Source organism: Acomys russatus, chromosome 3, assembly GCF_903995435.1.
Source record: "Acomys russatus chromosome 3, mAcoRus1.1, whole genome shotgun sequence".
NCBI classification, from domain to species: Eukaryota; Metazoa; Chordata; class Mammalia; order Rodentia; family Muridae; genus Acomys; species Acomys russatus.
The window spans coordinates 61554959-61699137 of record NC_067139.1 but is presented as its reverse complement, the minus strand read 5'-3'; the positions used below and the strand labels follow the sequence as shown (position 1 = coordinate 61699137).

General features: G+C 46.3%; 3 protein-coding genes across 3 annotated transcripts in view; 1 reads left to right on the top strand and 2 right to left on the bottom strand.

The window, feature by feature from the left end:
* Wdfy4 (WDFY family member 4) overlaps nucleotides 1-6759 on the top strand; it is a 238370-nt gene extending 231611 nt beyond the window's left edge. Inside the window, exons 56-59 of the mRNA XM_051141818.1 lie at nucleotides 1-121; nucleotides 2168-2252; nucleotides 5647-5758; nucleotides 6653-6759. The exon at nucleotides 1-121 is cut by the window's left edge and continues 62 nt beyond it. Of these exons, the coding sequence (XP_050997775.1) occupies nucleotides 1-121; nucleotides 2168-2252; nucleotides 5647-5758; nucleotides 6653-6719 (385 nt within the window). The 3' untranslated portion in view covers nucleotides 6720-6759. The remainder of the gene's footprint in view (nucleotides 122-2167; nucleotides 2253-5646; nucleotides 5759-6652) is intronic.
* Nucleotides 6760-29700: 22941 nt separating this feature from the next.
* Vstm4 (V-set and transmembrane domain containing 4) lies at nucleotides 29701-108547 on the bottom strand. The gene is made up of 8 exons (XM_051141807.1): nucleotides 108406-108547; nucleotides 101372-101770; nucleotides 80613-80678; nucleotides 73920-74027; nucleotides 63642-63675; nucleotides 49911-50017; nucleotides 48540-48601; nucleotides 29701-30313 (listed from the first exon to the last, which is right to left on the bottom strand). Exons 1-8 carry the CDS (start codon nucleotides 108458-108460, stop codon nucleotides 30188-30190), a joined length of 957 nt encoding a protein of 318 aa, XP_050997764.1. The 5' UTR covers nucleotides 108461-108547; the 3' UTR covers nucleotides 29701-30187.
* Nucleotides 108548-130782: 22235 nt separating this feature from the next.
* Fam170b (family with sequence similarity 170 member B) lies at nucleotides 130783-133285 on the bottom strand. Its single transcript, XM_051143331.1, has 2 exons — nucleotides 133171-133285; nucleotides 130783-131819 (listed from the first exon to the last, which is right to left on the bottom strand). Exons 1-2 carry the CDS (start codon nucleotides 133283-133285, stop codon nucleotides 130783-130785), a joined length of 1152 nt encoding a protein of 383 aa, XP_050999288.1.
* Nucleotides 133286-144179: the final 10894 nt, after the last annotated feature.

Below are 144179 nucleotides of genomic sequence, written 5' to 3'. Positions count from 1 at the left end.
GGCCAGCATTACCACAGCTTGGGGCCCAGAGGGAACTATAACATGCTGCTGCATAGTAGAGGGGCCAGCGTGGGATGCAAGCCACGTCATCATCACAGGCAGTAAAGACGGCATGGTTCGGGTAAGTGTGTTTAGGGGCAGAATGGGTACACAGGATGATAACTGTGTTATCTCATTTTTTAACCCTTTCCATGGGTCAAAAACTGAAATCTAAAAATATTCCATACTATATAACTACAGCAAAAAAGAGGAAAGATGGTGCTTTTTAATGAAAAAGAGCAAGTAAGAGAGAGGGAGGTATCATATACACACACAGAAAAGTGTTATAAGGTGTGAAGGTATGAATGATCACATTCAGTAGAATATAGCACAATAATAGAAAATATATAAAATGAATCAACCCAACCTACCAAACCTTTTATCCACTAATCTACCTTCCCACCTGCTGGGCTGTTTAGCTCTCAGTCCATTGACTTACTTATCCATTATTCACCCAAGCTTTTGTCCATCTTTCTATTCATCCAATAATCCATTTACCTTCCAGTCCTTCCATCCAGCTATCTAACTATCCATCTATCCAGCTACCCACTTACTTAATTCTTAATATCATACCAAGGATTTCATAGAAGCCACTGGCAGGCACTTTTCATTGGGTCACCCCGTGTTATATAAAATGTTTTGCATGTGGCATGTGGCATGGTTGAAATGATTGAGGGTACCACGAGTTTCCAGAAGGACCTTCAGGAAGCCAAGAAGAGAGAAGGAAACACTGACGTGAGGGGGTGAGGCAGGAAGAACAAGACTCGGGTTGGTTTTTCTGGTACCAGAAGGAAGGATGAAAGGATGGGTGACAGTTGTGAATGACCAGGAGGCTGCCCCAGCACCCTGGCCTGTGAGAAGACAGTGCCTGTGGAGGAGAAATGGAGGGACATAGTTGGGTTCACGTAAAGAATGCATTTCCCTCTGGCATACATGCCTCAGGAGAGGCAGTAGCTTAGCTGAGTTCCGAAAATGAGGAACAGTTGGTATATATAGAGGTCAGTGGCCCAGCATGGATGGTGAGAGATAAGATAGAGGTTTGGTGGCTGTGATCTAAATCCAGAGGAAGAAGAGGAGCCAGGGTGACTGAGCCAAGAGCACATGACTTCTCTGCATCAGCTGCAGGCATGCGTAGGTGAGGCTGTGCACTCGGCCGCCATGCATTCAGTGCAGTCATTGGTGTCTTGGAGCCTACCAGGCCCAGAACTGTGCGAGGTTCTGAGGAGCTCAAAGAAACACTTGAATGCACGTTGGTTTTGCCCTCAAAGAATAAGAAGTCTAGACCTGCAGAAGAGAAGCCATACGCAGTCATCCTGAGGGCACTCACACACATGGTTTAGGACCAAAGGCACAGGACAGGTGGCCAAGAGATGATGGCAAAAGAATAGGAAGGCATTGGCTCAGTGACGGTACGATGGACAGACTGTGGGGTTTAAGGTTAGATGGTGTGTGTGTGTGTGTGTGTGTGTGTGTGTGTGTGTGTGTGTGTTTAAGTGGATTATATGTGAAATCTAGGCAGTAAAGGGTGGTGACAGGGGTTTGCTGATTAGCCAGTCTAGCTGAAATGATAAGTGCTTCAGTGACAGATCCTGTGATAAGACATAGGATGGACAGTGAGATACCTGAAACTGACCCCTGACTGCCACGTGCTTGCACGTGGGTACATGTGCCTCCATACATGTAGGTACGCTCACGTACATTCCTGTACACACACACACACACACACACACACACACACACACACACACACACACACAAAGGGGGAGGAGGAGATTCACTTAAAAGAAGCCAGGTGTGGTGGCCCACACCTTTAATCCTAGCACTTGGGGAGGCGGAGGAAGGCAGATCTCTGTAAGTTTGAGGCTAGCCTCGGGCTACACAGAAAAACCCTGTCTTGAAGAAAAGGAAAAAAAAAGGAGACTCAGGGAAGAGAGTGAAGCCATCCAAACTACGATTTTTATAGCCTGAAGTACCACAAGGAAAGCTGAAACCTACATACCCCTTTTCCAGGGATACCACACCAGAAACTGCCTGGGACTCCCAGGTGTGAGGGAATAGGGATGGGCCACTGTGATCCTGAAGACAGGCTCATCCTACCAAGCCATGACATGTTCTCTTTTCTGGACAGATTTGGAAGACAGAGGACGTGAAGATGCCCATTCCGAGGCAAGCAGTCACAGAGGAGGCCTCCGCTGAGCCCCTGAGCCCCAGAGGTAGCGGCTTGAAAAGCCTGACTCACACTGCCCTCCTGTGCTCCTCTCTCCCGGCCTTGGCACCAGGGCTGCAGCTTCACCCCAGATTCCGAGCTTAGAGAAGCCACTGAAGCACTGGGAAGTGCCCCCAAGATGGGGACTATATTTATTACTCTTGCATTCTGTGATCCCATACCTGACAGAAAGAACTCCAGGCCAGGAAGGTTTCTTGTGGCTCCTGGTTTCAGACATTTCAGTCCATCGCTGGGGTTGGGTGAGGAGGGAGGTATGATGGCAGGGATGACTCCATCTGTGACCGTGGAAGTGTGACATGTCAGGTGTTCCCGTGCAGCAGAGCAGGAAGCAGAGAACTAGAGCAGGACCAGTGTGGGGGGTATGACACTGACGGACGCACCCCTTATGATGTCATTCTTCCAACCATTCTCCACTCCTTACAGGCTCCAGCCTTTAAAATGGTGCTGCAGGTTGGAGTCAGAGCATTATATGCAGGGGCCTGGGAGGAACATTTCAGATCCAGACTACGTCACGGGATGTCAGAATGTCAGAGAAGAGTTTGTGTCCTGCAAGTTTCTGGTGCACTGTGAAACTGACTGAGAAACTTGGTGGAGTCCTCCCTTGGACTCCGTAGTGCTCATTGGAACAGTGGACTGTGTTATGGTGTGTGTCAGGGGTGCAAGGACTTTAGGGGTTTTGATTGAAATGCAAAACCCTCCTGCTATCCCTGCCACCAAGGCTGTCCCAGGGCTAACACGTCAGAGAGCAGGGGGACACTTCACTGGAAACCCTTCTTGTGTATTCCCTCCTTTCATGCTGCAGTCCTGATTCTAGTGAGGTGCCCATCTTAGAGATGAGGAAACCGAGGCACAGAGAGGCTCAGTAACCTGCCCAGTTATCTAAAGCTTGCCGCCATGCTCCCTTCAGTCACTACAGCAGCCTCAGAGATCCTGACCTCAAATTCCAATCACATGATCGCCCTCCCCACCGTCCCCCACCACTGCCAATAAAGGCAAAGGCCTCATCATTGAAACTGCTACCACTACACCTCCAGCTCCCCAGTTTTCCCTGCCGTCGTCACTTCTTCTACTGCAAAATCCTTGCTCCCTTGCCTCTGACTTCACCTCACAGGCCAGAACCTGGCTGTCTCTCTTGGGACCCACACAGGAAGGAAGCATGTTACCATACTTGGAGAGTTCTCCAATCCGCCAACTACACCTGTTAGTTCCCAGAACCAGTGACTGAGCATAGGAGGGGACTTTTTCCAACCTCAGAGGGATATTTGGGGCATATAATGCCCATGCTCAATTAGTTTGCCTCTGTTGCACATGTCATACCGCCCTGATCTATCCAGACATCCATCCACTGTGAGTTCTGCTGCTCGTACACAGACCTTTGCTGAGGCTCTCTTGGGTCCTACATTCCATTTACACTGACAAGCCCTTCCTCCTGCACTTCCGGGGATTTGTCAATAATCCGGGTTGAGTCAGAGCCTAAACATCACAAAACCAGGACCAGTGTTCAGCTCAGTGTCCTGGTCCCTCCCTCCGGGGTGCTTGGAGAGCACCACACACGCAACTGTGTGCTCTGGAGTTCTGTACTTCGTGGGAGGGCGGCAGGCACACACTTTCTCCCACTGCTATTTCTGCCCCATGGGAGGATCCAGCTCAGGGATCCTATGCCCCTTGGCTATTTGTGAAGTGAGTCTCATGTACACATGTATGACACATGAGTGTCATGCTGGCCTCAGGATCAACTTCCTATCCAAAGGTGTGAACTCAGCCCCTATCTTACAGATCATCAGTGCAGGGCAATGGGTCCCCAGCTTCTGTGAGGCGCCAGCAGTGGTGGCCATGTGATCTGGGGAACATGGAGGGGACCAGGCTGTAGACCCAGCACCATCCCCACAACTGGTGTGGTCCTGTTTCTTTTCCACTAGCTGAGACTATTTCCTGTGCTTTCTAGTCTTGGAGAGTACAGGTCACAGAGAAATAACAGACAGACAAAAATCCACTCCACAGAATTCATTCCTCAGACTTCAAAAAAAAAAAAAAAAAAAAAAAAAATCTTCTCTTCGAACACAGCAATGATGACGTTAGGGAAATCACAAGATAGTTTCTGGCTAGCAGGGAGTCCCAGCAGCCACACCCTTCCCCTGCTGTCTGTCCTGACCTGAGGTGACTGCTGCCAGTCAGGATTGGGGGTTACCATTAGAATGAAATGACAAGGTGGCACACAAATAGTTAAAAAAAAAATTGGCTTGAGCCTCTGTTAAACTCAAGGAATGTGAGAGCTGATTTTTGAACACAACCCGCTGGAGGCCTCTCAGAAGGAAGCATGATGCCCCGTCATGTGTTGCTCAAAGCTGTTTTGTTGGGAAGGGATCAGAATTAGGCATGACACATGAATATTTGCATACGTGTCCTATCGGCGTGTATGTTATTGCACCCCCTCATATGTCTTAAGGGGCAAGAAAGGAGATCTGTAAACATATTGAAGGTGCGCATTGCAGGCGGCTGTAATCCAATTTCTGCCGGCAACTCATTTATTCATCATTTGCGGTAAGAACTAGCCCACTGGTGCGCAGTTTCCTTCAGAAAGCAGCCCCTGGATTCGGACTCAGGAGGTGTGGTGTTCGGAGTCACACTAGGATTTCCAAATGTCTGCCTGCCTCCACCTGTGAGCAATGTTCTCTCCTCATATCCTCCTGCGTTCCCTGGGACGTGGGAACTTCTGCACCCATTGGTGGTCATTTCAACACCAGTGGGGAGTACAGGCACACTCAGGTCCTGAGACAATGAAGTGGTCTCACAGGGACACGCCCACCCGCTGCCTCTCCATCTCACCCTTCACGCTGAAGGAATTACTGTCTGTCTCCAAATGTAGTCATTAGGATGACTGAAGTAACAATCATTGAGTTATATTTTTTGAGAAAATTCTCTCAGCATTTAATTATTGGTTGGGCGTGAGAGGATTTAGCTAAGTTGATAATGCAGACTTTATGTAATTTATTTTTACTAGGCAATTACGGGCTGCATTACACCCTGGCAGCAAGGTATTGTGGGGCATCTTATTAAGCATAAAGCCAGTAAACACTGATGAACAATTTTGCTGAACTAGGCATGCAATTTAGAAAGCAATAATACACAAATCCAATTTGGTGCACAATGGATACCGCGGCACGTCAGCACATGTAACTATCACAGCCTGCAAATTAAATTGGGACGGCCCTTTTTGCAACAGCACAGGCCAAGATTAAATATATTTTCCTCCTCAATTTAACAAGTTGCTGACCACAAATATAAATGTCTGTATTTGTGTGGTCCTGTGTATGGGCACACATGGGCTTGAGCATAAAGCTACTGGCTGCTCTAACTTTTCTCTCTCACACTTTCCACAGGTCACAAGTGGGCCAAGAACCTAGCCTTGAGCCGAGAGCTGGATGTCAGTGTTGCCCTGAGTGGCAAGTCCAGCAAGGCAAGCCCTGCTGTGACAGCTCTAGCTATAACGAGGTAAGAGCAGCCCGCTTTCTTCAGGACTCCAGCAGAGGGCGCTATAGCCAATTTAGTTGAGTCTCAATGTTTCCAGCTGGGTTCAGATGATCAGACCCAGAACCGACACATCACTATGGGGACCCAGTTAAGCCCATCTTGTCATTAATCCCCACATGCTCTCGATCTCCAGCTCATGAAAATGCATAGATTCATGAAGAAATGCAAATGGCAGCAAAGCATATTTTGTCGTATTGTCTTAAAGAGGTCCTTTTGTCCTGAATCCCACTAGTGATAGTAGCATGCTGGTGATGACCACTGTACATGAACAAAAAGCATCTTTTGAAGTCATTTAGCCAATACAAAGTAGTCTCAAACATGACTCTGGGCCCTTATTATTTTAATTGTCATGATGACCCAGCTAACCCTTCTAGGGAATTGTAGTTCCGAGAGTAGGTGATTTTCCACTCTTCTTTGCCCTCTCACTGGCCTACAGTAGGCCTCTGAAGTCCCTGGGATGGGAAAGGAATAGTATTCTGGATGGCAGGCTGGCCTATGTGGGATGGCAGGCCTGGGGGTGGGGCGTGAGGAGACCTGAGCTCTTGCCTAGAGCACATGTCAATTGCTAGGCCAGGGCTGTGACTGCATCCCTCCTGGCCAGATGCTCTCTGGCCTGAACTAATGCAGGCGAGATGGAGGATGGCCTCAGCCAGCTCCTCAGCACTCAGTGCTTTGGGACCTGCAACAGTCACTGTTCAAACCTCCTTCCCTCAGCTTCAGAGGAGAGAGAACACGGACAGTTCCACCATGCCTTGTATATAGCCTCCCACACTGAGATTTCCCGAGTGCTGGCTGGGATATGTGGGTCTCGTATGGTGGCCTCCAATGCTCTTATCTTTTCTTTTTCTTCTAAAGAAACCAGACCAAGCTTTTGGTTGGTGACGAGAAGGGGAGAATCTTCTGCTGGTCTGCTGATGGGTAGGAGGAAACAAGCGCTGGAGGCACCAGCATTGAAGCTGGAAGCCGTGGAGTCAGCAGTGACAGGCCACAGGCAACAAGGGGATGTGTGGCCTGGGCTCTAAACCCAGAGCAAGCTTTTAGGGGCCCCTTTCCCCACAGTTCTCAAGACGTCCCTGATGATTTGCACCACGTGCCCCAAACATCTCTCTCTGTGATTCATAAGACTGCTGTATACAAGATCCCTGTGGACATTGATGCTGGAAACTAACCTGCTGGTGACAAGCTGCACAAAGAAATTTACATGTGACCCATCTTAGCAAAGCTTTTGACACTGGAAAAACAAGGGGGTGGGTACTGGTTCATGGAAAGCACCTGGTTGTCTTTATTTTATTAAAATACCACTTTCCAAATGGAAGACTGCTTGGACGTCACCTTGGACCATTTCATCTGAATTCTTGTAAGTCAGTGAGGCCACAAGGGATGAGTGGTGTTTCTGAGCGGGCTGCTCACGCACAGGCCACAGACATGACGGGCACAGACACAGGAGCATCAGGTAGGGTGATTCACCAGGCCTGGGCATCCCTACCCCAACTTCACAGTTAAACAAGTCGTGGTTTCCAGTTCAGCCCTGCCTTGGCCAGCTTGTCTTACTGTCCATTGCTACCTAGGGATCAAATGTCACCATCCCTTGTGTTGATTCTGAGCTGTGGCTCATCTTGAGGAAGTATGGAACGGGATACAAGTCAGGTGGCTGCATTGCATGAGGGAGTGTGTAAGCCCCACAGCTCCAGTCTCCTAAAATTTCCCCTCTAGGGCCCAAGTAGGCATATGGCTCTCTTCCACGTGTGTTTCTCCAAGCCTGAGGAGGCTCTGGTGACTGGCTTTACTCCGTTCAACCCAGGCCTAGGGGTGGTAGGAATGAACTTGGTATCCAATGGGTCTGGGTCACCTCAACTTTAAGGAACAGTGAGTCAACTTAAAGATAAATATTAAGGAAGAAGGGACAGTATGTGGCCAAGTCAAAAGAGCAGAGCAAAAGATAATAGTTAGAGCATTCTGATTTTTCGCTGAACTTCTGGGGCTTAGACAAAAGGGAGCTGGGGGAGGAGCCAGGACACCCCTCCCTGGATGGGAAGGGCTCTTGTCTGATCTTGAGGGTCAAGGATCATGCCAGCCCCTACATCATCTGCGTTCATGATTAGCAGACAGTCCATTTGCAATCCCTTGTCCGGCTGGGACTGCGCCGAGGGCTATAAATATAACAGCAGAGAGCACTGCTCCCGCGAAGGCCAAGAAGCACGCCATAAATATCAGGGCTGGGCCTGCTGTCATTTTTAAAAACACAATCTATAGCATGTATTCGGGGCTGAAAGGCATGCTGGTCAAAAGTTTGCTGTCAGTTCCCTCATGCCAGAAGGATTCTTAACCTTTCATTTACCCAATATCAAATGATTCTGGGGTTTGCCAGGCCAGCCTCAACCTGCGCCTGCTGAGTCTGTACTCCAAGAGGAAATTGAGGAGACAAGTTTGGGTCTCCATGCTAGAATCTTAGGGCTAAGATGTCAATGCAAACAAACAGGACTTGAGGTGAGAGAGATAAAAACAAAACCAAAACCAAGAAGATGCCCCATATGACAGGCAATATTCTAGCTGTCTGTTTGTTCATGCCGATATAAAAGTACCCCACACTGGGTGATTTAAATGACAGAAATTTATTTCATAATTCTTGGGGCTGGATGCAAAAGACCAAAGGTAGAAACAGGCTTGGTTCCTTCTGGGCCTCTTTCTCTGGCCTATAGATGGCACTTTTCCCTGTGTCCTGCGTTCTTCTGTGGCCTTGTTATCTTCTTACAATGATAGCAGTTATAATATATTAGTCCCTTGTAAAGGCCCCAGGCATGTCTGGCTGCAAGACAGAAAAACAGATGGACCAAAGCAGGAGCTGGTACTCTGATTCAGGGGCTAGAGGTTGGTGACGAGCAGTGTGAATGAGAATGTGGAGCCAAGGTGGCCATGCTCCCCAGAAAGCAGCTCCCCCAAGAGTCAGCCAGGCAATGGATGTGTGACAAGTGAATAGACCACGGTAGCCGATGGTCCAGAGCTGATGGTCCCAAGAGTGACAAGCCTGAGTGCCACCAACAAGTCCAAGGACCCACATGGGAAAAGTTGGAGGAGACCTGTGGGGTGTCACATGCAGGACTAGGATGTGGCCAGGGCAGCATGGATGCTGTGGCATCCAGGGGCTGATGGAGGTACCGTGAAGACAGGAAGGAGCAGCAGGTGGAGAGACTGCAGGTGGCGAGAGCACTGTGGAGCAGAATGGAACAGGCTGGAAGAACTGACCATTGCTGGTGTCTGGTGGCACCTGACAATGGGATCTTGGGTACATGTTACTTCCAGGAGGAAAACTGCTTTGTACTGACCCAGAAGAGGACACAGATATCCCTGAACCCTGGAAGATGAGATTGTGCTGCGGGCTCCTGAGGTATCAACATCAGTAGAGCCTGCTGGGGCAAAGGTGGGCACAACAAACAGCACAGATAAGTTGGAAATAAGAAGAGAGGCCCCGATTCAGAAGACCAGCCATTTGCAGCAGCCTTGGAGGGAGGCTCTTGCTGGCCTCAGTGACAGTCATTAAAGCAGATGGTGCTAGGGACCTTGGCCTGATGGGTGGGAAGGCAGGTCAAAAAAATGGATGAGAGGGAGCTGATTTGGCACCACGCCCATAGCTGAGGGACAACCTGGCAGGGCATGAACATACCAGCTGGGAGGACAAGGAGAGAGGACCACACAGATCCCTGCTGCCACACTGGGACCTGAGCAGGAGCCATAACAAGCCTTTAGGCACAGGTGGTATCTGAGGCTGAGACAGAAAGTTAGGTCCATTAAGTGAGTGGTTGACAGAACATGGGGCCACTCATTTTTAGTGTCTCTGCTTCCTGCCGACTTCAGCTTGTTTCTCTATGGGTAAAACAGGACCCTGGTATCTGTCTTGTGACTTGTCATGAGACTGAAATAGTGTTCAGTGTATAATAAAATGATAGAATATAGAGTAATGTATATTATATGATATATTATTTATCATAAATGTAATGAAATGCTAGGGGATAGAGCCAACTCAGGCTGACGTCCACGGCATGATGTGAGTTTTCACCGTGCCACGTGTCCATTCACTGGCTCGTGTATCTTGTTGAGGCAGGCCCTGTACTGGAATTCTAGGGATGGCGCTGTGGGACAAAGCTGGGGAGAGAAGCACAGGGGACAGGAGGCAGCAGGGGTGAGGAGAACAGGTAGGCTGGCTCCTCAGGCTGCATCTCAGGCTGCTGCAGCTGTGCACATTGGATACTGTTGCTTTAGAAACATGCTGGGATGCAAGCCAGGCTCTCATGGTTTCTGGCACTGTGCACAGGAGGCCCCCTCTTCAAATAACGAGGAAACATGACAGGATGGGATGAAGAGGCAGACACCTCTGCCACCCAGCTGGCCAGCTGGCTTGTGGCTCCAAAGCCTCTGAGGTCAGGGACCCTACATTTCACCAACTGTAATCCGCTCAACCATGGAACGGCAGCCATGTTAGCTCTCACCCTGCTGAGCTTTCTTTCTTTGAATCGTCCTAAAACTTCCTAAAACCAGCTACAGGCCCCTCACCCACCCACCAACCCCTACTACCCCCACCACAGTGATTATAAGGCTCCCCGCTCATCCCAGAATGAGCCCTATTTCCCAGGGAAGTCTCAGCTCTGATCACCTTCCGAGGACATGCTGTGGTCCACCCAGCAATTTGTTACAGGGTGCACACCCCAGACCTCACTCAGTCTGCTCTATCCGGTCAGAGATGAGGAAATGCAAGCTGCTCAGTTAGGCTCATTCTAACTATAGGACTGAGGAGAACAGAGCTCACTATGAAAGCAACAGGATGGCAAAGTGGTGGGCACATGAGTCCTGGGAGCTGGCTTCCCTGAAAGGACCAGGCCAGAGTCATCTGGACAGGCCTGGCTTTACCTGAGACAAATACATACCAACCAAGTATTCCTCATACACAAGAGATTCCATTTAACCCTGGTATCTTATGTTTGTATTTGCCAAGTTGCTGCCTGGACAGAGGGAGGACTGCAGGACTCTAGGGATGACAAACAGATCATTAAACGAGAAGCTTGTTTTGCAGAAGCTCAGAGAAGAACCATGATATCTTAGTGCCACCAAACGTCAGATACGTCTGGGTTCTTCTGGCAATCATTTGGGGGTCACAGCCTTCTGATCTGTACTGGCCCCCATCTTTCATCATGCTTCAGATGAGAAGCCCAGTCCCTGCAAGGGTCAGCAACTGCCTACCCCAAGCGAGCAGCAGGAGCCAGTATGGAGAACCCAGGCGCGGGGGCTGCAGAGAACTCGGAGATTGGATCTGCCCACATTAGAATGCAGTAAGGCAGGGCGCATTTGGTGAAGAATACTCTTCAGATGAAAATCTAGATGAAATTTGTTTAGCATAAAAATCAGCTCCATCTAAGCCCAAATCAGCTTTTTGCCAGTAAGTTCTTGGGTACATATCGCATGTCAGACTGAGTTGGGGACATGCTTGTGCATGGGTGCATGTGCCCACCTGCATGCTTATGTATGCACATGCATTGTTTTTCTATTTCTATCATACGAAACGCTGCCCGAAGCATCTTTATTAACTGTTGGAGGAAACAGCAGGATACTCCAAATTGCCTCCTGCCCTCAAGTCCCTGGAGGTTCAGAGAACACTTGTGGTTGCCTTGAGCTGAGATCTGACTGCACCCAAATTACCGTGTCCTGTGACACCCTTGTCTAAGACTCTTCCCTGCCTTTTTCCAGGAACACACACAGTAGCTTTCGCACGTCCACAATGACAAGAAACGCCAATGAGCCAACCAACCTGTGCCATGAAGTGATGCTTTGCAGCCTTAGGTCGGCACAGGCATTGGTCGCTGACATATGTCACTGACACAGTGACAATCTTCCCATCCACTGAAGCCCTTGGCTAGCCATTCAATCACCCCCTCACCTGCCTTGAATAGGGTCCATTGAGTTTATGCTCTATGCCGAGCTGAGAGATCTGAGTCCAGGCGCAGATGCCTGTCACACAGCTCCTCAAAATCTTTGGCCGTTGTGGGTCACACAAAACCTCTAGCTCTGTCACTTCACACATGGAGAAGCACACACAGAGAAGGCGAGGCCTTGCTCAAAGCTAGACCACAGGACTAAACAGGGGACCTTATCCTCCTGGGTTGCCTTGTCCAGCCTTAATATGAGGGGGAGGTGTGTGGTCTCATTGCACCTTGATATACCATGTTTGGTAGAAATCCCTGGGAGGCCTGCCCTTTTATGAAGAGAAATGGAGGAGGAGCAGATGGGGAGGGGAGAGGTTAGAGGGTTACCAAGAGGAGGGAGGGGAGACTGTGGTCAGGATGCAATATATGAGAGAATAAATTAATAATAATAAAGAATAGCTGCTTCCCACTCCAGTACAAAGAAAGTGGAAAGAGTTAAGAGGCTTTTGGCTGATGGGGAAGTGAGCCAGGACTTCATATCAGAGAAGAAAGGCTTGAATGCCTCCTGCTGCAGAGAACTGGGTCGTGTAGCAGGCAGGCACTGTGACAAGGCTCGTCCTCACTGACTACAGGTCACATGTCCCTTCTCCGCCCAAGCAGGGATTTCTTCTTCTCCTTCCAGACAAAGCCTTCTCCTCAAGCCAGGAGCCCTGCCAGGCTTCATGCTTCCTGCTGCAGCTGCCTTTTCTTCTTGTCTTCATTTTTACAGCATTAAAAATACCAAGCAACCTATAGGTTGCTTTGAAAGTTAAAGGAGGCAATTGTATGAAACTCCTAGTACAGGGCACGGCCCTAAGAAACAGTAACGGCCATGAGAGTGGATGCAATTTTCACACAGGATTGGATATGAAAATAATGCCTTTCCTCTCTCTGTTTTCGATGTGTTTGATCCCACTGAGATGCGGACACGTCTCTTCAGTGCTGCATCACTCTCAGGGTTTGTGTACATCACCTGTCCAGCCACTTCCCCGGTATTTGACTTCACTGTCACTCGTTTTCTGTTTCCCAGCACTAACTTTCTTTAGCCATCAGATGTCTGTGGATGCAGTCTATTGCTTGTAACTACACAGAGACGATGGACAGGAAAGCCTTGTCTATACAGCCAAGTGCTCCTGCGTCCCCTCATAACTCTCTGAAAGGCTCTATCCTTACCAAGATCCTAGGGAAGATACTGAGTTTGTCTAGAAAACAGATGCCCCAGAAGAGGTCCCATGCACACTCTCCCCCAAGCCCGGATAGCAGGGCCAGAGAAAATATTTGCAAACAGCTTGCCTTGCCAAAGGCATCTATCCAGATTGTAATGAAAAAAATTCCTGAAGTTTATTGGTAAATAGTGCAGTGAAAACATGCAAAGTATCTGAACTTACACTTCAATGAAGAAAATCTCTGCTGGGCAAATAGGCACACAGAAAGTCTCTCCATGGTCTTGTCATTAGAAAAGTTGTAGACGAGAGCCGGGCATGTTGGCACAGGCTGTCATTTCAGCACTGGAGGTGGAGGCAAGAGGGTCAGGTCATCCTTAGCTACGTAGTGAGTTCAAAGCCAGCCTGGGATAGTTGGGACTCAAAATAGTTTTTAAAATAAATGATTAGAAGAAAGTAAGGGAAAGGGAAGGAGGGGGAAAAGAAGGAAAGAAAGAAGGAAGGGAGGAAAAGAGGGAGGGGGAGGGAAGGAGGGGGAAAGAAAGAGGAAGGAAAAGTGAGGAAGGAAGAGTGGGAGGGGGAGGAAGGGAGGAGAAAGGAAGGGAGGGGAGAGGGATGGAGGGAGGGAGGGAGGGAAGGATAATGGAAGGAAGGAAGGAAAAAAGGAAGCACATGGAAACAAGTGTAGCATTTGTAAAACTAGCTAAAACTCAGAAACCTGAGCACACGGAGTGCTGGCAAAGCTATGGGGGAACCTGGACTCCTCGGTACAGCCCACGAGATGTGAAATGGTTCAAACACCTGCCTGACAGGAAGCGCTGTCCTTGTAGCGTGGAAGCAGCCACATGAAAACCGCCAAGTGCTGTTCCATGTAGGACAGGGTTACCCCTCCCACAGCTACAGTGAACCCAAAGCAGATGTCTAAACTGGCAGGGGTCTACCTGAGCTAGGGGTATCCTGCTGTGTGCACTGGGCATACACTGCTGTCTTTAGTGCGGGGGTGGGTGGGGGGGTCAGGGTAAGGGCTGGAGCTGAGGTTTGGTGTTGCTGCCCAGTATCACAAGAGCAATCATAGGCCCCATCACCAGCCTAGGACCTGAGTGGAACTTGAAGTCTGAAGTTCGGTCTCTATGGACTGCACTTCATGTTCATGCTGTCAGGAAGGTGAGAACTCCTCACCTGGTCAGCACCAGTTGGAAGTTTTCTACAGGGACAAATGATGGATGAGGGTGGCTGTGCTCTTTATGTATTATGGAACTTGCTGTCATTGTCATGTGTTAAAATAATATTAGTTGTCTTCAAACATTTTAAAATGTAAGGCAAAACAATAGCTTCCTAAGCCATGGGCTATATTAATTAGGGCTGACCTTGCGTCACCATCCAAAGAAACTTGCATGAGAAGGGACAGAGACTTTGAGAGAGTTTTAAAAACTGAGACAGCCAAGTCAGCTCAAAGCTTTCTTTTTTTCCTGTGGGGTGTGTCATTACCTGTGTGAGACATGATGTGATTTTAGCCAGCAAGGCTGAGGGCGCATGTACAGACTTCAGGAGGCCTCACAGCAGGAGCAGTTGGTAAAGGACACTAAAGGGTCTGCAAGTAGGTGGCATCCACAAGAAAAGTGGAACAGGGGAGCCCTGGAAACTGGTTTCTAAGGAGTACGAGAGGAGAGAGGGAGAGGGAGGGAGGGAAGGAAGGTAGGAGAACTGACCAAGCCACTGGGGAGGGTACAGTCTCAGGTGGAAGAGATGTTGCCACTCCAAGGACCTAGTGCCCCTCCCCCCCCACCGTGGTGCAGATGGATGATCCTTCCCACCAGCTGGGCACCCAGCCTTTTGAGGTTAAGGATAGTGAGCAGTGGTCCGGGATTATAACAGGGCCCTGACTTGGCAGCTCTGGGACTGGGCAGAGCCTGCAGGTGTCTTCTCGGTGGCCACACAGAGCTGATCATTTCTCTGAGCTCAGTGCTTTGGGGAGTCTTAGGAAGCATTTCCAGTTGGCGATGGTACCTCCATCTCTCACTGTTCTGGTGGCTGCCTCTGTTTAGACTGACTGCAGAACCCATTTTCTATACAGCTACGGCCCATAGGGAGCCGCATGGCCAAGGGGCAGTTTAGAAGTCTCCATGTCAGAACCAACAGGCCAAAGACACACTACAGTTTCCCACGGAGCCCAGGTTCACACACAGGCCCCATTCTGAATGGTTGGCACAACGTGCCTCACCAGCTAGGGTGACTCTCAGTCCCAGGCTTCTCACAGATTCCACTCACATTTATTCAGAACTACCGGTGGAGCCCCTGTTTCTTCCAGGTGTCAGTATATGAGGATTGACAAGACAGAAGGACCCTGCCCTTGGGGGCTCACAGAGAGACTCATAAAGGCCAGGGACTGGGAGGCTCACAGCCACGGAGAAGCCTGGGGCCTGGTGAGTGTCCCAGGAGGTGGACATCAGGAGACACCATGAAGTAGGCAGTGGGACACGCCTTCAAAGCTGTGGGACACGCCTTCAAAGCTCTGGGAGGCGAAGGGTAAAACGACCTAGATGCTGTGAGGTCATCGAGTCCCCACTCCTTATAGTAAAGGAAGCTCATATGAATGAAATACAACATTCAAGCGTGAAGTACTGGATTCCATGAGTCTCTCTGACCACACAGTGCACTATAGCCAAGCGCTGTGAGGCTCAGGAAATCACCCTTCACCAGCATAAGCTTTCAAGGAACCACTGGATCCAGGATCTTTCCTTTGGTTCTGAGATGCAGCCCAGCCTGTTCCTCCCCTGCCTAGCCCAACCTGGTCACCAGTGTCCCTCTGCTGTTTACACGTGCCACCTAGACAGCACAAAGCAGGAGGCACCTTTATATTTGTATTTTCCTCTTCCCGAGCAATCCCTATACTCACATAAGGTACTGCCTCCTCTCTGCAGTCCTTGTGCCAAGCCCAGCCCATCACAATAGAAGGGAGCTGGCTGGCAGCTGTAAACAGGGTCACAGCTCAGGCACCCAGTGCTTAGACTAGACTACCGTAGGAGCAGACCAGGTCCGAGTGAGGCTGCATCCTGAAGCAAGCCTGGGAGCAGCCACACGTGTGTCAGGAGGAGTCCATGCCTGGCAAACAAATGCCCAGCTGTACATCTTGGGGTAGACACATGCTGCTGTGAGAAACAGAAGAGCCAACAGTAGTTCTGGTGGGATATGGCAGTGGCAGAATCCAGGCCAGAGAGAGAGAGAGAGAGAGAGAGAGAGAGAGAGAGAGAGAGAGAGAGAGAGAGAGAGAGAGAGAGGACGGCATGGTGGCAAAGCCAGGAATCCTAGCGACATGTGTTGACCAGGTAGCTCTCAATGCTGCTTCATGAGGTAGGCAGAGTGCCTCACTGCCCTACCCCAGCTAACACCTGCTTACTTAGCTTTTCCCTCTGTCTCAGGGTCCTTACACACCATACATGTGGGTCCCTTGAGGCAGGGCACAGTGTACTGGGTACCAATAAATGGGGAAGGCCCACTCCCAGCCTCCCCCTTGAAATATCCCTCCCTCCCAGGTCTCTGGCAGCTTCTCCCTCAGGCAGCAGCTGCCTTCCCCTGGGGGGAGACATCCCCATGGACCTAGGCCAAGCTAAGCTAAGAGCTGCGCTAGAAGACGGCTGTGAAAAATAACACAGACGGTCAGCTGCGCCATTTCCTGTACAACACATAATTAGGTTAGATAAGAAACTAGCTGCGTCTAAGTGCTATAAATGTCTATATTAAGCTATTTTGAAAGTGCCGAGCACTTTGACATTTGAGAGTTCAGAGTAATTGAGGTATTGAAATAAAATTGCTTCTGTTATTTAAAAGGTCATTATCGTCTTCAGCGAGATATATGAGGACTATTTTCCACTCTAGTGAGCCGTTCTCTCTGGCACAATTAGTGTCGCTTGAGTAAAGGCCTGCCAGGGAGACTCCCACCCAGCAGCCCCCACCAGACGCCCAAGGTAGCCGATCAGAAAAGTGGAGCAGGAGGGAAGAAAGGAGAAGCCTCCAACACCCCAAATCCATGGACTCAGCACCTGCTGGTGGCTGTCCCTGTACAGGTGCCTGCTGTGCAGCACTGACTGTTCCTCTCAGTCACCCCCAAGGATGCCACCATAGTCAGAACAGTGCAAGTGGGAACATCTGAGGCACATTACCCACCATGGGAGACAGTAAGGATGTGGCTTGTGGGAGCAGGGAGAGACCAGAGCAGACCGGTGTACACATAGCAATGGGCAGACTGTGGGAGTCTATGTCTCTGGGCTATGGCAGCTGTGTGAAGATCATCGCTGGCCCACAAAGAACCCCTCCTCTCCATTCCATGAGAGGAAAAAGACCAGACACGGATTGCAAAACTATCCATGATAGGAGAGTGGCTAAGTGCGAGAAGACATCAGGGCTGGCTCCTCTGCTCTCCCCTGTCAAGCTCCAGCAGTTCTTCCTGGCTTCTTCTACTTTATCCCCAGTTCTGGGTCTTTGTTTTCAGTGGTTCCTCCAATGGACTCATGGAAGCCAGGGTGGCAGCTGCCGGAATGCTTGAGATGGAGGATCCAAAGCAACGGCTCCTGGGAGGGTGATCAGATGGGCAGGAGCTTTGACTCCAAGACATTGAGAGGCTGGCACATCAGGGTCTGGTGGACGTTTGGTCACCAGCCTGAGGTACAACATCTCTTCCACGCTCACCAGTGTCACTGTGAACCTGAGGGTCTCAGCAAACCTAGACCTTCCAAATAATGTTCTACAAATGTGGTTCCCGGAATGTTCTACCAGGAACACTAGCTTTCACAGCTTTTTAAAGGTCTCATTCAAGCCTCTCAGCTCTCCATGCCGCCAATTGTTGAGTTAAATAAATAGATGCTTTAAGCTATAAATTAGAATATTTGTGTACTGAGACAGTAAAAAAATCAATCCCTGGTTATTACCAATTTACTATATCACAACTTTTCACCATCAGTCAGAGACGCTGAACTTCCAGAGGCATGCTCTTCAGCAGTGGGGAACCTGCTACTTCTGGGGGGCCATGAATGGGTCTGAGTCCATGCTATAACAGAACACCTGAAACTGGGGAATTTATCAAGAATGGGGAGTTATGTTGTGTGATTCTGGAGGCTTGGAAGACCAAGGAATTGATATTTGAGAGGAACTTTTATGTCTCATTGTCCCAGAGTGGAAGGCAGAACAGCAAGAAAACACACCCATCAGGCCGCTGAATTCATAGCATCTAATTCTTACACGAAACATTAATTCATTTGTGGATAGAACCCTTTTGGCCTAATCATCTTTCATCAGGCTCCACCTTTCAACATCTTTGCATTGGGGACACATTCAAAGCACAGCAAATGGTGGTGACAAGTCCTCCAAGGCATATTTATTTAGATGGCCACGCTGTAAGAGACCCTGGGCTGGGGGAGACTGCAGAGTCTGTCACATTGGAAGCATGGACACCTTGAAATCAAAGACCCAAATGGGTACAGCACAACATGTTCCTGGCAGCACTGTTCATGGCACAAGTGTGTATGGATGGAAGACTGGACAGACACAATGGATCAGCCTTATCAAGGACATCCTGACCTGTGCTGTGACACTGATAGCCATGAACACATCTTACTGACTGAATCAAGACAGACACAAAAGACAATAAACTACTATATAATACACTGCATAAACCCACTTAAACGAGTCACTCAAGAAGTCACATACACGAGACAGAAAGAACAATAGTGGTTTTCATGGACTGTGAGTCTGGAAAACTGGGGAGATAATTGTTTTACTTTGAGAAAAATAAACCCCTGCTAGATGGTGGTGATGATGTCTTCACATCAATATGAATATCTTTAATGCCTTGGAATGGTACCCATGAAAATTATTAAAACAGAAAAAAATTGTGTTATATGTATTCTTCATGATGAACAAACATGTTAGAATGAGGGAAATAGAGGAGCATGCGGACTAGGAAGCAATGGGGGGTTCCAAGGCCCACTGAACATGTGTCTTACTGTGACTCATCCATGCTACAGGCTGAGACCTGTGGTTCAGGAAGCCAGTCTGAGAGTTGCGTGAAGTTATAATAAGGGTTACTGAGAAGAACACACAGCCTGGCAGAGCGGCAGCACCCTACCCACTGACCAGCTTAGGAAACAAACTCTAGAGATACACATTGGCTTGTAAGTAGATTCCAAGATAAGCTATCCTCCAGGCCTAAGAGTCTAACTGTAGTTTCTTGACAGATGTTTCCAGATGCTGTTGGGAAGTCTATGGGGCTGGCTCTGACCACCCTCATGGTCCATAGGCCCTGTACTTCATTGGAAAGAATCTACCACCCCCTTCTGCCCCACAGAAGAGGAACTACTGCAGGCCATCAGAGTGTATACACACAGGATTCCGGACCCAGACACAGGCCTGAGGATGGCCAATGAGGCCTGCAAGCCCACACAGCCTGTTGTCACCCCAAGACAAATGTGTTACTCTAGGATGTTCTCTCATGGAAACTGGCAGTGAGTCTGCTAACGGGCTGAATATAGCAGTGTCTTTCTGCTGAGCTTGGAAGCCCTGGGCTGTGTGGTTTGGGCAAAAAGGCTTAGATGATGACTTCGGAGAGAAACAGAATCTATAGGGGAAGAAAAAAAAAAAAAAGAAAAGAAAGAAAAAAAAAGAAAAAAAAAAAAAAAAAAAAAAAAAAAAAAAGAAAACAGACCTCCCCCCATCTCTCTCCTCAAGATTTCAAAGAACAGTCATATTCCTCTTGCATGGGTTCTTGAGTTTCTAAGGACTGAGAGGCCATGTTCTACATCTGTCAGCAGGGTCATGTGGTGACAAAGCAACAAAACAGGGACCTGTCCTCAGAGGGCTTGCTGTTCCAGAAGAGAAGAAAGCTGCATCTCATAACCCTATCCCCTAGGGAGAGCATTCTGGAGAGGACAGCATGCTCGAGAAGAAGAGCAAGGACCTGGGGCCATTACCCTGAGTCAGGAACAGTCAGCAGGGGCTGACGTTGTCAGAGCATCCTCTCGGCCTGGCATAGCACTTTGTGCATTCTCAAGTTGTAGGATTGGAGCAGGAAGTTTTTATCTCCAGTCTCCAGTGAGGACAAGCTGATATGGGAGTAGGCTGGTCAGTAGCCCTCTAAGCACGTCCACTCCCTGACCTGGGCTTGTGGGCAGCTTGTCCCTAGGTTGCAATTCTCTTACGAGTCTCCCACATGCTTGTCCCACCCTGAAGTATCTTCACACATCCCTGTTTCTATGAGGCCTGTATCACCCTGGAGACGGGCTTGCTCCTGCACAGGAAATCAGAGCAGTGAAACAGCCTCCCAATACGGAGACAGACCCAGGTGAGGGCCAGATCTCATCACGTTAAAAGCAATGTTCATGCTGCTGAGTGAGAAATGCAAGGACAGCAACAGACAAAAGCACGCTTGGAGAGACAATACCAGACAGTGACCCCCCACTGGGGGGTCCAATCCCATGACTGGTGACCAAGCCAGAGAGAACTGTTTGCACACAGTTGGTCAGTCCCTAGTCTGTGATGGCTGCATCTTCCCATTCCTCCTCCCTCCCTCTTTTATCTTTTACCTATTCCCATCCCCTAGACCTGTGACAGAAGGGGACCGCTTCCCCCACGATATGATCACAGCCTATCAGGTCTCTTTTTGGTAGCTTGTTTCCCCTTCCTCCGACTGCCACCTGGCCTCCCCACCACGGGGAAGTAGTCAAATAGGGGGCCCCAGAGTTTATGCTGGAGGCAGAGTGGTATAGAAGAATGGTGGGATAGAAGGATCCAGAAGGTTCAGGAGCCCCACAAGAAGACCATCAAGGCTGGTGGGTCTGAACCCAGGGAGCACCTGTACAAACTGTTGTACCAACCAAGGACAATGCATGCAGTAAACCTAGACCCCCTGTTCAGATCTAGCCAGTGGACAGCTCATTCTCTGTGGCTGTGGGGAGAGCGGGAAGACAGAATATTTTTAAAGACATATTTGGACTGAAGTGAGGGTTAAGAAGAGATTGTGTGGGGATGTAAAGGAAGGTGGGTGGGAGGAGCTTAAGAAGAGATAGGGAGGAGGCCATATGAACAACCAAGGGAGGTCTGCAAGCTCCAAAGAAGGACCACCAAGGGATGTTCCCAATGTCAAAGGCCACAGAGGTGGGAGGAGACATGGACAAGGAGCTTCCTGGGCTAGGCTCCTCCGCGAGCAGGGCAAGGACAAGGTACATGTCTGCACAGCCACGTCCACTATGTCAGGAGCCCCCAGTTTACACACGAGTAAGCTCCCTGACGTCTGTTCCATGCAGCTGCACCCTGGCAACAGACAGAAGGAGTTTAAATGTTAGTAATGGCCTCCCTCTTTATGCAGATACTTGGAATAGCATGTAAGCGGTGATAAACTGAATTATGTCCTAATCTCCCAAAATAAAAATAGTAAGAGTTGAAACTAACCACCTACCAAGATCTTATTACTGGGGGTGAGTATGTGAAGAAGTCCAGAACGTGGAGACTTTAAAGAATCCACTTATGACATAGGCATTCCCCCCTCCCCCAATTCCCTGCTTTGTGGTCCTGTGGGTGTGCCTTAGCATCCTTTTCTCACCTTCCAAAAGGCCTCTTTTCTCATCAAAGAAGAAAGCAGTCTCATGAGTCCCAGTAAGGAAAAACAGTTATTTGGCAAGTCTTTTCTTCCTCACTATTGGAGGTCCCAGTTAAAACCCTGTGACCCAGGTCTTTTTCTAGGCAGCTTCTAGCTGAGTCTCACTCTGTATTCAAGTCCCCGAGAGGAACTACCAGGGGCCTGATACTTCTGCTCTCTGGAAGCCATTTCCCCCTGTGGGTGTGTGAGTCCCTACCCTCTGCCTCTAGGCTGCCTTTTGCCCCTTCATGAGGTCTCCTTCAGATGGACACCCCCCTCTCCCTAAATGTGTGTTTGGAACTTTTTCTTCAGATACCCTGGGCAGTTTGGTACTAGCCCATAACTTGAAGAGTAAAGTACTGATATTGGGGAGCTCTGAGTTTACCAGCTCTTCAGCTAAAGGGGTGGCATCAGGAAAGTCACTTATGAGGACTCTTACCCCCCATTTCTCACACTCACAGAGCAGTGGTGATGCCATCTCTTCTTCCTAGCTTCTGTAAACGCCCAGCACCACAGATGGCGCGTGGCAAACACTCTATCCAGGAGGCTGGCTAGCAAGATGATGTCTTGACCACGAGCTCTACTGCTTTATGACTAACTGAAAATGAATGTACACGGGAGGAGCTTGGGAAAGACTCACGGAGTTGGATGTTGCCTGCTGAACGCTGCCTCAGAGTGAGCTTAAAGTACATGTTGTTCCCAAGTCACTGCAGAGCTGACCCCAACTCAAGTCAGTGGGACACTACCCAATGGCCACCAGCCACCGAATATTCTCACTCTGTCCTCTTGATGAGACTGAGCACACACCCTTGGACTGGAGGAGAGGACTGGACATGAGGGGACTTGAAGGGGCATGGCAAGATGCAGAAGTGGTCCTGAGTGCTGATCCTAATGACCAGAGGCTTGTGACCTCATTATTCCTTTAAATAAATATCTTATGTGTCAAGTGGCAGGAAATGAAAGGGGCGTTAAATAAGGACTCTTAGTTAAAGCATTCTATACTGAGGTCACATTCCTAGAAACCAAATGCTGTAGTTTGGATGAGTCTGCCAAAAGTCCATGCAGGTGGATCCCAGGTACTGCTACCATGAGGCAATGGTGGCACTACTGTTAGACAGTGGGGCCCAGCAGGGAGTGATTAGTCCCCAGGAGAGAAATGCTCTTATATGCTTGCTAAGGCTATAAGCAATTTCCTCTGCCACAAGCCCCTGCTGTGACGTGCTTGTCCTAGAGGCCCACCTTGCATTGGAAACTCCAGGACCTAAGACAAAACACACATTTCCCTCTCTGTAAGATAATTGGTTCAGGTGTTTTGTCATGGTGATGGAAAACTGACTATTACATCAAGCCATTGCCTGCTGAAGATGGGACAGGCCAGCACCTTAGAGGAGAAATAAACCTGCCACACTCTATGAGGCTTTCTTGGAGTCCTGGCTCCAGCATATGAGCAAGCTTTGCCTCTCCATTTGGTGTTCTCCAGTGACATGTCAAGAAATGCCCAGAAAGCCTTATCAGTTGAATCATGGTCAGTCCTCACCAGTGTAGACAAACCTGGATTGCCTGAGCTCTCCTTGCTCCACTACCTCCAAGGAAGTTGTTCCAGATCTTACCAAGACTGAGGCATTATTGATGTTGCCACCAAAGCCAGCCATTGTAACTGCGACACAGGGTGGCACAAGGTCTGGCTAGGACTTCCAGAGCCTCAGGCTCTTGCTCTGGATGGTGCCAAAGCCAGAGCTGTGTGATTGGCTGCCCACAGAGCACCTGGCAGACCAGGGTCCTGGGTTCAGCTTACTGCACAGTCCAGCAGCTGAGGCTTCTGAAACACCAGCCTGTGGCCAAAATAGCAGTGCCTCTTAATTGAGGGGGCTTGGTTCCTTTTGTAGGCATTTAGGTGGGGTGGGAGGTGACTTGGCTAAATTGCACCTTAGGGCCAGCCTCTGGAGTTGCTTGTGGCATGAGTTATATGGTCGAGGAATGGTCAAGGGTAAGTGTGGTGGGCTGGGAGAGAGCTGATTCCAGCTGATGGGAAGCAGGAAGCACGTGAACAGAGAGGATGGAGCAGTGGAAATAATATAAGGGAAGAAATGCAGGAGATATCATGGCTCTAGCTCTTTCAGCTGGGCATTCCAAATCTCTGCATCTTCCTCTGCTGGCCAGGGAAGAATCGCACTAGCTCAGTGAGAAGAGACGATGTGTTCAACTCAGCACTTTCCAATAAAAGTCAGTGCAGATTCCTACATCTCCAGTGATGCTGGTTCACCCTACTCAGTGGTGGACCTCTTAACCAGGATTTCAGGGAAGTACTCACTGGACCCTAAGGAAGCAGAGAGACAGTAAGGGTGAAAGACCAGTGGGCAGTTACAGAGCACAGGAGGGTGGTCCAGCTGGAGCAGGGTCCTCAAAGTCCATCCCCAGGTTGCAGCTGGAGCATGGTCAGAAGCAGGCGTGTGAAGGAGTCAGAAAGAGCCAAGGGTTAAGGGACTTCCTCAGTGAACAGGTGGGTAGAGGAATGAGCGCAAAGAAAGAAGGTTAAGTGGTGACCCAAGCAAAAAAGAGAGGGGTTGTGTCACAAGATAATTGGAGCGCTGACTTCGAAGAGGAAAGTCCCTCTGTGCATGAGGGTGCAGAGCCCTTCCTTACAACGCATGCTCAAAAGCCGGTGATCAGCGCTGAGCATTTGGGGCTGTAAAACAGCAGTTGGCTCTGTGAGGGTCTGGAGAGAGACTAGGGGTCTGAAGAGAGCAGAGCTGGGTGGTGGAGGGAGGAAGCCAGAGAAGGACACTGACAACATGGGAGGAAGTCTGTCCTGGGGTAAGATCCTTGTCAATTAGGAGACTGGACAGACATAGAGGATAAAAGATAACCACAGAGATGCCCCTGAGAAGATGGCCAGGACAGCAGGGAGTTGAATCCTGATGATGAAGAAGGAAGAATGGGGGGCAGGAATACCAAACTGACCACATGGCAGTCTGAGGTGAAAGCCAGGGCTCTGGGGTGACTGGGGCAATCTGGGGGGGCGCACTTGGAACTTGCCCAGGCTGAGGGAGAAATGAAACCGAGGAGATTCTTGCAAAAAGGATGATGGGCTCCTGTCCTTAGCTGACCTGAGTGCAGTTCAGGGGGAAGAAAAAAGTGAACAGGCAGGCAAGGCACAAGGAGTGGATGGGCTTCCTGGACCCAGAGCTTGGTTGCAAAGTGTGGGTACCATTGTTGTGTATGAGAACTACAGGGGTGTGTGCACGTATGAAAATATCATGATGAAACTCATTGCTTTGTGCACTAACTAAAATTAATGGATAATAAAATGAACATGCGTGGGAAGGCCACAAGATGGCAAGTCAAAAGCCCAGGTCCAATTGGTTGTCCCTCCTCTTCTTAGCTTTCCCAGCCCATCGTGGCAATGATGAAAGTTTCACATCTTACAGATGACAGATCCCTTTAGAAAGTTGAAAAGAAATAACTTCTAACTCTTAGACAAAACCCAGACATGTGCCTAAGAAGACCAGGCTGTCGGTGGGTCCTCTGAGACCAACCCTCAGCCCATGAGCCTGAGGTTCTCACGCAACAACCAGAAGAATCCCACCCAGCTGCCTGCAGCAGCTGCAAGCTGCAACGAGGAAACACATGCGTTTCCTTCAGCAGCAGTGCAGACCCCACACAGACCAAGGCCTAATGAGCTTTTCTCCTGTTTGCTGACAGAGGACACTTGCAATAAAATTTAATGTGGAAGAACAAGGTACCTATAACCGAAGCTGTAAACACCTCTAATTCTATTTAAAGCTATAAGGTGTGGTGCATTAACATTTAACAACCAGACACTGAGTTGGCATGGCACTAATCAAGCTGTGTTTACTCAAAAGCAGGTGCCAAGACATCTTTACCAATGACAACAGAAGAGGCAGCCATACCACCCCTTGTATCCCACCTTGTGCATTTATTAAGAGCCCTGTCCAAATCATGGTACGAAATGATGCAGATGGCTTAGGGAAAGGAATGCTGGGTAAGCCAGACACAGCTCTATGTCAAAGCCTTGTGCATCTAGGGAAATTCCCCCTTGGGATAACACATTAAAAAAAGAATTGTTCAGAATGAGCCAAGACACAACTTCAACCTCACTTTGTCTCTGAGTTCCCACCACTGAGCCCCTCTGAGAAGAGGAATTCAGAGAGTCTCCTGACTCTGCCCTGCCCTCTGCTTGTTCACTCACCTCTGATCTCCTCTGCCTTCCTCACCTGCTCTGGGCCTGTCATACTGGACACCCAACCAGACGTGGCCACCTTTCTTCTTCATTAGGTAGCATCTCCCTGAGGACTTTGCCCACTGTCCAGGCTCCAGCTTTGGCCTAACCCTCAACCCCTAAGGAGCTCAGGGTCCATATTTTTGTTTCTAACACTTAATACTCCTTCTACTCAGTACAGCCTTGGGTTCAGAAGCAGGGGCATTCTCTCTGGGAGATATTGAGACACTCAGAATCTCAGGTCCCCTTCCAGGCCTCCCAAACCAGGACCTGCAGTTAACAAGGCTGCAAGTGACCATTGCACTATGGAGAGTTTTAATCCAAGGCACAGCCACCTGCACAATCCACTGTAGAAGAAGTTCAGTGGGGCCACATTGAATGCAGACCGCAGACGGAGCCCCAGTGCTAGAAACTTCTGCTTTGTTTTCTTTTTACAAGGAAGTGCTTCTGCTCTGCACTGGGGCCTGGGGTTATAGTTATGATAGGGTCATCATCCCTACCATCAGGGACCCGGCTTCACAAAAGGGCTAGCTCCAAGTGACAGAGCTGGTTTCCCTCTCGGACCTACGTTTCCTAAGTCAAGAGCACTGGAAAGGCATCGTGTTGTGAAGAACCATCTCAGAGCCAACACAGAAAGCACCCTCCAACACGACATGGTGCATCGGAGTCTCCTTAGGGAGCACATCAGTGCTGAGATTCTCCATGGAGAGGGATGTCACTCAAATGCTAGGGGACACAGGACAGTGGAAGTTCTCAGTTACGAGGACAGCCCACCTTCCACACCCATACACAGTTCAACTACTTATGGATTGAAACTTTTTAAAAATGTCAGTGCTGAATATGTGCACGCTTGTTTTCTGGTCATTGTTCCCTAAGTGACATTTTTGTAGCATTTATACTCTATTAGGAGCTATAGGCAATGATTTATGTACTCGGAGGATGTGAGCGCACTATGCACAGGTGTTACATTCTATATAAAGCACAAGCACTGTAGCTTTGGATAACCATGGAGTCCTAAAAACAACCCCGAAGAACAAAAGAGTGGCTGTACAGCCGTCGGGTGAGATAGACGTAAGCGCGTGCTCATTGTATTTTTCTGTCCTCCTGTGCTTCAAGAAAGTGTGACCCATACAACCTTTCAGAATTATTTCCATTGCTATTTGTCTACACAGGGCAGATTGTGGATTCAAATAGGAGGAGGAGGAGGCAGTCTGTGATTAAAAGAAGAAAGGGATGAGTCTGGGGGACTTAGGGGACCTGCACAGGACTGTGTGCTTGCAGGAAATTTTCACCTCTTTCTCTCTCAGCCTTCATGGGCCTCAGTCTGTTATGGTCAAAAGACAAAGAGTGTCTTTCTTTCAAGGACTGGCTGTCTGAGATGGAGCATGTACACTCTTTGGACTGTATTTGTGGGCAGAGGCAGGAGCCCCATTCTTGGCCCATTGAGGGTCCAGTCATGCAGATGAGAGTGGTAAGCATGACCAGGAATAATCTCTAAAAGTCAGTCCTTGACCAACCCGCATAACTATGCATTCAAAACTAGAAATACCCCATGTCCTTTTCATGCCGATGAAGAAGGAACACGCCCAGGTGGTGTTTGTTCCCTGAGACTAGAGCCTCTTTAGAGCTGTGGTGAAGAGGAGATCCTAAGAGAATCCCAGTCCTCCGCATGCCAGAGCTATTTCAGCTTCAGGAGGGTGGCTCTGACTGCAGCACATCTCATGTGAGCTCTGTTTTGCTCCCCTTTCACGCTGTCTATGAAGATTCCTCGTTGTTTGTGGCCTAGGGCAAAATTCACCCCCAAATCTGAGCCTATCTACAGTCCATCTCTGTGAAGTCATTCCTCAAACATGGGTCCATGCATGCTTTAACAGCATTGAACATGGAAGCAACTGTTCACTTGGGAAATGACTCAGGGATTACATCATTGCTCCTAGTGATGCCTTACAGCAGAGGACTCTCTGCACTTCCTAGTTGATGGATGTTTCCCCTCACTTAGCTTCAGAAATACCATTTCATGGCTATTGGTCGATTTAGTAGAGAATGTGCAACTAGACACAGTTTCTAAGGAAGAATGCCCAAAATATGTCACTTCAAATAAGCACCAGGTTCAAATCGCTCATTGCCCCTGCTCTGAGAGTGCTTGTGTGATTTCCTTTGGAGAAGGCATGGAGACAGGCTCTGCAGGGATGCTGTGAGGCTTCTGGTCACCCCTTAAAAGGAAATGTTCAGTAGGTCTCTCCATTGCCACAGCTTAGTGTGGACCAGAACTTGTGAGAAAATGGCGAAAGTGAATCTGTAACAGCTACAGTATTTGGATGGCTCTTAAAAGCACATCCTGTTCTCAGTGGAATGTGTTCCCATCCAGGTATGTTGGCTCTAAGCCCCACTCTCTACTCCTAATTGGCCCCTCACTGTCCCTGTTTGCCCATATGGCTGTGTGCAAGTTTGGAAATCACTTTGTATCCTTAAAACGTTACACAGCTGCCTCCTAGAACCCTGCCGTGATAAAATGCAGAATTCTCTATGATGATCATGGTATGGATGGTGTGCTAATCATGTTTTTTCTCCATCCAAAGAAGATGCCCTGGGAAGTTCTAGGATATGATTCTAAGTGGCCTTTCTTCAACAAAAGCCATGGTCCAGGCACAGAGTGAGGGAACAAGATGCAGGTGCCATCAGATAGGATGGACTTCTACATCAGTTTTTTTTGGGGGGGCAGGAATAGCTGCTCCATTTGGACCCTTTACAGTAAACAAGAAATGTTCACAAGGAGCCCTGCATCTGTGGGGCATGTTATTTCTATAGGACTAAGTTTGCAGGTAAAAACTTGCTTTTAAACGGTACTACAAAAAACAAACAAACAAACAAAAACAAAACAAAACAAAACAAAAAAGATACTACGGGCTTAGAAATATAGCTTTAGAGGCAGAGGGCCCGTTAAATCGCCTGCAGGGCTCTGGGTTCAAACCCACACACTGCAAACAAAAAGTTTGCTTGCTTCATTTGTTTTAAAATGCAAAGTGGCTTTTGCATGAATATCAAGAGATATTGTCTGTTTGCTGACTTATAGCTTCCAGAGTCTTGTAATGTTCTTCATCTCATTTAACTTTCAAGAATCATAGGAGGGATTTTTTTAAAAACACATACAGAAAATCTGTGATTAGGGTTAAGAAAGTCAAGTATGCCCCCACAGTGACATAGAGGGCACAACTCACACCCCAGCTGTGTTTAAAATATATAATTTATCATATATACATGATACATTACATAGCCAAACAATGTTTATAGAGTACAGTAAATGGCCACCAGAGTACACACATACATCAGAAAGCATCCTTAACAGCACTGCAGACACCAAGGTGACTCTCACAGAATGGAGCTACTTCCATGAAGCCCGACATTTTTGTACATTGTTTAGGTCCACAGAGCAACTTCCCCACGGACCGATGTTCCACAGTCCTCTGACATCCACCCATGACCATCACAGTTTGTACCAAAGGCTGAGACGGATGAAGCCATTGCCAGAAGTTGAGTTCTCCTGGAGGCTTTCTGGGCATGACTTGTACTCCCACCTCCATGCTGAGGGAATAGTGAAAGGCTCCGCTCTCCCTCGAGAGGGAGTTGACCGAGTTTGGCACACTTTGCCCACTTACATGATGTACCCGCTCGTACCACACTCCAGTCTTTGGAAAAGAGAGAATAATGTTTTCCTATCACTCTAGGCCCATTCTGCCAAAGGGGCAAGCACTTTACCATGGTGTCCTTGTGGGCCTACAGCCCTGGGGAAGCATGGGTCTAAAGAGAAGTACTAGAATTTTCTGAGACAGACCTCAGCCTTTCAGCCATCAGCACCTCTGTTGTTACATGGTCAGCTTCAGAGCATCTATTAAAAACAATGGGTGCCATCATAAGTGGCCATCACCCATCAGAGGCTGGCTGTGCTCTGGGTGCCCCAGCAATACCATCTGAACCTCAGAGAACCAGTGAGTCCACATATCCCACTGCTCTCTGTGACCTCCACAGGCATTCCCTGTGGCTATATAAACTATGTGTTTGGCTTCTCAGTGAGGATGGCAGATCAAAATTAAGATTTAATAAGTTTCCCCTATAAATTAAGACCCAAGAAGAGAAGAAGAAGGTGATAAGAGTTGGCTCAGCAGATGCTCTCTGTAGCAGAATCCTTGCACCTCAGGATCAGGTCAGGGACCTCTTGTCTTAGGAGACATGGCCAAGGGCTGTATCCTTTCTTTCCTGGGGAGTGCATACCTCTTAGAAGACATCAGAATGCTATCGAAGGGGCTCCTCAGCACATGGAAGGCACAAGAGAAAATACAAAAATAGGGCAGTTGTTTCTGAGTATCATAAATAACTCGGAGCACAGGTGACAGCCAGAAGGGAGGTGTGTCACTACAGCTGGTTCTCCTCAAAGAGGATCTGCGCGTACACGGTGCTGGTGGGGACGCCTTTGGCAGCCTGGTGTGGTTTGATCAGCTCCAGCTCGGCATAGGTCAAGTTTTCCTCAGTGATCTTTGGCTATATAGAAAGACAAAAACAAAAGCAGAGCACAATTCAAGCTGACCACAGAAAGTTATCTGCCATATACACACTTACCAAGTACATGTTTTCACAGTATTTATGGGGTAATAAGGAGACGTGCAGGCAAAAATGAATAGCAGCATATGTACAACTGAGTAACATGAGATGTAGCTCGCTGCCCCATGTAGAACACCATGCTCTGCCAAGAGACACTGGAGTGAAGGTTTACATTGGTACTAAGTACTCACAAAGCCACTGGACTCTAGCTCACAGAGAACAACTAATTCTGAAAAACAAAACAGACAAATAACACTGGTGAAAAGGAAATGTACAGGGCACAGAAACAAGCCTACTGGCAACTAATAACAAACTTAGAAAATTTGTGACTGATGTAATTATATAGCGAAGAATTCAGAAAATAATAGTGAAGATATTTCTTTCTACATGCTAAAGACTATAGAGAGAAGAGTGGTCATGAAACATTCTGGCTTAAGTGCTTTAGCATTAGTAACACAAAAGGGTCAAGCACTGCCTTAGTTTGAGTTCCTATTGCTTTGAAGAGACACCATGACCATGACAACTCTTATAAAGGAAAACATTTAACTGGGGCTGGCTTATGGCTCAGAGGTTTAGTCCATCATCATCATCATGGCGGGAAGCATGGCAGCGTGCAGGCAGACATGGTGCTGGAGACGGAGCTGCGAGTCCTACATCTGGATCCACAGGCAGCAGAAGGAGACTGTGAGCTATGCTGGGCATAGCTTGAGCATATATGATGCCAAAGCCTGCCCACTCAGTGACACACTTCCTCCAACAAGGCCACACCTGCTCCAACCAGGTCACACTTCCTAATAATACCACGTCCTGTGGGCCAAGCATTCAAACACATGAGCCTATGGGGGCCATTCCTATTCAAACCAACACAAGCATCAAATTTAAGAAGTTAGGAAATGAACAAAATAAGCAAAAAACAAACAACAAAAAACCAAAAAAACCCCACAAAATAATAAGAATGAAAGCAGCAAAAAACAAAAAACAAAGGAAAATATCTAAAATCAGGTGCTTAAAGGTACCCACAGTGTGTACACACTGAAAATTTTATCACTGAAAAGAGGAAAAATGTAAGAAAGCAAGAACTAAAAAAAAAAAAAAAAAAAAAAACAGGAAAAAATAAAGGTAACAGAATATAGATGAAGGAAATTGTACACACTGTTAGAAGACTGCTTGGCTCAACATACTAAAGAGAAAAATTGAAAGACAGGGTAAAATGATAACATCCCAGAAAAAAATAAGTGACAAAAGCTAAGTGTAGGAAATCTGAATTTGCAAAATAGCCTCAGAGGGGTAGCAAGGAAGGGCTGCCTCTCCGCAGCACCAGGAGAGCTGTTGGCAAGGCACTTCTGGAGGAAGCTCAAAGGAACAGCTCACATAATTAAGCTGATCAGAGAACAAGAAGGAAGAAAACCTTGATGGGTTTGAAACAAACCTCATGTTCATACACTGTTAATTCAGACTTATTCAGGAGGATGAAGAGGCATGTAAGGGATAGGGAATCATATTCAAGTGGATTTTATTCTGGACACAAACATTTTAAAATGGCTTAGAATAGTAAAAGATCAAAACAGAGAAACCTCCTGATTATCTCTCTATACGCTGGAAAGTCATTTAATGACATTGAAAAACCACTCTGGACAAAACCAGTCTTTGAATGACATAGCCACAGTTGTACATCTTCTTAATGTGATTAAGAGGTGTTAAGATAATGAATAATTAGCAAATCTAGTGATATTAAAATTATACAACTGACCTAATTTAAGTATGGTAATGCTGGCAGATGAATAGACATACCTATCAGTGGCACTGGCTAGTGACTCCATACATTAACTAAGGTATCATCTTTCAGTAAATGTTACTGGAATATTTGGGCAAAAAATAAAATCTCACTCTATATCATCCTAACTAAGTGTAGGTTATGTAAACTCCTAAAACTATTGAAAGAACACATGGAGAGGTTTTAGGAAAAATTATCTTAACCATCTTACTCTTAAGATGGTTTTTACAAATGGCACATTATCCTGTCCTAGATGGCAAAATATTCTCTGAGTCAAAGAACCATCCAAAAGAACAAGAGAGATGTCTGCATCTCTCATCTCAGACCTAAGGGGCTTACAGTTCAGCAAAGATATAGATCAACAACCCACTAGGAAACAAAGCCAAGGATGGTAGAGACCGCCTGCGGTCAAACCACAAAAGCTCTTGTACAGATGGAGTGAGATGACCTCGCTCATGCCGAAAGACCCATAGTTGTGTTTGCTCTTAGTTCTTTGGGAACTCTGTACAACATATTTTTTAAAATCACGTTCACCCCTCCTCAACTCCTCCCAGATGCTTTCTTCACTATCCACCCAACTTTGTGTGTTTTTCTTTCTTTCCATCCATCAGTTCTGAAGTGTGCTGACCATACAGTCTTGAATGTTGGCCTTTCACTAAAGCATGTTCAAACTATAAGGGACAACACTCTTAAAGAAACTCACTGTCCCCCTCCTGGCCACTGCCAGTTGCGAATAGCTTCTTGCCTAGGGGTGGACTTCATGTTCGCCCCCTCCCTCATGCTTAGATTTGATCTGGCTTGTGCATGCTGACACAGCCATGATTACTGAATGTCACAATTTTAAGTCACACTTGTGTGTGATCTTTTGTCTTTAAGTTTCCAAACATTTTTGAAGTTGCCCAACCCATCATATCCTCTCACTGTTCCTGGTGAGCATTTATAGAATGGAACACAGGGTGGTGTAATCCTAGACAGCCAGGTAGCTGGGGCCAGGGGTGTAGCTCAGACATACACTGCTTGCCAAGTATGTGCAAGGCCTGGGTTTGACCCTCGGTATCGAAAATGACTCAAAGCCAGTGGAGATGTACATGGTCTGAATGAAGTGTCATGTGAAACTATGTGTGCTTGCATACATGTGAGCATATACTATCCTTGGAAATCAGGAACTGGAGACCTCAATAGCTATGGCTTCAAGGAGTGTAAAATGGGTTGCTGGGGTGACTCATCCTTTCTTTCATATAGTCTTTGCTGAGTACCTTTTAGATGTCACAGTAGATAAACCTATTTGCCCGATGCACTGATAAGCTTAAATTTGTAATGAGATAAGCAAAAGTGGTAACTAATTTAGAGTCATATCAATATTTTGATTTCAACAACTCTGCGTTTCTAACCTAGATATTAGATTTGAAGTTTAGGTTTTCAGCTTTTGGTGTTGTTGGTGTTATTTTGTAGCACACTCTTTAAAAACAAAAACGAAACTTACATGCCAAAACAAAAAACAAAAAAAACCAAACTGTTGACAAGGAGTGGAAGTTTCTCAAGTGCAATGTCAGAGCGGAGCCCCTGTTCTTTTGAGGCAGGGCACCAAGAGGACTGAAGCTGGCGGCAAAGGGAAAGATGAAGAACTTAGGCCTGGCATATCCGGCCCAGGTGACTTCCAAGCTATCTGCACAGTGTCTAGGCATTTCTCGAGTTCAAGGTTAAGAACATTTGTAGGGATGGAGTCTCTGTTTGCCTTTTGACCCCAAAAGTCTTTACGTTGCTTTTTAGTCGTCCACATCTTACCAGCCAGCAAAGCCCGGTGTATGCTCTCTCCTTTTGGCTTAATTACATTTCACACTGTAACGATTCCATTTAGAAACACCACGTGTCTTCCAATAAGTACTCAAAACCCAACTCATGTAAATTTTAGAACCCAGGTTTATGAAATCATATTGTCCAGTTGTTTTATTGCATTACTTTGAAACCGTATTGTTTTTTAGCGCAGATTATCTGTTTATTCTTAAGTTATTTCATTATGTTTGGATATGAAAAATAACACTGGTTTTCTCAATACAGGTCACCAGACTGGCTTGGCTCATGTGTTGTTTTCATACATTTTTATGATGTTCCTATAGTAAACATAATTTAATAAAGCCAAAGCACACTAAATAAATAATTGCATCTAGAAAAGCAATAAAAACAAATAAAATTAGTACTTTCATAAGTGGAAAAGGTACTTCAATTACTGCTACAAGCAACAACCCACCATAAAATGTGTACAATCATTTCCCTTATGCATATTTCTGGAGTGTAATAATTTGATTGAAAATATGAGGCAGCACACAAGAGGCTCAGGAGTGTGAAGTGTATATAGTTTACAACAGAAGATGCAGAATGCCAGTGCTGGCACCTTTAAAGAACCTATTGTTTTTCTGGCAGGCACAGTTGGCTGGCACCATCAAACATGTGCCTAACTATACTCCCCAGCTTGATGACCTGGAAATAAAGTCCTAACAGCCAAGGACAGTGGGCATATGCATCCTTCTTACTAGTTTTCATCAACCTGCCTTTATTCACACTGATGCCTCTGTAAAGCTTAGGTCCACCTAAGAAGTAGTGTAGAGATGCTTTCTGGCCTCTCAGGGAGACTTGGTAAGACCAGGGCACAGACAGTGAAGCCGGGAGCCAGAAGCAGAGTGTGACGCAACCATCACAGGTAGCAAGGGCTTGTCATGGGGCAGAACCAGGTAAGGGACCTGTCGAGAGGCCTCAGGTGCTGGGGGCCAGGCACTCTCACTGCAACCTTGGCTAGGCAGACTCCACCTTAGCTCAGCTAAGATACCATTCCCAGGGTCTATGGCAATTCCAGTCTAGGGCAGAAGTGCTGGGTCTCTGAGGAGGATGGACCGAGAAGCACTCTGTTAGTTCTCTGCAGGCCATCAGCTCTCAAGCAGCACTCTTCAGGCCTGTGTGGGACTCTTTGGATGCTGGATGGATAGAATTACAGGGAGTCCTCTGTGTCTGCTAGTTCTGCCACCAACTGTGGGCTAAAAATGTGTGGGGAAAAGTTGCTTCTGAACTAGACATGTGGACTTTCCCCTGTCATCCCCTAAACAACACAACACACCAACTATTTATACAGATTTGCATTATATTCAGGATGGTAAGTCATTCAGGGATGACCTCAGGTATACAGAAGGGTATACAAGGGTCACATTGTCATGCATTTATGCAGCATTTTATACAAAGGATCTGGCTTTTGGTTTACATGGGGAGTCCCAGAAGCATTTAGTCAAGGAGTCAGAGGGTTGGGTATACACAGGTATTGGGCTTAGAGCACAAGCTGCAGTCAGTCTAACCCACTGTTTCCAAGCCCTCCTACAGCCTTAGGCAGCATGAAAGCCTAATAGGAACCTCCAACTTGGGGCTCACTGGCCTCTGACTAAGCCGTTCATTATACACAGACACTGCTGCACTTACCGGAAGCAGGCAGTGGGACTTTCTAAACAGGCCAGAAGTGCCTTTCCAAGGCAGTCTGACCTCTCTCTCTCTCAGTCTCAGTCTCAGTCTCTGTCTCTGTCTCTCTCTTTTCCTCTTTCTCTTCCTCCTCCTCTCCCTTTCTCCTCCTCCTCTCCCCTTCTCCCCCCCCCCTTCTCCTCTTGTTTGTTTGCTTGTTTGTTTGTTTTTCAAAACAGGATTTCTTTATGTAGCCTTGGATTCCCTGGAACATACCCTATAGACTGGGCTGGCCTTGAACTCACAGAGACCTGCTTGCCCCTGCCTCCTGAATGCTGGAATTAAAGGTGTATATCACCACCAGCCAGTGTGGTTTTAACTTCTTATGTTTTTTAACCCAGGACACAGAAGCAGGTCAGGTTCTCCTGACCTTTAAAGGTATTGTGAGTTTATGCTTTGAAATCCATAAGGTTTTCACAGGTACCAAGGTTCTCAGATGTCCAAGGCCCTTGTATGTATACATGTTTGTATACACATGCTCTTGTACACCTTAAATGGTCCCAGATGAATTATAACATAAGAAAGTCTGCCCAAGTTCAGTACAGATGCAATTTCTCCAAAATGTCTTTAGCCCATAGCTGGTTAAGCCTACAAGATGCAGCATCTGCCATCTCTGTGAAACTGCCTGGACTTTAAACATCCCCAACGCTTTGCCTTCTGTCACCTCTCATCTCCTTTTCATACATTTTTTTTTACTAGTAAGGAAGGGTCCTTCCTACAGTTGGCAGGAGGTTCTCTAAGCAGTGGGGGACAGAGGAGAAGATGCAGTGAGGCACCAGTCTATCCAAGGCAGCAGAGCCTTCTTCCTGGTATCACAGTGGCCCTGTTCATGGGGATTCACGGAGCGCTCTGATATGGCCCTCACCTGCCTGCAGCACTGAGGGGCAGGAGAAATTTGGACCTGGTTCAAATGCCTGCTACTTGACTTGGGGCAGTTCTACCATCGGAGTGCAGGAACAATCGTAACTAGCTAATTAGACAGTTATGAGTGGGTAAACTAGAGATGCACATAAGTGTTTTGACACAGCCCCTGCCCCATAGAAGGTCCAAGTACATGCGTACTGAATAAGTCAACATTCTGGCACCATCACTTTCCATCTGGTCAGCTAAATGTCATCCACCGATGTACATTTCGAATCCTTCACCCATCAACAGGAACGGTGTGGACCATATAGATAAGCCAGGATTTTATTTTAAATTTTATTTTTTTATTTTTAATTTTTTTTTGATAGGAAGAGATTCTGGGAAATTAGCGATGGGTTGACTCATGCTTTGCTGCCAAACTCCCATGTTGTTTCTCCCACAGCATCTCAGAATGTGACTTGGTTTGAGAGAGGAGGCCACTAATCCTAGACTTTAACTCAAGGTGTCACTCACTGAATGCTATGGAGCCAGGTTACAGTTCTCTCACACAGCTTAACTTTCTGGTCTCATAGGCTACGGCTTGGATGCAGTAGGAAGTCTCTGTGTTCTAGGAGTAAGAGTGAGTGAAACAGTCGGAGTCTCCCATGGCCTGCCCAGCCTCCTCCTTCTGCTCCACCAGGGATGAGGCACTGAGACCACAGATACCAGCTTAGGCTGCCTCTCTAGGCTCTGATTCAAGCACTTCTCTGCCCCAGTTTAGGGTGATGGTTATGGAAAGTACACCCGTGGTGAATGGACGGCTTGACTCTGCTGACACCAGAAAAACCCGACCTCAAGAAATCTGGGAGTTACGTATCTCTATACAACACAGACTTCAAGCCCCTAATGGGCACATTCTGAGGGTGTCATCTTGTGCGTGGCTTTCCATGGAATCAACTGGAAGTTGCCCCTTCCTGGCTGAGCAGGGATTTAATTATCTCTTATGCAGACTCCTGCAAAACAATACTTTATCATAGAGACTGCAGCTGGATGTGCTTGTTAAATTAAGTTTGCAGGAATAAGAGAGAAACGCAATTGCAGCGGCTGCCCGATGCCAATGTGAAGAGTTCGGTCGGGTAATACCATTACCACAGCAACAGATCAATACCCAGGACATGAGAGCTTTGCGCTCACATCACCTTAGAGCTCCAGGCCGGGCTTGCAGTTCTACAGAGTTGCAGTATCAGGAATCTGTTTCCCCAAGAGACCCTGAGAATTGTCAGGGGCAGACTTCCTCTACTGCCTTCAAGGTAAGTGCTCATTTTTTATTCAACAGAGAAGGAACTGGTAAAGCAAAGTCTCCCCAAAGCCCCTGCACACACAATCATGGCCGGTGAGAATGCTGCATGCTAAGTGTTTAGCATGTTCTGCTTTCTCCCACCCAGAGCCTCGGAAGTCTCATCACATCTATACTCAGGAGGAGAAAGTGTGCCTTAGGCCCGTTGACAATGCTGCAAGCGGCATGCCTTGGACATGAACTTGGCTTTGTTGAATTGCATGAGTTGCTTCCAGGCATAAATATTGACACTTATGAAAGGAGGATCTAGAGTTTCCCGGTGTGATGTTCAATATGAAACAAAGGAGGAAAACCAACAAAAGAAATACTCTTCCAAGACAGAAGTGTTAAATGACTCAGAGTGGCCTTGGGAAGTAGCTCAGTGACTTGGTCCTTTTGTGGTCAGAACTCAGCACACTGACAAGTCATCTTCACCATCCCATCCAGTCTTCACCTCTGCCCTGTGAGGTGGGGCCAATGATCACACTGATGCCACAAGTTAGTAGACAGCTTTTAAAAGGCAGGACACTGTCAGGATTGGCAAAGGGCCTGTAATCCCAGCACTTGGGAGGTAGATACAGGAGGGTGATGAATTTAAAGGCAATATGGCCTATATATAGAAAAAAAATCAAACCAAAAAAAAAAAAAGGCAGAAAACTGTCTTACAGTACCAGGGACATATGCGTTTAGAAGTGCACGGGATTTGGTCCCTTGGAGAAGCACATGGGCAGTACAGCATTTCAAGTCAAGATAAATCTAAAGTGGATGGTTAGGAGTACATGCTTTGTATCTAGGTGAATCAGACAGGTAGGCAGTAGTCCCTGTTCCTAGATGCAGGCATCAGACACCAATGGGGAAAGGAGTGATGGACCATTAGGTCAAGCTGCACAAGGCTTGGATACAGACATACACCACTCAGCGGACAGTGTGAATCCAACGGAAGGACTTGAGGATAAAGGCCTGTCTCATCCTCATCAGATGGCAGGCTTGGCATGAAGAGATGAAAGATCAAAGGCCATACAACACAAGGCTTTGCAAAGACAGCCACAAAGAACTGATATCAATGAGAGAAGGTGATAAAAGGACAGAGAAGAATCCTGCTAGAAAACCTCCAAGATCTTACCCCCATTTTCACTCAAGACATGAGACTTCCAGAATAGGAGCAGGTGCATCTTTGACCAGTATGGGGATGGAGATGACAAGCTGCTTTGGCAAGCTTATGTGGGAAATACAGCTTCATAGTGGCAAGATGAAGCTGAGAGTTGCATGAGAAGAACTGGAGGCGTTCAAGTGACTATAAGTCAATTACCAGGTCAAGTCATCAACTCTTTAGAGTAGAGGTCATTATGAAGATCTCTGTTTCAGGGAAAGAGTATGCTAGAAGCCTCTGCGATGATTATGGTGCTGGAGACAGAGGTCCAGGTGGACCAGTAGCCTCAAGGTCTTGAACTATTTATATTCACAAAGCTGGCATGCTGCTCTGACTGCTCACCAAAGAGTATCTTGACTCTCTGAGTCAGATCCAGAGACACAAGAGACCTAAAAGTCTTTATGGCACACAATACACACTTGCTCTGTTGCCTCAGCCTGGGAGTCAGATCTGTGGGTCTCACCTCAATTTCCAGCCTCTGTGTACGTAAATAGGTTCTGATGCCCAATAATCCAATGTCCAATGTGCTCTAGGACAATGGGTGACAGAAATGTCCGAACTCAGAAAAGAAGTGGTGACAAAGATTTCATCTATTGAAGTTTGTTGATATCTTGGACTGGATGGACTTGCCAGCAAATTCACACAATACTTTTGAGTCCAAAGAGTTCAAAGGACAATTATTAAAGAATACCCTCACATCCTCAGTGTATGTTCAATATGATGGAAGACCACATACCCAGGCTAACAGCTCTTGGGACAGTTGCAAGTCACCATCTATGTAAGTAATATGTTGAAGCCATCATAGAAAGACCAAGGATAAGCCTTACAGGTTCAAGATTTTCCAGGTCAACAGATGGATGCTTCTAGAGTTTACAAGCCTTAGTTTGAAAACAGAAATGTGATTATAGATAATGGTCTCGATGAAGCTCTCATACTTGAAGCTTCTCCTGAATGCACAGCAATGGCTCCATAAGCTGATGCAATCACTCACCCTCTTTCTACATGAACCAGGAGCACGTGTATCCCCAGCTGCCTTCCCAAAGTGCTTTTACAGGCAGCCACTCCATATGATGCTTTTACGAAAACAAAAACAAAAACAAAAACAAAAACAAAAAAACCAGAGTGGTTGCTTATCTGCTTCAACCAAGAGCATAACCTGAGAATGTACAATTTTTAACCCTATCCTTACATGGCCTATTGCACTGGATCACACAGGGGTCTCTATGGTGGTGCTCAAGAGCCTTGCTCTCATAAACAAGAAGGCTATCATTCATAAGCTGTATAGCCTTGGGCAATACATCCAGCCTCTCTGCCTGTGTTTCCTCATCTACAGTATAGTGCTTGTACAATGCCTCTCTTATGGGAAAGCATTCAAGGGTTGAACATATTGATGCATGTGATGCCAGCAAAGGAATTCCTGTTAGGACTGCAGGAAATGCTATGTGTGTGGCCTACTGCTACTATAGGGGTCAACACTTTTAAAACAGATTGTAAAAAACTGTTGTCTTCACAATGGGCTCCTTGGATAAACTCAGAAGCAGAGAGAAAAATGCATTCAGAGACACTGGAAACACTGGGTGTTAGGAGCAATGGATTTCTAAGGCCTTGGTCAGTGCCAAATAAACCAAAAGCTGTTATCCTGGGCATGTGGCCCTCCATAATATTGAACATACACTGTGGATGTTTTATTTTGGTGTGTGTGTGTGTGTGTGTGTGTGTGTGTGTGTGTGTGTGTGTGTATGTTGTATATCTATCCACATCTTTATGCAGGTACACGTGAAAGCCTGAGATTGACAGCAAGAGCCTTCACTATTGCTCTATCCATGACCCTTTTGAGACAATTCTCTTGTTGAACCCAGAGCTCACCAACTGATCAAATTGGCTGGCCAGTACTGCAGCAGGGGGAGGGCGAGGGCTCTGCCAATCTCTATCCTGCCTGGTCCCCAGGGCTTGGGTTACAGGTGTGTGCAAACATGTTTGGCTTCTATGTAAGTTTCTGGGATTTAAACTCAAGTCTTCAAGGCTTTCAAGGTGAGTGATTTACTGACAGATTCATCTCTCCAGTCCAGAATATGCATTTATGCATTTAACTATGTGAACTGAATAAGATAATAAAAGAAAACTAGTCTATCTTCATTAAAAATACTTCTAGAAATGTCTCCCACCTTAGGAAGAGGGCCCAGAAGTGTCCCCCATGAACTCCTTTCTCTCATTAAACACTTTCTGGGACTCTACCACAGCACACAGCTGAGTCCTAAGCTTTGAGTAAAACATAGGCGCATGGTTTTCAGGCTTAAAATACAATCAAGATAGGATAGATAGATAGATAGATAGATAGATAGATAGATAGATAGATAGATAGATAGACAGACAGATAACATTGAGGAGAATGTGAGGAAACAATCACTCATGCTCTTTGTTAGCTGCAGAACAAAATGGTGAAGGTTTTTGGAAGGTGACTGAATAGACTGTATAAAAGCAAGAGATACACATTACACAATAACTGCAAATTTAAAAATTTCCCCTACAGAAATGCACTAAATAAAGGGACATGTGCAGGGACAGTTTTCACCAGAACAGCCTTCCTAACAAATGGGAAATGAGTACTATATATGGCCAAGAGTTGGGAGACTGAATGACCCCGGGCAGTCGTCAAAGAACAGGGTGGGTCTCCATCAACGATGGGAGAGATGTGATGGTTTACTATCCATGGAGAACATTTCAGCTAAGGGACATTGTGCATGAAACACTCAATCTGCAGGAAACAACACTCAGCGGAGTCATCCTATCCCACAGCTATGACCCACAACAATGGTTAGGTGGTCATAATGTACGTTAGGAATATAAGCAAAGATATGGGTAGGCTTTGGTATGTACATGGACAATACTTAGATGTATATAACAGAGACGATGACAGAGTAATAAGAGCCTAGGAAATGAACTGCATTTTGTTCTTAACAATGTGAACATTCTAAATTACCAGAATAGTCCTAACCTGTCCATTGAGGTCTGGACAGAAAATGATGCTTGCCCTAGAAACCAACAGCCTTAACTGAGTGTTTTTGAAAAGAGGAATAGACTCATAACGGGGGAAACAGGGGCTTGTCACCAAGTACCCAGTTGGATCAGGTCTGACATACGCCAGCAAGGGAACATGCCACTAACTTATCCCATCTGTGCAATGGATTCTCCCAGAGTTAAAAGTGTATTCTTATTGATACATATCAGAACAGGGTCTAAACGTGGAAAAGGCCACTGAAATATCATCACTCTCATCACCATGACCACCACTACCAGCATTATCACCAGGACCACCACCACTGTCCTCACCATTACCACCAGCATCATCCCCTCCACCACCACCTTATCACCACCACCACCATTACCATTACCACTGTCACCATTACAATCACCATCATGGTAGTATTGCCATGCTATCCAGGGCACAAACTAAAGTATTACAGTCAAATCTAAGATGACAATGGTGACACCTGATCATTTGTAAACTTTACATTAAAATGTGTAATGTGGGCAACGAGTGCACACAGACTATGCTAGTAATTTGCACTCCTCGTCTTTACACACACTTGAAGCATCAAGTCCTAAGACTATATTTAACTAGGTTTGGGTCATCAAATGTGTTTGTTGATGATTTATCAATTTAGAGGTTAAAAATTTAATCCATCGGTAGGGCCTAAGCTTACCGTATAAACACAAGGCGCTGGGTTCAATCCTCAGCCCTGGGGGAGGGGGGTGGGGGAGACAAAATAAATTTATCTCTAGACATATATGTTAATAAACTATAATTTAATCTAGTCAGAGGAAGAGCAGCCTCAGGTGGTCCATCGTTTGGGTGCGCGCTCAGCTCACAGAGTCTCTCCCTGGTTCTATGGATGGCTGTCTTCGATGTGTCGATGGTTTGTATTCTCTCTTTCCAAAAATGGCATTTCATTTCGAGTATCCTCCATTCGAGATTGAAGAAATCTTTTAATAACAACTTTAAAGCACTCTGTGTTCAAAACTGAGCTTTTAAATGAAGTAGGCTTAAAAACATCAAATGTGAGCAGAAATGATATTGTTTCATGAGATTACAAAACCAAAATAGAGCAAAAAAAAAAAAAAGTTTCTTAAAAAAATTTCCCAGCAGTGCAATGATCTTAGAAATGAAGTGCCCAATAAAGGCAGCAAATCAGCTAAGCTGAGATGGGAAGCACGCCGTGGCTCTTCAGGGAGGGACAATCCCTGCAGACACAGGGGGACAGGCTGCCCAGAATGAAGCCCTACTTGACTCCTGGGCACAGGGTGGGCTAGACACCAGGAAAAGCCATCTATGGGCAACCAGGAGATGTCACATAACCTGCTGGGCATCCAGGCCTGCCTCCCACCTGGGCTGGTCTGCAGTCTAGCTCATCGCCTTTGCCCTGTGGCTCACGGTTTTAGGCTTTGCTCCCACCCAGCACCTTGCACACTGCCTGTCAGCTTTCAGTGAATGCTGGGAGAATGAGGGAGGTAGATGGGGGCAGAAAGGGTGATCTGAGTGAACCAGCAGCTCGCAAAGAAGCTCACCTTCCTTCAGAGCCTAGAGCTTGGTCTGCCTTCACAACGGGAGCCTCCATCTGTGGCTACTATGGGACTCTCAGTCTCCCCCAAGTGAGGTTCCCAATGAGTGCATAGTACACTCCCTTGTCTTAAAAGCTGCTCTTAGTTCCCTTGCCCTCCCCTGCATCTCTCATGTATGCACGTGCGCGTGCACACACACGTGCACACACACACACACACTCACATACCAAGTCATGAGAGCCTCAACTTACTATTACCAGCTTCTCAAACAGCAGAAAAGCCCCTGACCTGGCTGGTGTCTATGGATACTGCTGTGTGACTGAATGTTCTAGTGTGGAAATGACAGACAGCCCCTTGTCCCCGTGAACAGACTCCCTAAGCACAGGATGCTCTCATTTCCACTTGGTCTTGATCACTTCCGGTTTCTGGAAGCCCCAGCGCCCGCTTTCTCTGGAGGAGAGGCCCATGAAACCAAATGACTTCTGTTTTCCCCGCTCTCATCCTTTTCAAAGCTTCAGCATCGATTCTCCCTCCAGTCAGCATACATAACTCCCCGTGACAATTATGGGATGTGCATGTGCACCAAGGGGGGCATAGAATTTTTATCTCTGTAAAAATGGTACTAGCATGGTACAAGCAAAGTTTTTGTTTTTTTCCCAAGGCTTTTACTTGGGGCAATATATTGTACATGTGGTTGTGGGTTTTTTCCTTCTTTTTAATTTTAAATTGAGATTATGAACATATTTTATGCAGGTTAATATATCCTTTTCATGTAAAATTTAGCTGAAACCAGTTCTAGCACATTAACGACAACAAGAGAAATTCTCCGGCTTATTATAAACATCCTTCAAGAAACCTGAAAAGCGTGTCCTTTGGAAATAATTTTGTTGGAATCTGGAATATTATTAAAATCCTCTCAGAATTCTATCACTGGTGCCCAATGGGCCTCAGAGCCCTTTTCTACTACTGATCAGAGGAAACATCTTTTTTGGCCTTGGCAATATGCTCTGGATGAACAGGGCTGGAGGAACGGGCTAGGTAAGCACGGACCAGCCACATGGGCCTGGTCCCTGGCTGGTCACTCCGTGGCTTTTAACTAGGCAGAGAGAAGAGGACTTCTTTTAGAATGAATGACTTCTTTTCTCACTGCTGAACATTCTGATCTTTGGGTTTCCATAAAAGGAGGAAGTTTACCAAAGACTTTGGAATGGGTAAAACTAACTGCCAAATTACCTATATATGTATTTAGTGTCCAGAACATATACAGTATCCCCTCAGCTCACATGTGTGCACGCGCACAAACAAGACAAACATATTCAACAAGATTAAAACCGTGGGTGGACCCCAGATTTGTGGAAGAGTGGGAGTTAGGACCAGGGGTAGCCTCAAGGACAAGCCTTGTGGGGAGCAAACCGTCGCTCTGTGGGAGGACGAGGAGAGCCCGCAGATGCCGCTGGGCAGAGGGCCCTGGTGAGAGAGCCAGGACCACGTGGGGTCCTAGGGGTGTTCCTAGGGGTGGGGGTGGGGTGGGGCCTAGGAAGCAGTGACAGATGATGATGGTCTTGAGCCCTCTCACTCACAGGAAGTCATGTTTCATGCCAGAGGCAAGGGGGAGCCATTGGAATATTCTAGTCAGGGAAATGACAGGGTTGGAGCAGTTTTGGGAAAGCCCCCAGGCAACAATGCTGTGGATGCATCTGAGGGATTAAGACAGGCTCCACGAGACCCACCGGGAAATTCGTGGTAATTAAGCCCACAGCATGCCTGAATTTTCTGTCTTGAGCCTCTTGCTCACAAGAACTCATTTTCTCGTTGGACGGTGGCCTGACCCCTTGGCCACCCTGGCACAGGGGGCTTAATTATAGAGAGGAAGGTCTCGTGGGCCGATGTAGAGGAGGGCCGGATGCTGACTGGGGCACGGTGGACATCAAACCCATTTTAGCCTAAGAATGATTCTTACTTTCTATCTCATTAATTTGGGGGTGCTGCTAACTTCATCCCCTCCCTGGTCCTTTTATTTCCCCCCTTTAAACTTGATTGCTTCCACCTCACTCAGCCTCTAAATCAATAATGAGGAGAAAAAAAATTCAGACACACTTCGGGAACTCTCTGATTATCCAGAAACAAAGAAGTAGTTATGATTTTTCCTGGAAGTGTGGGTACTATTTCCACAGACTTGCAAGGCAAAGGCACAAGAGTGCTTGACCAGGAAGTAAGTACTGGGGGTGGGGGTGGTGCAGAGTTTTCCAATCTGTGACTCAATTTACAAAAAAAAACAAAACAAACAAACAAAAAAAAAAAAACAGGTGTGTCTGTTCTAGAATGTTCTGAGAGCCTAGAGTTTCGGTTTTTTGTTTGTTTTGTTTCATTTTGTTTTGAATCTGTAATGCTGGTGACGAGTCTGGAGACCCTAGGCATGCTAGGTAAGTGCTCAGCCTCTGATTTCTATCTCCAGGCCAAACCTTTACTTTTCTGAGTGTGTTCTCTCACTCTCCAGAAGACGAAAGACTGTTGATAGCAGCATAAAGACTCAAGAGAAACTGCATTGTCCGATAGCCAGCATGACCTAGTGTGATCAGGGCCTCACTGCCTAGTTAGCCAAATTTGGAAACAGATTGTTGCATTTGGTATTGTGTAAGCAAGGGGAAGGAAGTACAGTTTTGATACCTTGACTATAATGTGCCTCTCTATAGCTTTTTTCCTTTGTTTCCTCGACATTAACAAAAACTACAAAAACTTTCCAGCCACTATTAATCTCTAAATAATGCATTTCTCAGAAACTGTCATGTTGTCTTAGAAACATTAAAAAATATTCCAACCTCCTAATGTCTGAGTGTTGTAAACATTAAGATTCATGTGTGTCACCTGCCTGACAGTTCAGTGGAAACAAGTGACAAAAATCATAGGACACTTAGTAGAGAAGCTAGTATACAGTAGGTAATAGATAAATGAGTGAACGTTCTTAGGCCAACCTTATCTCTTCTTCTCAAAGGAGATGGTAGATGAGTTTCTAGGAAGAAGGGTTGGAGAGTAGTGTAGCCAGGATGCACCATTTTACAGAGCATAGCAAACTGAACAACAATACATTTAAACACCGAACTGGAAGGACACACACACACACACACACACACACACACACACAGAGAGAGAGAGAGAGAGAGAGAGGCACACACATACACGTGTCCAAGTTATTATCTAAATTACCCATTAAGGCCTATGTGAGCCAACAAGTAGCTATTGACTTAAAGTTGCAGCTGCCATCAAGACTTATTGATCTGAGAAATAAATATCGATCAATTGAGACTGAGGTCAATGGGGCAATAAATTTTAATATTTATCCAACTCTGCAGATAAAAGGCCTGGTAATTTTGACTCTAAGATATTGGTTACACAAAGGCCTGGTTGGCATCAGCTGTTCTTTGTTTTGTTTTGTTTTTTTCCTGTGAGCTGTTAGTGGTGAAAACTGGTATCAAAATTAACTTGATGCTATGAGACCTTGCTATAAAACTTTTCAATTCTTTACATCCTAAATGATCAAAAGATAATTTTGCAATTAAAGAATTATTTGTTATTAAGATATCTCTCACTGGGCCTGAAGAGGTTAAGAGCACCTGTCAGCCTTGCAGAGAACCCAGTTTCTGTTTGCAACATCACATGGCGGCTCAAAATCATCCGCCAGTTCCAGGAGATCTGAGGCTTCCTCTGATCTCTACAAGCAACACACACACACACACACACACACACACACACACACACACACACACACACGGGGGGGGGCGGCAAAACACTCACATACATAAAATAAAATAAAATGAAAAGGGGAGAATGATCAATTTCATCAAACCAGCTCTACATTCTGTGAGAAGCGCTTCCTATACTGACCTTTTATGAATATCTTATTTTCTTTCATGGTTTACTTTACATCTTCTCATATCCATATAGAATACATTTTCCTGTAATTTTTACATCAATAAAGAAGCCTTATGACTGGAGAGACAGCTCAACAGTTAAGAGCACTGGCTGCTCTTCCAGAGGTCCTGGGTACAAGTCCCCAAACTCTGACAACCATCTGTAACTCTAGCTCCAAAAGATCTGACTCCCTCCTTAGTCACTACATGCATGTGGTGGACAGACAGATAAACAGGCAAAATAGCCATGCACTAAAATAAAATAAAAAACATATATAAAGAAATCTTTAGTTGAAATGCTTGTTGAAATAAGTTTTGTTTTTACTTTCCTGTGCTCCATCCATTTGAAATCTTAAAAGGAAAATTTCAGAATTAAATAAGTAATGCATTTTAAAATGAATGTTTTAAATAAATCTTATTGCAGCATGTTGTAATCGTTCCATGGTAGGTTGACCGTTGTTACTTTCCTGTGTCTAATTCAGGATGTAAATACTATCAGGATTCCATGTGAAGAAAATGGAGTACGAATTTGTAGGGTTTAATACAACCTACGGTTTCAGACATCAAATGTGGGGCGTCTGTATCCAAAGTGGACAACTAGAAGAAGTGCTGTATGGATGTCACACTGAAGGTACCACCTTGTGCAAATACTCCAGCTATGTAAGATGTTAACAGGAGAGGGTAAAGGACATATCAAGCTACTGATGCCTCAAAGATGACTTCTGTAAATCTAAAATTACTTCAAAATAAAAAAAATTTTTGACACATTTTTTCTGGAAAGATCCTTAGTAACCTCTTCAGAGGTAAGCAGGTCCACCTTCTGTCTTATATCCTTCTGATTATGACATGTTTGCTCTTGTTTTTGAAAGGTAACATGTATAGTGAAAGATAATTCCATTTGGATTTTCTTGAAAGGTCACTCTGAGAAATGAAGGTGGGGAAAAAACAGACTCAAAATCTGATCTGCGAAGAGAAGATGCCTTTGGGAACAGAGGTAACAGAATTGTTAACATCTTTAGAGCCTGTGTGTGTACTGTTTGGCCCTTGCACTATTTCTTGTGTTAGAGGGACTACAACAGCTGAGAACGGTTACTCACCAGGGCGACTTTCCTCTGTGGTTTCAGCAGCTTTGGTTTGTGGAAAGTGGTAACTATCGGAGCTGTGGAAAGACACCAAGTTTTAGCTTGAAATTCCTTCAGGGCCACTTAATGCCCACCTTCTGTGGGCATCACAGACACCCTGTGTACTGACTGGCAGAGCTTTTTTGTCCCCTCAAAAGAGCTCAAGCTTCTGGAGGAGGTATCCTTGGGTACCACTAACTGGAAGATAACCATCACTTCATCTTTAGACATGTCACTGCCTCCATTAGTTCTCCAGGTAGTTCCATCGCTACCTGCACAGAAACCAAGGGTGTGGAAGATAACCAGAGACCCTTGCTCAAGGTTGAGTCTCCAAGTTTCCCTGGAGATTCTGCTCTCCCCTTGGCCCCAGGAGCAATGGCTGACCCTCACCAAACCCTGTGAGTTCATCAAAGAGAGGCTCACTGCCTCAGTTGAACAGTAGCAAACCGAGCTCTCCTTCCAGCATCATCACTAGTCTTGACTGACTTGACCTAAACTTAGAGTTGAACCCAGTTCCGAGACTCAGTTCCCCAGGTGCAATTTGCATCTTTTGGAACTAGGACAATATCTGTTCTTCAGCGACTGACACAATATAGAGGCATGAGCTCCAGCTGAGGGCAGTTTGTCTCTGCTCTTTTCCTCCCAAGGTCTTGCACCACCCAACCTTCCTTCCTGACTTTCAGCTGTGCCTCATTCGGCTTCTTCCAGGGGGCTTGGTGAGAGACAATAGAACCCAGATGACGGCTAAAATGCATCTTGTCACATTAAAGCTTTTCTCGCATCTCTATATTTCAAATTTGTCGAGGAATGAGCATCTAAGTAGGCCAGTCTATCTATCTAAGTAGGGTCTATCTGTAGACAGTCTTGATCCTGCTAAGATTCATGCCCTTTTTTTTTCCCCTTTATGAAACCCACGTCTTGCTCATTCCTGTTGCTCTAAATAAAAACAGCAATCACAGAATAACCTATCACAGATTGTGTATTTTATCAGCAGAATAAGTCTGAAATGCGCTGCATACATCTTTAAAATGTCAGAGGTGTTAACACACCTTTCCTTTTAAGAATCATGCAGGCATTGCCAGCCTCATGTCACCAGTTAAAGTCCACAGTAAATTCAGTATGGACTTTCCTATGCATGTTACCTTACTTTGATGCCATCGGCATCTGTTTCCCACCTCATCCCAGTTTCTTATGTCTAGAATCTTGGTGAGACTGCACCACCATCACACTGAATGATAAGGCCTCCATTGATCTATTCCTCTGCCCTGAGCCCACATTTGACTCCTGGTCCAGCCCTGCATCCATCACAGTGCCTTCTGTTTAGGAAACCATGGGGCAAATTCTTACCTTTGGCAGGGACTGCAGGTGGAACATCTGGTTTCTCCTTCTGCCTCTTGCCCTTCTGTGGCTGCAGTGGGGCCAGGCTGGTCACACTGGTGACAGTCTCCCCTGAACTGTAGAAGAAAAAGGCCCAGATGAAGTCAGTCTATTCAAGCCAGAATGGGAAAAGAACCAGGGGCTTCCAGAAGCTTTTGAAGACTCCCTATGCAAGTATTCATAGAGAGATGGGGCGTGGTCTACATTGTCTCCAGAGATGCCAGCAGATCGGCTACTCTCCCTTGGCCAAGATAAAGATAATGAGGTGAGCTAGTTTGAGACTTATGATGTGTGGCTCGAAGTAGGAACCAAGGACCAGCTTCCTCACATTATTTAGGGATGTATGAACTGACAGCTTGTGCCTATATTAACTGGGTACAGTCCAATCTGGCTACTAATGGTATGATTGGCTACTAAGGATGTCACCAAAAATGCACACACACTTAAGCTAGCTCTCCTAGATTCAATGTTCTTTGTCCATGTCTTTGTGTTCCACAATCCCAAAACCAAGTGCCTCTCAGCCAAATAGGAAGGGATGCAGGGGAGCTGAGCTGCACCTGGCAGTCTTCAGGGTCCACTATAGGTACAATGGGCTTGCTTCAGAGGTGCCTTCCTCTTTAGGACAGGCAAATGAGTGTACGCTGAGAAGTGCCATGCTTCCATTCAGCTGATCCTCGGGGGTAGTGAGTGCCCTCCAGTATCTGTTTCTCTCGTGTGCTATCCCTGATAAAGCAATGTGATGTGGATGACAAGCCTTGTATTAAAGAAAGCCCAGGCCCATGGCTCTATCCTGTTAATAAGCAGTGAGCATGTGAGCCTAGCTATTCTTGGCTCTTACATCAGTCACTTATCTCTTAGCCGATGAAAGCAATACAAGGGAGAAAGGGTTTCTTTTGGCTCAGAGTTTGAGGCCCTAGTGCATTGTGACAGGGAAGTCATGGCAGCACCAGGATGAGGCAGCTGGTCACGTGGCATTCATAGTCAGGAAGCAGAGAGAGACGGATGCTGGTGCTCAGCTTGCCTTCTCTATCCATTCAGCCCAAGGTGTTAGCCTGAAGGATGATGCCACCCCATTTAGGATGAAGTTCCACATCAAGTAAATCTCTCTAGAAAGGCCCACACAGACATGTCAGAGGCTTGTCTCTTGGTTGATTCTGAATCCCCTCAAGTTGACAGTGAAGAGTAGTCATCACCACTTCCTGTGTTCTGACATTCTCTGCATGTGTTGAGGTCCATAGGCTTCTCTGAATGGCCATTCAGCCTTGTTTTGAAGCTTTCCTATTGGCCCCACCAAGAAGCTCCCTGTAGAATCTTTGGTTCCAAGGCACAGGGTAAAACTTGCTAGATATGGTTCCCAAGAGAGCCTATCTCCCCAGGACTTTGATCATCTCTGGAGTGTGGAAGACCATAATCAATAGCTCAATCACCAGAATGATCGGTCAGTAGAGGGGTAATTAGCACCCCCCAAGGAGAGCTCCCCATGGGCAAACATGTTAAGCTCATCATGAAAAGGTAAAGAGAGTGGCCCCTTCATTTCCCCTCATGCCAGAACAGCAACAGGTGAATTTTAAGCACTCTTGACAAACATGCAGAGCGTCTCCAAGTGCAGACCTCCCCTGATGGGAAAAAACTTGGCAACATCTACCAAAATGACAGCGCCTTGAACTCATTGACACGGCAGTCTCACTCCTGAAAATTCCTTGCATGCACATCACTGTGTGTGCACGAAGTAATGCATACATCATAAGACTGAAGCATTATTTAAAAAAAAAATGGGCCTTGCCAGGTATAGTGGTTCACGCCTTTAATCCCAGCACTCGGGAGGCAGAGGCAGGTGGATCACTGTGAGTTCGAGGCCAGCCTGGTCTACAAAGTGAATACAGGACAGCCAAGGCTACACAAAGAAACCTTGTCTCAAAAAACCAAACCAAAACCAAAACAAAGAAACAAGAAATGTGCCCAACAGACACCAACAACCATTAAGCGATGTATGTTTCTTCTTACACTGGGTCCCTTGTGGCTGGAAACAGGAATAAAGTGGTCGCCCACATACTGATACATTGTTAAGGGGGAATTCCAGGTGCTAGATGAATCACGAAGGGAAAACTCTACTGTGAAAAATCTCACACTTCATATAAAAATAGAAGAGACAAAATAAAGCTAGAATGAGCTTACCTATGTGTAAAGACACTTTAGAAATAGTCAAGGATCATGACACTAGGGATTCTGGGAAAACTACACAGATTGGAGTCAGGGCAGAGCATTACTGCTGGACACATTTGCAATTATGCACAAGTAAATATATATATGTAGTTACAGTGTATCCCAATGATAGCCCTAAATATTTAGAAACAAATAAGTGAAGACTCACAACGTGTGGGAAAAAGTCCAAGTGTTTCAACTAAGATTCCCCAAGAACAGCTTATTTACTTGGGAAATGAAAAAGCTAAGTGGTCATAGCTGTAGAGTGCAGGGCCCACTGTGTAAACTCACAAATAGCTAAAAGGAATGTGAGTTTACAAAACTCTGACCACCAAGAGCAAACAAGGGATGGCTTAAACTGACAAACACACAAACAGCTCGGTTCTATAGCCTTTTAAACTCTTGACATGTTTATTTTCTTTTCTTTTCAAATAAAATCAGTCAGGTTCATGGATTAAAATGGTAATTAAAGGCATGGAAATAAAAGGAAATAAGCCTGTCATGACCAAAACACAAATTTGGTAAATTTTTCCATAACTTTTTTTTCTTTTTTAAAAAAAAAAAGATAACAAACCAACAACAACAACAACAACAAAAAAAAAAAACCCCGACTATTTTTAGAGCAGTTTTAGGTTCACAGAAGACTTGGGAAGGGACGGTGAGTTCTCCTAATGCTTCTATGCTCTACACAGGCCTAGCTTTCTCCATTACCAACTCCACCCACCAAAGTAATTCATCAGGACTCATGCCTTTGATCCCAGCACTTGGGAAGCAGAGGCAGGTAGATCTCTGTGAGTTCCAAGCCAGCCTGGTTTATAAAGTGAGTCCAGGACAGGCAAAGCCACACAGAGAAACCCTGTCTTGGAAAAAAAAAAAAACCAAATAGACAAAAAACTGAAAGAAAAAAACCACATGATCATATCCTTAGACGCAGAAAAAGCATTTGACAAAATCCAACACCCATTCATGTTTAAAGTTCTGCAGAGATTGGGGATGCAAGGCACATACCTAAACATAAAAAAGGCTATATACAGCAAACCAATAGCCAACACCAAATTAAATGGAGAGATACTCAAGGAAATTTCTCTAAAATCGGGAACCAGGCAAGGCTGTCTGTCCACTTTCTCCATATCTCTTTAATATAGTTCTTGAAGTTCTAGCTGAGCAATAAGACCTCAAAAGGAGATCAACGGGATTCAAATGGGAAAGAAGGAAGTAAAATTATCCCTATTTGCAGATGATATGATAGTGTATATAAGTGAACCCCAAAATTCCACCAGAAAACTCCTACAGCTGATAAACACCTTGGGCACATTGGCTGGATACAAAATTAACTCAAAAAAAGTCAGTAGCCTTCCTATATACAAATGACAAACACGCAGAGAAAGAAATTTGGAAAACTATGTCCTTCACAATAGCCACAAACAATATAAAATATCTAGGAGTAACTCTAACCAAGCAAGTGAAGGACTTGTTTGAAAATAACTTTAAATCTCTGAAGAAAGAGATTGAAGATGACATCAGAAGATGGAGGGATCTCCCTTGTTCGTGGATCAGGAGAATTAACATAGTAAAAATGGCCATCTTACCAAAAGCAATTTACAGATTCAATGCAATCCCTATCAAAATACCTACAAAATATTTTGAAGACATTGAAAGATCAATTCTCCACTTCATATGGAAAAACAAAAAACCCAGGATAGCAAAACCAATTCCTATACAATAAAAGATCCTTCAGAGGAATCTCCATACCTGATCTCAAGCTGTACTATAGAGCAACAGTAATTAAAACAGCATGGTACTGGCACAGCAATAGTCTGGTGGATTAATGAAATCGAATCAAAGACCCAGAAATGAATCCACACACATTTGGCCACTTTATTTTTGACAAAGAAGCCAAATCTATTCAATGGAAAAACGATAGCATCTTCAACAAATGGTGCTGGTCTAACTGGATGTCTACATGTAGAAAAATGCAATTAGAACCATATTTGTCACAAAACTCAAGTCCAAGTGGATTAAAGACCTCAACATAAAACCAGAGACATTAAGTCGGTTAGAGGAAAAAGTGGGGAAGAGCCTGGAACATGCCCATTCTTAAACTTTCCTTTTTAAGTTTGAACCTGAAACTAGAATTTCAAAGGACTCTCTTCAAGGCTATCTTCATACCTGCTGTCAAAGCAATTGCCAACAAGTTAGTACCACTTTATGACTGTCCTGTTAGTGAAGAACTGTACCCATGTCACTGTCCTTGTCACTAAGTTTATCAGTTAAAGAAGAAACATATGGCCTTCTTTTGTTGCATGTCTTTGATTGTCCCAGAAGATGGTCATGGCCTGTGTCTGTCTCTTCCGCCAAGCTAACACATTTATTGCAGATATTTTTCCCAATCCCCTTTAATCTTGGCCTTATATTAAGTGCATAGTTGTCTTCCCTTTCTCCTGAAAACCTTTGATAATCTTTCCTTTTTGCCTCTGAACTCCCCAGCACAGGAGAATTAAATGTTTCCACATTTCTTCTTTTCAAATGGACTTAACCCTTTAGCTCCTTCATACACAGTGGAAATTTCGGGAACATTGTTTCTTTGGACATATGCCACTATGCCCAGGAGGTTCAGAAAGCTGAAAAAGATGTCTCTTGTCATCACCATTTTTCTGTGTCCCGCTAAATTTAGTTCTAATTCATAGTTCAACAAGACTTCAAGTACACAGTGAGTCATAACGGTGACGTGCGGTCCATGCTTTTCTCTCCGAATGCTATTTCCGATCAGCCCCAAGCCTGGGAAGATCTTTCAACTAAGAAAACCCACCTTATGATTAACTTACAAGAAAAGTTATGCTGCATCTTGAATCAGAACAGAATGCTGGTTTGTCTCTGACATAGGAGGCGGGTGTTGTTGCTGGCGGTCAAAGCAAAAAGATGGAGGAAAAAAAAAAAAAAAGCAGTCCTGGAAACTCCCTTTAAATTAGAGGGCATGCAATCAGCGAGACATGCTGTTTGTGGTGAGCTTGTTGTTAAATGGGGCTGTTTCTGGCTCCAGCATGGGAGAGGCAAGAGGCAGCACATGTGGTGTGGGTCTCTTGTCAGAGGTACCATGGTCCCTGCCTGAAGACTCTGCTCTACCAAGGCTCTGAACCACAGCTCCAGAACTGGCAGAAACTTGACTCAGTAAACAGATGTTGGAAAGTGGGGCAGCAGATGAGACTGAAGGTGCAGAAGCGATTCTGGATAAGCCATTCATTTCCATGGGCCTCTGCCCCTCAGTCAGTAAGATGGGTGACCAACCCTTGCTAGCTCTCTCATGGGGCCATTATGATGTCAGATGGAATAGCATAGACTCAATAACATGGGACATTGTATCCATTGCTTTTCTGGTTGTGGCAGAAACAATATGGGGGCGGCGGGGTCAGGGCCCATGCCAAAGGGAGCCAGGAAGTGGGGGGGGGGAAGGTGACTGTGCTTAGCATGCCTTGGCTCCCAGAGCCCCAGTCCCTGGGATGGTGCTGTGCACACTCATGCCAGTCTTTCCCCTCAGAAAGCCCCACCCCCACCCCAGAAGCTCTATCATGGACACAGGCAGAGAGGTCCTTCAATAATCTCCCAGCTGATTCTAAATTGGGTCAAGTTGGCAAATAAAATTAATCATCATAGGCATTCCAAGGGCTACATAACTCAAACAGGAATCCAATGCATGCAAACTATGTGGACATCTCACAGCACCTCATTGGAAATATGATGTCACCACTAGGGGATGTCACTGGGCTCATATTTCAGCCCCAAGGGAAGGACTGTGCAAGTTTCAGCTTGAACAACCGAACAGAAACTTTCCTGGCCGGCATAGTATACCATGCCTTGCTCTGACACATGATCTGCCATAGTCACAGCGTTATTCAACCGGGTACAATGTAGCCCAACAAGGCAGGTAGTAAAGGAAGAAAGACTGGCCCATTGACTAATGCATTGTCTCCCCAAGAAGCCAAAAAAGCACACAGCCTGGATTTTGTAGGGTGTTGAACAAATCCTTGATAAACTTTCTTTCTTCTTTTTTTTTTTTTTTTCTGCTCAGAGTTAGTAGTAATTGCCATGTTTGTGTCAATTTGGTGCAAGCCACTGGGGAAAGGGTAGTACCAGCCCTCTCAGGTAAAGAAAACTAGACTTTACAAAAGCCTAGGCCTTCCCAAGGAAGGGATGTAGAATGCAATCCAGGTTACCCTGACTCACTATCCCTCAAGCAACAACTATGGGGCTAGCCTGCACAACAAAGGACTAGAAAATTAAGACAGTAAGATTGCCATTCAAGCCAGATGCGAACAGTTGCTCTGGGCAAAAGCCAGCTTCTTACAGAGATGGTACCAGAAGGTGGCATTAACAGTCTAGTATGTTGTATGTTTGTACTACATTGAGTATTGGCTGTTCAAACTCCTTCTCTGGTAGGAGGGTGGATCGACACAAGCGCTGAAGTCTTAAGGGCTGGAACTGTGCCTGGTACCCAAGACCAAATGTTGTTCTGGCTCAAGAGTGGGCAAAGGACAGCATGTTCCTGAAAATCGTCTGGAATGAGTGATGTCAGCTACCCAAATAGTGCACATGGTGGGCCAGATGTGGAAATTCTGTGTCTCTGCTTGAGAGCTAGAAGCATTTGGGAGAACAGAGAGAAAGTGTGTGTGTATGTGGGGGGTGACCTACCATACACCACAAGAGAACATAATTATAACTATGCCTTCCACACCCAACTGCATCCTTCATTGCTAACTAAATGTGACATCAGATCACAATCTTGATCCACAACTTAAAGGGTGCCTTTAAGTTGCCCTGGCCACCAAAGGGTCATCCTGATACCAGCCTCTATGAGAACATGCTAGCACAGGAGCTTAGGAGGTCCATCCAAGGAACCATGGTGCAGATGCCTAGTGCTGCCCTTGGTCCAAGACCATCTTCCTATAGCACTCAACCACTGTGACGCCCATGTTCCCTGCTTCTGTCATTTCTAATCATCATTGAATGAGCAGGTGTAGAGATGTCTGCCACATGCTACATGGAGATTTGTTACAGTCTGAAATAAAACAGCTAGAGACCAAAGATCTGGACACAGAGAGGCCTAAATGAGCGGGGCTCAACGAGCCATGTTGCCTGGGTCCTGCCAGCATCCTTCTGGGCCTCCCAAGTGTTTCTTACTCCCCATCACTGTAGAAGACCTTACTTTAACTGATCTTTCTTATCTCCAGAAGTATCCTTTGTTGTGGTCATCTTTCTGTGCACCCATGTAAAGGTTGCCTTTGTATTATTCAAATGTTGATTTCTGTACCAGAAGAGAGCTTAGTACTGTCTGGACTTCGCTATTGTTATTTTATGAAGCATCGCCTGCCTTAGTATTTTGGAGTTAGTTGGAGTATAGTTGGAGTTAGTACATCTCCAATACCTTTTGATTTGGTTTAAGAAAGAGCTGATGAGCCTTGAGTTCGAGGCCAGCCTGGTCTACAAAAGGAGTCCAGGACAGCCAAGGCTATCACTGAGAAACCTTGTCTCAAAAAACAAAAACAAAAACAAAAAACAAAAAAACAAAGAAACAAAAAGAGCTGATGGCTTATAGCTATGCAAGAGAGGAAAGGTGAAACTTCTGGCCAGAGATATGGTAGGTGAGAAAATTTGAAAGGCAGGGATTCATTGGCCAGACACAGAGGAAGATGGACTGAGGAGAGGTAATGGGCCAGGTGGCAGAAGTGGACTAGAATAAATGGGTTAATTAAGCTGTAGGAGCTAGTTTGGAAATAGCCTAAGCTGAGGCCTAAGCTATAATGAATAAACATAAGTCTCTATGTCATTTTCAGAAGCTGGAGGGGCAACAGAGCCTGGCGATAGTCAACGTCCTCCATTTCTTGTCCTGCTGAGGTGAATGGCCGACTTGCATCATGAAAAAGGTCTATGTGTTCCTTTCCAACCTGGTCACTTCCTCAAGGTTCTACGCAGCCCACAGACACAACACGTACTATCTACCGTGAAGTTGGTATTGTAGACCCGTGAAGAATTACTAGTTTCTGGAGCCGCAGTGGCAACTCTCCTGTTTCTTTTAGAACAACAATAAATATTGGTAACCACAGGCCTTCCTCAGCGTCAGCTACGATATGGGATGACTTTCCAGATGTCTCACCCTAAGTTCCAAAGCCCTCAACTGCCATTAAAATACCCAAGGTGAACCGACATTACATGTCAGGAGCTCCTTAGAGGTTGTGTAGCTTCACTTTTAAGGTGGGTAAATAGTGGCACTTGTCATGGTCTTATACCATGACAGTTATTAAATGAATAGGACGCACCCAGCATCTTGAACTGTGTGTGGCTCAGGACAATCACTTAGCAGTCACCACTCACAATTATCCTGCAGTGTCCATGTCCTAACTATGTAGTTAGTACAGAATCTGTTCTCAGTGCTTGAGTTGGAAGTAAGGCAAGTTGTGTTGTGTATGTGTTAAGCTGCAGCCAGCATCTCCAGAAAGGGCTGCCAGGGTCTACCAGGCACAGTCCACTAGTTTTTGTTGCTTCTGCCCTCCCTGTGACCTTTTTGTGTGCATGTTCTGAGCACAAGGATGAAATCTGCTCCTTCGTGAGGTGGTTGCCAAAGCATTTCTCCATGCACCGCTTTCCCATGATCATTCACAAGTGGGTTACACTGCCTGTGTTCACTGTTAGTGCTACATAAAAAGTGATCCTACAGCCACTGAGGCCATCTCACTCTGTCAGCTCTTCCACCACAGTTCATGAATACTACAGCAGCAAATCTTGGGGTCTCTGAAATTACATCTCTGTCTTCACTGAGGTCTTTGCATGCTACTTATTGATTAAATCCCTTGCTTCAAGTGTCAAGGGATTTTTTTAAATCGCTGATGGTTCAGAGAAATATAGAAAATGCATTAAATGAAGCTTAAAAATAACCCTGGATTATGTCTCTAACGCATCATGACGAACAGAGACTGCCTCAGCTCCAGTTTGTCTAAGAGACAGAGTGCACCACACACTTGAAAAAAGGCTGGCTCTGGAAATGTGGTGCCACCTTCCTGTCTCTTTTGCGAACATGTACAGTCTTAGACCCAGGAGCTGGCTGAGCCGGGAACTCTCTCTCTCTCTGTCTCTTGAAAACTTTTTAAAAATTTGGTCATCACCTAAGAAGCATCGCAGCTTAGGATAATTGTGCAATTTTGTTTTAAAGCCATTTCTGGGGACTTTTTAGAGGCATTTCATATGAAATGAACTGCTGTCATCACTGACTCTTCAAGGGAAGGCATGTGAAACCACAGGCACACACACACACACACACACACAGACACACACACACACACACACGCACGCAGCCTTGAAAAGTCCCTCAGTCCTAAAGGCCAAGGCCACTCCCCCACCCAAACCATGCCAGCTTCCTGCCTCAGGACAGAACACAGTCACCATAACTTTTTCTTTTCTTCTTTGAACTTTTTCTTAGCAAGTCATGGAACTCCCTAGAGTCACCATCTTGCCCCGGTCACTTGGCAAGGCCCTTGTCCCTGTGACCACACTGTACTCAGCACCAGCATGTGGCCTCTTCCTGAGGGTCCCTCCCTGCCTAAGGGTTTCCTTTCCTGGCTTCTGGCCCTGGCCCTGTGATTTCTGTCTTTTTCCCTTTAGAAGAAAGTGTTCAGCGGACAAAGAAGGACAGCGATCATGAATAGAGCTTGAGACTCAGGGCCCAGTTGCCATAGCAGCTACCAAAGAGGGTACCAGGATCTGGGTCTCCCTCTGAAAGGGATGGGCTTCAGTGACTAGGCTACAAGCCCAGGACACAGGTAAGTCAAAGCCAAGGTGAAGAAAAGAACTGAGTTGTTCTTTAGCCAGGCACTGCAGAAGGGGGTCAGGGCTGCATGAGGTCACATGACACTCTGATCAGGAGGGTGGGTGCTTTCCTGAAGATCTATGGTCAGGCTTGGCTCCACCATGGCCTCAAGTTGCAGGAGGAAAATAGTTTTACAAAGGCTTGTGTAGTTGGCTCAGCAGGAAGCATTCCATGGTGAAAGCTTTGAGCTAGGCAACTCACTACATCATTGACATCCCACTCCCTGCCCCCAGTGTGGCCGGCACAGAGGCAGAAATAACATTTGAATAGAACACTAAGACTGTGGTAGTTTGAATGAAGGTGGCCTCATAGGCCCATAGAGACTGGTACTACTGAGAGGTGTGGCCTTGCTGGGATAGGTACGGCTTTTCTGGAGGAAGTGTGCCACTTGGGGAAGGCTTTGAGGTTTCAGATGCTCAAGATAGGTTCAATGTGTCTCAGTTTCTTCCTGCTGCCTGTGGACTGAGACATAGAGCTCTCAGCTACCTCTGCAGCACCATGGCTTCTTGCATGCTGCCATGGTGATATGGACTAAGTCTATGAACTGTAAGCCATCCCCAGTTAAATGTTTTCTTTATAAGAATTACTGTGATCATGGTGTCTCTTCACAGCAATAGAAACCCTAACTAAGACAATGACCCTGCCCTTTGGGTTATAGTTTGGGTCTTAAACATCTTCTAAGGCCATGAATTAAGTCTTGACCACCAGTGGTGAAGCCTCATCTTCGTCAAGGGACCATCATGATGTGGTAAAACCCTTGAGAAGCAGGGCCTATTGGGAAGAAATTAGATCATTGGGGTACGCCCATGAAGAGAACATTGGGATCCTATCATGGCTTGAGAGTGAAATGTGTCTCACAGCCTCCATGTTGGAACATTTTGTTTCCAGCTGGTGGCTCTGCTCAAAGTGGTTACAGAACCTTTAGGAGGTGGAGCCTCGCTGGAGAACACATATCACTAGGCTTTGATGTTTTATAGCCTGATTGAAAGTTCTCTTCCCTCTCTGCTTTTGGATTGGTGATCTGATGTGACAGTCTTGCCTCATGCTTCTGCCACCAAACTTTCCCCAGAAGGACTGTGTTCCCTCTAGACTGTAGGCCAAAGTCAACACTGTCTCCTCTAAGTTGCTTTTGTTGGGATATTTTAGCAAAGCAAAACAAACAAAGACTACCCCTACTCCTCTCTGCCCTCTCTCTGCTTCTTTGCCACCATGGGATGAGATTTGCTTTGCCATTGTGTCCCACCATGATGTGCTGCTTTGCCTCAGACCTCAAAGCAACAGTACCCAAAATGAGCCTTTACCCATTTTAAGTTGATTTTCTCAAGTATTTTGTCACAGCAATGGAACTATGACTAACACGCTTGTACATTCCATGGCTAGGGGAGACCTGACTCTAATGCCCACCAAGCTTAGATGACATCCAAGCTGTACTGCTACACCCATTAGTCACCAGCTTAGAATGGGACAGCTGTAAGGGGAGAATGATGAGGACTAGGGGACAAGGACCCAAGACAGGAGGAGCCACAATCTCCATGAAGCAGAGCCAGGTATCCCATGAGTCAAGAGAGACTGGTAGGCTGGCCTCACAGCAACCATGACCGCCCAACTGGAACCTTCCCTCCAAATGGCACACCTGCTTCACCCTAGTCCTAGGGCATGACGGGACATGGTTTTAAGAAAAAAAAAAAAAAAAAGCTCTGTTGAGGCATAATTAATATACAGTTCAATTTGTAGCACATAAATAAACAATTTGGCGGAGTTGTATAGACCTATAAAGTGGTGCAATCATCAGGACGATACATTTTTAGGACACTGCAATCACTGCCCCCCCCAAAGTTCCTTCCACATTTATTCCATACTGCATTAATCACACCCACAATTAATCCCCATGCTCAACCTCAGCCACCATTGCTCTACTTTGCGTTGCCATAAATCTTCCTTTCCCAAGCATTTCATTAAAATAGCACACATTTGTAAGTTTTGCACCGGTTCCTCTCACTTGCGGTATTTTGAGAATGGCTTGTTTCTAGTCAGTCCCATTGCCAGGTAGAACTTTGCTGGACCAATCCACTGCATTTTGTTTGCTCTCTCAGCAGCTGATAAGCATAATTGGATCGTTGCCAGTGTCTGTTCATCATGAATTGAACAGTTGTAAACAATCCCACCCAGATCTTTGTGTCAATGTACACTTCCATTCCCCTTGGGTAGATCGCTACAAGTAGAGTTTGTGGCTCATATTATTAAAAGCCACACCGTAAGAAACTTCCCAACTGTGTTCCCCAGGGGCTGCTCCACTCAGCAATGTGCAGTAATCCAGTCTCTCTATACCCACGCCAAGACTTGGCATCATTTCTTTTGGATTGTAGGCATTGTGGTTGGGGTATGCTGGAATCCCATTGTTATTTAATTTGCATTTCCCTAATTAATGACTAAAGATATTGGGCATGTTTCCACATACTTAGGAGCCACTGGTACATCTTCTTTAGGGAAATACCTGTTCCGATTGCTCGTGCCTATTTTAATTGTGCTATTTGTCATCTTATTATGAAGTTGGAAGAACTCTATATCTGGCAACATGTTCCTCATCTCTTATCTAATTTTCAAACATTTTCTCTTATTTGGTGGCTTGTCTTTCCATTTTTGTAATTATATCTTTGGAAGTACACAGCTTCAGTCTCTAATTTATAACTCTTGCACAGTATCCCTTTACCAATTCAAAGATACAAGAATTTCCTCTTGTTTTCATTGAGAAATCTTATAGTCTTAGCGTTTATATTTAGGGCGAAAACTCTTTAATTATGTTGGTGTTGTAATTAAATTTAATAACGTTGATACTGATGCTGTAAGAATCTCAGTTCACGTTTCCGTCTGTAGATGTCTTGGTGAAAGTACACACCACTTGATGAAAAGTACACATCTTCTATTTAGAATTGCCCTGGACCCCATCAGAGCTCAACATGTCAGATCACACACGGAGGATTTCTTCTGGGATCTGAGGGGTTGAGCACCGGTTCTGTTCAAGCACTGTTGAAGCAGGAAACTGTGGCAACTCTGGGTGAGAATGTCTGAGATTATCTTGATTTTTATATCGTAGTGTTTAGTGTTGGGGGTAGAGTTGTTTTAATAGTTCCTCTGGAATTACAATATATGTGTGTGACAGCAGCTTGGTGGCTTACTTGCTACTTTTAAAAAATAACTTCTCTTTGTTGGGTGGGGTTTTAATTTACCTTTTTTTTTTTTTTTTCAAAATATTTCAATGAATTTTAACGTCTTAAAGTCACTGTATTCCCAATGAGGTTTGTGTCAGGTAAAGTAGAGCATGGGCCAAGTCAGTATTCGTGGGAAAGGGTTAGAAGTGTTAAGGGTGAGAAGGGACCGAGGTGGCTCAGATCAGTCATAAATTCCCATAGGCTCTACAGGACACGATCCAAGCTCCTCAAAGACACAGGCTGGGCCAACATGAGCTTCATGCCATCTGGACACGGTGTGGACTAGTCACACATGCAAAATACATATGCAGAACATGCAATGTTTGGCTTTCTTGTCACCAACATCTCTAAGTAAGAACATGTACTTAACTAATTTCTTAGAGAACATAGAATAACAAAATATTTTATTTGAAATAACAAAGAAAACATTCCTACCTGTTCTGAGGGCATTTCACCAAATAATGTCTCACTGTGAAAGGAAAAAGAATAATGGCGGGTAAATATAGGCTAGTTTGATATTACCTGAAAGGCAGGGACCCAGATCTTGCTCAGGTATTGGGGCTGCACCAGACAACTCTTGGGGTTTTTTGCCTATGAGTTTTGGAGGGAAATCACAACAGAGATATCAGGAGCACATGAATAAATTGCTTTGATTTCAGCTCTGGTCTGTACCAGGCATGAAGCCACATGCCCCAGTCATCGTAACAGTCATCATTGGCCAAGATGTTTTGGTCTTAGTGTGATGAAGTTCCACCTGAGTCATGAGAACAGCCCTTGGGACCACATGGGGCAGGCTATCTCTTCTCCTCAGAATCTGCTCGTTGTAAAATTGGCTGCATTTTCTGGTTAATGCTCTTTATGGTCCCAAAAGGGGCTTCTTAGTCAGATGTGATATTGCAATGCTTGGAGGCCTGAGGCAGGAGGACCTCAACATTGAGACTAGCCTTGGGCTTCGTACTATTTTAAACCAACACGTCAAAAAGAGGGCCTTAAGAAAAGCAGTCTTGGAGCAAGATATCTTTCTACAGTGGTTCTCCTTGAGGTAAACCTTCTATCCATAGTGGAAAAATAAGAATACATGGGTACCTAATCTAGAATGTGTCTCATCTAAGACTTGAGGTTGAGGTCACTTCAACAGAGGAAAGCTGAAACAGCCAGGGAAATCCTGAGTTGTGTGGCAAATGTTTCTATGCCCCAGGGAATCCCACCACTTTGCATCAGTTCACACCTGTGTATAACACCTCCTGCCTCATGCTAACCAGAACTTGGCCGCCTGGCTTGCTTGGATCCAAGGAACATTAGCCCATGTGCCACAAGCAGAGGCAGGAAGGGTGCTGTGTCTGAGGCTTGTGGCCGGCAGCTCTCCTGCTGCCAGCTTTTCTGTGGGCCCACTGGAAGCTGAGTCCCCACGGAGAAGGCGTTAAGCATTGTAGCTGAGAACCCAGAACAAGCAACCCCAACTGATCCACGGCCAGACTGCAGCTGCATGAATGCCTCTAGCTGAAAGCAGCAACAGATGCTCCACAGAGCCCACTGTTGACCCGTGGACGGTGAGCAGATGAAATGGTTTTCTCATGCTCTTGTGTTTGGGTAATCCTGCCATGGAGTCAGCCAGTGCAAATTCCAAAGCAGGGCTGTCAGCACTGGAGAGCTAAAAAGGCATACAAGCCAGCTCCGTGCTAATGTCAAAACCTTTCCTATATTTCATTTACTGAGCACCTACAGTGGAATAGATGGTTTATAGATACTACAATAGCAACCATAGCATATATGGGACAATTCATATTTATGACAGCATTGTAAGCTTTATGTGGGTCAATAGACTTTAGTATTTGGTTTGTATACCCTAGGACATTCTTGAAACAGCTTATAGGAATCAATTTCTGGGTTCCCTTACAGCGTGCCTGAGATCTGACTTTATTCCTTTTCTTCTCTGTTTATAACACCACCTTCTCCACATCACAAAGCCAAGGCATGCTGTCTGCTCATCCGGACTTATCTCATAGAGACCTGTCCTGGGAAGCAGGACCCATGAGCTGGCATGAAGCATTAGTGTCCACTGGGACTTCAAATGGCTCATGGCTTAGTAGCTAAAACTTATGACAATGAGATTCCCAGTATTCAGCTTCCAACTAGGGTTGACTAGTGACCTGATCCAGGTGTCCGCTGGCAGCATGTCAACCAGCAGCTTTGATGATACGTCATCATTTAACTCTTAACCTATGTAATTCAAAAGCTATACATGGTATTGAGTAGCATAAGAAAACTCCACCTATTCTTGCCTTCTTTTGTATTAAAGGTGAAATTCCTCAAGCTGACACCTATTAACAAAGCAGAAATGGGATTGATGGAGAACTAACTACACCACTAATCAGATTCTGAATCAGATTCCGAGTGCTTGTCTTCTCATTTACATGTGAGGATATATAATGTAAAAACAAAAATCCATTTCGGTAGAAATGCACATGCAATGAAATTTTACTGTGGGTGTATTAATTATTTATCTAAGTAAATGATCTATTTATGTTATTGTTGTTCATTTTATAGTCATCTTTCAAAATGCTGCGAATTGTGAAGTATTGATAATTTGATCTTATAACAATATTTTAACACCTGCACACAGAGACAAGGGAATGGAGATGTTATTAGCTCAAATTTGTGCACATGCACACATGCGTGCAGGCAAGCACAGTCGTCGCTCAACATAACAGCTGTGTGAAGATAGGATAAAATTCTGTGGGATGAGTGGATGGGAAAGAGAAGGGAAAGGACAGAGTGGCATTCCTAACCGCTGAGGCATTCCATCCCCGCCCCCCTGCACTTCATGGGGTGTTTTCCTTCCTTCATGGGGTGCTTAAGATAAACAGGGATGGTGATCAAAATCAAGGATATGAAAGGGCATGATGTCATCACACCATTTTAAGATACCTTTTCATGCAGCACTCTGGAAAGCACCTCTATTGAAACAATTTACATTTTTAATGAAAAAGTTGAGGTGTCGACAACACATAAATATAAAAGACCAAGGTCACAGAGCTTGTGAAAAAGTGTTTCAAGAACTATTCAGGCAAAAAAAAAAAGTGCAGAGCCCACAAGTTTGTACTCCAAGTTACACTTTACATTAACCATTTTAGACATTGTTTCTATGTTGTAATGAAAGACACTAAGGCACAGAGAGGATAATAAACTTATCCATAGGCACACAGCAGGTGTAATGGACGAAGCTGTGTTCTCCAAAATTCATATGTTGAAAACCTAATCCCCAGCACTTTGTAATAGGACTGTAGTTGGATATAGGATCTTAGAGATTAGTTAAAATGAGACCATTAGGGTGAATTCTAATTCAACAAGGCAGGCGCCTTTATAACAAAGGAGACCAGGTCACGAATGCAGACAAAAAACCAGATAAACCACACAGAGAAGATGGCAAAGACGGAAGTGCCAGGAGAAACCAGCCATGATGTCCACAATGTCCACTCAAACCTGCAGTGTCCATGACAGTGAGGCTAGGCAAGTCGGCCGTGCAGCCCAGTCTGCCCCAGGCTGCAGCGATCTGAGTGCTGCAAGTCCTTCCATGTCACACCGGCAGAGTGACCTGACCTGGAGGCCTCTGTGTCTACTCTGTGCCATTCTCAGAGACACTGAGAGCTGGTGCTATCTACAGATAGATGGCTGAGCCTCCCAGAACCTATGGCCTGTACATTGAGCTGCAGCCGAAGCTGGTAGAGCAGGGCCGAGATCCAGCAGAATGCCAGAAGCTTCCCTGTGTCTGGGGAGATGCAGGGAAAGGAACAGGGTAGATGGAGACCAGGAAGAGAGGTAGAATAGAAGCTGAGGAACTTCCTTCAGGGTGAGGGGACTGGCTAAGAAGGGCCGCCAGCATGGTGGGTCATGCCAGTAGTATATTTGCATGAATGTAAGGTCTGTGCTGTGAGGATGCAGGAACAACATGCCCGCTGATGAAGAGGGACCACCCAGGACTCAGTGTAAGCTTCTGAGAAATGGATGCCCCAGAGTCCCCTATCAGTAGGCATAACAGCATGCCAATCACATCAGTGTGGCCCTAGCTTAACCTGACTCTCTGGAGGGGGAGCCCACACAGCGAGGGTTCAGGAGTATGTGGGAGGCTTCCTAGTGAGACAGGACCATCCTAATTATGGTACTAGCTCTTAGGGTTTGGAAGCAGGAAGGAGAAGAGGTCCATTGGAGTGATTGACAGGATAGTCCTCCATCACTGTCTCCTGCATCCAGTGTGGAACATTTGTCCTCAGAGATAAAAACACAAGACACATGGTTTCGTTCTGGGTGACCGAGGAAAGTTCTGGAAGGAAGCTTAGTGCTTCTCACCCCTCCTGACAAGACACTCCAGCTCTAGCCACTTCCTGTCCCCACCCTTTTCCCTCATTCTCAGCTAGATCCTCACTGCTCAAAGCCATCACCCATGGCCAAGCCTACAAAAGTGTGTCAAGCCTGAAGGCGATGACTTCCCCAGCTGGGCTTATCACTGTCACCAATTCCACCAAGAGTTGGAAGGCAGGCTAAAGGAACCACACCCCCACTGCCAGGGACAACCAGGGTATGGCACACACACACACACACACACACACATGAACACACGCATGCACATGCACACGTGAACACACACACCTGCATTGACAGTTTGACATTGTCTTAGTCAGCTTTACCTGTCATCTTGACACAGTCTAGAGGCACCTGGAAGGGAATTTCAACCAAAGGACTGGCTACGGTGGACTGATCTGTGGATATGTCTATGGGAGAGTGTCTTGTTTTTTTGTTTGTTTGTTTTGTTTTGTTTGTTTGTTTGTTTTACAATTGATGTAGGAGTACCTAGCCCACCATGGGCAGCACCATTCCCTGGGCAGGTGGTCCTGTGCTAAATAAACAAGCTAGCAAACATAATCCTCCATGGTTCCTGCCTTGAGTTAACCCCTTCACTTCCCTCAGCGATGGACTGTGTTCTTGGACTAGTAAGCCAAATAAACCCTTTGTTGTCCAAAGCCACTATTGGTCAGGGCATTTGTCATAGCAACAGAAAAGAAACTGAATGATCTTTTTAGGAATGTTTAGAGGTAAGGCCTCGAGGGATGATTGGCTAATAGTCTACTAAGTGGTTCATGATTTGGGGATGAGCTACTGTAAGGTGATGGGGACTTAATGGCAAAACATAGCTGCAGTGAGTGGGTCTTGGAAGCCATGTCTTGTTCTGGGCTCCCTTCTCCCTCTCTGCTTCTAAGACATCATGAGATGGGATGCTCTGTTCCCTGCATGCTCCCTGCTGAGAGGTTCTGACTCCATGAGGGCCAAAGCAATGAGGTCAAGTAATCATAAACTGAAACCTTCGAGCCCATGAGCCAAAATAACCCTTTCCTCCTTTAAGCTCATGTCTGTCCAGATTCTTCAGTGGTGGAAGGCTGACTAACAGGATGCCTGTTTTGCCCACACCCAGGACTAGGAGTCCCACAGTCCTGAAAGGTAAGCTGAATACCCCTCCTTGCTTTACAGTCAGGAGATTTGGGGGCTCAGATGTAATTCCTTTGCAATATCTGAAGACTCACTTTGTAGATAAACGAACTTGAATCTAGGCTCTGAGTCCAGGACTCTTGAGAAACCTGCTAGGAGGCTCACAAGCCTCACAGAGGGAAGATGGCCTCTTTCCCACCAGTCTCAGTGGGCCTGTCAAGAACCCGTAGGACCCAGGATAGCCTGTGGCATTTTCTACCACCAGACCAAGGATAAAGTTGGCCTTGGGGCTACCAGGTGTCTCTGGTTCCAGGCTGCTGAGCCCTTTGACTTCCTCAGATCATCCTTCTGTTCTCTGTCAGCCCAGCCAGCCATCCTGTCCTTTGTGGTCTCTTCTCCCACTGCAGTCTGGCTGTGAGTGGCACACAGTCCCTAGTTTCCTCTTCGTTGTAACGCTGGAGGGAAACTCCGTAAGGCCTTTGATTGGTCCTCACAGCGAGACAGGCAGGGGAGAGAGGGGTTGTAATGAGCTTTGGGTTGTCCAATCTCTGGTCTTAGACAACAGAGCTCAAGTGGGCAGAAACTAGAGCTCACAGTGACCCCTATAGAGTAAAGAAAGGGCACCCCTGCTCCTGCCTGGTCCCAAGGTGCCTTACAGACACCTCACAGTAGCTCATTGCTAAATCACCCTTTGGAAGCTCAGGCACAGAAGGCTGGGAGAGAGCATCAGAAGCTCCCTGGGCCAGCAAGACTAGATGGACTCCTGACAAGCCAGTGGCCTTAGAAACCAGCGTCCCGAGAAACCACCAAACTCAGAGTTCAGTCCTGGGCCCCTGGACTGGTGTTCTGCAGAGTGACTCAGTTGAAGAGGCCCCAGGACAAAGTCCTGGGAAGTGTAGTCATTAGCACTGAGATCAAGGACAGTGATGTGTGCTAGAGAACAGAATGGAATACGCCTGGGCTGGGCTGGAACACGTGGGTACAATTAGCCTTGCTCATGGAGCAGCTGGGCATCCTGGAAACATAGCAGTGACGGCTGAGGCAGAACAGCAGCCAAAGAAGCTGGCCTGCTGCCCTTGGTTTTGGAAGAGCCAAGGGTATTACAGGGTCCTCAGGATGTCCTCTGTCCAGATGCTCCTGCAGGAACCAAGGAGCACTGTTGGGTAGGAGCAACCTACAAACCTTAGTCCCCTATGACCCCTACAGGAGGGGCTGGCTTTCCCAAACAGGCACACACAAAAATCCAAGCAACATACTTTGAGGGGAAAACCTAAACGCCAAGAGGCTCACAGTAAGGCCCCTTGTAAGAATTGGATCCCCTCTTCAAACCAAACATTATCCTCGACCCTTTATTTACAGTTCTAGCTTAAGTCACAATGATGCAGATTTGTTATCATTCAGGGCATGGGATGTGAAGCCATTACAAAAAGTTGGCAAGTGTTACTGGATTGTAGTGTCTTAGGATCACAGAACCATTTGGTATGGCCCACAAGTGCTTAATGGTCCTCAATGAGAGTAATAGCCATTGACAGCAGCTAGCTCACACCAGAAGGCACTTCCTGTAGTATATCCTGACCAGGTGGCTGTTATAGAAACATCCCAGCACTCCTGACCCCAAAGAGCCCCCATGGCAGTCAGTTATTCCCTAGCTACCTAAGGTAACTGGGCTGCACCTCTTTCTCCTCCCCAAGCTGGGGTCTACCTTGCTTCCAGTTTGGCAGTGGGAAAGACAGCAATATTGAAATAAATCACCATCACTCTGCATTCTCCTCTTTTCTACCAAATGAGAACTCAGAGGATTAATGTCCCAGAGAGTGCTGGGACAGAAGCAGAGCCACCAAAGCATTGGGTCCCCAACTGGACTTGTCCCCCAGTTTCTAAAAACTTGATATCCTTGAGCTTAGGGCACAAAGCATTAACACTGGAAATATTGCACTCAATGACTTTGGTATTCAAGGGGAATCCAACAAGCAGTGACAATTTGCTCCTGATCAATGACCCTCTGGAGTTCACATTGAAAAGGAAGAAACCCATTCATAAGCACCTAGGACCCAAGCTCATTTCTATCTTAATATGCAATGGATGTTACAAGGGCATGAAAACCGAATGTGTGTACTGTGTTTTGTGCTTTGCTGGAAACTCCTAAGTTGGGGCTCGCAAGCAGCCCTACTCCCAGATGTTAAAGTCTATCTGCACCCATCCATACTTGTTTCTGCCACATGTATGTCGAGTGTAGTGTTGGCTTTTATGTAGCTGTGACCAAAACAGCTGAAAGAACTCTTGAAAGGAGGGAAAGGAGTTCTTTGCTCCCAGCCTGCAGAGGGGTCAGCCCACAGACGTTTGGCCTCGTGTGCTCAGGCAAAACACCACAGAAGGGGCAGCAACTGGCCGAGACTACCCTTTAGTTCTTGGTGGACACAGAGCAGAGAACAAAATGGGACACGTGACAAGAAAACCCAAAACAACGTGACTCCTGTGACTTACTTCCTCCAGCTACTTGTCACCTTGTGAAGTTCCCAGCACCTCTCAACATAGTTCCATCAGCTTGGGACTCAGCCTCAAACACATGCGCCTATGGTGGGGACACATGATGCTCAAACCATAACACCATGTCTTTATACCATCCTATGTAGCCTTTGCAAGTCACCGATAAAGGGCTCTTGTCCTCTCTGAAACTCAGACATATCAAAAGAGGTAGCCCGGAGCCACAGAAGCCAGGCGGATCTGCTTGGGAAGAACCTCATCAATAACCCTCCATGGGAAACTAGAGAAAAGTTCCTTCACAACGGTCACCCTTAGATGCCTGAGAGTTTTCTAGAGTAGAAAAGTAGGACATTTGGAATACAACTAGAGCCCTCACCTCACCTCTGTCACTGCCTAGTTTAGGGATATTGTCACGCTCTCTGTCTCATGGGAACCATGCAGGCAACACAGGACTTGGAGGAGTAGAACCATGCACTGGATCTATAACAGGCTCAAACAATGCTCTTGACATCTGGGCAGGGCTTTGGATGCTGAGCACAAGCACCCTGCAGCATTCTGGCAGGCGAAGGTGATGAGCCAGTTTTAACAACCATTCCTTGAAGTCTCTCTATGAGGCATGGAGGAAGATGTCAGGTGCCCCACTCCCAGTGTGTCTGGTCTGCCCTTCTTGGCATTTCTCTGATTCCTGGGCCCTGCCTCAAGTCCCAAGGAGTCTGCACCTCCAGTCTGCCCAAGCCCTGGTGGAGCTGCCCTTAGCACACACCCAGCTTGGAGACTGCTAGTGACTTTTAAGCTCCAACAGCTGGGAGCAGAGCAGCTGAGAAGCAAATCTATTTGTTCATCATTTATGGAGCATCTGTCATGAGCCAAATTCCAAGGAGGGTCTGTCACATGCATGCTCTCTGCCTCACACAGAGTTCTCTGGAAGGGAGGCAGGGGGCCAACACCCATGGGCAACATTTGCCACAAGCTCAGAGAAGCAGCTGGGGTCCGTGAACTAGGGAAATTCTGGGATATCTTAATGGGGTGGCAGATGCCACAGAGGAAGGTACCTAAGGGCAGCACAGTGAATCACAAGGCCGGAGGGCAGCTCTCAGGCTCTAGTGGAGCTGTATCTGGCCTGTACCCCTGGCTCCAGGGCTGCATGTGCTTCATGTCAACTGAGGCCAAATCCTGGAACTTTCTGATGGCTCCTTTGTCTTCCACGCTTGCTGCCTTTGGTTTAACATTAAGGGAAGAAATACCCAGAACTCTGCACTGAAGAAAGGAAGTTGTGCGTGCAGGACCCTTGAGCCCGCTCGTTGCCCCAGCTGGACTTTGGCTGAATTGCTCTTCTGTGCCACCTCTCCCACCACAGCAATTTATTTTATTTTATTTTATTTTATTTTATTTTATTTTATTTTATTTTATTTTATTTTATTTCATGTGTAGGTGCTTTGCCTGCATGTACATCTGTGTACCATGTCATACCTGGTGCTGGACGAGGCCCTAAGAGGGTACCCAATTCCCCTGGACTAGAATTAATGATGCGTGTGAACCATCATGTCAGTGGTGTGAGCTGAACCCAGGTTCCCTGGAAGAGCAGCCAGAGCTCTTCGCTGCTGATCCCTGTGACAACAGCAGCTCTTATAGGTTTCAGAATTTTTCCTCCTCACCCCTTGAGCAAGTTTCCCATGGGTGTCAGGCCCTGGAAGCCCATCCTCCCTTCCTGGTTTCCGCAGTCTTGCCCATATCCCTGGGGAGCTGTCCCCTTTGTAGCTGTCACTCAGTTTCCCAGTATAAAGGTTCCTATGAGCGTGAACAGAAGCTAACTCTTCCCAGATTCACAACCGGAGCCTTATAGTGGCAGGGATGTGTGACTTAACTCGTGTGTCACCATAAGTGTGCTCAGGGTCCACCAACTCCTTTTGGAGAGCCTTGGGGGAGGGGGTTTGTACAAGGAATACTCAGAGAGGGCTTTAAAGAAGGAACATCTCAAGCAAGGCCCGAGGAGGCAGCCAACACCCTGGAAAAAGGTCCGCTGAGCCTTCTTTGGAGAACAGAACAGGGGCAGCCGGCTGGGCAGATTCTTAGAACAACTAGACTTGGGAAATGGAGCTCAGTAAGAGGCATGGACTGCTGTTAGAATGGGCAGCATTCCTATGGAGATAAGAGTCATGGACTGCAATGCCTGAGAAAGAAAACAGAGGGAGAGAGGACTGAGGACAGACTCCAGGGAATCAGAGACTCTGACAAGAAAGGAGGAGGCGCCAGACTGGAAAAGAACAGAGGGGGCAGGGCGCATTCCAGGTGTCACCTGCCTGCCAAGAAGACATTTGCAAGCCCCTTGGTTTGGCAACTTATCCCCCAAAACTCAGTCCTAAGAGGGTGAGCCAAAATGCAATGCCAGGCTGCCCTGGCTATGGCTTCAGCTTCCTCAGGATGAATAACACAATAGTAGCTGAGGAACCCGAAGCCCCACTAGCGAAGAAATGTGAGGGAAGGGAATCTAGCTGGTGCGGCTCAGGTCAGCTTATCTCAGCATCACCTATGAGAAGCCAGTCTGCCCACTCACTCTGCTCTCTGGTTCCAGGTAAACAGTTGCTGACCCAGGATGCCTTCCCACCAAGATGATAGATACTTTGCCCAACGTCATCATCTGCCTGCCTCCCTACCTGTGTGCGTGCGTGCATGTGTGCGTGCATGTGTGCCTGTACGTGTGTGTGGTGTGTCTTCCCATCCCAGACATGACCTTATCTGTTTTCTTACCTCTAGATTTCCTCTTGTGAAACACAGACTGGCAGGCAATGACCAGGGTGAAGAGCAGAACACTGAGGATGCCCACACAGCACACAAGGACGGCATACATGTAGAGATCTGAAAGGCACATTGTTATAAACAGTAACTCCAAATGAACCACGAGAAGGATTTCAGATGTAAACTATAAAGATCTTTCAGGAAAAAAAATGCACAAGTGGAAACCCTTCAGATCTACATTTGGGAGGCAGAGTTCCTAGGCTGTCATCAGAGGCAAACCTCAAGGGCCAGCAATGCAGCTCAGAGGCAAGGCACCCACCCACCTAGTGACAAGAAGTCTCAAAACTCAACCATGAAAGTAAGCACAGAATCCTACCCGGAAAGTGAGTAAAGCATGCAGAGACATTTCACTGGACAAGATACACACTGGTAACTACATACAGAAATGCGTTCAACTTGCTCAGTCATGGAAGAGATGTAAAAGAAAGCCAGCGTGGGACTGTCCCCACACTGTTCAGAGTGCTGGGAAGGATGTGGCTAAGTTAGGTCACTCCAACTGGGCTGGTAGTGCTTGAAAATGGAAGAGCTATTTTGGAAAACTTTTGAGAAGTGAAAATAATTCGTTTTTTTTTTTATTTTTTAAAGGGTGTGTGTGTGTGTGTGTGTGTGTGCATACACACATGCACATACATACAAGTATCTGTAGAGGCTAGATAATAGTATCAGATCCAGAGTTGCAGATGATTGTGGGCCCTTGGCTATGGGCACTAGGAACTAAGCTCTGGTCCTTTGCAATGGGAGCAAGGACCTTTAACCACTGAGCCATCTCTCCAGTACTCCTGCCCCAAACAATTTGAAACGGTTGTTTAGATTGTTTACCATTGACTAATCATTGTTTCTCCCTGTTTTCTTTATAACAAAGAACTCTAGGATGAGCATTCATCAATGTGAATCTTAATTCATCTCATACTATGTTCTCAAGATTTGAGTTTCTAGTGGAACCTCTGAGTCAGCAGGCATGCTATCTGTCCAGGAACCTAGGAAGGAAGACTGGGGGCAGACAACATGTCTGAAGTCATTAAGTCCTTTTGTGTTCTTAGAGTTGGTCAACATTTTTGTCTACACTAGACTGAGTAGATTTCTGTTCCTGGCTACTTAGAAGTTTGAACTAAAAAAGAAGCATAGTTGTATCTCTGTGTTTCCAGTTTCCACATCCAAAAATTCAAACAATTATGGATCGAAACTATTTTTTTTAAAGCCTTGAGAGCTAGAGAAATGATTCTGTGGCTAAAAGTACTTTTTCTTTCAGAGGACCCAGTTTTGGTTCCCAGCACTCACAACAATTGGTAAATCTAGTTCTAGAGGAACCAACACTCTCTACTGACCTTGAAAGTACTACACACATGTAATGCATAGATGTACATGCAGAGAAACATCTGTATATAAACACAAAAAAAAACCCATAAATACATATAGGGGTTTGAATGAGAATGTAGGCTACAGGCATATATATTTGAATGATTGGTATGGGCCACAACTGATAGAAGTGTCTAGGAAGGATCAGGAGGTGTGGCTTTGCTAAAGGAAGTGTGGCACTGGAGTGTGAGCTTTGAGGCTTCAGATGTTCAAAACAATCCCAGTTAACTCTCTCTCTCTCTCTGTTTTGCGCTCATGGATCAAGATGTGAGCTCTCAGCTACGGCTCCAATGCCATGCCTGCCGGCCTGCTGCAATACATCCCACCATGATGGTCATGGACTCCAGACCTCCAGAAACATAAGACCCCAAATTAACTGCTTTTTTCTATAAATTGACTTGGTCTTTTTTTTTTTTTTTTTTTTTTTTGGTCACATATGGGTAGGCTGAAGGTAGGGTCTCCCAAGGGGATCCTGGAGCAGAGGGGAGCTGGAGGGAGAATTCTAAATGCAAGAATGAACATGAAGCACTGTGGGAAGTGCTTAATGCCTCAAATGCTGTTCATAAGCAACCATGTGGTCTTCCCATCCATGTACTGGGAAAGTCCTAGTGGAAGTCAGATTACAATGGACGGAAAGTCACAGGATGTGAGGAGCTCTGGTTGGAAACAGTGGCTTTTTCCCAGTAGTAAAGTCCACTGTTCACAGGGACACACATGATCTTGTCTGAGGCTTTATAGACTGATAGAGTGGAATGGCTAGAGAGTTCACATGTGTGCCTCCATTTCAACAATGCAAAACTCAACAATGGGACTCGTGGATTCTGAAAGAAGCAAGTCCTGATCAACTGAGGTCACAGACCCAGATTGAGGACAGGATTCCAGGATACAGGACAGTCTAAATCCTGTGACTCCCACAGCCAGTTCTGATTTATTCATTATTGAGAAAATTATTCCAGGAACTTGGCTGGCATGAAAAAAAAAAGTGGTAAATAGTCCAATTGCCTTGCTGGGCCACACAGAATTGGGGCAGATGGAGACAAAGCAGTCTCCTTGGGATTCAGATGTCAGTCCCGATAAAAAAGGTAGGGTAATTTGGCTTCTGTTTCCTTCTTGGATAGGAGGAAAACGCTGTCTTACTAAAGTCTCTATGCCCCAAGATAAAAGTATCCTCACCCACCTGTCTGTTTATTTTCTCTACACTTCTTAGACTGGGACCACGGAGGAACAGGGCTGCAGGAGAGCTCTGAGATTTGTCAATATTGTCAGAGGTCTCTGTAACACACCACACACATCTGGGAGGTGCTCTACCATGGAAGGAGGCAAAGAATTCAAGGTCCAGTCCTGGTTTCTGATCTCAGCCTAGACGCGACAAGAGGGAGCTGGCTCTCTATAGGCAGCTGTGGCTGCAGAATCACAAGACCTCTGGCCGGGGTGTAATGCTCTGCTGCTCTGCTCTGCCAAGCACAGAAGCCCTGGGGGTGATGGATACCCATCAGTGGGCACCACCCACCGACATGTGGATCTTCATGCGTGGGTACCAGTGGATGGTCTCCGGTCAGCTCTTGGAGCTATAGGAGCCTTAAAATGTGTCTCTTTGCAGGAAGAGGAAAAACAACACATGTGTATCCCCTCCCCCAGGCAGCAATTGACACTGAGAAGTCCTCACTTTGTCTACTGTGCCAAGCATTTTATTTTAACTACCAAAAAAGGGGCAAAGCTGTTCAAAACAGTGGCCCTGCCACTGTCTCTAGTTTTCTCTGTAAACAAAGGTTAGCCCAAAGCCAGGGAGGGTCCTAAAATCACAAGACTAGGGTCACATTTTCACAGTGACAGCTCAAGCAAGTCGCCCTGTGCTCTAGAGACTGTTCTCAGGCTTGAGTTCTAGACTGATGTCATCCTCTCTTCTCCCTTGATCTATCTATAAAAGATGACTCAAAAAATTTCAAAACACGAGCCTGACCAAATAACACTGTTTGAAGGGTAAAACTAACGCTTTAGACTCAAAGTCAACAAAACTTCGAAAACCAACTTGTGAATATCACATGGGAGGGTCACTGGAGCTTGTAGGTTGATGGCAGAGAGCTCATAGCCTTCATGAGCTAGTATCAAAATAAATGAAGAGCCACACGGGACTGAGGATTTAGCTCTGTGGCAACGTATAAGCACAGACTGTGTCAGGCACTGGGCTTAATTCTGTCCAAATAAATAATAAAATGAATGAATAAATGCAAAATAAGTGAATATATAAATAACAAAATATTACCTCTACCTACGCATTCAACAATAGCAAATATCATGCAGCCATCCTTAAACCTGTTTGTGATTTTGTCTTTTGCCACTGAGCTGCTAAAGACACCACTGCCACTTTTAGACAAGCTGCAAAGCAGAACAAAACAAAAGGGTCTTCCCAAAACAGATGGTGGGGCCAGCAGGCTGCAGTGGCTGCGCACACCACAGGGAGGCCAACACAGGGTGACAATGTTACTGAGCCAGCTCTTGCCCATCCTCCTAGACTGCCAACTGAGCCAGGCAGGACAAAAAGCACCTGTTGCCTGGCAACCAACAGAGTATTCAGTGCTGCTGTAAAACTGTGTGACCCAGCATTCCTTAGCACAACCAAGTGCCCCTCACCCGACCCTTCCTGCCGCAAGAGCAGTCAAGAAAGCCAGGGTCAGTATTTTACATTTCCAGTTCAAAGGCAAGAGCCTAGGGAATAGCTGTTCCGGCAATAAAACTCTGTGTACTTCCACTATTTTTTTTTTTTTAATGCAGCCTGTAATACCATCTTGCTCAGGGCAAACTATCTGAGTGATAGCCCCGAGGGATTTTAACTCGCTCCAATAGCTCATCAAGAGCCCTGACAATCAATGCTTGTTTTGTTGGGCAGGCACACCGCCAGACCTAGCTAAGCCCCAGGAGGATGGATATCTGTCCACAGCCCACAGTGAAGCTCTTCCAATCAGGAACAAAGGAGGGAAAGGCCTGAGATCCTGTGCCAGAGAGTTTCAACTACACCCTTGACCTTGCTAAAGCTGTGGCAGATTTAAAAAGCAGAACACAGGGACATTGCTGCGGTGGCGGCCAGCGGTGGTGGCAGCAGCGGTGACTGCAAATATCGCCAGTGCCATTATCACCACCACCACCTCCAGCAGGGAAAAAAAAAAAAACCAAAAACATGGAAACAGCTGTCCTGGGGTATGCATAATGCATGGTGAGAATGTCAACTTCTGGTCTTTGATAGGATTTTACTGACTCCATAGAAAGGCCATGCTGGGCCACAGATTGTACTTACAGTTAAATTGAGAGTTAAGCTGATAGTCAGCACCTTTGGCATTATACAAGCTGCAGAGTGTGTCCAGACTGGTGCTACAGTCCTTTGAAATGCATGAGGTCTTTTCTCTTGTAGCATTGCAGTCTTACGATACAGTCCTTAGGTCATCCCCATCAAAGCCACCTCACACCCCCTCACCCCCCGATCCCCCGAGAACGCGTGATTCCTGATGTGCTGGTCAGCACTGCAGAGGTGGAGCCAGGCCTCCCTCAGGCAGATGCTTTAATGACCTTCCTTGGTGAACCCTGCAGCCATTTCCAGTGTGCTACCTGATCCTAGCGCCATGCTTAAGACAGTTCTGAAGACAGAGGGTAATGCTCAACCAGATTGTCTCAGTTTTACTCCAATGTAATGAGAAGAGAAAACCCTGCTTTCTACCCTACCCCGACACACACACATGCACACACACACACACACACACACACACACACACACACACACATGCACACACACACACACACACAAGTTCCCTCTGTGGAGGAGAGAACCACCTTTATCTCTGCACAAGAGGGAGGACTAGGACTGCTTTGCTAGGAGAAAGTTATCAGATAAAGAAAAAGGGAATTATGAAGTGTAGAAGGAAAATTTGAAGATTCACTATTGGGGGGAAAATGTGATCTGGAGAAAGGGAGGGAAAAAACTACTTACAACTATAACATTAAACAATAAGTCCTGGCAAACTGAGTGGTTATGTGGACATGGGTGGCTCACCAACCATGGAAAATTAGAGCCAAAGTTTTCAAAGCGATATGGTGTCTTTCTAACAGGCTACTGGAAAAGGTAGCTTTGAATCCCTGAGCATTCCCTATAAGGCCAATTGCCCATGGTTCTACATACTCTCTTGCTGACCTACAATGGGCAGGGGGCGGGGCACAGACCTCTTCTTAGATCCCTTGACCAACTCACTCCATATCAATCAATGCAATACTTCCCAAGATGGAATCCTTCGAAAGGTCCTGCCCCCAGTGACATTAACCACTGTCCCCTGTCCAAAAGCTCTGCACAAGAGCTTGAGAGAGAATGATGTCACTGCTTATGGTCATAATCTTCAGTTACTTTGTGGTGACCATCTCTCTACTGGTCTTTCTATGAGGCAGAGACCTGTAACCTCCTAACTCTTGGTATTTGGGGGCAGAATCCGTGGATATGGGGACTGTCTTGTGCATTGTCTCTGACCTCAAGATTCTAGTGGCATTCCCACATCTGAGGCAACCAAAACTGTCTCCTGAAACCAGAAAACGTCCCCTACAGGGCAAAAGCATCCACTGTTGATAACTCCACACCAAGACTCATACTTGATTGGAGGCCAGAGGCTTGCATTATACAAGTGTCGTAGAAATCATGCTACAGAGTGTGCCAAGACTGAATGCTGCATCCTTTCAGAAGCGAAAGGCACCACCTCAGGGTTCAGCTTGCATTCGTAACAAGCTCCAGGGAGGGGCTGCCACTGGGAACTGTCTCTCGGGCTGTGGCTCCTAGCCTGCTGCAGGCTGGAATCAAATGGGGAGGTATTCACAGGGTTCCGTGCTAGGTCAGTATCTCTGGGGAGGGCCAAGCACTCCTGTTTTTAAAGCTCCCTGAGTGGTTTTAACACAGGAGGAAAACCAGTTGCTTATAGCTCTCAAAATCTTTAGAACCCCAAACTTCTGAAGCAACCAAAAATTAAGGACAGCTTTTGTGGATGCAGTCTTTAATTTCCCATGCCCTCCTTGGCATCATCTAGGAGAGATACAGGGGAAGTAAAACAACGAAACAAATAGAATTGGTCAGAATAAGGGTTTCACCACTGCTTTGTCCACTCTAGACAAGACCGCTAGCAATTCCCATTTCACTCCCACAAGATCAGTCCAGGAACTTATAACGATGCTAGGAAAATACCAGGAAACTCAAATATTTTTTCTCCTATTCCTTTGTTACTGTCTAGAAAGGAGGCTGCTGCATCAAGATGCCAGGCTTACCTTCAAAAAACGTCCAGGTCACTTTCTTTTTCTCAAAGGAATCTTCATCAACTTTGAGGGAGATCACTGTAAGCAGAAAGAGACAGGGCAGGGTGACACATGGCAGCTTATACCCCCGGCCCACACTGTAACCCCAAATGGTGCCATATGCTACTGATGTCACTTAAATTTATAACGTCCATAGCAAAAACAAAAAACCTGCCTTAAGTCATCACAACCCAGATACCAAGGAGAAACACAATGGCTTTCACCAAGGACAGGCATTGTCTCCATCCTCGAGATCCTAGTGGCATTCCCACATCTGAGGCTACCAAAACTGTCTCCTGAAACCAGAAAATGTCCCTTATGGGGCAAAAGCAACAGCTGTTGATAACTCCACACCAAGACTCATACTTGAATGGAGGCCAAAGGTTTGCATTATATAAGTGTATTAGAAGCCAGTACATGGAAAAACCAAGGTACAGCTTAATGAGAGCCCCACCTGCCCCCACATACTTTCAAACAGCCACTTCCTTGGTGGTTTTTACCACCTTCCATGGTGCAATGCTGGAAATTATTCCAGACAGAAGCACCTGCAATCATGCCACAGAGACCACTCTAAATGCAAGGCACTCCCAAAGACAGCCGTTCCTACCCTTGAGATTATTTTTCTTTTATTTGGTGATTGGTCACTGGATTTACTTGCTCTGCTTTCAGTAGAGTTGAATTACAATATGTAATACCCTGAACATCACACTAGGGAACTAAACAGCTACAACAACAACAACAACAAAACACATACAATATCAGGGACTGAGCTGGTTGTTCAACAAAACTTTCTGTGTAGACAGAAATGTTCCATGCGAGTGTCGTCCAGTTGGGCAGCTATTGGCCACATGTGGCTACTGAGCATTTAAAATGTTGATTGACTGACCAAGACAACACGCTTTTAATCTCAGCACTTGAGAGGCAGAGCGAGGCAGATCTCTGTGAGTTCCTGGTCTACACAGCTAGCTCTAGGACAAATAGGGCTACACAAAGAGACCTTGTCTCAAAAAAGCAAACAAAAATACAATTGAATTAAATTTCAGCAATTTAAGTTGTCACACAAGATCTGTGGCTGAAGAGCTCTAGACAAGAGAAGCAAGAAGTTGGATTTTAGAAAGGTGGGCAGAATGTAGAGATGGCCTGATGCTCATTTCATTTTATTGCACTTCCGGAATTATTGTTGTCATAGATTTCACTTCTTTTTTTTTTTTTTTTTTTTTTTTTTTTTTTTTTTTTTTTTTTTGGGCAGTGAACTTCAAAACTTTATTGTGCAGGACAGAGAGCCACACTTCTGCCTGCCACTCCCAAACTTTTAAGATTTCACTTCTTAATTTTCTATGCTTTTGTCTTTTGAGGCCTTTGTTGGATAGCTAATCTTCTCTTCACATGTGTCTAACCTGCTGAAAAGCTCTTTATTAGGTTTTTCTTTTCATGTATGGCCTCTTTCAGCTCAAGGTTGCCTGTCTAACTCTTCTTCAGACATCCCAGTTCTCCAATGGATCCTCCAGCCTCTAATGTAATTTCCTAACCAGGTTAATGACAAACTGCAACAGCCATGCCCGACAACTTCCATAGCAATGTCACCCGTTTCTCCCATCTGGTTTTGATTTGACATTGTCTCAGTGTGCTTGAGAACTTCTCCAAAGTGAATGTCAGACCCTGTTAGAAGAATCACAATGTCTCTAGAAAGGTCTTCCATTTCCTGAGAGCGAAGGGAAGAAGACTAATGTTTACTTTAATTCACTCAGGGTTTGAACTGCTTAGGAACTGAGTTTTTAGAGTCCGGTCTGTTTCTTGCTTTGGGTTTAGCCCTTCAGGGTTCTGAGGCAGGAAGCTTGGACTGTTAAGTTACGATCCTCACAGTTTTCATACCATGCTCATACCAAACTCATTTGCTTTCAAAACATTCCTGGCTGTCACTTTCTCTATCGCTCCACTAGGGCAGCTCCAGATAAACTTCTGGAAGGCAAGCAGTTTTGGATTAACTTCCAGAAGGCTTGTGTGTCTCCCTCACTGCTCCTTTCTGCAATCTCCCAGCCTAAGAACAAGTATGAGAACTGAAGTATATGAGCCCATAGATAACTGTGCAGGTGGCTGAAGACGTGGCTCAGTGGTTAAGGCACTGGCTGCTCTTCCAGAGGAACCTGGCTCAACTTCCAGCACCCATGTAGAGGTGCACAATGTTCTGTGACTCCAGTTTCAGGGGATCTAAAACCCTCTTCTGTGGGAATAAGCCATGCACATGGTACACAGACAACTTACAGGCAAAATACTCACATATAGAAAATTAAAAGCAAATGCGCAATTTAGGAACACATGAAGATGCTATTCAGAAGGCAAAAATTTATAGATTTCTTTTCCCCCTCCTAAAGAAAACTCCTGTCACCTTCACTTGACATATTCCTGGAAGTTGGCAAGGGGTGTGTGTGTGTGTGTGTGTGTGTGTGTGTGTGTGTGTGTGTGTGATAGAAAGCAGCCTGACCCTCCAAGAATGAGCTTTCATTGCCGACATGGTCTTGAGTATGTGTATATGTAAATATATTATTCAAACTCAACCTTCTTGCTCAATTTGTCTTAATCCAGAACTCCTGTACTCTACCAAGAGCAACCAAGATTCCAGAACTTAATATAATAATAATCATGTGTTTATTGTGGGCTTTGATGGAGTCTAAAGGGGCTGGTGCATTTTAAGCGAGGTGGCCATGTTGGAAAGGTGCAGAGCAGATTGGAGTGGAGGAAGAAGCCATAAAGAGAAATGCATAGGAGGAGACTTGAGCTTGAGGCTCAAGGTCCAAAGCATCCTGATGGGCTTTGTCCCCTAAAACTGTCCATCCATTTTCCCAACTAGCCTGAATAGTTTCCACAACCTTACTCTTCAGTTTACTGAGGATGGGGAAGGATGATACCACAAAATCCTGATGCAGGCAGCACAGAACAGATGTAAAAGACCCTCTGAGTAGCTTAGCTTCAGGAGGTGAAAGATGGTCATCATGGTTCAGAGACTACCACTCCACTGTAGTCCAGGAGTCAGCTACAGCAGCATCACTCAGGAAGTTGTCACACGTGCAGAACCGCGATCCCTATCCCAGGTCTATGGCCCCAGAGTAACTGAGAGCCTAGTGAGTCACATGCAAAATACGGAGTAGGAGCTGCAGAAGGCAGCAGGTTAATATAGTGCCTGCCATGCAAGCTTGGGATCAGAGTTTGGATCTCTGGTGCCTACATGAGAGCCGGGGGCCTTAGCGCTATTTCTCTGCTAACTGGAAATAGTCATGAACTGCCCTCAGCGAAACTCTTCTCTTTGAACCCAGAGATTAAAGCTTATTTGAGCAGTACACAGTAGTTAGTATGGAGATCCACAACTGGTCACACACAGAGAATAAGGGACCATGTAGTGCTCAGCTCTCAATAGGTCATCCATGGCATACCCCCACCAAAGGCTCAGGGATTACTATAAAAAAGAAAATTTTTTTTCCTGCAGGGAAAAAAAAAAAATGGAGACAAGACAGGGCCATTGCACACAATAATTCACAGTGGCTGTGAGTGCATGCACAAGACCTACACAGGGTCAAGCCAGCCAACGATGGGGTGGGTCTCACAATGTCCCGCCCCTGTGTGAGAGGCTACTGCTGATTGGTGGGAGGAAGAGTCAGTTTTCTTCAAGGAAGTGGCCCTTGAGAGGCTACCCTTGCTGCAGTAGATGGGTCCACATTCATGGACATCTAAGCCACACTAGAGACTCGGTTAAAAAAGACTGCACCAAGTTGGCATGGGGAAGCAGTGGCTGGGACACACAGTAAAAGTTGGAGAGGAGGAAATGGGGAGGTTGGTTTGATCAAACCATTGTAATCATTTATGAAATTATCAAAAAGAGTGGGGAAAATGTCTGGGCATAGCAAAGCATGCTTGTAACTCAAGAGATGGAGGGCAGGGGGATGGAGACTTGGGGGACTCTGAAGCTTATTGGCCAGCTAGACTGGCTGAATTAAAGGGTACAGTGACAGACTGCTTCAAAACCTAAAGGTGGAAAGCCATCAAAGGACATCCAACACCGGCCGGTCCTCCACATGCATGCATATATTCACACACTTACACTAACAAGTACAAATGTCATGGACACATGCACACAGTTTTTTAAAAAGGAACTAAAGGGTGTGGTGAGCCCATTCACACTAACTTAAAGTGCTCAACTGAAGTGGCTGATGCCTTAGCTTATAAAACAGAGGTGATATGTACCAATGACAGGACCAGTGAGGGTCACATGGGTTCAAATATATGGCGTGCTCCCAGCAGTGTCGGAGATGCCATGAGCATCTCTACTCACAGGCAGCTTGCCCCTTAAGAGCACAATTGTGATTTTATTGACTGCTAGGATCCCAACCCCTAGAAGGATTCTTTGCCTCAGAGTCCTTTCCAAGGGCCAGTTGTTCCAACTGGCCAAAACAAAAGGGCTCTCCATTCCTGTCACGAGCCTTTTGGCTGGAATAGGTGGTCATCTCCCTTAGCCAAAGCAGGTACCCTTAGATCGCTTCCATGCAGCTTCCAAGGGAAGAACCCAGGGTTCAGATTTAATCCAAGTTCAGGTCCCTCTGCCTCATGCATGATGGCAGGTAGCCAATTCCTCTTAGTACAACATGGAGACACAGCCTAGGAAATTTCAAAGACGGGCATTTCTAAGCTATGGAGGCTCTCACCTGCCTTCCCACCCCAGGCAATTTTATGGGAAAGAGCAGCCATTTTGTTTGGTATCTGAAGGTCAGCAACACTTATCTGCTCCTACAAGAAAGAGATATTGCACAGAGACCCTGCCAAGGCCTCAGGAATTTCCCTCAAAGTTCTGTTGTCACTATCTTATTTCAGCCGCTAAGCCTGTGCTATCTCAAGGGAATTTGACACAATGTCCAGCTATGTGTCTGAGAACACAGACTGTAAGGAAAGCCGGCTGTCTGATACCGCCTGTCCACAGCAAGGCCTTTGTAGTGGAGCGGCTGTGGCTCTGTTCCCTGCATAGATGTCCCTCCCTCTGTGGCACATGCACAAGGCCGATACAAACTGACTTTGGCCAATCTGTCCTGTAGGCACACAGTGAAAGAGGCCTCTCCAGGGCAGATGGGCTGAAAGACAATAGGAATACTTTCTTGAAAGCAGTTTGCTGGAAGCTGGCTATAGCTCGATCAGTGGTCAAGTACCTCTCAGTTATGTGTGAAGCCCTGGGTTTAATTCCTACCACCACAAAACACAGGGACCAAAAGAAAATGTGACACATTTTTCAACCAGATTATTCACATTGGTCCAAGACATTCTGAAATAAAATGCCCTTTTCCCCCTAAAAAAAAAATTCACTTCAACTAGCTAGCTATCAGGAGACTGCAGGCTCTTTAAGTGAAGCCAACAAGTCTGTGTACTTTGGCTAATGGTCTCCTCCCCTTATAAACCAGCTGTATAGTCAGACAATAAGGAATGGACAGCAAACAAGCCTCATGTCCAAACTGCTGCAATTTCTGGAACCTGCCAGTCACTGGTAGGTTGTTCTGTAGCTAGAGGCTGGGGCTGCTAGGTGGGACAGAGGCTAAGCATGCCTCAGGAAGGACTCCTCACAGGAGGAGCAGCTACTACCCTCCCCACACCGTAATTACTGATGCACTGTCTTCTCTTCCAACCTGCCTGCATCCAGGAAAGTCAGGTGTAGGACCCAACCTTTCACTGGCTACAAAATTTAGGGTCTCTAGTTCCTCTACAGGCCTGCAGGGAGGGAGAGGGAGATGGGGATGATTGCTGAACAGAGAGACAGAAGGATTTCTCGGTGCAGCTGCGCCAGCTATAGAGAGGGGCTTTGACCTCTGTGCCTATGTGTCAGTTGCTCCAAAGATCACAGTGGGGGAGAGTAATAAATATCCCTTCTACCAGAGTCAACCCCTGACTGCTGGCTGCTTTGTCATTGCTTTGAGCCTGGCAGCAGTAGACAGACTCTGTGTGTCTTCTCAAGGAGGCAGTGGCCCAGACAATGTGGCTGCCAGCTATTCTAGACCCTTGCCAGGAGAGCAGAACAGGAAGTCATCTAGGAAGTTGTGAGAGTCACCACACTGCTGCCTCTCTGGGGGCTGCTGGCTGAAAGCAGCCTTGGGATCAAAAAAAGCAGCTTGTAGCCCAGAGGACTCCAACAAACCGATTAAGTCTAGAAGGGGCAGGAAGTAGGGTACAAAGAAAGAATCTCAGGCACATCCTTGCATGGGCAGTAGGGAACTTGTCCTTAGACAGGGGCATCAAGGGCCTTGACTCCTAACTTGAAAAGAAGGCCCCGGATATGTCCCTGGAAAGGGTGCGTTTCACAGCTGTGACTAGGTTCACACGAAGACCCTGTGCTAATGTCCGCAGTGCACTGAGAGACTTCCAGCACTTTTTGAGTCCTTCAACCATCTATCTAAACTGACTGACTGATTGATCAAGCCACCCATATTACAGATGGCCACACAATTTTAAAGGATCCATTTGTCCAGAAATTGTCTCCCCACTCTGTTCACTCATGCCCTCAATCTCTTTAACAAAGAATTCAACTATTAGAAGTGCTTTGGAGACAGGTATAGGTTACATCCAAGGACCAAGGGCATAAGAAAGGTTGCCTCTGAGTTGAGAAGACCCACCTCAGCCTTTCTGTCTCTGTTGCTTGGCCAAGCTGGCTAAAGCATTAATGTGGATTTGGTGCACGTTGACCTCAGCAGAAGCTACCTAGTCCCTGGTAGGCCCATATGGGAAACACTTAACACACAGGATGACCAGCTGGTCCTTGTCAAAACAAAGGCTCTCTGGCAGTGCCCCTGAGTGTTTTGGGGGTGAATGGGGGGAGGAAGGGTTTGCTTGAAGAAGGGACACCACTTAGAAGGGCCAGAGGCTCCAGGTCCCAGCACTCCACATGGAAGAGCCCTGTAGGTCATGGGAGCCCTGGGCTTTGGCCTCCTGTCCAGCCCTGGGCAGGATTTAGCACTCAGGAAGAGTAATCTAGATAACACCTTCTGAGTTCAGACAAGAGAAAGCACGAGTGACAGCACTGTGAGTGACCTGTCACAACAGTGTGTTCCCAAGGATTTGGAAACTCAGGGAGCTCATGTCGCCACAGGAAGTAGACACAGAACAGCACCAAAGACAGTTAGATGCAGAAGAGCTGCATGGGTATCGTCAAGGATGGGTACATCTCTGTGGGTGAACTTTCCCTGGGGGACATGAGCATAAGTTTACTATGCCCAAATAGGGCACCAAGGAGCAACTCTACCCAAGCTTATCTTAGCAAACCAGGGAACTCACTGGAGTCACTCATAAGATCATGGATGGCATCAAATAGTCACAACACAGAAAAATCTCACCCCAGCATGGATGACAACTCCCCCCATGGCTTTATAAGTGGAGTTTATTAGTTAACTCTCTGCTTCTTTAATACTTACTCCTCCCAAGACCACTTGCAGTTGGGGTGGAATTATGTAACAGCTAGGAATCAAGAATATGGAGGTGATCAGAATCTCAGACAAGGGTCTAGTGACCCTCTCCATCTCTCCTTTTATGAGAAAACACAACAGGCTGGGGATTGGGGGTCTCCTGTGGCAATAACAGCTTCTCTGGCTAAGACAGCAAGAGCTGCTATGCTAGGTGGATGGCGGTCCACAGTCTCCGAGGGGATAACCTTCGGAATGACCTTCAGACTTGGACTCTTGAGGCTACTTGCATCAGAGAAGCCTTCCTCTGGGACTATACAGCAATCGCAGGCTCTCACTCTGTGCCAACTGTGCTGCCTTAGAACACATCACTACCTACAGAGTGTGTTCTGGGCATGTGTGTCCCTTGTATTATCTACATCTTTATCTTTCTAGAATTTTCCTTAGTCCATAGGTCACGGTATATTTATTTCACAGGAGTGACGTGGTTCTGAAAGTATATGGCCATACACCTTAGCTGGGACAGGAGGAGGTAGAAGCAAGGCTGGTCAATGTAACGAGACTGTGTCTCAGCAGAAAGCAAGAGGAACGGGTGGATCAATTAGTCAGTCTGTGGTATGGTATTGTATGGTATGGTCTGGCACAGCATGGGGGGACGTACTAGGGAAGCAGACTATTCAAAAGGAACTGGAAGCAGGACCATGATAAGGTTACATATCGGAAGCTATGGAAGAGGCCAGGGACAAGAGCAGCATTCCACTCAAGGCCTTTTTCCTCTCTGAAGCCTCGGAAGCCACAGAGACGCAGCAGCCACAGAGCTCACTGCTCCTGCATGGGCTGGCCCTGGACTTGCACTTACAGCCTTTCCACAGGAGGGAAGCAGGATTCCTTAAGCAGAGGATGATTCTTAGCTTCTGTCAAGAAGAGCGGAAGTCTAAGCCTTGCTCTCTGGCATGTGAGGCTTGCTGATTTGTACCCAGGAGAACAGACACCACTCTGCCTTCATTTCCTCAGGCTCCATACTGCCAAGATCCAGGTAAGAAAAATATGTGTAAGGTGATCAGAAAACAAACTAATAAGTAGTTAACAACTCCTGTGCTCCTAATTTAAAGCTAGTAGGCTCACTATCCATCCATATTCAAGGGCCAGATAACTCCCAAGGAGAAAAAGTTAAGACATAGCTGTGTTACCACTCTGTGTGTGTGTGTGTGTGTGTGTGTGTGTGTGTGTGTGTATGTGTGTGTATATATGTATATATGTGTGTATGTGTATGTGTATGTGTGTGTGTGTACATATATATATACACATACATACATACACACACGAGTTGGGGGAGGAGCCATATACACACAGACCTCAGTTTCTGTTCTGGGCCTTGCCTGTCACTTCCTTTTCCTCTTACCTCTCCAAGACTCAGGTCAAAGGCAGCCTCTCTTGAGGCTGAGACAGAGCCATGTATGTCATAAATGCCCCCTCAGTGACCTGCCCAGGGCAAATAAATACTGAAGCTCAGGCTTTGTTCAGTTTAAGCCACTCTTGCTTTTTGCACTCAGGCTAAGGAAAACTTTAGAAAACAAAGAAACCAAAGCAAAGGATTAAAAAAAAGAGATAAACTTCCCAGGGTGCCTGGCAGTTGCAAAGGAAGTCCACATTCCTCAAGGGAGCCAGCTACAGAACACAAGGCTCAGCGTTCTGTGGTCAGGGAGTACTCGCAAAGGTCAGCGTTCTGTGGCCAGGGAGCACTCGCAAAGGTCAGCGTTCTGTGGCCAAGGAGCATGGAAGCTCAGGACTTCATTACTCACTCTGCGTCATTCACCATCCATCTTTCTGTCCGTCTCAACTGGGAAGTTTATCTAAGAGTTTAACTCACTCAATCACCTTTTACATGTAAACTATGTTCTGGAAGCTCTTTTGTGTCCATGTACTGAGTCACAGGTGAGAGACACGGAAGCAGGACCTGGCAGGGTGCTAAAATCCCTGGACAGGCCACCTCTCCAGCCTGTCACCTCTCCACCTTCTTTCTCATCACCATCCACTCCCCTCATCTGCCCTCACACTCAGCCTGAGTGCCCCCTGATTCTTTGAGTTTCTGTTCCTCTTGTTTAGGCCTCAGCTGCCTTCAGTTCAGACATGTCAGGGCCCATGATTTCTGTTGGAACCCAACTGTGACCCAAGCAGGACCTTACAGCCCCCTAAAGTGACCTCTCATCTGCATCCCAGAACTGTATCCTTGCCCCTGCCTTCCTTCCATGACAAGAATACCTGCTATATAGTGATACCTTTGCATCCTCTCTTCTTCTGCCCCTCCCCTGGATTAGGAGGCTGGGGTCCAAGTTCAGCAGGAGACTAGCTATCTACCTCCTGCCTCTTTGGGCAAGGTCCCAAGGATAGCTTCATAAATGAAAGCTTCCTATATGTTTGGGAGTTTTAAGTTTTTTATCTCTTGACTTTTTTTCCCCCCTTCAAAACTGGTGGTTGGCTTGTGGGTTGGTCCAGTGAAGAATGTGTCTGAGTATTGTTTAAAATTACACTCTGGCTGTCAATTTGTTCCTTCTGAATGTCTGGACCTGTTGACACTGAAAACACCATGGTGTGTGCTTGCTTAATTAAGCACTAACACTAAATGTTTAGTAAATCTCATCCCTAATTATCTGGTCCATGTCCCCAGAGAGAAGGAATCTAGTTAGCTTCTTCCATTGAAACCCTGAAGTATCTGTTCCCTGTGGTATTAATTCCAACTCTTATTATTAAGTCCTCTCTCACATTTTGGGGTCAAATGCTCAGATGATAAATTATATTCTGGTTTCATCTTTGCCCCCAAACATTTTTTCTTATAAATCACACTCGTGTTCTCCCTCCCTCCCTCTCTCCCTCCCTCCCTCCCCCCCCCTCTCTCCATGATATGCATTCTTATGTTCAGATTTGGGCACATACATGCTCCGAGCTTATGTGAAGGTTTGAGGAAGATCTGGGCTGCTGTCTTCCACTCTCTGTCCTGTTGGGGGTCTCTTGCTTGACATGGTGTAAACCCAGGATTCCCCTGCCTCCACCTCTCATCTCCCCAGAGATGCTCTGCAATTACAAACATCCCAGTGGTCCTCAGGTGAATTCTGGGAACAGAACGCAGGCCCTCGCATTTGCCTGACAAGCGTTTCACACATTGAGCCATCTTGCCCACTCTGCCACCAGACTTTTACCTGTCCATTAGCTTCATCTCCACACCACACCGAAGGCTGACTTATATAACCTCAAATCGCACAACAGTCTGGCTCATCCAACTATGCTGTTTGTGGTTAGAGTAAAACCCTGGTTAAACTGCAAGAGTCTTCAGGTTGCTGCTGTTCTGAGCATTTCACCGTTGATGAAGGGAGCTCCCTCTAAACATGGGGGTAGGGGTTGTCTCAAAAATGTTTAAATGCTCCTGTTCCTACAGACTGCAGAAACTGACTGAAAAATCACCAAAGGTCTCTCCCCCATCCCCCAAGAAAAACGTCATGAGGACCAAAGCTGTTGCAGCCCTCACAGCAGAAGCCTAATGTGGAAGACAATGTCTCACTCACACAGGGCCATCAGGGTGAGCCCTGTCAACTAGCCTATCCAGCTTTCAGCTGGTGACCCTAGGATCGGGGTACCAAGACTAAGGGGAGGCCTTCTCTTAGTCAGAGCCCCATGGACCCTCAGACTTCATTACTGACACACAGTGTACACAGCTGAAGAAACAGTAAGGCTTAGGGATCCAACTGTGGCCCAGGCCATGCTAACCAATCCAACTATGGAATCTGCAGTTCCTGGGATGGACCTGGCCAGATCAATGCCCTAGAGAGACAACAAGTCTAGAGGTCATGGAACATAACAGATTGGAGGAGTCACAAAGCTGAGAGAGATCAAACTGATCAAAAGAGGAAAAGGACTTTCTTCAGAGAGCAGAGAATGGAATACCAGCCCGATGGACATGGGGCAGAGGGTGAGGGGAGAGCATGCTGAGAGGCAGCTGGCACTCTGAGCCTCCAACATAGGAAGACAGGGCTTGAGTTTCACACTGCCATGTCCCACACATAGAAGTGACCAGTCCGCAGCACCTCATGGGGAGTGCAGATGGGTTTGGTCAAGACCTTCCTATCCATAGGGGTAACAGAAAGTATCATAGCCTGAGAGGAAGCTTTCCACCATCACCTCTTGCCCTGCTCCACCCTCCACTGAGTCTTCCTAAAAATCTCTCTCATAGCCCCACTCAACTCATTAGTAAATTTCTCACTTGACATCTTAGTATCTCTCTTTTCCTTTTTTGCCAAATGTTTCAATCCTTTCAACTACAGAAGACAAACTTCTCCCCTTTCACTTCCTCAAACCCAGGTTTCAGCCAGCCAACAGGCAGATCCACTGTAAGCTGTGGGGTGTGTCCTACAGTAGTATTCCATGGCTGAAAGCACTGACTTGTCAAATACATCTCAGAGCTCACAAACTAGACTCGAATGCACATGCTTGAGAATCCACACCCTAACAATGGCTCCAGTGACACATTTTATCAGGCAAACACCGGCCTGCAACATCCATTGGAAACATTCTAATGCTCTGTATAGCCCCTTTCATGTTCCAGTCTGTGACCCCTGGGTATCCACACACCCTGAGGAGCTACCAGTGTCAGCTCCAGCACTGCGCTCTCTCTTGGCTAGCAAGGGGCCCCTCTCTGTGCATCTCCATGGTGTCCTGTGTATATTTCTATCACTGCACTCACAATGGGCTGTCCCTCCTGCAGATGGATCCACCCATGTGGTCCCAGATTTCAATGGCTTAGTAAGCAACTTGACTGATGCTGCTAGGATCTGACAGTGCCCACAAAAATTCCTGCACTGGCAACTTGGTCATCAATACAGCAATGTGGAGAGGTGGAACTTTTGAAGGGTGGTCAGACAGGACCCTCCCAAATCCATCAGTGGGTTAAGGACATGGCCAATAAGTTGGGCTATACAGGAATGGCTCTGTTATAAAAAAGGGAGCCCTCTGCCTTACTCTGAGGAGGAGGAAGCCTTCAGAGCTCAACAGTGCCAGTAGCATGTTCTTGACTTCTTGGCCTCTGGAATCGTGGGCTAGATGATGTTCTATTATTTATCAGTTACCCAGTCTCAGGCATTTTAATACAGCAACAGAAAAGTGAAGTAAGGTACATACCCCATACCCACTAAGTGGAGGAATACATGAATCCGCTTAGCACCAGAAGGTATTTTTTTTTCTAGTGTAACTTCTTCACTGAGCCAACCGTAACTTCTTGGACTGAAAGACCAGACTCTCTCCCCAGGGCTATACTTCATTTCTTCACATTTGACTTTCTTTTGGGAATTGTGTCTGTGTTTCTGGGACTGTATTGTCAGAGTTGTTACGTGCATGGCACATTGATTACAGTGCATGGCACACTCGCCTGCCTTCCTGGAGATGCCAGGCTGATCTGTTCATGCATAGAAATGACAGCAGCTGATGTACTGTGGTGTCACGTTGCACAAGATCATCAAATCACTTTCCATTATCTCTTCACAGAGACAACCTCCTAGCCTCCTGCTGAGGATCCTACGGTGCTTAAGATTCATGTGCCCCCAATGTATTACTCTGCCTGCCATCAAATTGAGTCTCATTTTGTTATTTCCTGCCTGTGCTTCTTTCCCTCTCTGGAAACATCTTTATTATGCTGTACTCCTCGCCAATGTTAAAAACAGTTCTCAATGTTGTAGTTGCTGAAAGTCTGTTAGGGTGATGTGAGTACCCCTTTCAATGTCATTGATAGAACAATTAAGTGCAACCAGACCTAGAATTGACCCTGATGATGGCCCAGCAAGCTTTAGTGGCACTCTGACACCATGCATCCCAGAGGACTCCTTAGCCTCTGTTTTCTCTACGCAGGTCTCTTACCCAGAAAATGGTGCAGGGCGCCTCACTCTTCGCCTTTCTTTTTAACTGTCACATGAGAAAATCTGCACTGACAAGTTCATCTGCTGTGACAGACCTTCCACAATAAGCTGAGGCTGACCTCATGGTCCTCGGGAGTCTCAAGCATTTATTCGTCATTCCTGCCTACGGATTTGTGTCACGTCACACCAGCGACCTTCAGTGCTGCCAGGAGCACTTGCTAAAACCCAGCACATCACAGCTGATAGGCCCCAATGTCTATTTCCCGTGCTTCAAAATCCCTGCTCTCATGGCTTAATAATCTTCCATTGAAAATGTAAAATGGCAGCCCTAAGAATTAGTTTATTAGCGTAGGCTTTACTCCACTAAACCACTACTTATTTCATGCATGCAAGCTCCAAGCATGGCCAGCCTTAGGGAAAAAGGTCACAGGTACATACACAGAGCAGAGTGAGGCAAGAGTGCTGCAGATACTGGGGTGTGCTCATTGCTGGTTGGGATCATGGGTTTTTCCCTGGTGTTGCTCCCATTTTTATTGCACTTCACAATCGTAATGCACTTGACAAGCCCGTGACTCCGCCATCCACAGGATGTAGGTTGGTGTGTGACAGGGTGGTGGTTACGCATGGTCTGTCCCTGTACTCCATTTCTTTCCCTTTCTCTCCCACTCAAGGGAGCAAATCAAAGCACCATAGTATGAACCATGCCATTATGTCAGACCTGACTGTACCGTGACACACATGAACACTTTGAATCCTGCCTGAGTACACTACACCAGGGTTGTGAACTGTGGTGGTGCTGCCCCAGTAATGTCTATGGCTTTCATCTACTCAACAGCCTGGTGTGTGAGCTTCCCAGTGGTGACCCTTTGCACCCAGGTGACTTCCCATTCTCCTCCCTCCCCCTCCAAGGGAACAAAGCTCTGGCATGCCTATTGGTTGACCACTCACAGACCCTAAAGTAATTACAGCTAAGGAAGATGGAAATGCCTAGAAAAGAGGAAGGGTACCAGATACATGTGAGTGATGGGCTTATGATCTCTCTCTCTCTCTCTCTCTCTCTCTCTCTCTCTCTCTCTCTCTCTCTCTCTGGCAGACATTGCATGGATGTCTAATTGAGAGCTTTCCAAAGGGGCAAGTTTTCCCAGGCAACCCCAATGGCCTTTCTGGTGAGTTGATTAGTAGGGACCATGATTGTCTTAAATCTGGCTTCTTACTAATTCTCTAACAAGAGGTACAGAGAATAATAGCAAATGTGATGAGGATGGAAACCCAAACAGTGAAGCTAAGGTCATGGCAGAATCATACAATATGGTTTAAAAGTACTGGTCACTGGGATATGATTTTTAAAAAAATGACAACATATAAAGTCACAGACACATTGATAAGCAACTGAAAAGGCCACATCTGAACACAGGACTCATGCATTGCCAAAAACAAGTCAACAAAAGTCAAACTCCATACTTTTCACCAATAACCAACCCCAAACTGTGTGCGTGCGTGCATAAGTGGGAGGGATAGTTTTTAATTACAACAATGAAATATTGGGAAATAAAATAAATGTTATATGTAGATGTAGTTTTATGTGATATTTGAAAAAACTGGGCTAGATGAAGGAACACAGGACTCCTGGATAAGAACAACTAAAGTAGCAAAGATGTGCAAATTATGGCTATTAATTATGAGTTTTCCCTCTAGGAATTCATGTGCTAGAGGCTTCATCCCCAACAAGTGACTCTCAGAGGTGTTGGAACCTTGGAGAAGTGGAGCCAGTTTGGTAGGTTACTGAGGAGCTGCTCTCAGAAGGGATTAACGGGAGTGTTTGTTTTGTTTTGTTTTGTTTTGTTTTTTGCAGGCCCCGGTTAGTTTCCTTAAAAGCTGTTACAGAAAGACCAAACACAGCTTTAAATCTACCTCCCTCTGGCTTCCTGCCTCACCAAGTAATTGCCCCTTCTTGCACATGCTCCTACCATGATGCCCACTGTCATATTGTGTTGCAGCCAAGATGTCTCACATCAGAGCCAAGCAGATGCAGTCACCCAATCTCCAGCTCTTAGACTCTAAGGCTTTGAATTATATTAACCCATTTTCCTTACTGAAACTCCAAACTCAGGCATTTTTTCCATAACAGCATAGAACACAAAAAATAGATGCACATATCAACACAACGGTAATTTTAAAAGTCAATACATCAATCAACACCTAACACAATATCCACAATACTAGGTAAGTTGTTTCTCAAGTATATCTTAAAGAAAAAAAATCATATAAAAAGAATAAAATACATTTTAAAAATCTGAAACACTGATAATGGGGAGACTTGTTTTATCCTCTAATAATTAGAATAGTTGGGAACAAAAGTAAATTATCTTTACACAAAATGGATTTCAAAGAGATAAAAATAATGCTTTTACATTAAAAGTATGAGAGAAAATTATTAATACTTAAAAAAATTTTTACTGATTCTTTGTGACTTTCACATCATGAAACCCAATCCCTCTCATCTCGCTGTCCCTTCATATCTTCCCTATAAATACTTTTATAAGCGTGTGGGCATGTGGTTGGAAATAATTCCCAAGATTAAACACCAAAAGGTGCTCTGTGTAGTTGATCAAGTGTAAATTGCACCTGAGTAAATAGAACTTCTGAAAGAGAAATACCACACTGAAAAAGGATGACAAGTTAGACTACACAAATTACCACAAAATGAGAAGTATCTGCATGGTTTCGTATAGTGCTTGAAGTCTTGGCTAGAGCAATAAGACAAGAAAAAAAATTAAAAAAAATAGAGAGAGAGAGGAAGTCAAAGCATCCCTATCTACGTATGACATGATTCTATTCATAAGAGACCTTAAAGATTCCAACAACAAAAAAATAGGCTGGTAAATACTTTCAGCAAAGTGACAGGATACAAAATAACATACAGAACTAAGTAGCCTTCATATGTATTACATACTAAAAAGAAAGTCAGAAAAACAATTCTATTTACAATAATCATACAAATTAAAATAAAACACCTGGGAATAAATATAACTAAGGAAACAAAAGACCTCTGTAATGAAAACTTTCATACACTGAAGGAAGAAATCAAAGAAGACACTAGAAGAGGAAAAGACCTCCCAGCTCACGCATCAGCAGAACAAATACTGTTAAAACCGTCACACTACTTGTTGTGGTTTGAAATGGAGCCCATAGGCTCATGTACTTGAATGCTGAGTCACCAGTTAGTGGGGAAGATTTGACACTGTGGTCTTGCTGCAGTATATATGGCTTTGTTGAAGGAGATGTGTCCTTGGGAGTGGGCTTTGAGCTTTCAAAAGCCCATGCACACCAGGCTCAGTGCCTCTCTCTGCCTAGTTGACTATAGATCAGAATGTAAAACTCTCAGCTCCTGCTCCAGTGCCATGCCTGTCTACTCCTGCCATGATGGTCATGGGCTAACCCTCTGAAACTGTAAGCCAGCCCCCAGTTAAATGCTTTCCTTTATAAGAGTTGACTTGTTCATGGTGTCGGTCTGTTCACAGCAGTAGAACAGTAACTAAGACACTACCAAAAGCATTCTTGAGATTACATTCAATGCAACCCCTATCAAAATACCAGTTCCTCTCTTCACAGACATAAGAAAAACATGTATGTGGAAGCACAAAAGATCAAGCCAAAGCACTTTTAAACAAAATGGGGTGTCACAATGCTTGATTCAAGTTACAAAGCAACAAAAACAGCATGATGCTGCCACAACACAGACATATAGATCAACAGAGTAGAATAGAGGAACCAAATATACTCTATGGGACTACAGCTTACCTACCTTTGACAAACACACACACACACACACACACACACATGTACACACACACACACACACGTACACACACACACACACACACACGTACACACACACACACACTCCACCAGGAAAAAGACAGAGCCTTCAACAAAGAGTGCTGAGAAACCAGGACTTCAACATACAAGGGGAAAAAATCTATATCCTTACCACTTACCCTGTACAGAACTCACCTCCAAATTGATAAAGGGCCCCAATAGAAGACCTGATAACCAACACCTGTTAGAGAAGAAAGTAGGGATTTGCATAGGTAAGGACCTCGTGGGTAGGACTCTAGTTGTACAGGAATGACAACCCAACACTTGACAAATGGGACCTCAGGAAACTAAAGGCCTGCTTCCCAGCACAGGAAAGAGTCTACTGAGTGAGGAGACAGCCCACAGAACAGAAGAATATCTGTGCGCCTAGACAGAGGATTAGTGTCTGAACTGTACAAAGAACTCAAGGAACGAAACACCGGGAGAACAACACAAAGGAAAAAAGTAGACTGTGGAACCGAACAGAAAGTTCTCAAATGAAGCACACAATGGCTAGTCAACACTTTAAGGTGTTCAAGATCATTAGGCATCAAGAAAATGCAGATTAAAACCACATGAAAGACCACAATCAGAATGGCCACCAGGAACACAAATGACGACACATACTCACATGGATATGGCGTAATGGGAATGCTTATACAACGCTGGATGAAGTGTAAAAGAGTACAGCCACTTTGGAGATCAGTATGGAGGTTTCTCAAAAAACTAGACATAGAATTCCCTATAGCCCGGCTTTACCACTCCTGGGCACATACCGAAGGTATTTATAGCCCACTGCAAAGACACTTGCTCAGCCACGTTCACTGCTGTTTCATTCACAATGGCTAGAAAACAGCATCAACCTAGATGTCTATCAACTGACAGAATGGATAATGAAAACGTGGTACCTACACACAATGAAATATTACTCAGATGTAAAGAAGGAAGGAAGAAAGGAAGGAAGGAAGGAAAGAAAGAAAGAAAGAAGGAAGGGGATGAAAATAAGTATAAAAGACAATGAGGAAAGGGAAAGTGGGCCAAGGGGAATGGGAAGAGTGGAGATGGAAGGAGAAGGAAGCGAGTGGGGAGACGAAGGGGAAAGATCCTGATTACTTTCTGGTGACATCGTGCAAGCTGCCTTGGATTTTTGAAGCAAGTTTCCAAATAAATGTTCTAGAAGAAACCTAGCTTCACTCACTTAAAGCAGCTTCACATGAAAAAATAAGCTAGATGGTTGCTTACTTAAAGGTGGTACACCTTTCTGCATGCACTAATTGATAGTGTTTGCCACTGGCAGTAGACTTACTTATTTAGTACACAACTCAGCATATACAGGACATTCAGACATATCACACATGCACATGCATACACACGTGCACACACACATGCACACACACGTGCATACACACACACATGCACGTGCATAGGTGCATGCATACACTATTAAACAAAGGATCACATCATGTTGTAGCGCCAAGTCAGCATCTGTGTGGTTTGTGTCCTCAGCCACCATATAATTTTGTTTTCCAGCCAAAATACATATTTATATTAGCAGTCAATTGCTTTCTTGAATTAATTTGCTTAAGCAGGGAAAGTACACTGTGGTTTTGCAAATACTTCATACTACAAACCATAACCCTAACCCCAAAGACAAGTGGCTGCTTCAAAGACCCCCCACATAGACTATCTCTTTTAACATTATCCCTTATTTCACACAACTGTAAAAATACCTTTCACAACTGAAGAAAAAGTAATTTTTAAAAAGCTTACCAAAACAATGTAGCTTATCAGCTTTACTATTATGTATTTTATGTAATAACATTAGCCTCACTTTCATATTTTAAGCATTCATCTTTACTCTGTGAATCTCTTGACTGTGTGTAGAATTAAATCCAAGCTTGATGCTATCAAAGACATAATTTGAGTGCGTTAACATTGCCAAGGAGCTGGGCATGGTGGCGCATGCCTTTCATCCCAGTACTTGGGAGGCAGAGGCAGGCTATTGCTGTGAGTTCAAGGCCAGCCTGGTCTACAAAGCAAGTCCAGGACAGCCAAGATAACATAGAGAAACATGTCTCAAAAAACCAATATATATATTGCCAGAGATGTCTTAGTAATTAGAACATTGAACACCAGAGATTAAAAATTACAACCTTTTTGTATGATGTTTGGCAGCCAAGATATTTGGAAAATGCACTCACCTCCTATCTGCCTGCAGGAAGGGGGCGCTACCCCAGGGCCTTCATCCTTCCTAACAAACCATACAGTTAGCTGAGACCCAAGCTTGGCAGCAGATCAGGAACATGAGGCTACCCTCTTTTTTAGGGCTGCAAGTTTATATCAGGCCCTCCCATCACACACCTGGTTTTGGGTACCAGGCATAGCTCTGAACAATGGGCCGGGAACTACCAAAGTTTTGTTCCCCCACCAAAGACTAGTCTAGTTCCTCAGGGCCTTTCTTGAGGAGGCTCAGCTTTGTCCTAGGAATAGTTGAACAAGCACAGTAACTACAGTTCAAGGCCACATGCCTGCAATGACGCACTTGGCACACAGTGCCCACTTGAGAAGACTCAACATGTCCAGAGATCACCCTATTCTGATCATATCTGAACACACATCACCTCTCAGCCTCTGTGAAGAGGAAGGCTTCTGCTTCTGGAAGCTTCTCATGCACTTAGACACTTCCATGTGGACCAAAGACCCCGCTTGCTTTTTACTATCATTACCCTTTGAAATGTGTCCCCTGGTGTTGAGAGCTTGGTCCCAAGCTACTGGTGCTAACTGTCCACTGAGGATCCAGTGGACACTGTAGGCAGTAGAACCTAGCTGGAGAAAGAGGGTCCCTGGAAGTATATCATCCCATCTGTTCCTATTGTGCCCTTGGCTTTGTGTTGGCTATGATGCAAGTATGGGCCCCCCACCACCCCGTGCTCCTGCTGCCATGACAATCTGACCTGCTACATGGGGGCCAAGAGACTGCATGTTGAACACTAAAACAAGAAACCATAATCAACCTTTCCTCCCTTAAATGATTTCTGTCTGGTATTTGGACACAGCACCAAGAAAATAACAGAGACCATTGCTCTCTGTGACTTGAATACTTCCCCAACACGGTGCACTATGACCCATGCAGTCACGTCTTCCCATCTCCTTCATTCTCTCTCAGAACCATGAGGTCCCAGTACAAATGCAAAGTAAGTGCCGTTCAGGCCATATTCTAACAGATCTCTGACAGTGTAAGTAGGGCCTGGCTTTCTTTATCTGAAAGCACACAAAGGTCAACGTTTCCGGCAGACCATGACTGGCATGGAGGCAGTCGCCCAGTCCTCTGTCCTTACTTGCATATCTACATTCCATGTCAGCCATCATCTCCAAAACCTGTCCTCATCCTCGTGACTTGACACAGGCCTATGGCCCACAGAGGCCACAAGGCTTGCCCTGTGCTAGCAGGGCCAGCGAGCCAGCCAGCACATATATAACGACAAAAGCCAGGACCCCTGATCTCCTCCTACATGCTGCACCTCCTCAGAGACCCCAGCCACTGTCTCACCTCTCATTTCTGTCGCCGAGGAGCCATTAGACCAGGCTGTCCACTTGTTTCTGTGCTTGCTGATTTCTTGCACTTTGCAGACATAGTGCCCTTGATCCGCTGGCCGGAGTGTCAGGACAGACAGCCTGTACAGCACTCCTCGGCGCTCCTCAAGCAGGCGCAGCCTCTGTTGGTTGGCAGTACGGCTGAAGTTCCCATAGTACTGAACCACCCGAAGCTTCGTCATCTTCACCATCAAGGCCTCCTGGGAGCCATTGCGGGCAAAGAACCAACGCACGGCCAGCAAGCTGTCCTTCCGTCTCTTCTGGGAGACGTGGCAGAGGAGGGTGGCATTTTCCCCTTCCAAGTAGTTAATCACAGGTCCTGGGGACACAGTGACGTTGAGAGCACCACAGACCTCTGAAAAGGAAAAGGAGCAGACAATGAATGAAGGCTGCAGCCAGAGTTCATGTAGCCAGGCCATTGCCAGGGGCTAGGGACATGACGTATGCTGGTGGCATCTGGCTGCTCTATAGGGCCAGAGAGGCAATGGCCTCAGTACCATCTACACTCACTGTCTACACTCACTCCCCAAGCTCACTATGACCAGAGGGCTGGCTCTTCTATGGGCCTTATGGGGTGCCACATTCCTACGTATGATGGTCTCCTTCACGTGATATGCCAAACACTGGCCATCTGAACAGACATGTTCTCAAAGATCTGCCATGAAAATTCAGAATACACATATGAATCAGGACTTAGAGACTCTCTGGAAAACTCGACCCATACCCCATCTTCTCCACTAAAAAAGGTGTGTTTTTAATCTATGTTGACAGGGCTGTGGGGTCAGAGCTGCCTAAGACAGGCCTGGGATGCAGCCTGCAGTGATGGCTGGTCAACCGGAGGCTGAATCTGTCTGTCCTCCTCTCCACTCACTTTCTTAGTCTCAGTGAATCCAGCTCTAGGCAGTAATGGTCGAGCAGAGAGAAGGCTAAACTAGTGCTAGTGAGCTGGCCTGACAAGGAATTCTCAGTGGCTTCTCTGGATTCTCAGGATCTATGGTCTGAACTGAAACACACAAATAACCTAAAGAGGACAAAATGAAGAAAGGAGCCTCTGGAACCTGAAGGGATATGGGGCTCTCCTAATACCCTCCAAAAGATGCTTCAGAATTCCAGGCCCATTCCACTACAACCTGCACTTTTATTTCTTAGTTTAAACTGACATAAGGACAGCCCACAGCTAGCTACAGTTCTACTCCTGGGCTTCAGTGAAGCACCCCAATACCCACCTGAGCATACAGATTAGCTGAAGCTAGAGAAGCTGACCACGGGTACCTTTCCCTTGATCCACTTCCTATGGTGCACCATGGGTGATACAACACAGGCCACGCCACCCTGAAGCTCACGGGAGGGCCCATCTCACACGCAGGGGCCCTCAGAATCACTGTAAGGCACAGCCTTCGGCAAGAGTCCCAGGGTGGCACAGGCCGTCCCATGTCAAGACAGGGGTGCTTGAGAGACCTAGGTAAATGCTTTTACAAAATACCCACCCCCATAATAACAGTCATTGTTTGAATGAACGGATTCATCCATTCATGAGGACAAAGTCCTGGCCACCTCTTAAAAGCCTCATCTCGTAGTATCTCACAATGGAAAGACAACAGTCATTGATTGAATGACCAGATTCATCCATTCATGAGGACAGAGTCCTGGCCACTTCTTAAAAGCCTCATCTCATAGTATCTCACAATGGAGATCAAATTCCAAGCTGAGTTTCTGAGGGAGAAAAGCCACATTCAAGCCACAGCAGTCAGGCTCTTGGTTATTTCAAATAACTTATCATTTGAAAAGCTATGTTCTAAGGGTCAGTCCTCTACCCTTCGCCCTTCTTAGACATTGCGTGCTAAACTCAGGATCTTACAGAATAACACAAGAACTTCAACTCATTACATCCATCAGTTCCTTTTGTCATGTAAGGTAACATTCTCAAGGGGGTTAGGACAATACATATTGGGGGGCATTACTTAGCACCCCACACCATGACAGTCTTTGATGAAAGTAGTTTCAGGGGAAAGGCTGCTGGATGCTATGCCCCAGCATGAGGTCCCCAATCCCTTCTGTCTAGCAATAAGGGACAGAGCCAGGCCAGGAGATAAATGAGAAATACAGGTCAAGGGGCCTCTGAGAAGTCTGATCTTAGGCCTAGGGACCTTCAGTGTCACTTTACATGACAAAAGGCACTCTGCACAGATGTGGCCAAGTCAAAGCTCCTGGGATCTCTAGGAGAGACCTATGGGTTGTTCCCTGCTTTCCCCAGGAACAGTGCCATTGCTGCCAGAAGCCAACCAGCATGAGACAGAAGTGGCCCACATCTTCCATGCACCCCATCCACCTGGCTGGCACTTGACCCATGTGAACAGCACCTCCCCCTCATCCTCAGTGCAGATAACCTCTTGTGGGAGTTCCATGGGGAATAAGGAGGCAGATGGGACCCCTGGCTGACCTCCATCCCATTAGCCATTGGGAACTGGACAGAAGAGAGAGCGCCAAAACGCAGCAGCTGGCTTAGAGACTCCAAGGCAAGCCTGACCCCCCCCCCCCAAAGGCTCCCCACTGGAGCCAGAGGGGCTGGGAAGAGAGGAAATGGAAACAACATGGGTGGGATGCTATGCTCCAGGCTCCTCCTGGTGACTCTACATGAAGAGGGGATTATTTATAGTGGCTGTAACCGAGAGAATGTGTCAAGTGTTACTGTCCCCATGGGAGGCCAGAGTCCACCCTGGAGGCAAGCTAGCAATCCTCTCCATCCTGTCCTCAGCTTCAGAAAGAGAAGGGGCGGAGCTCACTTCCTCAGAGGGCACCCACCCACCCACTTCCTCCGAGGGCACCCACCCACTGTTTTCTCTCCAGCAGCAAGCCCTTCTACCTTCCTTCCAACTCTCGTTTCCTTGCGCGTGGTCCCAACATCGGTGCATCCCATGGGAGACTGAATTGTGTGCCCTAGGCTATTCATACATCGTTGAAGTACTAACTCCTAGTACCTTCCACTGTGGGTGTGCTCAGAGACAAAGACTAAGTTAAATGAGATCCTTAAGGTGGACCCAGTGACAATCTGAACCAATGTGACGGATGGCCATATAAGAAGAGTTCAGAACGCAGACACAAGCAGAGGAAGTCTGTATGTATAGGGAGAAGATAGCACTGCTAGCCAAGCAGAGAGGCCTGAGGAGAACCAGACACACACACACACACACACACACACACACACACACACACCTTGATCTCAGATTTTACCCCTTGTTAGTGAAGACGTGTTTGTTGTTAAAGCCACTTGGTGTGGCAGCAGGCAAAGGCATGCAGGGTGAGCCCTGTTGATGAAGGCTCACCCCATCCCTTTATCTGCCACCCTTCCTGAGACACACACACACACACACACACACACACACACACACACACACACACACACGAGAGAGAGAGAGAGAGAGAGAGAGAGAGAGAGAGAGAGAGAGAGAGAGAGGTGGAGACGTTGAACCTGAGATGGCTAAGCACCACAGGTTCTGTCAAAAAAGCTTTGCTGAAAGTCACAGGCTCTCAGTAGTGGGGTTCCCTGTCAAAGCCAGGTACCCTGGGTAGCACCTTCCTGCCCTGAAGTGGGAGGATCCTTATGCCAAGCATATACATAGGAAGGCTGGGTTTACGTGAAAACAGCTGAAGCTCAGGCCCAGCTGGGAAGGGAGAAAGTACAGGTGTGTGGGGCGGGGTGTGTGGGGTGGGGTGTGTGGGGCAGGATGTGTGGGGTGGGGCATGTGGGGCAGGGCTGACAAGCATCGACACAAGTTAAGTGCTTATGTCAATACTTGTGGAGAGAAGATTGAACAGTTTCTGCCCCATCATGGTCATTGTGCCCCTTGTGGCTCAGCAGAAATGGGGGCAGAGTAAGCACTAGGAGGCTAGACAGTGGGAAGTGGGCACGCAGGCCAGACAGACTGACAAGGCAAGCGTGAACAATCTGTGGGCAGAAAGGTACACTGAGTACATGCTGGCTCGGCATGAGGGACACGGGATAGATGCCACTCGCCACTCCTCCTCCTCTGGCTGACATAATGTAGCAGCTAGGCAGGGCTAACCCTCACTCCTTGACCTAAAAAAATTGCCACATTAGCCTGAAGCAGAAGTGTTTGCTTTATGAATATACACTGCAGAGAACTAAGGTGAGAGGTAGGCTCCCTCACAGCCCCTCACTCATAGTTTCTGCCTCTTTCCTGTCTCTGCTGCCTCCATTGACCTTTTGGAGCTAAGACGCTACAGAGTGAGACAGAATGGGAGAATACGGTGTCACTGGCTATGGAGGAAACATGCAGCCCGGAACAACCACGATCCTGGCCTTCGGGCTAAGACTATGGTCATGAGCCGAAGATTATCTTGGAATTAATAAAGCGAAAATTCAACAGCCAATAATGACCTCCGAGAGAGAGGGTCTCGCTATCCAGAGTCCCCGAGGCAGGGAGAACCAGGTGGAGGCAAGAATTGGAAAGCTGGGTATCCTTTTGTGAACTACATCCCACTGTGGCCCAGATGGAAAGCCCTTCCTGTACATAGTCGTCTGGAGAGAACTCCTCACCCCAGTCAAAGGCCAGTTCATGAAAGAGGAAGGTGATGACGCAGAAGTGGATGACACATACAGGAGGACAAGATTCCATTCCTTCTGTGAGCTTGTGCTGTGATACTAGAAGGCCCCAGGCATCCCCCAAGGGCTGAGCACTGGGAGTCACACAGTCCCAGGCCTTTCCAGTTGCCAGAGAATAAGCAGTGAACAAAGAAATGATCAGTAAAGGGGCTAGGTAGAGAGCCTGGGCTGGTGCTCTATAGTATCCTGGCTGGAAACCTGTTTCTGTTAGGAATTGGGCACTCAGAGCCTGGGGCTTCCTCAACTGAATGGCGGGAAAGGGATGTGTTTCATGCCGCGTGCAAGCATAGCCCCATGGTGAGCTACAAGTCTGCATATACGATCTGTGGGGCAAAGAGCAGCAGAAAGCAGACACCATGGAGCAGGGTAGGCTCCAGGCATGCAAGCGCTGCAAGCACACAGATGCCCACTGCCTTTAACCTTTACTGATCATTGCTTGAAAGGTTAATACACTTGGAAGAAGATCCCCTACATTTTTGCTTTCCACAGAGTCCTACACACCACACTGCTGTTTGTGCTTCTGCATGAACCTCGGGTTCCTGGCAATGTCACAAAAAGGGCCCACACAGCTCCCTGAAAGGACATCCATGGCACCCCAGAGTGCACTGTCTACTCCTGGAGCAGCTGTGTCCCCAGCTACGGGGAGCAAAAGCTTCTCCCAGGATGCGGAAGTGGCCACAGCTTCAAGCAGGCCATGAAGGTGGGCATGGCACCGTGGCCTGCTTTCATTCCTACCTAAAGACACGCTCCACTCATTTCCAGGAGCCAGGAACGACATCCAAGTGACAGCGGAGTCATGAGTGATTCACGGCAGCAAATCTCTGAAGCCCACCGCTCTACTTGAGCAGTTTGCAACATCAGGGGCTGCTGAGGAGGAGCAAGAAGCCGAGGAACCTCCAGACCTAGCCCACAAGTTATTCACTGTGAACCATCACCTAAAAATACCTCCAGGCCAGGCCAAACACTACCTTGCCCAGTGACAGAGGTAGACATCTGCTCAAGTGAGCTTCAGACCAAGGGCTGTTCTAAGGTAATTAGACATACTTTTCCAATTGAGCCTCATTAGCTGCTAATTCTCATTTGATAGCCCAGAGTGAGGCCCGGAGAAGTCCAACAACGTGTTTAAGTTCACACAGCACACTGTCGAGATGTAATTGAACCCGGGGGCTTCTGCGACTTTAAGGACAACTTGTAACCACCACTCTGTACTGTAGCTTGGCTTTTAGTGAGCACCTGGACCGAGAGTTTTCTTTTCTGTGAGATGAATGGTGGGATTGGGGACCCAATAAACTCCCACTCTACCCCCCAAATGGAGGTGGAAGACTGCGCAGGCCAGGAGCGAGGGTTTATTCATTAAGCGGATATGCTGGGCTTTCCTTTGCAGATGGAGGCCAGGGGTCGTGGAGGAGGCATTTCAAAGAGGGGATGACAGGCCAAAGGTGAGGGCCACACAAGCAGGGCCTATGGGGTGGGGTGGCCATATGTACATCCAGGACAGAATCTAAAGCATTCTGCTTTTCAGGCCTGTACCTCTGTGTGTGTGTGTGTGTGTGTGTGTTTTTTTTTTTTTTTTTTTTTTTTTTTTTTAATGAGGGTAAACGTACACTACCCTCAGAGGTTGGTGGGCTGTTAACCAAACCAATGCTTTCCGAAGTACTCGAGTCAATAAATACTTGATGTTCTTGCTTTGAAACACGATTGTGATTAAATGAGTTAGCATATGCCTGTCACTGGGAAAGGAGAGCCACTAATGTATCTATTACTATTATTCTAGACACCCCGGTCCTGGAGAACCAACAGAAGATTCTTCAGCCACTTTAAGTGGGAGCCATAAAGCTCCATACAAGCCCCGAGAAGTGACCCCCCCCCAAAGGAATGCTTTTGCGGGATATGATCCTATTGGATGAAGCCCAGAACACCCTGTCTAACTAGAACTGACCATCTCAGAAGACTGAGTAAGTCCCCAGTGCCCACCTAGCTGGCCTGGGAAGATTCGGTTCCTGGCCTCATTTTCGGAGCGTCTCCAAAGGTAGTTAGAGGGAAGTTGGTGCTGGCAGCAGCTGCGAGTCCTGACTGCTACGGAAAACAGAAAGAAACCGCCAACTTAGGGCTCGGATCGGGCTGGCTTCGCCCTGCGCTCCGCGGCCTGCAGCTCTGAAGGGACCCAGAGCTGTCCTGAGAGCGAGTCCCCATCACGGGACGCTGGCAGAACCAGGGACCCGCGGAGACCTGAGTCGGGCGCCCTTGCGCCGCCACGATCGCCTATCGCCTAGAAGGAGTGCGCTGCCAGGACTTCGCGCAGCCCTGGCCTCCCCTCCCGCTTGAGCCCCGGCCTCCCGCGCAGCCGCCCGCCGCGCCCCGCTTACCCGGGGCCAGACCCAGCAGCATCGCCGCCGCCAGCGCCAGGAGCCGCAGCCGCATCTTCGCGCCGCCGCTAGGCGCTGTGATCCGGGAGAGCGCCGCCGCCCGCCGGGCCGGCCCGACCCTAGGCCTCCTACCACAGCTCTGGCCAGCAAGGCTGGGTCCCTGAGTCTAAGCCGAGCTGGGGGAGGGCCTCTCCATCCACTGGCTGGGCCAGCCCGCGGTGTCGCCTTTCACCACGCCCATGTCTCAGATGAGAAAACTGAGGTGACCCTGGAAAGTCACAGCTTATAGAGCTGAGGCTTCCAGGAGTCCTTTCGATCTCCTCTGTTCCCAGTTATTCCTGAGAGGAGTCCAGGTGCCTAGGGACTGGGTTCAATTACAAACCCTGACCCTAGACCTCATATATTCAATCCCTAGGCACTCCGATGGAGACTCACAGCAGCTAAGAGGGAAACAGCTCTCTCCGCTGCCTTCAACTTGGAGAATGAGCTGGGAGCTCGGAAAGTTAAAAGGGTTCACACAGAAGAAGAGTTCAACATACGTGGAAACTATGGGCAAGAATAGCCATTTAGGGCTCCCGCTTCCCTGGGTCTGGCTTGCAGGTGTTAAGGAACTTTCCAGGTGAGAACCTGGAACGGGTCTGTAACCTCCACGTGACACTTTTACAGACCTCTTTGCTACATAGTCCTTTCAGCTCACCAAAGCCTCCTCATCCCTGTGTCTGGCTGCGTTCCCTGTGGGGTCTCCTGGGCAGTCTCACCAGAGAGGAAGCTGAGTGGTGGGCTTAAAGTGTCACCATGCACTGTCCGTGTCCTCTTGCAAAGGCTCTGACAGGTGACTACACACGCCGCTTACCCTAGATTTGAGGCCACTCAGAATGGAACTTTGCCGATTCCTTGGAGTTACCTCTAGCGCCTAGAACCACAAACACTACAGGTCCCTTGCTTTGTGCCTATGCTGAGGGTTCTCAACCAAGAAGGGTTCCTACCTGTGGGGAACCTCACTCGTTCCTGCTTGTTGCCGCCGTGCTCTGGAGACTCAGTCACACGAGTTGTCACATAAAGGTGCAGCCAGGACACTTAAAAGAACATAAATGCGGAGGATCCAAGATGGCGGCGAGCAGTGTGGACCGCGTTTGGAGGCTCCAGTGAACAATTCAGGGAATTGCACAGATTTCTGAGCCAGGAACACCGAGGTCCGAACATCACGGCAGCGGGAGTGCTCCACGGTTCGGAGGGACCAGGGTGCGGAGGACCTGCGTGCCCCTGCACACGGGAGGAGCGTGGTTTTTCTCTGATCGGAGCGGCAGCGGCAGAGGCGGCAGCACCAGCGGCACCAGCAGCGGCGGCTGAGGTTTGCAGCTCATAGCCTTCCGGTGGAGGCGATTGGTGTGGTGGCTGGTGGGAATTGCTGCGGGAGAGGGGACTCGGGGCAGGATTTGGGTCGCGTGGAGCCTTTGGACCCAGATTGGACTCGGCGGACAGTTCGGCCCCAGAGTCCCGGGTATTGGCCCGGCCCAGCAAACAATTCTGCCTGAGGCACTAACTCAGCGTGGCCATAGCTCCCTGCTGTGGCGCAGGCGTAGTTGAGCACGCTGCTCCACACTAGGCACTACCTCAGCTCAGCGGCAGCTCCCCTGCGGTGACACAGTCTGGGCGGAGCACTTGGTTTCACCACAGGCGCTAACTCAGAGCAGCCGCAGTTCTCCTGCTGTGGCGCAGGCTTGGTGACGTGCTCGGTTCCATCCTAGGCACCACCTCAGCTCAGCGGCAGCTCCCCTGCGGGGACACAGTCTGGGCGGAGCACTTGTCCCACCACTGGTGCTAACTCAGAGCAGCCGCAGTTCTCCTGCTGTGGCGCAGGCTTGGTGACGTGCTCGGTTCCATCCTAGGCACCACCTCAGCTCAGCGGCAGCTCCCCTGCGGGGACACAGTCCGGGCGGAGCACTTGTTCCAACACTGGCGCTAACTCAGAGCAGCCGCAGTTCTCCTGCTGTGGCGCAGGCTTGGTGACGTGCTCGGTTCCATCCTAGGCACCACCTCAGCTCAGCGGCAGCTCCCCTGCGGGGACACAGTCTGGGCGGAGCACTTGTCCCACCACTGGCGCTAACTCAGAGCAGCCGCAGTTCTCCTGCTGTGGCGCAGGCTTGGTGACGTGCGCGGTTCCATCCTAGGCACCACCTCAGCTCAGCGGCAGCTCCCCTGCGGTGACACAGTCCGGGTGGAGCACTTGTTCCACTACTGGCGCTAACTCAGAGCAGCCGCAGTTCTCCTGCTGTGGCACAGGCTGGACAGAGCTCTCGGTTCCACCAGCTCTAAGACTCTGGTTGGACACAGTGTACAGTTTGAATCCAGAATTCCTGGCTGAGATTGGTGGTCAGTTCGGGCCCTGAGTCAATAACTGACCACAGCACGCACTTTGGGCCAAAAGGCCCTAGTGGAGCTTGGTGCGTAGTCCCAGCCCAAAAATTCTGGCTGGGCCCTGTGTGCATTTTGGGCCCAAAATCCCTAGCTGAGCTTGGCAGACGGTTCTGGCCCTGAGAATCTAGCTGAGTTCTGCCCGTGGTTCGGTCCCAGTGCTCCTGGCTGGACTTGGCAGGGAACACAGAAGGCTGTGGATACCTTGGCCTGACCCAACGCTCATTCAGAGACCCAGAACAATTGCAGGATCCACAGCAGAGAGGGACTGAGGATCACTGGCTGTGAGAGACCAGAACAACAGGGCTAACCTCCTAACATCCACACCAGTGAAGCTTTGAGCTCGCAGCCTAGGGAAATCGTAAGAAAACAAGTGAATCTATCATCAGACACCCTCCATTCAACTCTGGAAGCTACCCAACAAAAACAAAGACGGCAAGATGTCTAAAGGACAACGAAAAAGCATACGCAAAAAACCCCAAAACAACATGGCGTCTCCAGTTTCCAGCTATCCCAAAGAAAACCACCCAGAGAACTCAAATACAACGGAAATACAAGAAAATGACCTCAAATCCTTAGTAATGAGGATGATAATGGAGGAAACAAATAAAATTCGTAATCAAATGCAGGAAGACGCAGACAAACAGGTGAGAGACATAAAAGAAGCACATAGAGTGGAACTGGAAAAATTGCAGGAAAATGCAAACAACCAGATGAAAGAAATAGCTAAAACGGTTCAAGCTCTGAAGACCTATAAAGAGGCAATGGAAGAAACTCAGGAATATACAAAAAATCAGATGAAAGAAATCAAAAAATCAGTTCAAGATCTGAAAATGAAAATGGATTCAATGATAAACACACAGACAGAAGAAAAACGAGAACGTGAGACCTCAGAGAAGAAGGCGAGCAACACAGAGGTGAGCTTTTCTAACAGAATCCAAGAGATGGAAGAACGAATCTCAGGGCTAGAAGATACAATCACAGATATTGAATCAACCATTAAAGAAAATGCCAAATCTGGAAAACTCCTGACACAAAACATCCAAGAAATTAAGGACACCATGAAAAGAAGAAATTTGCGGATAATAGGCATTGAAGAAAGAGAAGACATCAGACTCCAGGGCCCAGAAACTATTCTCAACAAAATCATAGAAGAAAATTTCCCCAATCTAAAGAAAGAGATGCCTATAAACATACAAGAGGCCTACAGAACACCAAATAGAATTGACCAGAAAAGAAAAACTGCCCACCACATAATAATCAAAACACAAAACATGCAGAACAAAGAAAAAATATTAAAAGCTGCAAGGGAAAAGGGCCAAATAACATTTAATGGTAAACCTATCAGAATTACACCTGACTTCTCAGCAGAGACCATAAAAGCCAGAAGGTCCTGGACAGAGATCCTGCAAACCCTAAGAGAACACAGATGCCAGGCCAGACTACTTTACCCAGCAAAATTATCAATAACCATTGATGGAGAAAACAAAATATTCCATGACAAAAACAAATTCAAACAGTACCTATCCACAAACCCAGCTTTACAGAAGGTACTAGAAGGAAAACTCCATCCCAAAGGGTCAAGCTACAACCAAAACTACCCAGGAAATAGATAACTATCCCATGGCAAAAACACAACTACACAAACGCTCGACTGGAAACAACATCAAAATTAAGACTCTTAACAGTCACTGGTCATTAATATCTCTCAACATCAATGGCCTCAATTCTCCAATAAAAAGACACAGACTAACCGAATGGGTACATAAACAAGACCCAACATTCTTCTGCATCCAAGAAACACATCTCACCCATAATGAAAGGCATTACCTCAGGGTAAAAGGTTGGAAAAAAATATTCCAAGCAAATGGTCACAAGAAGCAAGCAGGTGTAGCCATTTTAGTATCGAACAAAATAGACTTTCAACCAAAATTAATCAAAAGGGATGAGGAAGGACACTTCATACTTATCAAAGGTAAAGTCAACCAAGATGACATCACAATTCTGAACATCTATGCTCCCAATACAAGGGCACCCACATATGTAAAAGATCTCCTAAAAAAGCTTAAACCACACATCGATCCCCACACAATAATAGTGGGAGACTTCAACACCCCACTCTCACTGAAGGATAAGTCATTGAAACAGAAACTAAGCCGAGAAATAACATCATTAACCAATGCCATGGGTCAAATGGATCTAACAGATATCTATAGAACCTTTCACCCAAACAAGAAAGAATACACCTTCTTCTCTGCACCCCATGGAACCTTCTCCAAAATTGATCACATCGTAGGTCACAAAGCAAGCCTCAACAGATACAAGAGGATTGAAATAATACCTTGTATCCTATCAGATCACCATGCTCTTAGGCTGCAATTCAACAACAACAGAAATAACAAAAAGCCTACACGTTTGTGGAAACTAAACAACTCTCTGCTAAATGACACCTGGGTCAGGGAAGAAATAAAGAAAGAAATCAAGGAGTTTCTGAAATTCAATGAAAATGAAGAAACAACATACCCAAATTTGTGGGATACATTGAAAGCAGTGCTAAGAGGAAAATTCATAGCACTAAGTGCCTTTAAAAAGAAATTGGAAACATCGCACATAAGCATCTTAACAACACAACTGGAAGCCCTAGAAAAAAAAGAAGCAGAAACACCCAAGAGGAGTAGACGCCTGGAAATTATCAAACTCAGGGCTGAAATTAACAAATTAGAAACTAAGAAAACAGTCCAAAGAATCAACAAAACCAAAAGCTGGTCCTTTGAGAAAATCAACAAGATAGACAGACCATTAGCCAAACTAACTAAAAGGCAGAGAGACAGTATTGAAATCAACAAAATCAGAAATGAAAAGGGAGACATAACAACAGACACTGAAGAAATTCAAAGAATCATAAGATCCTACTTTGAAGGCATATACGCCACAAAATTTGAAAATCTAAGGGAAATGGACGATTTTCTTGATCAAGTTCACTTGCCAAAGTTGAGTGAAGAACAGATAAACAAGTTAAATAGTCCCATTTCCCCGACAGAAATAGAAGCAATCATCGATGGTCTCCCAACCAAAAAAGCCCAGGGCCAGATGGTTTCAGTGCAGAATTCTACCAGACCTTTAAGGGCGAGCTAATACCGATACTCTTCAAGCTACTCCAAAAGATAGAAATGGATGGAAAATTACCAAATTCATTCTATGAGGCCATAGTCTCATTGATACCTAAACCTCACAAAGACTCAACAAAGAAAGAGAATTTCAGACCAATTTCTCTTATGAACATAGATGCAAAAATACTAAATAAAATACTTGCAAAACGAATACAGGAGCACATCAAAGATATCATTCATCATGACCAAGTAGGCTTCATTCCAGGCATGCAGGGATGGTTTAATATACGGAAATCCATCAATGTAATCCATCATATAAACAAACTGAAAATAAAAAACCACATGATTATCTCCTTGGATGCAGAGAAAGCATTTGATAAAATTCAACACCCATTCATGTTTAAAGTTTTAGAGAGATCGGGGATACAAGGCACTTTCCTCAACATAATAAAGGCTATATACAGCAAGCCAATAGCCAAAATCAAAGTAAATGGTGAGATACTCAAGGAAATTCCTCTCAAATCGGGAACAAGGCAAGGCTGCCCACTCTCTCCATATCTCTTCAATATAGTACTCGAAGTTCTAGCCAGAGCAATAAGACAACAAAAGGAGATCAAGGGGATCCAAATGGGAAAGGAGGAAGTCAAATTATCCCTCTTTGCAGATGATATGATAGTGTACATAAGTGACCCTCAAAACTCCACCAGAGAACTCCTAAAGCTGATAAACACCTTCAGCAAATTGGCTGGATACAAAATTAACTCAAAAAAGTCTGTAGCCTTCCTATACACAAATGACAAGCTTGCAGAGGAAGAAATTAGGAAAACCACACCCTTCACATTAGCCACAAGCAATATAAAATATCTAGGAGTTACCCTAACTAAGCAAGTGAAGGACTTGTATGAAAAAAATTTCAAAACTCTGAAGAAAGAGATTGAAGATGACCTGAGAAGATGGCGTGATCTTCCTTGCTCATGGATCGGGAGAATTAACATAGTAAAAATGGCCATCCTACCAAAAGCAATCTACAGATTCAATGCAATCCCTATCAAAATAACTACACAATTTTTTAAAGACATTGAAAGTTCAATTCTGAACTTCATATGGAAAAACAAAAACCCAGAATAGCTAAAACAATCTTGTACAATAAAAGATGCTCCGGAGGAATCTCCATACCTGATCTCAAACTGTACTATAAAGCAATAGTACTTAAAACAGCATGGTACTGGCACAGCAACAGGCTGGTTGATCAGTGGAATCGAATCGAAGACCCAGATATGAATCCACACACATATGGTCACTTGATTTTTGACAAAGAAGCCAAATCCATTCAATGGAAAAAGGATAGCATCTTCAACAAATGGTGCTGGTCTAACTGGAGGTCTATGTGTAAAAAAATGAAACTGGACCCATATTTGTCACCTTGCACAAAACTCAAATCCAAGTGGATTAAAGACCTCAACATAAAACCAGAGACACTAACTCACTTAGAAGAAAAAGTGGGAAAGAGCCTGGAACATATTGGCACAGGAGACAACTTCCTGAACAGAACACCAACGGCCCAGGCCTTAATGTCAACCATTAATAAATGGGACCTCATGAGGCTGAGAAGCTTCTGTAAGGCAGGAGACACTGTCAAGAGAACAAAGCGACAGCCTACAGACTGGGAAAAAATCTTCACCAACCCTACATCTGACAAAGGTCTAATATCCAAAATATATAAAGAACTCAAGAAATTAAACACCACCAAACCGAATAACCCAATTGAGAAATGGGGCTTGGAACTAAACAGAGAATTCTCAACAGAGGAGTATCAAATGGCTGAGAAACACTTAAAGAAATGCTCAACCTCCTTAGTCATCAGGGAAATGCAAATCAAAACAACTCTGAGATTCCATCTTACACCCATCAGAATGGCTAAGATCAAAAATTCAAGCGACACCACATGCTGGCGAGGATGTGGGGAGAGAGGAACACTCCTTCATTGCTGGTGGGAATGCAAACTAGTACAGCCACTTTGGAAATCTATCTGGTGCTATCTCAGAAAAATGGGAATAGGGCTTCCTCAAGACCCAGCTATTCCACTCCTTGGAATATACCCAGAAGATGCTCCAGCACACAACAAGAAAATTTGCTCAACCATGTTCATAGCAGCCTTATTCATAATAGCCAGAACATGGAAACAGCCTAAGTGTCCCTCAGTAGAAGAGTGGATAAAGAAACTGTGGTACATATACACTATGGAATACTACTCAGCTATTAAAAACAAGGAATTCCCGAAATTTGTGGATAAATGGATTGAGCTAGAAATGATCATAATGAGTGAGTTAACCCAGAAGCAGAAAGAATCAAATGGTATATACTCACTTATATCTGCATACTAGCCCAAGGGGCATGTCCCACGAAAGCCTTCACTTACCAGGAAACTGGGACAGAGGGGAAGGCATCCTATTGGGACTCTAAATGAGAGACGCATGGGAGAACAGCAAAATAAAAGGATCCAGAGGGTCCTAGAAATCTACAAGTAGAACAATATGATAGGCAGATTTGGGCTCAGGGGTCCCGCTCAAACTAAGGCACCAGCCAAGGACAATACAGGAGGTAAACTTTAAACCCCTTCCCAGATCTAGCCAATGGTCAGAATATTCTCCACAGTTGAGTGGAGAGTGTGATACGACTTTCTCACATACTCTGGTGCCTCACATTTGACCATGTCCCCTGGAGGGGGAGACCTGGTGGCACTCAGAGGAAGGACAGCAAGTAGCCAAGAAGAGACTTGATACCCTATGAGAATATATAGGGGGACGTAATCCCCCTCAGGAACAGTCATAGGGGAGGGGAATAATGGGAAAATGGGGGGGGGAGGAATGGGAGGATACAAGGGATGGGATAAACATTGAGATGTAACAAGAATAAATTAATAAAAAAAAAAAAATAAAATAAAATAAAATAAAATATAATTTAGAGGCTATGATGGACCAAACAAGACAAGATGATACATAGTTTCATACATTCACATGTATGTATATTTATATGTACATATATATGTGTGTGTGTGCATATATAAATGGATTTTTGAGTGGAGTGCTAAGAACAGTTCAATCACATATCACATAGCATTTAAGTCAATGATGGGTCACATGTTGGTGCCTATATTATACTTAAATTGAAATATTCCTTACTCTAGTGATGTCATATTATAGTGGCATTGCACCGTAAGCTGATGTATTAGTGACCTGTTTGAGGTGTTGCTGCTATCTCTAATTAGTGTTACTGTGCTACCAGTCTCATATAATTATATACAGTATATAATCCTTGACAATTATAATAAACGACTGCTATTGGTTTATAAAAAAAAAAAAAAAAAAAAAAAAAGAACATAAATGCATTGTCTCATTGACCTAGAGGTCAGAAGTCTGAAGACAAGGTATGAGTCTCAGGACTTCATCACCCAAAATTGGTACCATGTCTCAAACCCAGGACAAAAAAGACTGCTCCAGGTTCTCCTAGCATCCCTCAGTCCCTACCTGTTACAGGGTATGACTGGCATACTCTGCCTTCTATCCTGAACTTTCCAGCCCAGGGGCTGTGCTGCCCTTCCCCCAGAGGTTCCTCCCTATATAATCAAGACATTTTTATTATCTGCCCCCCCCCTTTTTTTTACATTTTTTTCCCTTCTTGGCTGTTGCACCTGGTGCCTTCTCTCCTCTCTCTCTTTTCCTCTCCCCACCAGCTCAGCCTGGTCATGTCCATTCTGGACTCTCCCAGATGCCCCTGCCCCCGCCTCTACCTACACTTTCTCTTTTATCTACAATAAACTTTTCTCCTCTACCATACTTAGGAGCAGTCGTGTCCATCTTTTTCCTTGTGTTTTTTTCCCACTTTCTTTTTCTTTCTTTCTTTTTTTTTTTTTTTTTTTTTTTTTGTTAGTTTTTTTTTTTTTTTTGTTTTCATTCATCTGGTGCCAAAGACCAGGTGAATGAGTTTCCTTCTGAGGAACTTGGCCACTCTGAACCAAGCTGCTGCTCTGACTCTCATTGGCTTCCGCTGGCTTTTGTACACACAAAATTTGACTCTAGAGTCAGCCTCTTCAGCTGCTTCTTCCCTCCGCCTTCTCCAATTGCTCGCCTACTCAGTAAGTGTCCTCTCTCCAGGCTGCACCCTTGTAGGCCACCCAGCATGTGGGCACCTCACTGCTATGCTCTTGGGGTCCCACCACCTGGGCAATTCTGCTTGCCAAGACACTTGTACTTTTCCGGGCATTTTTTCCCCTTCTTGCTCTAACCACTTGTCTGTCCCCTTCTACTGGGTGTCACTACAGCGCTCCCTGCTTTGTTTACTTATACTAGGAAAGCCACACCTGTGTGCTACGAAGCTTCCTCTTGCCCTACCAGGCCCCCATTCACGGGGAAAAGGACGCCTCTCTTCTGTGACTTGAAACATTTCTCTCTGACAAGTTTCTCTGTCCTCTAGGGGATGCCCCAGATTGAAATTCTTGTTACTACAACACTTATCTTTTCAGATCCCTCATGGCTCCTCTCAGCTCCTTCTGTGAAATTCCTCACCTCCTTCTTGGAGCTGCCAACATATTGGAGAGTCTACAACCTTTCCTTCCCCCCCCCCACCCCCATTGCCCTCTCCCTACCTCCCTCCTTCCTTCCCTCCCTCCTTCCCTCCCTCCCTCCTCCATCCCCTCTCTCTTTGTGTCCTCCTTGGCCCATACATTCCAAGTTTCCTTCCCTGTCCCTAGGAGCTGCCTAGGGGCCCTAGTAGCTTCTGAGAAACTGACAGCCTCCCTAGGGTGGACTTCCTGTTTGTCCTTCTTTGTCCCTTATGGCTACACTGTCCTCTGTCTCTTAGCTGACTAACCCTCCCTATGGCGAAGTTCTTTTCGTGACCCTTCCTCCCTTTTTCCTTGAACTCAATTCCTTTCTCGGACTCAGAGTTTTTCTTGATGCCTTGCTGTCTTACTGAAAGCAGCTTGGCCTCTGTGTAGCTAGCTGGCCTGAGACAGCTTGCAAACTCAGGGTTACACATTTCCCCAGAATTGTTACAATTCCTGCCTCTGCACAAGCAAACGGAGCCAAGTTCTCCTCTCTGTAAGATTTTACACTTCCCACTCTTAAATCTTTTGTTTGTTTTGTTTGTTTGTTTGTTTGTTTGTTTGTTTTGTTCTGTTTTCAAGACAGGGTTTCTCTGTATAGCCAAGGCTATCCTGGACTCACTTTGTAGACCAGAGTGCTGGAACTATGGGCGCGCATCACAGCACCCAGCTCCCATTCTTAAATCTTTTCTCTCTATGATTTCCCTGTGTTCTGCTCTCAAGAAATCTTCTAAGATTACTATATAAACAGTCTTTATCTCAGCAGTTACTTGTAAGTTCATTGGGTGTGGTTAAAGAATCTGTAAACTCTGTAACAAAATATGGCTTTAAACTAATAGCAAAGGCTTATAGTAAAAGCCTATACATGAGAATTTTAATTTACTATAGCATCCTATACACGTGATTCAACTCTTGCCTAGAATATATTGTTTATGTAACTTAGATTTAACTCCTGTTTAGGAAAACAGATGTTGTTAAATAGCGCCCATGTGGCTCTCCTCCATCTTGGCTGCTGACCTTCAAGATATAAGCAGTGACATGACTGGCAGCCATCTTTACTAAGGTTAAAGGGTACAGACTATGGGACTTCACCAAAAAGTCTCAAATGTATGGATTGGTATGGATATTTGCATGATGATAGAGCTTTATATTTACTACAATGTGCTATGTATGTGATTAAACTCTGGTTTAGAATATACAGCGTATGATGAAAAACATTTAAGATTACAAAGCTCTACTTAGATTAACAAAGGCTGACTTAAGGTGTATGTTTAACTACTTAGGTCTTTGCTAACTGTTTAACACCAAGCTTCTAAAAAATTTAGATAAGTAAACAATATGTGTTTGATAAATAAGGTATATTTGATAATCAAGATTTATAAATGCTTAAGGTCTACTCAGGTTCACAGTAATATTTATTTAGCTCCTCTGTCTTCATTCACTTTGCTAAGATTTAGCTATTTGGACAAACTAAGCCATACAAAAAAACTACAATATTCTATAATTGTGTGCTAAAAAAGAATCCGTAGAGTTGCCGGTCTCCCCTTTGGACTGTACCTATGATTAAAAGTTTTATTTAGATACTAGAAGAGGTTCAATTCAAAAATTGTTATTTTTAAGGCTAAACCTAACAGGGATAGAATAAAGTCCTAGTGTTGTGCTGGGCTTAAATGAAGTCAACACTAGGAGCCGATACGATGCAAACACACAAGGGTCTCGTTTATTGATTGATCAGCTTAAGCTGGACCCACGCTATCACCGACACAGCAGATCAGGTGTGAGTCCCGAGGACAAGTGGGAAAGAACTTTTTTACAGATTGTAGTGAGCAAGAAGGCAGGTAAGTGGGTTTCTGGATTGGCAAGGATCCTATTGATTAGTTGTTGAACTAATTGATAGTCGTCCGGTACAAATCTGGTATCAACCCAGGAATAATTAACTTGTAAGGAATAAGTCTTGAGAAATCCAGGGGAATGTCTGATCTTTTAGTACTCTTTTATTTTCCAGCTAGTTGGCAATTCTATGTCTTTGTGCCAAGTGTATCTTTGTGGGTTTTTCCTAAATCCGGAGTTCAAGAGTAGGTCACCCAAATACAGAAATGAAAATGTTAGACAAAATGAAGTTACTTTGGTCCAACACTAGCTTATAACTTATTGTGAACTGTTATGGATAATTAAGAAATGCAAGTTAGTGGTCAGTTACATTATAAATAATCAAATTCTTTAATGTGTTCAGAAGTATATTTGTGGTCATGCTAAGTACTGATGTAATTAATTACAGGAATAAGATGTATTTAGCCTCCTGTTCTCATAGGTAAGCTGAAAGCAAGTAACTAGAAACAAGCAGGTTTGTCTGGCTTATATAGACTTAATAGGTAAGTGGTCCTCAAACTCTTCAGAGATCCTCTGAATATGATATTTTAAACTGCTTAATAAAGCAGCTCTTCGGGACAGGAAGTAGTGCTAGCTCCTGGCCGAACCCCTGGGATCTCCTCCAAAGAAGATTAATGGGCCAAAGAAGCACTCTACCTGAGCTTGCTTTAAATGTGACAAGGTTGTCCACCGGCTGAAAAACTGCCCTTCACCACAACTGCTTCCAGGGCCCTTCCAAACTGGACAAACAGGACCCTGGAGAGTTGATCGCCCCACACTGCTTAGACAAGGTAAGCTGGTTCCACCGCCCCTCCCCAGGAGTTCCTACTCCACAGAAGCCTCTGTCTGATCTTCCAGGCCTGGCAGCTGAAGACATGCCCCTAGAATCCACAGAGAAACCTAGGGTGATCGGTAGCCAGTAAATTTCTCTCACTTTTAATATGTTTAGAAGCTGCTTGGTCTGTACTTCCTGCTTACTCAGGTGAAATTTATTCTTCTCAGAACTCTGGTAGTGTTGACAACTAAGCTAGTGATAAATTTGTCAGTTTAACATCAGCACCGAAGGTTTCAGACGCCTTCTCAGTTTTCTTCATATCTCAGTTCTCTTCATATGTAAAATTAGTCCTCAAACCTCACCTTCTTGGGTCTCCAGCAGGGAAAAAAAAAAAAAAAAAAAAACAAGAAAACAAAAAACCAAAACACTTCTCCTTGCTATCAGACACCAAAAAGAGACAAACTCACAAAATAGGTTTCCAAGTAACTCTTTTAGTTAGTAACCAACCACTTGTGTAAAAAAGAAAAAGTGATTTAAAGTCTATTTTTTTTTTAATGTAAAATGCCAGGACAGTCAAGGCTATACAGAGAAACCCTGTCTCAAACAACAACAACAACAAAAACAAAAACAAAAATGTAGACTGCTTTCAGCCGTCTTTCCCTTGTTATGCTATTGTTAAACTAAGACTTTAAAAGGTCAGAATCTTGACATTAATCAATGGAATTCTGATAAGCTATTAATCTAGCGCTGGTAAACACCGACTGCTATTATCACAAGCTCAAATTTTTAATTCCCTTTGGCTGTTATGTAGGTATAAACTTAAAAGTTCTTCTTAATTCTGCTAAAAACATCCATCTAACCTATGTACTCTGAGTCTTCTGGATAGTGTTTGTTAATGCTTTTAACCAAAATAATTTTTGGCTTCCCAAGCTTTTACTATGACTCAAGAGTGTGAGTCTATACTGCTCTCCCTACAGTGTAGATTTCAGTATAGATCACAGACAGTGGTGATGCAGACATATCCAAAACTTACTTTCATACACTTAAAAAAAATTCTTGTAAGCTTCAGGAATTTGAATTGGATCTCCCTTCCCTGATCTTGGGACTCCCCTTCCCCAAGTACCGGAATCGTGGCCCTAAAAGTTTCAAATGTACACCGAAGATGGTCCTTCAGAGCCTGGGCAGTGAGTGAAACAGCCTGCTTTTCCTGAACCCCGCCAACACTCCAACAGTGCCGTCCCACTATCAGCAGAAAGTAGTCATAGGAGATTATGTTAACCCCTATCACTTATTATCAACAAAAGGCTGGGGTATGAAGTTTCAAACCCAGGACAAACGACTGAGGTACCTATTTACATATCATAGTGGATCTGACTTCCAGGTCCTCCCAGTATCCCTCAGTCCCTACTGTTACAGGGTGTGGCTAGCATACTCTGCCCTCTGCTCTGAACTCTCCAGGCAAGAGGCTAGACTGCCCTTCCCCCAGAGGCTCTTCCCTATATAATCCAGATATTTTTATTACCTGCCCATTTTTGTACCTTTGCCCTGCCCGGTCTCCTTCTGTCTTGTCTCTCTTCCCCTCTCCCAGCTCAGTCAGGTCATGTCCACTCTGGATGCTTCCAGATGTCCCTACCTCTGGCTATGCTCTCCCTTTTATCTACAATAAACGTTCTCCTCCACCATACCTAGGAGCAGTCCTGTCCTTTCCTTGTATTTCTTTTTGTCATTCAGTTAGCTTCTTCTTCTGAGGCCTGACCTCCCCCCTGGGTTACAGATGGCCTGTGTGGTAGTTTGACTGAGAAGGGCCCACACAGGCTCAGAGACTGGCACTACTGGGAGGTGTGGCCGTGTTGGAGGAAATATGTCACTGTGGGCGGGCTTTGCAATATCAGCAGCTGGAACCAGGCCTACTGTGTCTCATTCTCTTCCGGCTGCCTGCAGATCCAGATGTAGAGTTTTCAGCTCCCTCTCCAGCACACCACCATGCTTCCAGCCATGACAACAATGAACTAAACCTCTGAACTACAAGCCAGACCCAGTTAAATGGTTTCCTTTATAAGAGCTGCAGTGGTCGTTGTGTCTCTTCACAGCAATAGAAACCCCAACTAAGATAGCCATCCTCTTTATCATGTAGACTTTACCTGAATCTGCAAGCCAGTATGTTAACGGACTGATCCTAAAGTTAGCTTTGTTGTAAGGTGCTGGAACCTTTAAGAGGTGGGGCCTATAACGCTGGGGAAATAGTACAGTGCTTGCAATGCCGTCATCTCACTCGGAATTTGATTATCAGCACTCATGTGGAATGCTGGGCATGGTAGTGTGAATTTGAAATCACAAGCTCCAGGTCCCAATAAGAGACCCTGTCTCAAAAACAAACCAACAAACAAGATTGGGGCGGGGCACTCCTGAGAAAAGACATCTAAGGTTGACTTTTGACCTCCACAGCCGTATCCACTCACACATGTGCATATACTCATAAACATGCACGCCACCCATATATACTACTACATGCATACAGAGAGAAAAGAGGGAGAGAGAGAGGGAAGGGGGAGGGAGAGAAGGAGAGAGAGGGAGGGGGAGAGAGAGAGAGAGAGAGAGAGAGAGAGAGAGAGAGAGAGAGAGAGAGAGAGAGAGATTGATTCCTTGGTCGTTTCCCCCTTTTCCTTCTTTCCTACCTAGCTACCAGTAAAACAAGCTGCTTCTGCTATCTGTCCACACCAGTATGGTGATGTGGTGGCATGGCCTGGTGCTTTGTATTTAATTGTTAATAGCTTGCACCAAGAGATGCTGTGTAATCTTGCCTCCTAAATATTGCTGATTGGCCAATAAATGCCTACATCTGAGCAGGGCAGAAGAGAGGTAGGCGGAACTAGGTTTCAAGGACATGAGAAAGCAGAGGATCACAGGAGAGGGGTAGGAAGGATAGCAGAGGAGGAGGAAGAAAACAGAGTCGCCATGGGTTAAGCATGAACTAGAAGCACGTGGCCTGAAGGAGCTTGCTCTGCGGATCGCTGATTGGAGAGAAGTGGCCCCAGAAGGAAAACATGTGGAGGTATTTATGGGATTTTGGCTGAGATTAGAAAGGATAGCTTCGAGGGTCAGTTTTTGCCCCATTCCAGTGTATAGGTATAGTAAAAGTCTAACAGGTACCTGTGTCCTTTATTAATATGATAGCAGGTTAAATAATAACTGCTGTAATAATTATATGTATTAATAGTAGACATTGCTAGCCTATTCTACTACATAGTGATCTGACTCACCATGGACCCAAAAACAATAGGACCAACCAATATAATGGGCTGAAATCTCCAGAACTGTGAGCCAAGGCAAACCTTTTTTGTTTAAAAGTAGAATACCCCAGGTGTTTGTTATAGTAACAGAAAGCTATCAATACTTCCCTTTCTGAGCAGGGGCCGAGCTGACTAACACATGTGGCCTTTCTATGTACGTCTTTATGCTTTCACCTCCTCTTGTAAGGTTACCATTACACTGAATTAAGGCCCATTGCTGACCCACAATGGTACTTGTGTTTATTAATTTTATTAAGATATAGTCCATATGCCACAATATTTTTTTCAAATGTACAGTTGGAGTGCCTTGTTAAAGTTACAAATCTTTGTACCCATTACAGATTTTGGAATGTGCTTGTCACTCCAAGAAGAAACACCATAGGGGTTAGTGTCCCTCCCGTGCCTCCCCTTGGCTCAATGCTTGGCAATTACTAATATGCTTACTGTCTCCATAAATCCACACATCTGGATATTTAACATGTGTGGGATTGCACATTGGGCAGCCTTTTAGAGCTGGCTTCTTTCACATTGCACAGGGTTTTCAAGTTGTATTCACGTGTAAGGCAGATCAGTGGCCATTTTATACCTGAATCATATCCAGCTGTGTAAATATACAGTACACGTTTTATCTGTTCACTGCGGTGGGCATGTGGGTTATTTTCACGTCTTTATAGTATGTGGACAAGTTTTCAAGGTTCAGATTTTACACACTTATGATCCTCTGAGATTTTTAGTATGTTATGTTGTCCTGTCCATTCTAAGTCTCTCTCTCTCTCTCTCTCTCTCTCTCTCTCTCTCTCTCTCTCTCTCTCTCTCTCTGTGTGTGTGTGTGTGTGTGTGTGTGTGTGTGTGTGTGTCTACATATATATGTCTGACATGATAGGGATCCAATTCCATTTTTAAAGACTTTTTTTTTTTTGCGACAAGGTTTCTCTGTGTAACCTTGCCTATCCTTTACTCGCTTTGTAGGCCAGGCTGGCCTCAAACTCACAGCAATCTACCTGCCTCTCCCTCCCAAGGGCTGGGATTAAAGGTGTGTGCCACCACTTATTTTTATACATATGTGTATATACTTGAGTGTGTATGTGTGTTCAGGTGCCCATGGAGACCAGAAGGGAGTGCCAGGACCCCTGGAGTTACAGGCAGTTGTAAGTTGCCATGAGAGTGCTAAGAATTGAACCCAGACCCTCTATATAACCAGCAAGTGTTCTTAGCCACTCAGCCACCTCTCCAGTCCCTCAATTCCACTGTTTGCCTGCAGATATCCAGTTGCCTGATTTCAATTGCTGGAGAGATTAATTTCCTCCATTGCATTATCTTGTTGGGTGCCTGTATCAGAAAAGCAATTGATCCCAAATATATAGGATTACCTCTGCTTATTGCTTATCATGTCTTTATTTTATTTTATTTTATTTTGCAGCAAGGCTGAAGCTCAGTGGGAAAAGATTTAATATAGATTTAAGCACAGACATTATGAGGAAGGGCAAGGGATCTGTAATGACAAGAGTAGTGCATGCCCTAGAGTGGGTGTGGGCTCAGGACAGCTACCTATCATGTCCTCTTCATATTTATTATGAGGATCATATGATTCTTTCAGTGTTAATCATTGCCAGATGTAATCATTTCTTAACTATCCTTACTGAAGCGATAACCTGAACTCAGGCAAGGAGAATTATACCTTTTATACCTGGTTAAATTTGACGATCATGTATTTGTATGAGATTAATACATCATTTGAGCTTTAGCGCCATCCTTGCCAGGCTTTGTTAGCAGCTTTATGTAAGTTGTGGGAAATGGGTTCTATTCCCCACCCTGTGGTTTGGGGAAAATAGAGTTTAAGGTGGTTTATCATCTCAAATGTTTGTGGTCCCTCGAAGACTCTAGAAGGTCTTATGTGGAGGTCTCAGATCTCTGCAAAATGTTTAAACCACAAATGAATATCTGACATTGTTGAGTTAAAGACGTTTTAGGAGTCAGTCACTGTGTGAAGGCTGGTTTTATCCTCTCCCCCATTCACATCATTTTAAGTCCCCTTTCAGGTTTGCTTACCTGAGACTCCCCGTCATCCTTTATTTGTCCTACGTTCCCTTCATCTCTTCTCTGTTATCCTGCTGCTGCCATTGAAAGCCAACACAGCCTGTGGGGCTGGGCATATATGTCTTCCTGAACACCGTCTGTCTCCCCACTCAAGCTGGAGTCTCGGGACCATGGTGAGAGTGCAATTTGGTGCCAAGTTGCTGACTGTGGAGCCTTGCTCTGCCATGCACAGCCATGTGACCTTGATGAAGCCTCAGGTTGCTCACTGGCAAGAGGGAGATAAGGCTGGGAGCTACACAGTGAAGACGATGCAAAGAATATCAGCATTAAGCCTATGTAAACATATTTTTTAAGTGTAGACCTCTAGACTTTGGCTACTGGGTCTGACCTTAGTTCCTTCGCCTACTGAACTTCGCATAAAAATAACTCCTTCACATTAGCGTCTCTAGCTCAGCAGTCTCCTCTTCCCTTAGTCTGTCCTTGGATTCTTCCCCCTGAGTCCCCCCTATGCAAATAGCTTTTCTATGACTCAGCCAATATAGATTCCCCTAGCATCTTTCTAAGCACATTTAAAGCCTTTTAAACCTGATAAGACCCGCATGGCTGGTCCTCTGGAACCAACAGAGGAAATACATCCTACACGAGGCCCACGGGGCACATCATGGTCTCAGTTAACCATGCATGTGTACGAGATCACAAATCATCTCCAATCTTGAGTAACACTCTTCCACATCCCACCCCTTTCAAACCAGCTCCCTTCTAGATGCTTCTCAACCTTACCATTCAGCATCCCAATTAATCTTTTTTCAAGCCCCCCCCCCCCCGCTCCATTCTTTTAGCTCTAGCATTTACCACCGCCCACCCAGAGAAAAATTCCAGGTCACCTACCTCAGAGGATACTAGCCAGACCCCATAGTCACAGTCTTCCGAATTTCCTGTGAATTCCTCCAGCTGCCAGGTCACACAGACCCTTGTCCCTAACCATGTTACTCTTCTCTATCCTTCACCATGTTCAGCAGCATCTTTCCCAAATCTAGCCTGATTTGCTAAGCGTTCAAGAGCTCCTTCATATTTCCAAGGAGTGGGGAACTCAGTTTTCACAAGTTGTTCTCCCAAGCCCCACTTGACACAAAGCTAATCATTTCCAGGTCATTTTTTTTTCTTTCATTCCATTCCTTCCTTCCTGTATCCTTGATGTCCCTGACTTTGTCTTGCATTTCTCACTTTCCCTCTCCACTGGGTTATTTTCATTAGGACACACACACACACACACACACACACACACACACACACACGCATGCACACACACGCGCATTTCTGTTCTCAGTTTCTTTCTGATCCACCACTGCTTTGCCACCGTGGTGGTGTCAAGCTTGCCTCTAGAGATTTGTCTCATGCCTAAGCCCAACCAATGCTCAGCCGACCTCTGCTCTTTTCAGCCACCAAGCCTGCTTCATAAAACCTAAAGGAAATAAAAACAGCTTTGTCCTCAGCTCAACTCCCCCAGCAGCTTACCACTTCTGAAAACCATAATTTTTTATATTAGCTGGCTCAGAAAAAAAAAAAATCCTGTGCAGTACCCCCTCCCCATTTCTTGACCTTTTGGTGGCAAGACAAGCCACCTCCCAAGCCTTGCCCACCCAGGTCTGTTTCCTAGTCCATGCTGTCCAGCCCCCTGTAGTCTCATCCACTACTGTTGGGATTCTGTGGCATCCTCATTTCAGTTGAGTCGGGGCTTGTCTGCTGGTTTAACGGTCTAACTCAGAAACTACTTCAAAATCGGCATCTCTATTCGAACTTGCTGTTAGCATTTAGAATGCACATGTGCCAGATGCCCACTGTCTCAGAACTCTGTCCATACATACACCATGTTCTTACACAGACATGATCATACAAGGAACACATGCATGCTCACAAACATGTTCACATACATGCCCACATAGACACACTCCAATCTTCCATCAAAGCCCCCTAAACCAGTCAGCAAACATTATTTCCCGCTATCACCTGGAGCCTTCACCTTGGCATGCCCTTTCCCTTCTTCTCCAAGTCCGTCCCCAAATATGTCTTGAACGAACCCGTTTCTTTTGTCCCATCCAAAATCACCATCGTCCTTGGCCTAGACTCCTGCACTAGGTTGCGAATCCCCCCACCTCATTCCTTTTGCTGCCATCCTAATTCTTTTGTTTCGTGTTGTTTTGCTGGTTTCCCAAGCCAAGGTTCTCTGTGCAGTGTTGGCTGTCCCGAAACTCACTCTGTAGACCAGGCTCACCTTGAACTCTGCCTCCCAAGTACTGGGATTAATGGCATACACCACTACTGTCCAGCCTACTGTCTCGATTCTTACACTCTACAGTATGCCTGTAAAGCCATGGGCCCGGTCCTGTCACTTGTCTTCTTAAGCCAACACATAGAATAAAGGATAAGCTAAGGCAGCATGATTGAGAGAACGCCAGAGAAGAGCAACAGGTCGACCCAGAAGGCAGAGGACTGCATCCTCCTTGAGTCTGGGTGACAAGGCTCTGAGGTTTGAAGTCTTAAGACACTTTAAAAGACAGGCCGGTGTGACTGAAGCATTGCAAGCAGAGCAGATAGTGCTGAAGCAGATTAAAAGTGTCCAGGCCAAGCTCCGCAGGGCCCTGAAGGTCAGGGGAAAGCACTTTCGCAATTATTTTTAATGAGATCACTCACTGGCCAGATGGTCCCCAAAGCAGTACGCACGTCGGCTTTCATGCCTTTTTATCTTCTTCTTGCTCCTGCACCTAGTTGGTGCCTGCCGCCTGGTAGGCACTTCATCCTCACTGAAAGTATGGCAAGCAGTACCACCCGCCCTGCTGCTGGCACCAGTGGCTGGCGGTTCTCTGAACGCACTGAGTCATCCTTCTCCCAAGGCCCTCATTTTGCCTAGCTGATGCATTCTTAACCGTGAGCAATCTTACCTCTATGGCACAGTTACTACCTGGGTGTATTTTTGATTGTCCCAGGAAGGAATACCCGTGGCCTCCACAAAGAACCATTTAGCTCACAGGGTCGGCAATGCTGTCTCTGTGGAGCCTTTCTGCATAGTATTCTCCCTGTCTTACCCTATGTCTGAGCATCTGCTGATCAAATAGCTTGTCTTAGGGCCTCTCCTCTTGGGTCTTTGGACCTTCTTGATGAGACCAACCCTTTTCTTTGCAATTGACTTTGATGGAGCTTGTATACACATTGAACATCTCCAACCCCAGAAATGCAAATGGGAAACTGTGAATGGCTCCCCCAGTTGGAAGTTTCTGAGCACAGACAATGCTGTCACATTTGGAAGATTTCACATTTGACCTCACGTGACTGAGCACAATGAAAAGCAGGTGAAATAGAGATGCTAGGAAGAATCCCTTCTGGGTAAATGTAGGAGGTGTTTATGCGACAGATGGATTCTGTTCACACTTGGGTCCCATCCCTAAGATATTTCATTATGTGTGTGCAAATAGCCCAGCTTCGGGAAGTGTGAAACGCTTGGGCTCCAGGCATTTCTAATAAGGGTTGCTCAATCTACATGGGCTCCATCAGCCACAAACCTAACACAGTGGCCTTGATTGATATCTTTGTCTCCTGTCTTAGCCCCCTGTACTGATTGGGAGGCAGGTATAGACCAGTTTCATGGTAACATGTGAAATGTGTTTGAATGGACCGGTCAGAAGGACTTCCCAAGCACCATCTTCTGCAAAGATGCCCGTCTCCCCACATTGCTAGCTGATCACCTACACAAACAGCTACTTAAGTGCCCAACCTGACCAAACAGTTCATTCAGACCACTTTGTCTTATTCAAGTTTAATCCCAACAACATAGAATTAGGGCACATGACAGATTCCTAACAGTGAAAAAAATAGGGCTGAAGCTTCATTTGCAGTTGGCTCCCTGTGAGTCCCGTGTACTTCAACAGCGAGTGTCGACTGCTGCCGATCCTTCAGCAAAAATAGAAATCCCCTTGGTCACATGCTTGCATGTTTCCCATCTTACAGCCACCACCAGGAACTCTTGAAGCCCTCTTCTTTGGATGTGGGTTTTGAAATGGACTCTAGTGGAAATTCTCCGTCTTGGGGGAAGGCTCCTACCCATCCCACCTTTGCTGCTCCACATGCCACATGGATGGCTTCTCCTACCACCACCACCCTGGTGCTCTCCCCCTGCTCTGGTGGCTCTGGTCCTGCTGGCTGGAAAAGGAGCAGCAACCCACGATGCTGAAGAGGGAGTGGGCAGTTCACTGATCTTTACTTCCCCTGTTGCTTCTGTGGCTGCTACTGCTGCTTCTCCCGCTGCTGCTTTTGCAGCTGTGGCTGTTGCTGCTTCTGCTGCTGCTGCTGCTGCTGTTGTTGCTGTTGCTGCTGTTGTTGTTGTTGCTGTTGCTGCTGCTGCTGTTGCTGCTGCTGTTGTTGCTGCTGCTGTTGCTGCTGCTGTTGCTGCTGCTGTTGTTGCTGCTGCTGTTGCTGCTGCTGTTGTTGCTGCTGCTGTTGTTGCTGCTGCTGCTGCTGTTGCTGCTGTTGCTGCTGTTGCTGCTGCTGTTTCTGCTGCTGCTGCTGCTGTTGCTGCTGCTGCTGCTGTTGCTGCTGCTGCTGCTGCTGCAGCTCGTGGGTACAGAGTTTGGCAAATTCACTACTCTCTGAAGGGCACTGCTCCTCCTCTACAGGTTGTTGGTCCTGACTTTGATCCTGGGCCCGCCTCCTTTCCAGCATCTCCTCAAAGAATATCTGGCAGCTGAAGCCATCACGGATGCCATGCTGGGCATGGTCCAGCAGCGCCTCCAGTGTGGGGAAGACTCTGCAGCAAGCCACACAACGCAGTCCATGGTTGGTAGTGACCAGCCAGTCTGGTGGTGCTCGCAGCTCCTGCAAGCAGCAATCCACAGAGTCCTCGGGCTGCGGGCAGTAGTGCTTGCAGGCTTCCAGCTCCCAGCGCAGGTCTGTGTTGGAGGCCAACTCAAAGGTGGAGCCTTTCTGGCGCTGACGCTTGATGAATTCAGCCTCCCGGATGAGGGGTTTCCTGGAGACTGGCTCAAAGCCATCGTCAGTCTCCCAAGCCACTGCTACACCACGCACAGTCTGCACATAGGTATACAGGGCACACACACTCTCAGTTGGGGTCTCCTCTTCCTCCTCACATCTGCTGGAGGTCCAGGACTGGTATTGAGAGTAGGATTGGTACTCTGAGGATGACTGGGATGACAGAGAGCTGCTCCAGCCCAGCACCCTGTGGGCCTGGGCTGCCAAGAAAATGTCGTCCTCTGCGAGGAAGGCAGGTGCTGGCCGCGGAGATGACTCATTCCTCTTCATGGTCCCTGAGAAGTAGAAGGACAGTTTCATCAGTGTGCTCAGAAGGTTCCATGCACAACTTTCCTGAGAAACTACAAACAGAACCATTCAAGCTTTAGAGAAGGTGCTTATTATCCATCGGAGGTTAGCATAATCCTATCTCATAGGAAGATAAGGATGGAAAGAATGTGTGAATATTATCACCTGGGGTGTAAAAGGCCAGCATCTGGTAAACTGAAAAGTAGATTGTGGTACAGCCAAGGAATGCAGATGTATTCATGGATAAATGAACCAGGAACCTGTGCAGATTAGACACAAAGGCTAATGCACCTGCTAAGTGAGAGAAGCCACCACATGATCCCACGTAAACTACATTCAAGAAAAGGCAAATCCATCGGGACAGAACAGTTATCAAGAGCTGGAGGAGCACTGGCTGCTCTTCCAGAGATCCTGAGTTCAAGTCCCAGCAACCACATAGTATCTCACGATCATCTGTAATGGAATCTGATTCCCTCTTCTGGTGTGTGTGAAAACTGAGCACTCATATACATAAGTAGATAAACCATTTTTAAAAAGAAAAAAGAGCTGAAGGGGTAGACAGAACATAAAGGTGCCTCGGGGAACTCTTGGGGTTCATGATAATATTTTATGTTGTGACTGTGGTTGCCGCTGACATCCACAGTGTCACAGTTCTTTCTACTGTGCACATGTATACAGATACCAGTTCAATAAAACCCACTCAATAATCAAGAATGGAGCTGTGATGCAGAGTAGTGAAGACCCCAGCTTTTCCTCCTCTGTTTGTGACTCCTCGCGATCTCAGGGGACCTTTCATCTACTCCTGGGACACACACTGTGTCCCTGTCACCATGTAAGTGTGAATCGTGCCTTCATTCCTTTAAGAATCGAAACATGCCTGAGAAAGTTTTGCTATTGTGATTTTCATCCTGCAGAGAAGGAAACTGAGGCAGAGGATTTGCATGCCAGGCAGAGCCACTTGACTCCAAGAGCAGATCTTATCCTAAAGTGCTGCCTGCTGTACACGTACATCCTGGTGGCCATTTGAATTGGCATTCTAGATTGCTTTGCATCCATGTACTATAAGGAATGTTTCTATCCCTACAGGTCTTACAGGATTAACATAGTTTTTTTCTTCAAACACATATCAAGCTCAATACATAAAGGTGGGCAGTTCCATTCTTATCCACATATATCCTGCCATAGACCCCACAGATGCAAACAGTGTAAAAAAAAAAAATACCAGTTTTCCTTACAGATCACTTTCCTCACTGCCTTTCCCACATCTGCTTTGTATGATCAGCACACCACGTTGACAACAACATCAGGGACCAACCTGCCCCTTCCCCATCTATTGACCACCTGGCCAGCACACTCCACTGCTCTCCTCTGTGGACTCTGGGTTAGCCATGCTGATGGTGGTCTCACTGATTGGAGTTTGTTCTCCCCTGTGGTCCATGAGATGGCGTTTCATGACTTCAAGCCAGCACCCAGAATCTCGGTGAGAGCTGGTGTGGGCTGTGCCGAAGCCCTCCAGCCAGCCCCAGCCTGAGTGGCCACATGGTCACCAGGATCCTGGCTTTATTCTGTGATGTCATCAGTGACACGGGTCTGTTCTATGACCCTTGGCAAAGCTAAATTCCCTGCCAGGTTACCAGAAAAGGGTCCCACTGTGAGCTCATTTCCCTCTGTGGTCTTTTCTGGCCAGGCTGTTCCTAGGGGCACAAACACAAAACGTAGGCACATGCTAGCAAGTATATGCACAAACATAAAGACTCCAACATGGGGATTGGAGAGATGGCCCAGAGATTAACAGCACTGGCTTTTCTTCCAGAGCCCATAGATTTGACTCCCACAGCCACAGGGCACCATTTGTACTTTCAGTCTCTGGGAATCCCAAGCCACCTTCTGGCCTCTGCAGGTACCGCACTCATGAAGAGCAGAGATACGTACAGGCAAAACATCTAAGCACCTAAAATGAATTTTTTATTCAGACACATAGGCACTTATACACATAAATGTGAACGTCCACATACATAGCCACTTAGATACACATGTTAAAATATACACACACAGACACAGTACATTAGGGTATGTTCACAGCGTTCACACTTAGTGACACACATAAGCATATGAAACACATACACTCAACCACACACACATCCATGCACATGATCTCACACCATATGATCTAAATCACTGATATGCTTACAAAGTAAGAGACAGGATCTCCACATGTAGCTGAGATCAGCCTTGCAGCTAGCTCGAACCCATCTACCCATCGTCCCACCTTAAGGCCCTGAGTTGTGGGATCGCTACCACACCAGATCTGGTCGCTCTTCAAATGCAAACTCTAAAAGAGTTAGAGCTGTCCTTCATCTTTCTCATATGGCTCAGATGTAAGCAATGACCAGCACATTACTAAGTGCTGTAGATCAGTGGATAAACAATGAATGTCTTGGGCTGATGTGGCCGTGAGCTACCCCACAGCTGGCTGCTCTCTATACCCCAAAGCCCTGTAGCTCCCAGACATTGCTAGTTGCTCTCACATAAGCACTTTGAGAACCACCTTCTTCTCCTCCTACTCACTCAGATTAGTGTGACTCCTGCCTGGCCTCTCCCCTCTCCTCCAGCACGTCCTAGCATTTACATACACATCCAGCAGCAAGCCCACCCACTGCTCAGTCTCACCAGCTTTAGTCCCTTGAATTCTACATTCTCAAAAAGGTGATGGATTGATGAGAACCCCAACATCCCCAAAGCAACCCTAACAATTACCCACACACACTCAGCATCTTCCTGGCAATACTCCTCTCAGAAGCACAAGGACTTTCACCAGGGAGCTCTGCCGACCCATGGAAAGTCACACTTGCAGCAACAGACAGAGAGCCACTGTTCACAGTTAGAAGAGGAAACTGGGTGCCCTTTCTTTCTATATAAACACAAAGGCAAGCCTTATGGAAAACAAACAAAAACAAGGGTGCCAGCACAATATTTGGGTCTGTGGAAGAGGGAAGTTAGGCCAGTTAAAGAATAATGCAAGTAACAACTGTCTGGGGAGGAAAGAACACTCAGCCAGTAAATGATCCTGAGAATTTGTATGCAGTACTATAAAAAGATGAATTTTGGTCTCATCTCATGTGAAACTTCATAAGTTATGGGGTACACCATAAAATCCTGTCTCTTAAAAAAAATGTTTGTACTTGCATTTCTCTGTCTTAATGAAATGAAACAAACAAACAAACAAAAACAGTCAAAGCAATTAATAGGCATTTCCTCCCAGAATAACATCACTAAGAGAGATCTGAGAAGCCATTCCATGTAGCCATCATAAGGGAACTGCTACTTAACAGCTCACGTGTCTGCTGTATCAGTCTCCACTTATAACAGAGGCAAGCGTGAGAAAGATTGAAAATATCAAGTGCTGGTGAAGACAAGGGAACTCTCCCACACCTCCATTAGCAGAGAAACTTACGTTTTTCAAAGAAGTTCAAATGGCACCTCAGCCCACCCCAGCACTCAGAAGGTGTCAGTGGGCATGCTCCACACTGTACACGCTGCCATCATCTCTTTCCTGTGGAAAAGGCACATCTGCATTATGTAAAACAGCACACAGAGAAATACTAATTCTAGCTTTGGCTAGATAAGAAAGACAAACAAACAAACAACAACAAACCCAGGAAAGCCATCAAAAGAAAGAAAGGGTCAAACCAATGGAAATGCAACCAAATTGGTAAAATATAATTCCGTAATAAGAACCACACTTACTAGCAGTTAAGTGTGGTAGTGATCTCACTTGTGTAAAAACTAAATGTGTGTCCTTCTCCACAAAAGCCCCAAATAGGAGTCTGTATTGAACATATATAAAGGCACAGAGAGAATTTGAAAACAACATAGCCAGGTGGAAATGGCCTTTCTCAGAAAAGAATAATTACTTGGACTGTGGGAGCCTCGCTTTCCCACAGAGGGTGGACTAGTGACTTTTCTGGTGCTATGGTAAAATGCCATGACCAAAAGAAACTTCGGGAAGAAAGGATTTGTTTTGGTGTATAGTTCCAGGGGGTCAGAGGCCATAGGAGTTTAAGATATGGTATCAGGTACAGAAGGTACAGCTGGCTGATCACATTTTCATACAAACAGGTGAAGCAAAGAAAAGGAACAGGAAGTAGAGCACGGCTGTGAGTGTCCCAGACCCATCCTCTTCCTCCAGCAAGGCTCCACCTCTGTGCTGGCTAGTTTTCTGTCAACTTGGCCAAAAAGGAGCCACAAGTGAGAAAATTCCTCCGTAAGTCTGACCTATAGGCAAGTCAGTGGAGTGTTGTCTTATTGATGATAGATGGGGTGGGGCCCTATCCCACAGAGGGTGGTGCTACTCCTGGACATGTGGTCCTGAGTTGTATAAGAAAGCAGGCTGATCAAGGCATGAAGAGAAAGCTACTAAGCAGTATTTCTCCATGGTCTCTACTTCAGTTCCTGCCTTGAGGTTCTGCCCTGATGTGCCTTCATGAGAGACTGTGTAAGCAAAACGAACTCTTTCCTTCTCAAGCCCCTTATGGTCATGGTGTCTATCAAAGCAATAGAAACTCTAAGGCAGCCTCCTAAAGGTCCCATCATCTCTCCCAAAGAACCCTACCACCTGGGGCCAAGTGTTCGAATACATGAGCCTATAGGAAGCATTTTTCATTCCAAGTACCACAGAGGCGGTACCATTTTCAACTTCCATGCTTGTTTTGCGTTCATGTGACAGAGTCCTGCAGGGTTGATTCTGTAATTGTCTCAGACAGTACAGTGTGGAGGAGAGGCGCCTCCCAGTATAGCAAAAGTAGCTTTCTCTCCACGCTCACCAGTCTCTTTTCTAGTCACCCACCATGCTTCTAGAGCACTCAGACGACATCGAAAGGCCACACAGGCATCCTCCAGGCAGCAGCCACGTGGGTCTTTGTCAACCATGATTCAAGAGCCAGTGTATCTTCTGATGACCTTGCTGCCCAGCTGAGGAGTAATTCAGACGGGGCCCTGGACATATTCTCCTTTCTCTGCCTGAATTCTCCACCCTCAGAAAGTGGGAGGTTTGTTGGGATCTATGTCAGGGTGATGGTTTAAATAGATGTGGCCCCCATAGACTCATGTGTTTGAATGTTTGGCTTATAAGGACTGGCATTATTAGGAAGTGTGGCCTTGTTGGAGGAAGTGTGTCACTACAGGGGCAGACTTCGAGGTCTGCTATGCTCAAGCTCCATCCAGTGTGGCCCACAGTCTCCTGCTGCTGCCTACAGGTCAAGATGTAGAACTCTCAGCTCCTTCTCCAGCACCATGTCTGCCTCTACGATGCCATGCTTCCCACCATGATGATAATGGACTAAACCTCTGAAACAGTGAGCCAGCCCCAAGTCAATGTTTTTCATTATAACAATTGCCTTGGTCATGGTGTCTCTTCACAGCAATAAAACCCTAACCAAGACACCCAGCTACAAAGATAGAGTAGATATTGATTTTCCCTGTAGTGTTTGTATATGCTGGATGAGATGTCTCACTATCCAGCATCTGGTTCTATGGGCATCCCTAGCCCCATGAGGCAATTTTAGGACCAAGTGATGACAGTGGCTTTCCAGGGCAGCCTGGGAAGATATGTCTGCTACCTGGCAATGTGCCTTTCTATTCAGACCCAGGCTTCCTGTCGGCAACCTCAGCACCATTAACCCTATCTCACAGGACACTACCAACTGGAATACATGATTTCTAGATATTTGATTTTGCCTTCAGCCTCCCGGTTTCTAGTCATAAGGATGTTTTAGTCAGATCTTCCCCTCCTCCCAGAATCTCCATGTGACATTTGAAATTTTGTCCCTAGTCCTATCCAGTAGGCACTGTTCATACTCCTAATACATAGGGAGGTTGAGGCACGGGTAGGAGGGCTGCAGAAGGCTTCTGATCCCCTAGGTCAGACAAAGGCTGCTCTGCTAGGCTGCCTAGTGTGGCACACAAGGTTGCTTCCTAAGTTGCTTAAAACCTACAAATAGTGTGCAATTATCCCTCACCCTCCCAGGGCCTCCGCGGATTGTTTCTCTCCATAGGAAGGGCCTTCCACTTACTCCACATAGACACCAAGCACAGAGGACCCGAAGGCCTCTGCTCCGCCCTCTCCAGTCCTATCCCTACCCTGCCCCCCACCTCAGTTCCAGAGTTTCCAGCTGGTTCTTTGGCCTTGCCAGGAACCTCCTTGCTTCTCTGAGGCAGCCAGGAGGGGTGGTGTGCAAAACCCCAAAAGGCCTAGCATAGCATTTTCTTGGAGCTCTGGTTGTCTCTTGGCCAATGCTCTGTACACATCGCATGTGAGCCCTAAGCGTTGTCCAGAAAGCCTGCCATATTTTCCAAGCCTCCTCTCTTCCAAAGCCTGCTCCTCCCTGCCTGGGATCTTCTCAGCAGAGAAGGAAACAGGAAACAAAACAGCCATAGCCATGCAGGAAGTGGAGACACCACGCTTGCCTTGCTTTCTAATTCCAGTGAGGCCTGTGCTGTGAAATAGGCCATGGGAGTATCGGGTCACTCATCCCACACAACCAGAGCCAGAAATAGCCTGTCCTAGCCTGCCATGGCACGCCTGTGTGCAGGCTGTGGTTTTGGGAGTTCTGTGGCTAAACCACAGTGTAAAGGTGTTTCGGTGGTGAGGTCCCCTTTCTTCTCACTGGAAGGAAAACACTCCCTCAGCAGTGATGACTTCTGGGTCCCTTCCTCAAAGCAAGCCGACCTAACACCCAAGAGAGGCAGGGAAGGGCAGCTAAGTATGGGCAGGGGCAAAGCTGGGGAGGCAGTGTCCTGCAGTGAAGGGATTAGAGATGGCCACATCTTGTGTTATGTGAACAGAGAAAGCGCCCCAGGGTGATCAGACAAGTTGAGGGTCTGGCAGAGAAACGCTGCTCCTGGGCTGTTGTCTATTGCTTCTTGACATTTTTTTTTTAATGAGTTAGTAGAGCCACATGGAAAAACTCAGTCACTTAGCAATGCAGCAACGAGCCTCAGCAAAGGCAAGCCTGAGCAGAGGCATGGAGCTTAGTTTCTGTCGGTTTTGTAGCTGGCTGCTCTTTGAACAGGGGTTGTCTTGAGCTTATGACCTCCAGCTTTGGGTCTCTAAACAAAGAGCCTAGGCTTTCTCTGTCTAGGAGCACGGGCAGGGAGGGGCTAAGCCCTCAGGCACAGGAAGTCCAGCCAAGAGCCTGCCCCACCCCCACCACCCATCATCTGGAGCTTAGTGGAGCTCTGCTGTCTAATAAGACTGCTGTGTGCAGAAGTGTCTCTCCCTCTAACAGCTGGACTCCTGGAGCGCCCTGCAGCTGACCACACCCGATGTGTGTTCTTAGAGAGTCGCACAGGAAGTTCTAGGATAGAACGGTGCCGCCAGGCCCCCAGCTCCCAGGCTGCAATTGCTAAGTTAACTAGAATGATCTTGGATTTGACAGCCCCGAAGGCTGACACAGTTAACTTCCATTTCCATGGCCCCCTCTGCACTGTGCTGCGCCCTTGGCTCAAATCCAGGGCATATGGGTGGCTCTGTAGGAAAATGACCTGAAGTGATGGATTGTCCCTGCCCTTCCAGGCACCAGAATCATGAGGCAAATCCTTTGCTAGAATAGTGCTTTCAAAGACCTGCGTTAAGACCGGCCTGTTCTCACACCATTCTGCAGAGACATCCTGTAGTTGTCTAATAGGTGGGAGAGGGGTCCCACACCTCTGTTCCATCTCCAGCATAAAACCCGAAACCTCAGAACTAAAGCAGGATGGAGTGGGGGCTTCTGGGAAGGCTAGATCGGGTCATGTGAAATGTTCACCAGACCGTTTGCAAGAAAGGGAGCCAAAGCCAAGGTTCAGAGTAGAGCGTGAAGCAGAGCTTTCAGGCTTGCCCATTATCACCCAATTGCACCCCTGAAGTGTGACAGAACTGGCTGGGCTTGGCTGTAGGCACAGCACACTGTGAGTTCTGCTCTTCAGGGAGTCTGTTTCTATGGGGCTATTTAGTTGCTACAGGTGCTCAGCAATATTCACAGGGCAACCTCACTGCGGGGGAAATGGCTTCAGATGGGCAGAACTGGAATCTCACACATCAGAAGCCAGAGGGGTGGGCAGAAGAAACAGACAAGATGATCACTCCCCAGCCATCCGTCCCCCATCTACCTGTGTCCCCTGCACCAAACAGCACCATTAGCGGAGAAAGAACCCTTGCCAATGTTGTGGAAATTCAGCTGTGTTCACATGGGGAAAGATAGCGGCCAAGTCCCCTTTACATTGCTGTAACAAAACACCAGAAGCTGGGTGTTTCATAAGCAAAGGGGGCAGGTAGCCGGAATCTGAACAGCACAGTGCTACCCTTCAGTAAGGACTTTCCATGTGTATCATAGCATGGTAAAGAGGCAGAAGGAGAAACAGCTGCCTATGGTCTGGTGGCCTTGCTTGTAAAGAACTCACTCTTTTTCTGTTATGGTTTGAGAATATTATATACGTATGTGGTGTGTTTTAATGAAATCCACCCTCATTCCATCTACTTCAGTTCTACTATGTGCCCCACCAATATTTCCTTCCAGCTTCATGTGCCACCTTCATCATCATCATCATCATCTTCTCCTCCTCCTTCCTCCTCCTCTTCCTCCTCCTCCTCCTTCTTCTTTTCTCTCTCTCTCTCTCTCTCTCTCTCTCTCTCTCTCTCTCTCTCTCTCTCTCTCTCTCTTCCTTTCTTTCTCACAGTTGAGTCCACCTAATGCTACCTGTGTGTGCATGTGTGTGGGACCATCATCTGGAGCATGGTGGTGGGGTCTCTCAGGGGCTGTGTCCCTGAAGAAAACTGACTCTCCTTGTCCTGTTGACTGCCAATAAATCCTCAGCTGGAGAAGGGACTTCATGAGCCATCTCACCCATGCTGGGATTTTGGCTGACTTGGTCTTGGAAGGTGAGGGGACAAATTAGCTTCAGTTTGGGGACTCCAATGGTGATTACAACTCATTAGTGGCTGCATTTTACTTTTGGTTGTTTCTGGTTTCTGCCTGGTATACGCAGCTCATCCTAAACAATGACCCTGTGTTGCAAATGTTTGTTTACATAAGAAAATAAACATTAAATTACTTCTGCTTTATTTAAATGCTAATGAGAGTAAAGGAAAGATATAGGCTCACGTGTAAGATTTACAGAGCTTCCTATGAGACCCTGGTCTACCTCAGGCTTAGCACCAGCCCTTCCCACAGGCACCTCACGCCAGAAGCTCATCTTCAGCATCAACCCCCTGGGATCAAGAACAGCTCCCCAGGAAGGTGGAGCTCTATGAGTTTGAGGCCAGCCTGGTCTACAAAGAGAGTCCAAGACAGCCAGGACTACAAGAAAAAACCCTGTCTCAAAACAAAGCAAAATAAAACAAACAAAAACAGTAACAGCTTCCCATCCACAGGTGCAGCTAAATGGAGCTGGGCCGAGGAGCCCTGCCCCAGCCACAAAGGGTTAAAACCTAACAGGAAAGTATAGGGCCTTGTGGGAAAGCCATGACTTGCTTTTGCCAAAAAGCATAAACAAGGACAAGAGAAGACAGTACTTGCGGCTAGGAAAAGCTAAGGGAAGCCAGCTGGGCTGTAAGGGGAGCCACGCCCAGGAGTGGGCTTGGCTGAACAGGCTCTGGAGGTCAGGGCAGCCTCTCCAGCTGTGTGAACTCTGCAGAGCTCAGCCTGAGGGGCCTGAGAGGCTGGGCTTGATGGGCTCAGACACCTGAGGGCTGGTTGTTCTGGCTGCTGAGAGGATGGCTCACCTAGACGGCATCTCAGCCTCATCCTAACAAGGCAGCAAAGTTACAGCACACATCTACCACCAAGTGGGCACTTGGTTAGTTGGATGTTGGTGGCACTGCTGCCTGTATTAGGGTGCTGGGCTGAATTCTATTCTCTTTGCTCTGACAGTGGATGTGACTGGCTGCTTCAAGATCCTGCCTTGACTTCCTGCAAGGATGGATTATAACCCTGGGAGTGTAAGCGGAAATAAACCCTTTCTTCCCTAAGTTGCCCTTTGTGAAGGTATTTTATCATAGCAGCAGAGAGGAAAATAGGACGTGTGGCCTTGCACACACATGAAAGTCCCTGAGGAGATGCACTTGCCTCCTCACTCTCCCCCACCCCCCCCCCAACCCCCACTCCGTTGTCTTGCTTCCCAAACTGGAATATCTGCTAAGTGACGGAGTGGACATCATCACGAAACGTCCCTGTCAGCGTCACAGCAAGTCATCCTCCTGCCAGGGGCTTTCCAGCACCTGTCTTCTCTCCTCCGGACACCCACCCCAAAACACACTCTCCTACCCACTCCTGACCAAGGGAGTCTCCAGAAGAGCTGGGATGAAGCCAGACGTGGTACTGCTGGCAGCCCGGCCTAGTTGCTGTGACTCGACCCTGTGTGACCTTACAATGATGGGATGCAATGCCTTGCCTGGGCCTCCTGTGAAGCTGGGCAGCCAAGGGGAGGACAATCCCCTAAAGCTCCGATGGATGGGTTACTGAGCTGACAAGTGCACTAAACCCACCGATGACGTCATGGCATTTTTATTCTTCAGTGCATTTTATTGGCTCATGACCTCACATAAGTGGGGCATCTCTGTTGCCAGGCTAAAATGCTAGAGCCACCCTATGGTGCTTGTCTTAAAATGACAATAGACACTGTGTAAGTTACTCTTAAAGGAGGAGATGTGTCCCGCACTCCCTCCCTGCCCCCAGGACATGAATACGGCAGTCACTGGACAACAGCTGAAGCGCTTGCCTGTTTCCCCATATACCCAGGCCCCGGATGTGCTCTTCCCTGGCCTCCCCTCTGTGCTGTCTGAGGCAATTCAGACACAGGTTCTCACAAAGAATGGAGAGAGGACTGAAGGGCTTTCTTTTAGCTCCAGGGGCCTTCTGAAGTCATGACAGTCGCCTGCAGGTACCTGTAGTCAGTTACCTCCTGTGTCCACCCTCGGATTGTTGTGACCTTGTCTCCTTGCCCTGCTACCACTGCTCTTCGATGACTTCAGTTATTAACACCTATTCATTACCAAGTCACTGAATGGGATCCTCTCACCCAGCCTGTGGCCACACGGCACCTGGTACTTTCCCCGGCTGGCAACCCGCTGTCTTTTGAAGGCACACTAAGGATTTCACATAGGGAAACTTCCCACACATCCTCCTGTAGACAATATATCATCTCTAAAATGTTTTATTCCTGTGGAATGTGTTTAAAAAGTCTTAGGGGAATAGGTGCCCCTTCCTGTCAGGTTTCATACTTGCCATGCCAATCTGGACTTTATCGCTTTCCATTTTACAAACTCACTACTATACCCACCCCCACCATTGCCCAGCACTCAGGAGCATGAAGTGTTTACACAGCTCTCCTCCATAACTTGGCTGATTTGAGGGCTGGGCTGATGCAGATCAATGGGCACTAGGAAGGTCAGAGCTTTCCTGCATCTCAGTGCCTGGACACCGAGCCCAGAGCTCAGCCGTGCTCATGCCTGCTGACCTAACCAACGGGGACTAAAGCCATCAGCAAGTGAGTTCCTTTCTTGAGAAAGGAGTGCAAAGGGTGACCTTCTGCTATCCTTGGCATCAAACCTGAGCTCTAACTCAGAGACCAGGAATGGGGCTGCTCATGTGCCAATGCTGGGTGCAGAAGCCATGGAGCCCAGGCTCCCCGTGACCAGGGAAAGGCACTGGTAAATCAATTAACAATGACAGATGGCTGAAAGCCCGGAAGCATCTGTGACCATGTGGAAAGGATGCCGTGGGCATATTGTGCCGGGAAGAGGGACTGGGGGGTGCAGCCTCAGCCATGAAGACTGATTCATTGGCTACTTCATTTTTACCTTCAGGTCCCCTGCGGTAATTGTCTTGCTTCCAGCTTCTTGTTGAGTCAAATGCAGTCATTTAAAATGTCCCTCCTGTGACCTCTCACCAATGTTCCGTGTATGACACAATATGTGCCAGTCTCTTGTAGGCAGTATTTCTTCAGTGACATCAAACTCTGTAGTGTCGCTCTGTCTGTCATCTTTACAGGTTAGTCCCTTGACACAGGCCATAGGCCTGGCAAGTGAAATCACTGGGAAATTGACAGGGTTCTGGTTGTAGGCTTGCTGGTCTGTTTCTGTTTTGTTTCCAGGCCGTCCCTGTTTTGAATAGGAAGCCACCAGTGTCAGGATTTGAAGGAACAGAACACCAGGGTGTGTGTATAGAAAGGGGGATTAGCTTAAACAAAATCGGGGTTAAGCAAGCATGAGGTGCCACTCATGACTGAGGCCATCTACTATGGAATTTCTTCTTGCTCGACACAATTTATTCTTTTGCCATAGTCAGGCCTTCAACTCATTAGATGAGGCC

Bases quoted from the DNA above. Each gene is read 5' to 3' on its own strand.
- Vstm4 (XM_051141807.1), bottom strand. From the start codon at position 108,460: ATGCGGCTGCGGCTCCTGGCGCTGGCGGCGGCGATGCTGCTGGGTCTG. The intron at 50,018-63,641 runs GTAGGAATGTTT...TTTCTTCTACAG, and splicing joins GTGAAATGCCCTCAGAACAG to TTCAGGGGAGACTGTCACCA. The intron at 30,314-48,539 runs GTGAGTAACCGT...CTTTCTATATAG, and splicing joins CACAGAGGAAAGTCGCCCTG to CCAAAGATCACTGAGGAAAA.
- Fam170b (XM_051143331.1), bottom strand. From the start codon at position 133,285: ATGAAACGCCATCTCATGGACCACAGGGGAGAACAAACTCCAATCAGT. The intron at 131,820-133,170 runs GTCAATAGATGG...TCTACTTCTCAG, and splicing joins TGGAGTGTGCTGGCCAGGTG to GGACCATGAAGAGGAATGAG.